The 142,197-nt window shown below is 42.4% G+C and overlaps 2 protein-coding genes, 1 non-coding gene and 1 pseudogene across 23 annotated transcripts; 3 read left to right on the forward strand and 1 right to left on the reverse strand.

The window, feature by feature from the left end:
* The first annotated feature begins 307 nt into the window (after positions 1–307).
* Positions 308–10,323, forward strand: ZNF436 (zinc finger protein 436). 2 transcript variants are annotated; one of them, XM_005544477.5, is made up of 5 exons: positions 308–567; positions 689–775; positions 2,072–2,164; positions 2,959–3,085; positions 6,547–10,323. In XM_005544477.5, the coding sequence occupies exons 3-5, from the start codon at positions 2,132–2,134 to the stop codon at positions 7,794–7,796; spliced, it is 1,410 nt and encodes a 469-aa protein (XP_005544534.3). In that variant the 5' UTR covers positions 308–567; positions 689–775; positions 2,072–2,131; the 3' UTR covers positions 7,797–10,323. The 2 variants fall into 2 exon arrangements, with proteins under 2 accessions (XP_005544534.3, XP_045234262.2); XM_045378327.3 differs by having other exon boundaries at positions 308–775.
* A 16,516-nt stretch (positions 10,324–26,839) lies between these two features.
* HNRNPR (heterogeneous nuclear ribonucleoprotein R) lies at positions 26,840–61,318 on the forward strand. 20 transcript variants are annotated; one of them, XM_015440971.2, is made up of 11 exons: positions 26,840–26,951; positions 30,141–30,309; positions 32,578–32,696; positions 33,327–33,434; positions 36,554–36,667; positions 47,438–47,614; positions 49,425–49,560; positions 52,398–52,603; positions 57,410–57,559; positions 59,779–59,900; positions 60,038–61,318. In XM_015440971.2, the coding sequence occupies exons 2-11, from the start codon at positions 30,153–30,155 to the stop codon at positions 60,648–60,650; spliced, it is 1,902 nt and encodes a 633-aa protein (XP_015296457.1). In that variant the 5' UTR covers positions 26,840–26,951; positions 30,141–30,152; the 3' UTR covers positions 60,651–61,318. The 20 variants fall into 20 exon arrangements, with proteins under 20 accessions (XP_015296457.1, XP_065384018.1, XP_005544540.1 ...); XM_065527946.1 differs by having other exon boundaries at positions 49,425–49,559; positions 52,388–52,603; XM_005544483.3 differs by having other exon boundaries at positions 30,144–30,309.
* LOC123570847 (U6 spliceosomal RNA) lies at positions 43,349–43,453 on the forward strand. The gene has a single exon (XR_006695060.1). It is a non-coding gene; the product is annotated as a U6 spliceosomal RNA (small nuclear RNA).
* A 72,274-nt stretch (positions 61,319–133,592) lies between the features above and the next one.
* LOC102133869 (large ribosomal subunit protein eL29 pseudogene) lies at positions 133,593–134,105 on the reverse strand (annotated as a pseudogene).
* Between the last annotated feature and the right edge of the window lie 8,092 nt (positions 134,106–142,197).

Consider the following 142,197-nt stretch of genomic DNA (forward strand, 5'->3'; position numbering starts at 1 on the left):
CTGGGTCGGGTCCTTCTAGTTCTTTTTAAACACTTGAGTAATTTAATCATAAATGACCGGGCATTGGGAACAGGACACTCACTAATAAAAGCATGGCCTGGAGTTATGTTTGAAAAAAAATTTCAAGTTCCTCAGTGGGTGGATCTATCTGCAAAACAAAAGAAAGGCCCCTTTACCAGCCCAGGCAGAGAAGTCTCCCGTACAGTTAGAGACAACAGGCTTCCGGGCACGTAGCCAAAGTTCTGGGGATATTTATAACTTGAAGAGGGTGGGAGTCCCTAATAAGCTGCTATATTCTTTTTCCATCACTTCCCTCTCCAAGGCTACAGCGAGCTCGGAGCTCTTCCCCACGCAGAATGCCTGCTTTCCTTAGTGCTGGACTTCCATTGTCTAATTTCCTCATACTGGCTGGGGAAAGGGAAAGCTGCGAGTCCTCCCGTTCCGAGGAACTCCAGCTGAATGCAGTTTAGTTGCTGGTGGTTTCTTGGCCAACCTCTGTGGTCTCAGGGATCTGCCTATGAGCCTGTGGTTTCTTTGAGCTGCCTGCGAGTCTGAGGCCTCGGGAATGTGAGTCTTTAGGATCAGCCTACGACATCTGGGTTTCGCCTGCAAGTCTACAGATTCGAGATCTGCCTGCGGGTCTGAGACCTCCGGGACCTGCCAGTGCTAAAATCTTTCTGAACGCCAGGTCTGAGAGAACGCTGCGGCTCTGGGATCCGTTCGCGGTCTCAGGTTTTGGAGACGACGATCTAGTGGATCTTTTGCGCGACAGGAGGTAAGTCTGTTCGTCCCCCACTCGGGTTTTCGGCTTCCTACCTTCAACCGAACAGGGACTACTAACATACTGAAGGCCCGCCCGGATCAGGGCCTCAGACGCCCAGGGTCCCTTCGGTGCGGGAGGCCGCCGGGAGCCCCTGTAGCAGACTACCCCTCGGGGACGATAAGCAGGGCCCGCCCCCGCCCAGGGGCCTGGCTATCTCCTCCTTACACGCCCTACACCGCCACCCGCTTCTGAGTTCCCCCAGGGTTTTCGCCTCCCCGCCGATGGACGCCACTCAGTCCGCCGCTCGAGGGGCGCCCTCTTGAGAAGGACGCAGTCGCACGCCCCTACAGGGTTAAAGCGCCGAAGCCGAAATACCGCCAGGGTATGCTGCCGACCGCACTCCCGAGTCGCCCGGGCGGCGCGGGGCCTCTCGGGAGTTGTATTCCGCACGGAGCCGCGCGGCCGCAGGCGCTGCTGGGAGATGTAGTGCGTGGGCGGGGCTCAAAGTTCCAGCTCGGCCTCCGAGTCTCCCCTGGGGAGTGGGCGGCTGCCGCTTCCCTCTCCAGCCTGTGCTGTCAAGCAGGGGCTAATTCTAGCTTTGCTCAACACAGACCGGCGTCTAAATTAGGCCTGACTTCGCAGAAAATAAGGCCCGACTCAAGAGAAGCTTCTAGGGACGTGAGGCGAAGCAGGGCAGCCTCCCTGGCTGAATCGTGCTGCAGTCTCCATGAGAAGAAAGCGAGAATACTCCGCCCTGACTGGGAGGACGTGCTTACTTCTTCACCCTTTTGTTCTTTTCCCTCCTCGGCTTTTGGCCTCTGGCTGGCTTTTGTACGCGGGAGTGGAACTCCAACTCCCGGCAGGCCATGGGGGCAGGCACAGGCGCACTAGAGGCTCTTGGCCACGCTGTGGGAGGCGGGCCTAGTGTTCCGCCTCTGATTGGTAGAGTGGTTCACGAACTTCGCTCGCTGATTGGCTGAGGCAGCTGCCGGAAAGGACCGGGCCTCGAGACGGCACAGCGGAGGCGTTCCCTGGGCTGGGCTGAGCGCCTCCTCCTGGAAACAGCATCGGTCTAACCCCCGGCGCGGGAGGGACCCAGCCAGGGGGCTGTCCTAGTAGATTCCGGCATTGCCTCCACCCCGCTGTGGCGGAGACACAGAGGGCGGGTCGCGCTCGAGGGTCAGGGAGGAGAGTGACCCGGCCCTGGTCCAGGGCCCTCCCTGCACGCCTTGGGGCCAGAACTCCAGCCCTGGGGAGTGGGCAGGGCCTGTTTTCCGTGCCTCACACCCTGCTTTTCGCCTCCTTCAGCGCTGTCTGCTAGCTGCTTTTCCTGCTCTCTCTCCCTGGAGGCGAACCCTTGTGCTGGAGATGGCAGCCACCCTGCTCATGGCTGGGTCCCAGGTAAGCCGGGGGTGGCTTCTCGGACCTTATCTCTTCTTACCCACCTCGTCCGGCGTTTCTCTGCTCTGCAAGTCCCTGTGGGAAATTCCCTGGGATTAGTAATTCGCTGGCTTCGATGTTCTGCCTCCAGGGGCCTAGTACCAAGCCAGTATTGTCACAAACAAGCATATATCGAACACCTGCTGTATGCCTTTAAATACTGGGGAGATAAAAGATGGACGAGATGGGCGCTACCTTTTGGCTCACAGTTCACAATCTATAGGGAGAAAGGCGGATCCACTTAAGCGTGGCACAACGTAATAAGTGCTCTATTTGCTGTAGGAAAAAAGTGCTGTAGTGTGGGAATCACTCCCAAGAAGTGGGAGTGATTAAGTCTATCTGGGGCATCCGAGGGGAGTGGAGTAGTGCAGAGGGGTAGGGGGCATTGAAGAACAGTTGGTACTGGAGCGGGACCTTAAAAAGCAGTAGAATTTCACTAGTGTGAGAAGGATATTCCAGGGAAAGAGGTACATTATGAGTAAAGGTATGGAGCAATGCAAGTGTCAGATAGGTCCTGAGAAAAGCACAGCCAGAGGATAAAGTTCCTGAGTGGGGCAGGGATAGCTGGCCATGGGACCAGAACAATCAGCTCATAAATTGCTGCCTTTACCACGTCTCTTTTTTGCTTGCATATTTCTTCTTTGGACTCTATAGATCACATTTAATATATTTTTCCTCCTGAATATTTCTAACTATGTTTGTAATTTCAAGAAGTCCTAAATACAGAATAGTAGGGAAGCGTTGTGTGATTTCAGGCACCTGTGACGTTTGAAGATATGGCCATGTATCTCACCCGGGAAGAATGGAGACCTCTGGACCCTGCACAAAGGGACCTTTACAGGGATGTTATGCAGGAGAATTACGGAAATGTTGTCTCACTAGGTAAGTAAGGAGTCTACCTTTCTTTGCCTCCACGTTTTTGAGATCATGTCAAAATGACTTGGTTATTTCAACGCAGCCTAGTGGTTTGATGTTTTAAAGCACTTAATTGCATATTGGCTTGACTTGAGTCCTCAGGCAGATCTTTGAATGTGGGAACATCCAGGTCATATTGTCTAAAAAGAAAAAAAACTGCTTCTGCACATTTTAGAAACGTTCAGATTTCTTGTGCCCTGAGTCATTTTCCAATCTCCAGCCTGTTTGTACAGATCACTGACCAAACAGGTCTGGCATAATAGTGCTTGCCAGAATATAAATGCCCCTATAAGTAGTGCTCTTACTCTAGGGTGCTAAAAAATGAGGGGATTCTAACCCAGGTTCATGGGAGGGCGAAAGCCACCTTTTTGTGTTTGTTTTGGCTTCAGAGCACTAGCTTTGACTCAAGTTCCTTAGCTGAGTAGGTTGCCATCTAGAAATGTTTCAGTGTTGATGATGATAGATTTCTAGTGTGTCAAATGCTGTTCCAGAAGAATGCTGCAATAGATCACAAATTCTATTCGAGAGGGCAGCTGATTTTTTTTTACATGATCTGCAAGCCTGTCTTCTCTCTTTGCTGTACTTTGGTCTGGGTGTAACTAGAATAAACAGTATATTCTTGAGCTGAACGGTCTTTTGACTCACTCTGCCTCCTGTCAAGACTTGACAGACATTAGCAAGCGTGTGTGGGTCACTAGGTCATCTGCCACTCATTAGGACTAATCCTTTTTTTGAAATCTTTATTCCCATAGCCTTTCTCAGAACAAAAGGCAACTCTGAGGGCTTTCCTTTTTAACTTGAGCTTTCTCTGATATCCCTAGTTTCTTGAATCCTTTCCTTATAAAAGTAACTATAAATAGTTATCTACCCAGATCTATTGCAGTCTGTAACCCAAATATTCCACTTAATCCAACAAAAGCAAACAATGACAATCATTTAAAAATGTGAATTTACATTTCTATAGTTTAGCCCCAAAAGCACTTGTTAGAAGCATGGAAGCACCAAAAACCTGGTTTTTTGTCCAAATAAGTTTGGGAATGGGAATGGGTTTAAAAATGATTACAAGACGACCTTTTTCTTTTCTTTTTTTTTTTTTTTTTGAGATAGGATCTTGCTCTGTTGCCCATGCTGGAGTGCAGTGGCATGATCACAACTCATTGCAGCCTTGACCTCCCAGGCCCAGGTCATCCTCCCATCTCAACTTCCTGAGTAGCTGGGATCACAGATGTGTACCACCTTGCCCAGCTAATTCTTTTTATTTTTTTTTAATTTTTTAATTAAAAAAGATTTTTTTCTGAGACAGAGTCTCACTCTGTTGCCCTGACTGGAGTGCGGAGTTCAAGCGATTCTCCTGCCTCAGCCTCCCAAGTAGCTGGGATTACAGGCACATGCCACCATGCTCAGCTAATTTTTGTATTTTTAATAGAGACAGGGTTTCACTATGTTGGTCAGGCTGGTCTTGAACTCCTGACCTCAAGTGATCCACCCACCTCGGCCTCCGAAAGTGCTAGGATTACAGGCATGAGCCACCACACCCAGCCTCTTTTTATTTTTAATAGAAGAGAGACCTCCCTGTGTTGCACAGGCTGGTCTCAAACTCCTAGGCTCAAGTGATCCTCCTGCATCAGCCTCCCAAAGTGCTGGGATTAGAGGCCTAAGCTACTGCATCTGGCCTTATAAGGCCTTTTTACCTTAGGATTCCTTAGAACCTTTAGTGTGTTATTAGGCATTGTGAATTTTGAAGGAAACGGTATTGTATGTACCATTTACCAACCTAGTTTATTCATGAACCCTTTTCTCCTGAAATGCATACTTTCTTTCTGAAGAGTGTACTAAGAAACCCAATTTGGAGAATGCAGTGTCTGGTATAAAACTTCTTGTAGACAGTGGTTGTGTATTTTGATTTTCATTTGAAGACTGCATGTGAAATAGACAATGCCAAGAACGTTCTCAGCCAGACATCTTTTTTGCCTTCTTCAACCTTCCCACTTCTATGTTCATTAAAAGGTCACTGAAAAGTAGGAAGTGACATTTGTCAGTCACTTTTCTGTCAACTATGACATAGGTAAAGATTCATTTTTCTCCATGTTAACATAGTTGGTTCTGGCTGGGCACGGTGGCTCATGCCTGTAATCCCAGCAGTTTGGGAGGCCGAGATGGGCGGATCACCTGAGGTCAGGAGTTCAAGACCAGCCTGGCCAATATGGTGAAACCCCGTCTCTACTAAAAATACAAAAAAATAGCTGGGTGTGGTTGTGGGCACCTCTAATCCCATCTACTCGGGAAGCTGAAGCAGGAGAATCGCTTGAACCCAGGAGGCGGAGGTTGCAGTGAGTGAAGATCGCGCTATTGCACTCCAGCCTGGGCAACAAGAGTGAAACTCTGTCTCAAAAAACAAAACAAAACAAACAAAACAACCGTAGTGAGTTCTTAGTAAATATTTCATGATGCTACTAATGATGAAGGCTTGGCAAGTTAAAAAATACACACTCACAAAATATCTGGATTCTTGCCTTTTAGATATTCTAATTTAGAGTCTCATATTTTCTGCTTCCAGTTTTCTTTCAAAACACGAGGAATATATATAGTTTTCTTTTCTTTCTTTTTTTAAGAGACAGGGTATCGTTCTGTCACCCAGACTGGTGTGCAGTGGCACAATCACAGCTTATTGCAGCCTTGAACTCCTGGGCTCAGGTGATCCTCTTACCTCAGCCTCCTAAGTAGCTGGAACTACAGTTGCATGCCACCACACCCACCTAATTTTTAAAATTTTTTGTAGAGATAGGGTCTCCCTATATTGCCCAGCCTGGTCTTGAACTCCTGGCCTGAAGTGATCCTCCTGACTTGGCCTCCTGAAGTGTTAGGATTACACGCGTGAGCCACGGCACCTGGCCTGTGTAGTTTTCTTAAGGAATCATTAATTACAGCGATACAGAACATGAATTTTGACAGACCTGAGTTTGAATACTGGCTTTACCATTTACTATGGCGTTGAACAAGTCAATTCATTTGTCTGGGTCTTGGATTTCTCATTAATGAAGTAGAAATAATCACAATTCCTGACCCTCAGAATAGCTATGATAAAGAATATAGTAATTCATATAAATAATTTAGGCTGGGCACAGTGGCTCAGGAGTTCAAGACCAGCCTGACCAATACGGTGTAACCCTGTGTCTACTAAAAATAAAAAAATTAGCTGGGCGTGGTGGCATGCACCTGTAGTCCCAGCTACTAAAGAGGCTGAGACAGGAGAATTGCTTGAACCTGAGAGGCAGAGGTTGCAGTGAGCCAAGATCATGCCACTGCACTCCAACCAGGGCAACAGAGTGCGACTCTGTCTCAAAAAAAAAAAAAAATTTAATATAGTGCCTGGCACATAATAGGTAATTTTTGTTCTTACTAGCCTTATTGTTTACTTTTTATTACAGATTTTGAGATCAGGAGTGAGAACGAGGTAAATCCCAAGCAAGAGATTAGTGAAGATGTACAATTTGGGACATCTGAAAGACCTGCTGAGAACGCTGAGGAAAATCCTGAAAGTGAAGAGGGCTTTGAAAGCGGAGATAGGTCAGAAAGACAATGGGGAGATTTAACAGCAGAAGAGTGGGTAAGCTATCCTCTCCAACAAGTCACCGACCTGCTTGTCCACAAAGAAGTCCACACAGGTATCCGCTATCATATATGTTCTCATTGTGGAAAGGCCTTCAGTCAGATCTCAGACCTTAATCGACATCAGAAGACCCACACTGGAGACAGACCCTATAAATGTTATGAATGTGGAAAGGGCTTCAGTCGCAGCTCACACCTTATTCAGCATCAAAGAACACATACTGGGGAGAGGCCTTATGACTGTAACGAGTGTGGGAAAAGTTTTGGAAGAAGTTCTCACCTGATTCAGCATCAGACAATCCACACTGGAGAGAAGCCTCACAAATGCAATGAGTGTGGAAAAAGTTTCTGCCGTCTCTCTCACCTAATCCAACACCAAAGGACCCACAGTGGGGAGAAACCCTATGAGTGTGAGGAGTGTGGGAAAAGCTTCAGCAGGAGCTCTCACCTAGCTCAGCACCAAAGGACCCACACAGGTGAGAAACCTTATGAGTGTAACGAATGTGGCCGAGGCTTCAGTGAGAGATCCGATCTCATCAAACACTATCGAGTCCACACGGGGGAGAGGCCCTACAAGTGTGATGAGTGTGGGAAGAATTTCAGTCAGAACTCCGACCTTGTGCGCCATCGCAGAGCCCACACAGGAGAGAAGCCGTACCACTGTAATGAATGTGGGGAGAATTTCAGCCGCATCTCACACTTGGTTCAGCACCAGAGAACTCACACTGGAGAGAAGCCATATGAATGCAATGCTTGTGGGAAAAGCTTCAGCCGGAGCTCTCATCTCATCACACACCAGAAAATTCACACTGGAGAGAAGCCTTATGAGTGTAATGAGTGTTGGCGAAGCTTTGGTGAAAGGTCAGATCTAATTAAGCATCAGAGAACCCACACAGGGGAGAAGCCCTATGAGTGTGTGCAGTGTGGAAAAGGTTTCACCCAGAGCTCCAACCTCATCACACATCAAAGAGTTCACACGGGAGAGAAGCCTTATGAATGTACTGAATGTGAGAAGAGTTTCAGCAGGAGCTCAGCTCTTATTAAACATAAGAGAGTTCATACAGACTAAGTCCTGTAATTATGATGGCTGAGAAATGATTCATTTGAAGATACAATTTTATTTGATATCAATGAACACCCTCAAGACTGAGCGGCTTTTATCATACTCTTGTAGTAGTTGTGGGCCACAATTTAAACCATTAGAGATGACAAGCCATTTGAAATTCTGACCCTCAGCTTTGGGAATGTTATCTCCTCCAAAATGGTGATTTTTATTCACTCAATGGGTTACTTCATTAAAATCAGCCCCACAAGTAACTGGAAAACGGAAGACCAGGGGACAAATGCTGGTGAATGCCCAGGCTTGGAAATGGAGTAAATCTTTCAATGTTATTTTCTCCCATCCTTGGCCCAAGGAACTATGCTAAGTGAAATGTGGGACTGTAATAGGGTGGTCATGGCTGCTTTGGAAAAAGGCAACTAGAGACTCTGCCTGAATTGCCACACCTATTCACACACCATAGTAGTTGGGCACACACATCTTCCCCTCCAAAGGGCTTTTTCCTTGAGTTGCTCATGCATTTCTATCTTTTCCATCTTCCTGAGGGCAAGATTTTGCACGATGAAGGCAATGATTGTAACTTTTCTCCTCACTGTTTCTAATTAGCTCATTTAAAACTTGCATCTTTGTGAAAGCTAACTGAAGATACAGTTGGAAAGGAAAAACAAGACACAGGTTTGGGGACCAAGGACCCATCAATGATGGTGACTTTAGCAGAAGATGCCCACAGTTATTACTGCCATTAATCAGATTTATGAATTTTCTTTGGGGATCACTATAGGGAACATTGCAGGGAAAATATCTTCAAGGAAAGATAGGACCATCAGTGACAGTTAAGTTTAAGGAGCAAGTGGAATTGACTCCTTCAGGGAAGGAATCACAGAGTCCCTTCCCAAGGAATGTAGGTCGTTTCTGTGTTTTTCCCTCTCTAATGTTTAAGATCAACTCTTCCTATCCTGCTAACTCTAAGATTTGATAAGGGCCACATCCCAGTGTTTATCTTAGCTTGCATCAGGGCATGTGTATGTACAGTAATGTGTATTCCTGTGGTTTTTCTAATAGCAGAAACTGAATTTACAGAGACTTAGCATGTTCTTGGGTGATGTGAGTCATGTGACAGAAGTATAAACATAACTCCAATGTGAGAAATGTCCTTTTTTCATTATGAAAAAAATTTCAACACTAGTGCTTTAGTGTGCACTCTCCTGTAAGGTCTGTCTTTGTTCAGAGCTAAGCACTTGTTTGTATGTGTTTGTCAATTGTGGAAGATAATGACCAGACAAATAGGTCAATTGTCCTATTCTCAGAATGAATTATCTTCTATGGCAATGAAGAACTCTTTGGCTTAGAAGGAATTAACAAACCTCGGTAGGAATGTATTTCCATCCTCCCACCCTACAGATATAAGTGGTTAAAATAACAGTTCACCCAATTTAAACCCAGTAGTGTCCGTTTTCCTAATCTCAGTCCAGGTAGGAATTAAGAAATATCTCAAATGTTGATGCTTATCCAAGCATGTTGGGGTGAAAGGGAATTGGTGCCCAGAAAATGGGACTGGAGTGAGGAATATCTTTTCTTTTGAGAGTACCCCCAGTTTATTTCTACTGTGCTTTATTGCTACTGTTCTTTATTCTGAATGTTGTAACATTTAAAAAATGTTTTTGCCATAGTATTTTGGGACTCGGTGTTAAAGGAGCCAGTGGTCTCTCTTGGGTAGGGTATTATAATGAGTTATTGTGACCCACAGCTGTGTGGGACCATATCACTTGTTAATAACACAACCTTTAAAGTAACCCATCTTCCAGTGGAGTTCCTTCATGTTGCCACTCCTTTTTAAGGACAAACTCAGGCAAGGAGCATGTTTTTTTGTTCTTTACAAAATCTAGCAGACTGTGGGTATTCATATTTTAATTGTCAGGTGACACATGTTCTTGGTAACTAAACTCAAATATGCCTTTTCCCATATATGTTGCTGATGATTGTAATAAATGTCAAAGTTCTCCTGTTGCTTCTGTGAGCCACTATGGGTATCAGCTTGGGAGTGGCCATAGATGACAGCATTTCCATGACCTAACTGTATTTCACCCCCTTTTCCTTCCCTACTGTTCTTGCCCCACCCCAACCAGTTCCTGCTGCTGCTTTTGGCTTCTTAGAGGTGAAGGGCTCAAAACAAGGCTTCTAAGCACGCAGCTATCTCCGTACATGAACAATCTAGCTGGGAAACTGAAAGGACGAGGGCCACCCCAGCTGTCTCCTCTCTTTCTGCCAATTGTTGCCCGTTTGCTGTGTTGAACTTTGTGTAGAACTTATGCATCAGACTCCCTTCACTAATGCTTTTTGCATGCCTTCTGCTGCCAAGTCCCTGGCTGCCTCTGCACATCCCGTGAACACTTTGTGCCTGTTTTCTATGGTTGTGGAGAGTGAATGAACACATCAGTATGTAGAACAGTTTTCCTCATGGTATTGGTCACAGTTATACTAGTGTTTGTATTATTTTAACTATATTCTATAATTAAAAGTATAATTTTTAAAGTCAGCAAACCTGAGAATTATTTTAGTAATCCAGCACTGATTCATATAATGGCTTTTCATCAGATTCATTAAAATCGGGCATGACTGTCTTTACACTGATGCATTTTGTCCAGATGTACAGATATTTTACACAGATGTTCTTGTAGGCATTTAGGAGTGTAGTATCTTGAGCCCTATGGTTATTGCCATATCTTGGGAAGATGAAAAAACCCGAGTAGTTTTCTATGAAGAAATACTATGCTGGTGATAAAAGCCACATGGAAATATTTGGTATGGGTGACTCATTAGCTTTGGGGGAGGAAAAAAAATCCAAAAAGAAAAATGAGAGAAGGCCTTGTTGCTTTAAGGAGATATTTTGGAGTATTCATTAAGAATACTAAGTCTTCGGGGTGCGGTGGCTCACGCCTGTAATCCCAGCACTTGGGGAGGCCGAGGTGGGTGAATCACCTAAGGTCTGGATTTCGAGACCAGCCTGGCCAATATGGTGAAACCCCATCTCCAGTAAAAACACAAAAATTAGCCGGGCGTGGTGGCTTGTACCTGTAATCCCCACTACTCAGGAGGCTGAGGCAGGAGAGTTGCTTGAACCTGGGAGGCAGAGGTTGCAGTGAGCCGAGATCACACCACTGTACTCCAGCTGGGTGACAGAGCGAGACTCTATATCAAAAAAGAAAAAAAAAAAAACTAAACTAAAACAGTTTCTACCACACTAGGATTGAGTTCCTAGAACAGATACCTCTTAGAAACAAAGGCTGTCTATTCATGACATAGTTGTACAGTCTGCCTAAGGCTGTGATTAGGTATTACCAGGGTGTGGCCACAATTTTCAAATTACTTACAAGTAATTTTCTCTCAATGAAATCTTTTTTAAAATGGACAGCCAGCCTAGGCAAAGGTAGGGATGGAAGTGCTTTATATTGGGGAAAATATAAATACGAAAGAAATGTTTTTAATTCTGTAGCCAAGACTTGCAAAGAAGAGAAACTTCATCAAACCCCCCCCCCTTTTTTTTTTTTTTTAAGACAGAGTTTTGCTTTGTCACCCAGGCTGGAATGCAGTGGCGTGATCACAGCTCATTGCAGCCTCGACCTCCCCAGGCCCAAGTGATCCTCCCCACCTCAGCCTCCTGAGTAGCTGGGACCACAGGTGTGTGCCACTACACCCAGCTAATTCTTTTTGTTATTTTTTTAGAGATGGGGTCTCCATGTTTTGCCCAGGCTGGTCTCAAACTCTGCGGCTCAAGTGCTCCGAGTCAGCCTCCTAAAGTGATGGCTTACAGGTGTGAGCCACCATGCCTGGCCTCAGAATATTATTTAGGCTACTCTGGGCCTCTCTGCTTATGGGTGAGCCCTGCTCTGTCTATAGAGCAGCCAAAAATATATATACATATAAACTCTTAGCCGGGTGTGGTAGCAAGTGCTCCCAACTACAGAGGCTGAGGCTGAGGCTGAGGCTGAGTTTGAGGCTGCAGAGCAAGACCTCATGTCTTAAAAGCAAAAACAAAAACAAAAAACTAGGCCGGGTGCGGTGGCTCACGCCTATAATCCCAGCACTTTGGGAGGCCGAGGCGGGCGGATCACGAGGTCAGGAGATCAAGACCATCCTGGCTAACACAGTGAAACCCCGTCTCTACTAAAAATACAAAAAAATTAGCCGGGCGTGGTGGCGGGTAGTCCTAGCTACTCAGGAGGCTGAGGCAGGAGAATGGCGTGAACCAGGGAGGCGGAGCTTGCAATGAGCCGAGATTGTGCCACTGCACTCCAGCCTGGGCGACAGAACAAGACTCCGTGTCCAAAAAAACCAAACCAAAACAAAACAAACAACAAAAAAACCTCTTCTTACTACATGTTCAGCATTTTTCATTGCTGGGAAGGAAAGTTAAGGGAAAATGCTAGTTCACCTGGAGAAGTATAGCTCAAGAGCCTCCCTCTAAGAGTATTTGATATGTTAATATCTTGCCATTGTTGTTATTATTGAGCAAATTTCCTTCTGTGTGAACTGTTCTCTAAGACCCTAGAGGTAGGTTAGGACTGTGTTTCCGGGCCATTAGGACATCACTGAGTGCACTGAAATGATAATTTGTTAAGTGGTTCCCTGGTGTTGTAGAAGTTAGTGTAGCTCCCAGAGGAGTTCCCAAGCCCTGGGAGAAACTGACTCTTTGGAAGCAGTTGTTAGATACCCACCTCTGCGGTAGAGTAGCAGATGTGGGCTCTGCTTATCAATAGGAGACTTCGATCGTTAGTGAAAAACAGCTGAATTAATGAGAGAAAATTACCCTGTAATGATCTAAAATGGGTCCATGGGAAATCCCATTGCATAGTCTGTTTTTCTAAATGCTTCATTCCCAAAGTTTATATCATTTTCAGCTTCTCTAAAATGCTTTTATTTTGTTTTTCCTTTTGGGTAAGATTGAGAGTGATGACACCAAAATCTGGCAGAGTTTCACACCAGCCCCTGCAGCTGCTTTCTGGACAGCTCCGCTTGGAAATTACCCATCAAAGCATGAACAAAATAACAAAACTAAGTTAAAAAATTATAATAGGAAATTACCCAGACATCTTGAAATCAAACCCTGAACTCAACTTGCCACGTTTTCCCCTACTCCCTGCCTGCTTCTCCTGTTTCTAACTCAGTCATTGCCCACTTATCCAAGCTAGAAACTTGCCCCGTTCCTTTAGCCACCCTCCCCAAATCAGTAACAAATATTGTATAACTATTTATCCAGTCACGCCCATACCACCTCCTAAATAGTTCTCAGATCCTTCTGCCTCGCTCTCTACTGCCACCACTTACCACGTGACTTCCGGCAATTATTTAGCTTTTCTGTTCCTTGGATTCCCCATCCGCAAATGGGAGTAATTATGTCTACCACATAGAGTTGCAAAGATTAAATGAGATCACGGGACTCAAACTATTAGCAGCAATTATTCAGACCATCACTGGGCCATATCTCGCTTACTGAAACGACCTCCTAATGAGTCTCCTCTTTTCTATTTTGATTCCCATCAGTCTGTTCTCCCTTTCTGCTAGAACAATCTTTCTGAAAGGAAAATCCCTTTATGCCACTCTTCTGTGTAAAGCCCTGTCATGCTTCCCATTGCCAGCAGCAAACAGTGAACCTCCTTTGGTGTGATATCTGAGGGGGTCATTCATGATCTGGCCTCTGTCTCTCTCCCCAGCTCTGGTTCCCTCCTCTTTTCCTGAACTTGCAACACTCTAAGCTGCATCTCTTCTGGCCAAGTCCTACTCAACCTTCAGGTCTCATACCTAACTTGCTCTAGGAAACTTTTCCCAATCCCATAAGACTGGATCAGGTGTTCCTTTTCTGTTTTCCCTGGGTTTATCCCAATCAAAGCACTTTATCCTTGTTTTGTAATTGCCTGCTTACTTTTTTGTCTCCTCCATTAAACTTTGATATCTTTGAAGAAGTCACTGTCTTGTGCATCGTGTGTCTTCAACCCCCAGCAAATGTTTGGGGTAGAATAAGCAGGCAACAATAAAATAAGGAGAATACATATAAATGTTATTCCCTTCATATTTCTGATTGTCACCACACCAAGCTACTCTTTTTTTTTTTTTTCTAGAATCTCACTTTGTCACCCAGGGTGGAGTGCAGTGGTATGATTTCGGCTCACTGCAACCCCTGCCTCCCAGGTTCAAGCTGATTCTCATGCCTCAGCCTGCTGAATAACTGGGATTACAGGGCACCTGCTGTCACGCACAGCTGTTTCAGTATTTTTAGTAGAGACAGGGTTTCGCCATGTTGGCCAGGCTGGTCTCGAACTCCTGGCCTCAAGTGATCAGCCCACCTTGGCCTCCCAAAATGCTGGGATTATAGGCTGTGAGCCACCGCGCCCGGCCGGTACTCATTAAAAGAACTGTAGAATTTCTTTTTTTTTTTTTTTTTTTGAGACGGAGTCTCGCGCTGTTGCCCAGGCTGGAGTGCAGTGGCCGGATCTCAGCTCACTGCAAGCTCCGCCTCCCGGGTTTACGCCATTCTCCTGCCTCAGCCTCCCGAGTAACTGGGATTACAGGCGCCCGCCAACTCACCCGGCTAGTTTTTTGTATTTTTTTAGTAGAGACGGGGTTTCACCGTGTTCGCCAGGATGGTCTCGATCTCCTGACCTCGTGATCCACCCGCCTCGGCCTCCCAAAGTGCTGGGATTACAGGCTTGAGCCACCGCGCCCGGCCTAAAGAACTGTAGAATTTCTGTCATTAGTGCATCTGGTGAGGCTTTCTGGAAAGAAGAAGGCGGCTTCCAGAAGTAATGTGAGCCATCTAAGACCCTCCAGGTAAAGGCTCTCACTCTGTCACCCAGGCTGGAGTACAGTGTCACAAACACAGCTCACTGCAGCCTTAACTTCTGGGCTAAAGGGATCCTCTCACCTCAGCCTTCCCAGTAGCTAGGACCACAGGCATGCCACCATCATGCCCAGCTAATTTTGTTTTTTATTATTTATAGCGGGGGGTCTCCCTATGTTGCCCAGGCTGGTCTTGAACTCCTGGGCTCTAGGGATCCTCCCGCGTCAGCTTCCCAAAGTGCTGGGATTACAGGAATGAACCAATGCACTTGGCAGAGTATGCTATTAAAGGAACCAGAACATAAAGAGGAGGAGTCTGGGATTGGGGATAAAGATTACAAGTAAATGAAGTCATTTAATAAAAATTCATTGAGCACCACCAGGCATTCTGGCTCACGCCTATAATCCCATCACTTTGGGAGGCCAAGGCAGGTGGATCACCTGAAGTCAGGAGTTCGAGACCAGCCTGGCCAACATGGTGAAACCCCATCTCTACTAAAAAATACAAAAATTAGCTGGGCGCAATGGCAGGCACCTATAATCCCAGCTACTCGGGAGGCTGAGGCAGGAGAATCGCTTGAACCTGGGGGGCGGAGGTTGCAGTGAGCCAAGATTGGGCCACTGTATTTCAGTCTGGGTGACAGGGCGAGACTCCATCAAAAAAAAAAAAAAAAAAAAAAAAAAAAGCCAAGCGCAGTGGCTCATGCCCATAATCCCAGCACTTTGGGAGGCCGAGGCCAGCGAATCATGAGGTCAGGAGTTTGAGACCAGCTTGACCAACATGGTGAAACCCCGTCTCTAGTAAAACTTAAAAAAAATTAGCTGGGTGTGGCCGGACGCGGTGGCTCACGCCTGTAATCCCAGCACTTTGGGAGACTGAGGTGGGCGGATCACAGGTCATGGGATCACGGATCATGGGTTGGGAGATCGAGACCATCCTGGCTAACATGAGGAAACCCCACCTCTACTAAAAATACAAAAATTAGCTGGACATGGTGGCGGGCACCTGTAGTCCCAGTTACTTGGGAGGCTGAGGCAGGAGAATGGTGTGAACCCGGGAGGCGGAGCTTGCAGTCAGCCGAGATCACGCCACCGCAGTCCAGCCTGGGTGACAGAGCGAGACTCCGTCTCTAAAAAAAATTAAAAAAAAAAAAAATAGCTGGGCGTGGTGGCGCATGCCTGTAGTCCCAGCTATTCAGGAGGCTGAGGCGGGAGAATCACTTGAACCAGGGAGGCGGAGGTTGCAGTAAGCCGAGATCGCACCACTGCCCTCCAGCCTGGGCGACAGAGTGACACTCTGTCTCGGAAAAAAAAAAAATCATTGAGCACCACCTTATGTGCCTGGTATAAAACTGAATGAGACAAAGATTCTGCCCTTGCTGAATTTCTGTTTTTTGGGGAGAGGGACAATAAACCAAGACATATATAACGTTAGCTGGTAACAAGTGTAATGAAGACAAAAGAGACTGCTTTTAGAGGAAGTGGTCATGGAAAACCTCTCTAAAGAGGTGACATTTGAGCACATCTCTAAGACATCAGGGTATCTGGGGTAAATGTTCTAACTACTCAGTTTATTGAAGAGCAAATGTGAAGATGCTTAAGCAGCAGTTGGTATGCTGGAGAAACCACCACCAGGAGGTCGCTATGAGTGGGGTTCAGTGAGGAAGGGATCACATGGTAGGAGATAAAAATCATCTTTAGTCATTTAGTTTGAGGAAACTGTTACATCCAAACATATATTCATATGCCCAGCAGGCAGCTGGAAATATGAATTCAGAGCTCAGGACCAAACGTGGTACTGTAAAGAAATGGGAGGCCAGGAGCAGTGTCTCACACCTGTAATCCCATCACTTTGGGAGGCCAAGGCGGGCGGATCACTTGAGGTCGGGAGTTCTAGACCAGCCTGACCAACATGAAGAAACCTCATCTCTACTAAAAATACAAAATTAGCTGGGCATGGTGGCGCATGCCTGTAATCCCAGCTTACTCAGGAGGCTGAGGCAGGAGAATTGCTTGAACCTGGGAGGCGAAGTTTGCAGTGAGCCGAGGTCAGGTCATTGCACACTGCACTCCAGTCTGGGCGGCAAGAGCGAAACTTCGCTAAAAAAAAAAAAAAAGAAAAGAAAGAAAGAAATAGGGAATAGGCCAGGCACGGTGGCTCACACCTGTAATCTCAGCACTTTGGAAGGCCAAGGAGGGTGGGTTGCTTGAGCCCAGGAGTTTGAAACCACCCCGGACAACATGGTAAAACCCCATCTCTACAAAAAAAAAAAATTGTTTTGAAAAATTAGCCAGGCATGGTGGTACACGCCTGTAGTCCCAACTACTTGGAGGGTGAGGTGAGAGGATTGCTTGAGCCTGGGAGGCAGAGGTTGCAGTGGGCAGAGATTGTGCTATTGCACTCCAGCCTGGGTGACAGGACCCTGTATTAAAATAAATACATAGAAGGAAAAAAAAAAGAAATGGGAATAGCTAGTGTCTGCATGGAGATGATAATACTAGTGAAACCATGCAAGTGAATGAGATAGCCGTGGCAAAATGTGAGAACAGTTGTCAGGGATGAAGTCCTGGGAACACCAACAGATAATGACAGGCAGAGGAGAGGACCTACAAAGACATATTACAGGGTCTAGAGAAGAACCAGGAGAGGAGAGTCACAAGCCAAGGTCATGGCACATTTCAAGATGTTCAAATGCAGCAGAGATATCTCATGAGATACAGTACTTGAAACTCATGAAAACTGTTAAGTACAAGGTGTTGTTATCACTATTAATGATAATTAGAGAGCACCTCTAATGGATTTTTTTTTTTTTTTTTTTTTTTTGAGATGGAGTCTCTCTCAGTCACCCAGGCTGGAGTGCAGTGGTGAGATCTCGGCTCACTGCAAGCTCCACCTCCCAGGTTCTCGCCATTCTCCTGCCTCAGCCTCCTGAGTAGCTGGGACTACAGGCACCCACCACCATGCCCAGCTACTTTTTTGTAATTTTAGTAGAGACGGGGTTTCACCATGCTAGCCAGGATGGCCTCGATCTCCTGACCTCGTGATCCGCCCGCCTCAGCCTCCCAAAGTGCTGGGATTACAGTTGTAAGCCACCATGCCCAGCCTCTAATGGATATTTTAACTTTAGGGTAGTGAGAATTTAGTTATATCCACAATCTACTGATAACCAATTCTTATTGTTTTGTTGAATTTTCAAAATATATGCAAGTTATACTGAATGCTATAATTACTCCATGATACTACACTGATGTTGGGAACAGGACTCACAATCCCTGCAGAATCTGATTTGTGGAACTGTATATTCAACTTATATATCTGAATACAGGTTCAACTTGTATATCTGAATATGGGTAATAATACTTATCTTAGATTTCTACTGGATTTTAGTTAAAACCTCACAGTAACACCTCCACTAAAGATTTGCAGCATGTGGCTCTTCTGTCTATAGGGAAGCCTGATAATAATGAGAACTCAATGGAGTTACGTACAACAGTCTCCTAGAATTCAATTGATGGAATTAGGCTGCAGCTGTTGCTGTTGCCTCTTTCTCCCTTCCCCTTTCCCCGACCCTTCTTTTAAAACAGGCACTCACTCTGTCACCCAGGCTGCAGTGGTATGATCAAGGCTCATTGTAGCCTTGAACTCCTGGGCTCAAGTGATCCTCCCACCTCAGCCTCCCAAAGTGCTGGGATTACAGGCATGAGTCACCAGGCCCAGCCACCTGCAGCCTTTTTAAAGGCTCAGGCCTGTAATCCCAGCACTTTCGGAGGCCAAGGCAGGAGGATCACTTGAGCCCAGGAGGTAAAGGCTGCAGTGAGCCATGATAGTACCACTGCACTCCAATCTGGGCAACAGACTAGGGTGAGACCCTGTCTTAAAAGAAAAAGGCTGCAGAGTTTACTCTCAGTGGGTGGGTGCACCAAAGTCCTGGTGAGGAGTTGCTAGTGTTGTGGAATGAGAGAATGTTGTGACTGAGTGTTCAGCACTCTTAAACTGGATTTAACAATCCTAAGAGGACTTATTTTTATTTGTTTATTTATTTATTTATTTTTGAGACAGAGTTTCACTCTGTCGCCCAGGCTGGAGGGCAGTGGTGCAATTTCAGCTCACTGCAACCTCCACCTCCCAGGTTCAAGCGATTCTCCTGCCTCAGCCTCCCGAGTAGGTGGGATTACAGGCAGGCACCACCACACCCAGTTAATTTTTGCATTTTTAGTAGACACGGGGTCTCACCATGTTGCCCAGCTGGTCTCTAACTCCTGGCCTCATGAGATCCATCTGCCTAGGCCTCCCAAAGTGTTGGGATTACAGGAGTGAGCTGCTGTGCCTGACCAAGACATGTTCTTTTCTAACAAATCTACCCAAAGGGGTGTTGCTTTCCAAAGTTGAGACCTTGTGAGGCTACAATTTTATTCCTGCATTGTTCATTTCTCAGAACAAGTTTAAATTGTGCTATAATGCCAATTTGCAAACCACACAAGGTAAATATTCTCATTATCTTATATCACAGTTGGCTTTGGTCCCTAACTAGTGTTTTCTAACTTATTAATCAGATTGACCAATTTTTTTTTTTTTTTTGAGACAGGGCCAATTGCAGTGGTGCAAACGTGGCTCACTGAAGCCTTGACCTCCCCAGGCTAGGTGGTCCTCCCACCTCAGCCTCCTAGGCAGCTGGAGCTAGAGGTATGTGCCACCATGCCCAGCTAATTTTTTGTAGTTTTTGTAGAGATGGGGTTTTACTAGGTTGCCCAGGCTGGTCTCAAACTCCTGCACTCAAGTGATCCGCCTGCCTCAGCCTCCCAAAGTGCTGGGATTATAGACGTGAGCCACCACTCCTGGCCACCTATATGATTACTTGACTGGTACCTTCAAGAGAAGAATCTGCCAATACTGAGACAATAATTGAACAGTTGCTTGGTAAAGTAGCTTTGGAGTTACGCAGACGACATGTGTTTGATTCTCGGTTCAGGAGTGCGGTGTGCCTTTCAGCGAATGTTTTAACCTCTGTAAGCCTATTTACTCAATAAAATGGGATAATATTACTGAGGTTGCAGGTTCCATATAAGGATCAGCAATAGCATATGTGGAACACTTGACACACAGTAGAGCTCAAAAATGGTAGCAGGCCGGGCGCCGTGGCCAAGCCTGTAATCCCAGCACTTTGGGAGGCTGAGGCGGGCGGATCACGAGGTCAGGAGATCAAGACCAGCCTGGCTAACACGGTGAAACCCCGTCTCTACTAAAAAAAAAAAAAAAAAATACAAAAAACTAGCTGGGCGAGGTAGCGGGCGCCTGTAGTCCCAGCTACTGGGGAGGCTGAGGCAGGAGAATAGCGTAAACCCAGGAGGCGGAGCTTGCAGTGAGCTGAGATCCGGCCACTGCACTCCAGCCTGGGCCACAGAGCAAGACTCCATCTCAAAAAAAAAAAAAAAAAAAAAAAAAAAAAGAGGTAGCAATAGTGCCACTAAAATGGAAATACACTTTCTTTTCATTTTAAGACGGCTTTGATAACGTTTGAGAACTAGAAGGGCATTCCACAGACCAACTCGAGGATAATCTTCAAAAGAAAAAATGCTATAAAAATGGTGATAAAGCCGGGCATGGTGGCTCAAGCCTGTAATCCCAGCACTTTGGGAGGCCAAGGAGGGCAGATCACCTGAGGTCAGGAGTTCAAGACCAGCCTGGCCAACATGGTGAAACCCCATCTGTACAAAAATACAAAAATTAACCGGGCATGATGGCGGATGCCTGTAAACCTAGCTACTCAGGAGGCTGAGGCAGGAGAATAGCTTGAACCTGGGAGATGGAGGTTGTAGTGAGCCTAGATTGTGCCACTGCCCTCCAGCCTGGGCAACAGAGCAAGACTCCGTCTCAAAAAAAAAATTTATTTAAAAAAATGATGATAAAGCAGGCACTGCAATAAGATCTTGAGGTAAGCTAACTATAAGCCATTGCAAGTCATCTACATGGCATTTTATTTTTGTAAAAGAAGCATCATCTTAGGAGATATAAATGAAAGACAAACAGCTTAAGTGCTGGTCAATCTTAGTTGGAACTCCACCATTTTGCAAAGTGTTTTAAAATAATAAAAATGATTCTAGTTTTTTTTCTTTCTTTTTTTTTTTTTTTGGTAGAGTCTTGCTCTGTCACCCAAGCTGGAGTGCAGTGACACAATCTCGGCTCACTGCAATCTCCACCTCCCAGGTTCAAGTGATTCTCGTGCCTCAGTCTCCCAAGTGTCTGGGACTACAGGTGTGAGCCACCACGCCCAGCTAATTTTTTGTAGAGATGAGGTTTTACCATGCTGGCTAAGCTGGTCTCGAACTCCTGACCTCAGGTGATCCACCTGACTCAGCCTCCCAAAGTGCTGGGATTACAGGTGTGAGCCAAAATTTTCGTAATTTTTGTAGAAACGGAGTTTCACCATGTTGCCCAGACTGGTCTTAAACTCCTAAGCTCAGGACATCTGCCCACCTCGGCCTCCCAAAGTGCTGGGATTACAGGCGTAAGCCACCATGCCTGGCCCCTGTAATTGTTATAAGAAGCAAAAGTATATTCATTGACATACCAGCTCAGACAACAGGTTTGGTCTGTAACAGGGAAGAGATGCAGAAGGGCCTGGCTGCACCATGTTACCTAATTTCAGAAATTATGGGTATAGCTGGAGCTTCCCCTAGCAACCTTTTTTTTTTTTTTTTTTTGAGACAGAGTCTCACTCTGTTGCCCAGGCTGGAGTGCAGTGACGCGATCTCGGCTCACTGCAACCTCTACCTCCCTGCCTCAAGCAATTCCCCCGCCTCAGCCTCCGGAGTAGCTGGGGTTACAAGCGCAGGCCACCGAACTCGGTTTGTGTGTGTGTGTGTGTGTGTGTGTGTGTGTGTGTGTGTGTGTGTGTGTTTAGTAAAGATGGAGTTTCACCATGTTGGCCAGACTGGCCTCGAACTCCTGACCTCAGGCAATCTGCCTGCCTTGGCCTCCCAAAGTGCCGGGATTACCGTCATGAGCCACCGCGCCCGGCCCCCATACTTCTTTTTTTTTTTTTTTTTTTTTTTTTTTGAGAGGGAGTCTGGCTCTGTCGCCCAGGCTGGAGTGCAGTGGCCGGATCTCAGCTCACTGCAAGCTCCGCCTCCCGGCTTTACGCCATTCTTCTGCCTCAGCCTCCCGAGTAGCTGGGACTACAGGCGCCCGCCACCTCGCCCGGCTAGTTTTTTTTTTTGTATTTTTTAGTAGAGATGGGGTTTCACCGTGTTAGCCAGGATGGTCTTGATCTCCTGACCTCGTGATCCGCCCGTCTCGGCCTCCCAAAGTGCTGGGATTACAGGCTTGAGCCACCGCGCCCGGCCCATACTTTTTTAAATGTTTATACTTGTCCTACCTCTCACCTAAGATGGAGGACAGGGATTGTGTTTTATTCGTTTTATATTCCCTAGGTTGGTTATTTATTTATTTATTTATTTATTATTTTTTTTTTCGAGACGGAGTCTCGCTCTGTCGCCCAGGCTGGAGTGCAGTGCCCGGATCTCAGCTCACTGCAAGCTCCGCCTCCTGCGTTGACGCCATTCTCCTGCCTCAGCCTTCGGAGTAGCTGGGACTACAGGCGCCCACCACCTTGCCCAGCTAGTTTTTTTTTTGGTATTTTTTTTTGTAGAGATGGGGTTTCACCGTGTTAGCCGGGATGGTCTCGATTATTTATTTATTTATTTATTTATTATTATTATTATTATTATTTTTTGAGATGCAGTCTCGCTCTGTCGCCCAGGCTGGAGTGCAGTGTCCTGATCTCAGCTCACTGCAAGCTCCGCCTCCTGCGTTGACGCCATTCTCCTGCCTCAGCCTCCCGAGTAGCTGGGACTACAGGCGCCCGCCACCTCGCCCGGCTAGTTTTTTGTATTTCTTAGTAGAGACGGGGTTTCACCGTGTTAGCCAGGATGGTCTCCATCTCCTGACCTCGTGATCCGCCCGTCTCGGCCTCCCAAAGTGCTGGGATTACAGGCTTGAGCCACCGCGCCCAGCTATTTATTATTTTTTAAATACAGGATCTCATTCTGTTGCCCAGGCTGGAGTGCAGTGGTGCATTCACTTGCTCACTGCAACCTCCACCTCCCAGGCTCAAATGATCGTCCTACCTCAGCCTCCTGGGTAGCTGGTACTACAGGCATGTGCCACCACAGCCGGCTAATTTTTGCAACTTTTGTTGAGACGGGGTTTCAGCATGTTGCCTGGGTTGGTCTTGAACACCTGAACACAAACGATCCTCCAGCCTCAGAATCCCAAAGTGGTGGGATTACAGGCATGAGCCACCGCGCCTGGCTTTTTTTTTTTTTTTTTTGAGACAGAGTCTTTCTCTGTCGCCAGGCTGGAATGCAGTAGCGCGATCTTGGCTCACTGCAACCTCCACCTCCTGGGTTCAAGCGATTCTACTGCCTCAGCCTCCTGAGTAGCTGGGACTACAGATGTGAGCCACCACACTCAGCTAATTTTTGTATTTTTAGTAGAGACAGGGTTTCACCATATTGGCCAGGATTGTCTAGATCTCTTGACCACGTGATCCACCTGCCTCAGTCTCTCAAAGTGCTGGAATTACAGGCATGAGCCACGGCGCCCGGCTTTCCCTACTCTTAACTCCAATATTTTATTTTTTCTTTCTTTCTTTCTTTTTTTTTTTGAGAAGGAGTTTTCACTCTTGTCGCCCAGGCTGGAGTGCAATGGTGTGATCGCAGCTCACTGCAACCTCTGCCTCCCAGGTTCAAGTGATTCTCCTGCCTCAGCCTCCGGAGTAGCTGGGATTACAGGCATGTGCCACCATGCCCAGCTAATTTTTGTATTTTTAGTAGAGACCCGGTTTCTCCATGTTGGTCAGGCTGGTCTTGAACTCCCGACCTCAGGTGATCTGCCTGCCATGGCCTCCCAAAGTGTTGGGACCACAGGCGTGAGCCACCGTGTTGGCCAACTCCATGATTTTTACATAGAGGCATGCAATACATACTTGTGGAGTTTCAACACTCCACAAGTAAAAAAAAAGTTCCAAGTAAAAAAATCAAGATATATGGTCTGAAATGTGGATTATACCTTTGATGACTACATAGCAGAACATTTGAAATATTATCCCAGAAAATACTGGGTGATAGAATCTTTTTAAATTACACATCTAGGCCAGGCGCGGTGGCTCACACCTGTAATCCCAACACTTTGGGAGGCCGAGGTGGGCGGATCGCTTGAGGTTAAGAGTTTGAGATCAGCCTGGACAACATGGTGAAACCCCGTCTCTACTAAAAATACAAAAATTAGCCAGATGTCATGGCAGGCACCTGTAATTCCAGCTACTTGGGAGGCTGAGGCAGGAGAATCACTTGACCCGGGAGGTGGAAGTTGCATTGAGCTGAGATTGCACCACTGCACTCCAGTATGGGCCACAGAGTGAGACTGTGTCTCAAGAAAAAAAAAAAAAATTACATATCTGGCTCATGGGTTCTCATCAATGGACTTAAAGGAGTCCCTGAATGGAAGTAAGGAGTACTTTAACTTGGATGGGGGAAAAAAAATAATGTCTTTGTTTTATCTAACATCTAACTGAAATTTAGCATTTTCCCCCATTGTGAATGTAGACAACATATCACAGTAGCATTAGTAATACCTTTCCCTTTGTCACCAATAGAAATCATTTTCATATCACTTTATTACTGTCATGGATTTCTTGACTCTACAATTTCTGTAGTTATTAGACCTGCTCTAAGATCTTAATAGTTATTGTGTTAATAAAGAAAAAGTTCCTGCCTGGGTAACAGGGTGAAACCCGTCTCTGCAAAAAAAAAAAAAAAAAAAGCAACAATTAGCCCAGAGCAGTGGCCAGTGCTTGCAGTTCCTACAAGCCACTAGGGAAGCTGAGGTCAGAGGATCGGTTGAGCCCTGGAGGCAGACGTTGCCATGAGCCCAGATTGCACCATTGCACTCCAGCCTGGGTGATAAAGTGAGCCCATCTTTAAAAAACAAACAAACAAAAAAATTAAAAAGTAAAAGCTGGGCCCTGCGCGGTGGCTCACGCCTGTAATCCCAGCACTTCTCCTAGGCAGACGGCTCACGAGGTCAGGAGATCGAGACCATCCTGGCTAACACGGTGAAACCCCGTCTCTACTAAAATTACAAAAAATTAGCCAGGCGTGGTTGCAGGCGCCTGTAGTCCCAGCTACTTGGGAGGCTGAGGCAGGAGAATGGCGTGAATCCGGGAGGCGGAGCTTGCAGTGAGCCGAGATTGTGCCACTGCACTCCAGGCTGGGGGCCACAGGGAGACTCCGTCTCAAATAAATAAATAAATAAATAAAAATAAAAGTAAAAGCTTACTATATCACGAACATGTTTTAAAAGTATATTTCCGAATTGTATTTCAATATAAATGGTTTCTTTTGTATTGCTATGTATTTTATGCATTTAAAAACTGAGAAGATATTCATAGCTTTTACCAGACTTCCAAATGGCACAAAATAGGTTAAAAATTATGGCGCTAGAGGCAGATTTATGTGAAGCTAGTAAAATTTAAGCTTCAGGCTGGGTGCCTGTAATCTCAGCATTTTGGGAGGCCGAAGCAGAAGAATCAATCGAGGCCAGGAGTTCAAGACAGGCCTGGGCAACATAGCTAGATTCCCTTCGCACTTCCCGTGTCTCTATTAAAAAAAAAAAAAAAAAAGTTAAGCTTCGGGGTCCTCCCTCACTTTTACAATGCCCTTCCAAGCCTCTGTTCCTAAATTTGTATTAGTCATTTAATATGATTTTTCTTAAAGACTCCCAACATTTCTCTTTCTTTCCTTCTTTCTTTTCCTTTCCTTTCCTTTTTCCTCCCTCTCTCCCTCCCTCCCTCTCTCTTTCTTTCTAGAAGGAGTTTCGCTCTTGTCACCCAGGCTGGAGTGCAATGGCACACTCCACCTGCAACCTCCACCTCCCGGGTTCAAGCGATTCTCCTGCCTCAGCCTCCCAAGTAGTTGGAATTACACGCACGCGCCACCACGCTCGGCTAATTTTTGTATTTTTAGTAGAGACGAGGTTTCACCATGTTGGCCAGGCTGCTCTCGAACCCCTGGGCACAAATGATCGTCCACCTCGGCCTCCCAAAGTGCTGGAATTACAGGCGTGAGCCACTGCGCCCAGCCTAAGACTCGTGGCATTTCTGTAAGTCTCACACCCCATAACACAAAACTTGGATCTACCCAGAGATTTAACTTGGTGGGCATTGCAGTCTGGGGTTGGGAAAAAAAAGGGCTGGCACCACAGAAGTGAGTTCGGAAGGTTTCAGTGAGACGGGACAGGTTTGGACTAAGGACAGGGAACAGATCAGTAGAAATAGCAGGTTCTCGAGAAATAGGTTTAGGACTAGCAAGAATTAGTGTCCTTTGGGAATTACCCCTTTCCCCTGCATGGCTCTTTTGGCTTCAGAGATGGATGTATCTGCTTTATTTTATGAATATCAAGTAGCTCCAAATCTGTGGGGAAAAGGTTCCTGCTCTATTACTTGTGTTATACATTGCTCTTGAGTCATTTTAACGATTTCCCTCACAGTCTGCCACCAACGATGTGTGGACGGCAGCCAGGGAGGGAAAGAGGCATTTCTCCGATCGTTCCAAGGAAAGATTACCTAGACAAAATCCTCAGCAAAATGACGAGCCAAATCATCCTTAAATTGTGTGCTCACTAGAGGCGAAAAGATGACCGAAAGAGGCCCGAACGCGTGGCTATGGGCGTGTCTGGGGCGAACGCCGGCAGCAGGGGTGCGAGGGAGGACTCGCGGGCTAAGCGCGGCCGGTGGCGGGACGCGAGCGCCATGGCGGAGCGGGGCCAGCGCTGACTGTAGGGGGCGGGGCTCTGGATGCGGCCACGCGGCGCAAGGCCTAGATTTTGAGCCTCGCATCGGCGGCAGACGAAGAAGGAGGAGCCTCGTCCACCCAGGACCCGGTGCCCCCAAGCCTCGCCACCACCAAGGGCTTCCACCACAGACCCCTTTGTGTGCCTGCCCCCGCCTCGGAGGCGCCCCAGCCAGCGGCGCTGAGCACCCTCATTGGTTCAACCGACAGCTTCATCGATTGGCTCTCGAGTCGTCCGGCGTGGTCCGTTTTGCCTCGATACTATTGGTCACCTGAGCTGCCTGTCAAGCCGCCTCGCCAAGCGATTGCCCCGCAGCTCGGAGTCCCTGGAAGCAGTTCCGGGAAACCCCGCGTGCTGCCGGGATCGCGTCTCTGTCCATGAGGGGGGGGAGGGGGTGGCGCGCGCGCCATTTCTAGTCGTTTTCAAAGCGCCTCGCGCTGATTCTCACGGGCCCGGCCGCCGGCCCCCGCTCTGCCCTGGTGAGTCTCGCGCCGGCCCGTGGGGGGAGGGGCCGGGAGCCCCGATCCAACCCAACTCAGCCCGGGCTCCGCGCCTGGTCCCGTTTCGTTTGCGCTCCGAAGCCCCCGGGTGGGGGTGGGGACGGGCTGGGGGCGGCTTTGGTCTAGTCCGGCCGCGCGGCTGTGGGCCTAGCCCGGCCGAGACGCCTCTCGCCCTTGCTCTTCCTCCCCCCGCCCCTCCAGCCAGCGGTCCGGCCCGCCGGGCGCTCTCCGCGCGGCCTGCCGGGGCCGGCCGTGCTTTTCCCGCCTCCGCCCGCTGCTCCATGCGGCCGGATCCCGCGAAGGGCCTGAGGCGCCCGCGGCCCTGCCGCTTCTCCCCGCCGGAGCCGCTTCGCTCCCGCCGCGGCCGGCCTAGCCCGAGTGGGATGTGCTGATGATCCGGACCGGCCTGAGGGGGTGGGGGTGGGGGCGGAAGGCGGGGTGCAAATCCCAGGGTTATCTGAGCCAGGAGAAAAGTTTTGTGTGAGCAGAAACCAAAAGGCCGATTTGTGTGGGAAGCCTCCCTCCCCTCCCACATTCTGCATGCCGCGGGCTGAGATTTGAAGGAAAAAATGACTACTAGAGGCCGTGGAACTTAGGCTCCAAGCGGCGCCTGAAATGGGTAATTCTGAGACCGTCAGAGGCGCACCAAATTGGAAAGGCGATCCTTTTTCTTACACGGTAGTAACCGTGTTGCCAAAATTTTTTAAAAGCCCAGGGCTTCTTGGAAGGTTCAGTCCTTTCACACTACCTGTTTGAGATTTTTGCAGTCCTCAAGTGGCTGAATTGATGTCTCATGAGTCAGTCGTAGGATGAGAGCTCGACACTGCTAAGCCATGAGATAACCGTTAGTCTCATTTCGTTGGTTCTTTTAAAGCCCGTCTCTTAATATGAAGAATTTGCACAGGGAGGTTCAGAAAAAGTCAGGGAGGCGTTAGTGCTGACATCCCGAATTTCCCAGCAGCCCTTTTAAATCTTTAAAAATGTCTCCTTTTTTTGCAAAAATGTTTAGATCAAATGACTCCCGTCACGTTAGTATATTTGCTGCATCCAGAAATATGGTTTGGCTGTGTGGCATTGTGTTGAATTGACATGAGTTTCAAATGGTCTCATATGACATAAAAAGTCTTTTTAAAATGAGCACTTTGTATTTGGCTTGAAGAGAGAGGGCTTTTCTTGATCCGAAAGTTTTATTTTCTGGAATCTAATTATTTTACCTTTTTTTTGTTAAAATTTACAAACTTTTTTGGAAAAATTTAACCAATTTCAATATCAACTTGTAGAGCCTTTGCAATGATATGGTAGGCATAAATATTTCTGTCTTGTGCTTAATACACAACTTGTCTTTTTGCTTTACACATACTTAAAAACACCACCTTAACAGATGTTCATTGAACTTTTCTGTTAAAAATTTGCCTCTTTTCTGTGACTAATAGTATTCCTAGGTGCAATGCTGTAAGGGTCTTGTGATACTGAGAACTTTTGAGTTCTGATGATCTTAAGGTAGTATGTGGGGATGGGGGAGCATGGGAAAACAGAACTATATGTTCGCAAGGAGATTTTGGGTTTAGGATGCATCTTTATAGAAATAGGTTGTGTTAATCAGTAAACGTATTCATCTCACACAATACAGTTTCTTGATCAAAAGTGTGACAGTTTCGAATGTTTCCGTTTTTGCTAGTTCATCAGAATTTGAAGCTTGCCTTGAGAAACATCCACCCAGAATTTAACCACAGTCTGCGTCTATTAAGGGCTATCGAGTCTTAATAGTGTTTTGTAATTGTGAGGAGTCATGTTATCTCATTTCCAGAGTAACCCTTTGCATTTTCCTTTCTTCTTCCTACTCTGTACTATTACCTCCTTCCCCTCTTGGTCTTCCTCCCTCTTTCATCAACTTCGACTAAGTATCAGTGGACTTTGAAATGAAAAGAAGTTGTTTTAGGCCAGAAGAGTGCACCTGGTGCATTTGCACAATGTTCGATAAGCTGTCTGGAAGTGTGGTTATCTTATGTGTCTTAGTACTTTGTAGGAGACTTGTATTTTCTTTATAGATGACTAGGTATCTTGAGTTTCATCAAGAAAAGTAGGCTTTTTCTTGAGATCTACCTTTATGTCTTTTATTTAGTATGTGTTGCAATGTCTTGTTCTGCTGCCTATTATCTTCATCACATTATAATTTCACCACAGACAAATGCACTTTAATTCCCTGTCTTTTGAGGCAGTATACAGACTGGCCTTGTATGGTTTATTATTTACTCTCTCTCTTCAGGGAATCAGTCCATTTCAGCATTACCTACTGAATGTACAAAATTATTTTTGGTAGGTTAATCTGAGAAATCTGGCTGAAGTTTAGCCTAATTAGGTAACGTTTTTTGAAATATTTGGAAGAAGTTGTCTATTCTTCAGTATGTTTTTACATCTTTATTTTAGTGATAGGAAAATTTCAACATGTACTTTTTTTTTTTTTTTAAAGCAACCTGAACTATAGCTCACTTAGTGTTTTATGTGGACTTAAAACAATTGTTTCGCTTTTAAACTTGGTCATTTTTTCTTTTAAATCTGTGAATGGGAATAGCGAATTAATCTTAGAACAAAAATTAATGTCAAGTTGGTTTTTTTTTTTTTTGTTTTCATTTTGTGTTAAGTTAGGTGGAGAAAACCCAAACCACCACCATGTTGAACTAGAGAAAACAGGGCACTTACTTCACACTGATACTGTATTTGAAGCAGAGCCAGGAAAATTTGAAAGTCCTTAAATCTTGATTAAGTGGTCTGTGGGTGTTCATTCTGTTTTTAAACCAAAACTTTTTAAAACTGTGTAAGACCTGAGAGCTGAGGGGCTTTTAGGATTTTGTAGTGATTTTGATCTTTTTACCAGGACACAACAGCTGCTTTTGTTAATCAGCAGTTCTACCTTCAGTAAATTAAAGCCTTTATTTTACCTGGTGTACATGAAGTTCCTTAAAGATCTAATGCTTCCATGTACATTTTCTATGGTTTCACAGGATTATTATTGCCAATTTAGGTCAGATACATCACAGGAGGAATAAATTATTATTTTGATAGAGGTTATTAGCAGCATGTATACAAATTAGTTTAGATAAATCATGCATTGTCCTACAAACTAGTTATTTCTGGCTTAATGTAATATAGCTCCTGAATTTTTTCCAGCAGCATAATAAAATGGCTAATCAGGTGAATGGTAATGCGGTACAGTTAAAAGAAGAGGAAGAACCAATGGATACTTCCAGTGTAACTCACACAGAACACTACAAGACACTGATAGAGGCAGGCCTCCCACAGAAGGTGGCAGAAAGACTTGATGAAATATTTCAGACAGGTATAATATGCATTTCTTGTTTCTGACTGGTTATGAAAGTGAGGGCAAACCACTTTGAATTTTATAGATTTTTAAGGTTAAATAATACTTATTGTTTCTGATCTGTAGAGCTGAATGTTTGTTACTTTCCCTTCATTGAAGGCATATTGGGTTTGACTTTGATACTCCTTATTTCATTATTTTGAAGCCTTCTTAGTGTTGAATATGCAGTCTTAGTAGTTTCAGAACAGCACATCAGTTTGTCTTAGATTTACCACCCATTAAAATGTATGTTTCTGCATACCAAATTTTACATTTTTTTCTTAATCGAAATCAGTCATCATTTTGCTTTTACTTTTCTACTTTTAGCTTCTTAAAGTGATTGTTAAATCAGCTTAGGTCTGATTAGGTGGCATAATAAGATGATAGTTAGACTGTATCGTCTGAAACCATAATAAATGTCAGACTCCTTGAGAGTTTGTGGCTTGTCTAGTTTCTAATAGAAATCCACATCTCTCCATAATTTGGAAGTGTTTGGTTTGTAACAGCTGCTTTTTTTTTTTTTTTTTTTTTTTTTTTTTTAATCCAGAAGTGCCATGGTTAAGTGCTTAAGCAAATTTGAACATCTTTATATGGTTGGTTGTAAGTGGTTTGAAGTTTTAAAGAGGGAGAGAAATATTTACCCTTAGGGAGCGTTGTTCATAAATAAATGTGTCCTCCTCCTCTGGGGACATAGATGGAAACTTTCTTCCTCTGTGTTGTGTGTGCCCATTCAGATTCTGAGAGAGAATTGAATTGTCTCACTCACAAATGTGTCTTAAGTACAGTAGTAACAAATAGCTGGTTATTTTTTTTTTTTGTCCTTAAAAAATTTTTAAATCTGGGAAGCTTAGTGTAATTTTAGACATTAAAATGACTTATAAAAATGACTCCTGGGTCATGGTCTTATTTGAAAATCAGTCCTCAGGAACTTTCTGTGACATTCTGCCATAGAGAATTGGCAGTGATCTGCTTAGAGATGCTCTCCTGTAGAGTGTTTTGTTATCGGTAAGAGGCTGATGGTTGGTCGTAGGCTTGGTTTGACAAAATGGATTGATGGGTGTCCTGAGTTGTGGCTTTGGGTGGTGGTATGGAATATTCAAGTAAGGCAACTCCAGTTATTTACACATGCTCATTTTGAGCTTTTGAAACAAATCATGGCAACTTTTTAAAAAAGTAACTTTGGAAGTGGCATTACATTTATTTAAAATTTACTATATGGAATAAAGTTCTTTTTGGCTTTATCAAAATGGAGTCACTTTTCATGTTCATATGAACTTGGGGGTTTTATTCTACGAAATACTTCCATTTTTACATTGGATCAATTCTGAAATATATTCCATATATATAAATATGACATAAACTTAACAGACTTAAGAAATTATATTTTAAACTTAGTAGATGTTCTGTGTGCAGTTGAATATACTACATATATGAAATGCAGTGTATGTATTTTCTGTCGAGTTTACTTGTAAGTCCATAAAGTCTTTATTGCCATTTGAAAAAGATTGTCATTCTTGACAGTCAGTGTGAATGCCACAGCATCTTTTAAATCTCAGCTTATCACTTCAGAAAAACAAAGAATGCCTTAAAGTATGACTTTCAGAATTGATTAATCAAGCTGCACTTGCATTTGTAGAAGTTTAAAATTATGCCTTTCCGCATTCTGACTGCAGCAAAGTGGATGCTCAGATAAACAAATGCTTTTCAGTTTATCTTTGGTGTTCAGGAGAGAAAGTCTTTTGACACTTTTTGGAGAGTGGAAAGAATTACTTGGTAAAATTTGTTTTCACATTTTCCTCCACCTCTTAAGTGGTTAGCATCAACTGTAATGGTCTGTAATCTGAAGGTTTATCCTTGGAAAATACAGTGTATTCTTATCACTCTAATATAAACCAAAATTTGTTATATTAATGCATAATCTGTAATACAGTATGTACGTCAGGTTTAACCTTCAAGACTTGTACCTTTGGGGGAGTGGGAAATGGATATTAGGATTTGGTGGGGACGGTTTGTGGATATGGAGATTGAAATTCATGTTTTTGGTTGTTGACATTTTATCTTTATTTTCATATTTGTACTGGACCTTTCTATGTAGTATTTGGATAGCTGCATATATGCATATAGTTAAATGAAAATATAGTTTGTTAGTGATCATATTGAATATACCAATTCTTGATTAAACATCAGGAGAGCTTAGATTACCCCTTTTGTTGGAATAACGTTACCCCTTTTCAATTTAATTTTTAGGATTGGTAGCTTATGTCGATCTTGATGAAAGAGCAATTGATGCTCTCAGGGAATTTAATGAAGAAGGAGCTCTGTCTGTACTACAGCAGTTCAAGGAAAGTGACTTATCACATGTTCAGGTAAGGTCATTACTCAGAAATGTCTTTGAACAATTAGTGATCTGAAATTATTTTACTATTACTTTTTTTTCCTGTGGAGAAGTGGTGTTTTTTGTTTTTGACTACCTCTTCTTTTAAAAAATTAGTTTAAAGGAAAAAAAGATCTGCTTGTAGCAGAGTTTCAGAAGCACAAGTATAAAGCAAAAGTTTCCTCCCACCCCCTTGTGCAGTGAGTTATTTTAAAAACTTAAAATTAAAGCCAAGTTTTGATGGTTGTTACTATAGGTTTTTACATGTTACTCAGCTTTTTAACATTTGGGGGTTATTTGATCCTGTTTTGTTACCTTGGAGGAGAATGTAGGTGGGAGGAATAGTTTCAGACATCTGGCAAAGACAGTCTAGATGCAGTCACATAACAAATGGAAAGACTGTGTTTTCCCAGGGTAGAAGGTAAGCTCCCTGAGGTCTATACTGCCTTACTGCTGTCTGCTCCAGTCTCTGGCACTAAGTAACCACTCAGCAAATACTTGTTGAATGAATCAGTGAATATTTTGTTAAAATCCTGGTTTTCTGAAATTTGTATTTAATTATATATCTGATCCTTCAAAGATTTTTGGTGATTCTTTTTATTGAATTACTTGTCTGTTCTAGAACAAAAGTGCATTTTTATGTGGAGTTATGAAGACCTACAGGCAGAGAGAGAAACAGGGGAGCAAGGTGCAAGAGTCCACAAAGGGACCTGATGAAGCAAAGATCAAGGTAAAACTTGGGTAGTTGTAATGAAATTGCATTTAATGATGAGGTCAAATGCTTCTTTCCATATTTCCTAGAAAGTTTCACTTTTTTTTTTTTTTTTTTTTTTTTGAGACGGAGTCTTGCTGTGTCGCCCAGGCTAGAGTGCAGTAGCGCAGTCTTGGCTCACTGCAAGCTCTACCTCCCGGGTTCACACCATTCTCCTGCCTCAGCCTCCCGAGTAGCTGGGATTACAGGCATGCACCACCACACCCGGCTAATTTTTTGTATTTTTAGGAGAGACAGGGTTTCACTATGTTGGCCAGATTGGTCTCTATCTCCTGACTTTGTGATTCGCCCACCTCGGCCTTTCAAAGTGCTGGGATTACAGACGTGAGCCACCACGACTGGCTGAAAGGTTCACTTTTTAAAACTGGTGTTTAGAAGTGAAATAATTTAGAGGAATTACATAAGAAGGATAATTTTGGGGGTCAGCACTCAATTGCATGTTTAATGAAAAGCCCTACTTCATACTCTTCCTCATTCCCTGTTTTGTGGTGATGAATGACGTGTATTTATTGATGCTTCTGCTGGTAGTTTCTTGGATTGATCCAGTAATGTCTCTTGGTTCAGTTCAGTTATTTTCCAGCCACTTTGTTTCTTTTCTTTTTTTTTTTTTTTTTTTTTTTTTTGAGACGGAGTCTCGCTCTGTCGCCCAGGCTGGAGTGCAGTGGCCAGATCTCAGCTCACTGCAAGCTCCGTCTCCTGGGTTCACGCCATTCTCCTGCCTCAGCCTCCCGAGTAGCTGGGACTACAGGCGCCCGCCACCTCGCCCGGCTAGTTTTTTGTATTTTTTAGTAGAGGTGGGGTTTCACCGTGTTAGCCAAGATGGTCTCAATCTCCTGACCTCGTGATCCGCCCGTCTCGGCCTCCCAAAGTGCTGGGATTACAGGCTTGAGCCACCGCGCCCGGCCTGTTTCTTTTCTCTTGATAAAAAGGTGTTACAACCGCTTTCCTCCTTTTGAATTTTCAGTTACCTTGGTTTCTTTATTTGTAAAATGGGAATGGTAATAGTGACTACCTCACAGAGTTATTATAAGGAGTAAATGAATTAACATATTATAAAGCACTTAGAATAATGCCTGGAATGTAGCAAGAACTATGTAACAGTGAACTGTTATTATTATTACCATTTTATTACTTAGATAAACAGCTTTGAAAAGTATATATACAGCTTTTAATGAAAGACCAGTGAACTTAATTCGTTAGTTAAATGGATGGATGTTCGTGTCTTGCTATAGTGATATACTTTTTTTTTTTTGAGACAGAGTCTCGCTCTGTGGCCCAGGCTGGAGTGCAGTAGCACCATTTCAGCTCACTGCAACCTCCGTCTCCTGGGTTCAAGCGATTCTCCTGCCTCAGCCTCCTGAGTAGCTGGGACTACAGGTGTGCGCCACCACACCCAGCTGATTTTTTTTTTTATTTTTTGGTAGAGTCAGGGTTTCACTGTGTTAGCTAGGCTGGTCTTGAACTCCTGACCTTGGGGGATCTGCCCACCTCACCCTCCCAAAGTGCTGGGATTACAGGTGTGAGCCACCATGCCTGGCCTGTGATAGACTTTTTGATTAGAAATAGTTATTTGGTGTTGAAGTTATTTCTGTTATTATTACATTGTAATATGTAATGAAATAATCATACAACTCACCATAGTGGAGAATTAGTGGGATCCCTGAGCTTGTTTTCCTGCAACTAGATGGTCCCATCTGGGCATACTGGGACGTAGTGACAGATCTTCAGGCATTAGATTCTCATAAGGAGCATGCAACCTAGATCCCTTGTATGCGCAGTTCACAATAGGGTTCACGCTCCTATGAGAATCTGATGTGGTTGCTGATCTGACAGGAGGCGGAGCTCACAGCTCAGGCAGTAATGCCAGCGATAGGGAGGATGAGGAGCGGCTGTAAATACAGATGAAGCTTTGTTCTCACTTGTCCACTACTCACCTCCTGCTATGCAGCCTGGTTCCTAACAGGCCACGGACCAGTATGGGTCTGTGGCCCAGGGGTGGGGAGACCCCTGTTTTACATTACATTTATGGCTCTGTTTCAGTCAAAGGTAGAAGAATGGAAGGCTGAAGGTATGCATCCCTGTGGAATCCTAGTGTTCACCGAACTTGATGATATCTAAAGTCTCTTGCCGTTCTGACAATGTGTGATTTTAAAAACCTGGCCGGGCGCAGTGGCTCACGCCTGTAATCTCAGCACTTTGGGAGGCTGAGATGGGCGAATCACGAAGTCAGGAGATCGAGACCATCCTGATTAACATGGTGAAACCCCGTCTCTACTGAAAATGCAAAAAATTAACCAGGTGTGGTGGCCCATGCCTGTAATCCTAGCTACTTGGGAGGCTGAGGCAGGAGAATGGCACGAACCCGGGAGGCGGAGCTTGCAGTGAACCGAGATCACGCCACTGTACTCCTGCCTGGGTGACAGAACAAGACTCTGTCTCAAAAAAAAAAAAAAAAAAAGGTACACTAGAAAGACAGTGGGGGCTGGGCACAGTGGCTCATGCCTGTAATCCTAGCACTTTGGGAGGCCAAGACAGGTGGATCACTTGAGGCCAGGAGTACCTGACCAGCCTGGCCAACATGTTGAAACCCCATCTCTACTAAAAATACAAAAATTGGCTGGACATGGTGGTACATGCCTGTAATCCCAGCTATTTGGGAGGCTGAGACAGGAGAATTGCTTAGACCCAGGAGGCAGAGGTTGCAGTGAGCCGAGACGATGCCACTGCACTCCAGCCTGGGCAACAGAGCAAGACTCCATCCCCCCCCCAAAAAAAAAAAGAAAAAGAAAAGAAAGACAGTAGGAAGAAATGGATGTGAGAGTAATAGTAAATGAGAGAAGCTGCATGGAGGTAAGACTTAATGCTGAATTATTTTTTTAAGGATAGAGAACATTTTATTTGAAAAGACTCACCAGTAGAAACGTGTGGGGAACCAGTGTGAATTTTGACTTTGTTTTACCTAACCATAAAAATATATCTCCTAGGAAGTTGGAGTACTTTTTGGAAAAGATTAATATACTGATGCTTGTGTGTTAGATTTAGTATTCAAGTATAAAGAGATGTATAATTATCTCTAGGCCTTGCTTGAGAGAACTGGTTATACTCTGGATGTAACCACAGGACAGAGGAAGTATGGTGGTCCTCCACCAGACAGTGTGTACTCTGGCGTGCAACCTGGAATTGGAACGGAGGTAAGTGTTCTTTAGCTGTTTACCAAGATCTTTCCAGTTTGGAAAGTGTTTTATCTACTATGCAGATACTATACAGATGGGGGAAAATTCTTGATCCGTTTCAAAGTTTAGCTGTTGTTATTTTTTAGATATCCATGTGTATTTTGCTGCCATCATGAGGATAGATAATCTTGTGACTGGTAGATACCCAAATACTTTATATAGGAATATAATACAGAGTTCTTGGAACAGGTTGCTAAAACCATGCTACTAGCAACACACCATTTTAGATACTTGGAGTAAAGTTATTTGGAAGACACAATTGCTTTATTCTGTTTTTTTTCCCCGCCCCTGAGATGGAGTTTCGCTCCTGTTGCCCAGGCTGGAGTGCAGTGATGCAGTCTCGGCTCACTGCAACCTCCGCCTCCTGCGTTCAAGTGATTCTCCTGCCTCAGCCTCCCAAGTAGCTGGGATTACAGGTGCCTGCCACCACACCTGGCTAATTTTGTATTTTTAGTAGAAACAGAGTTTCACCATTTTGGTCAGGCTGGTCTTGAACTCCTGACCTCAAGTTATCTACCCACCTTGGCCTTCCAAAGTGCTGGGATTACAGGCGTGAGCCTCCACACTCGGCTGCTTTATTTTGGTTTTTGCTTTTTGGGGATTGTTTTTGTTTCTGTAGAGACTAGGTCTCACTATGTTGCCCAGGCCGGTCTTGAACTGCTGGACACAGGCAGTCCTCCCACCTTGACTTCCTGAAGTGCTGGGATTACAGGCATGAGCCACAGTGCCCAACCAGGTTTTTTTGTTTCTGTTTTCTTTTTGTTTGTTTGTTTTTTGTTTTTTTGAGACGGAATTTTTGCTCTTGTTGCCCAGGCTGGAGTGCAGTGTTGCAATCTCGGCTGACTGCAACCTCCGCCTCCCAGGTTCAAGCGATTCTCCTGTGTCAGCTTCCCAAGTAGCTGGGATTACGGGCACGCACCACCATACCTGGCTAATTTTTTGTATTTACTAAAGACAGGATTTCACGATGTTGGTCAGGTTGGTCTTGAACTCATGACCTCAGGTGATCCACCTGCCTCTACCTCCCAAAGTGCTGGGATTAGAGGCATGAGCCACCGCGCCCGGCCAAGTTTTTTTTTTTTTTAATATCAATAATTTAGAACTGTGCTTGTTCTCTCCCTTGCCTCACCTATCGCTCAGAAGGGACATAGTATTTACATAAAGATATTATTGATGGGCGTGGATTGCACAAGGGAAGAATGTGGAATCAGATAAAAGATTGAGTATGTTAGTCCATACTTGAACAAAGAAGCAACTCTTCCTCCATCTGTGTCTTCATAAAGGTTTTTCCATTTGCTTTATTGCTAGCCTATTCTAATCCCTCCCTCCCTCCCTCCCTCCTTCCTTCCTTCCCTCCCTCCCTTCCTTCTTCCCTCCCTTCCTCCCTCCCTCCCTTCCTTCCTTTTCCTTTTACTCTTTTTCTTTCTTTTTTTTTCTTTCAAGTCAGAGTTTCACTCTTGTTGCCCAGGCTGGAGTACAATGGTGCGATCTCAGCTCACTGCAACCTCTGCCTCTCAGGTTCAAGCTATTCTCCTGTCTTAACCTCCCGAGTAGCTGGGACTACAGGCGCCCGCCACCATGCCCGGCTAATTTTTCTATTTTTAGTAGAGACGGGGTTGCGCCAAGTTGGCCGGGCTGGTCACGAACTCCTGCTAATCCTTCAAATGGAGAAAACTATGTGCTGAAAAGTAACCTGTTATACGAGTGACCTTTTTTTTTTAGAAACAGTCTGTCACCCAGGCTGGAGTGCAGTAGTATGATCATAGCACACTGCAGCCTCAAACTCCTCCTGACTCAAGCAGCCTTCTTGCCTCAGCCTCCCCAGTGGCTGTGACTACAGACTCATGCCACCAAGCCCAGCTATTTTGTGTTTTGCTCTTGTTGCCCAGGCTGGAGTGTAATGGTGCAATCTCAGCTTACTGCAACCTCTGCCTTCCGGGTTCAAGCGATTCTCCTACCTCAGCCTCAGTAGCTGGGATTACAGGCATCCGCCACCACACCTGGCTAATTTTGTATTTTTAGTATTTTTAGTAGAGGAGAGGTTTCTCCATGTTGGTCAGGCTGGTCTCGAACTCCTGACATCAGGTGATCCTCTTGCCTCGGCCTCCCAAAGTGAAGCCCAGCTATTTTATTTTTTAATTTTTTGTAGAGACGGAGTCTCCCTATGTTGCCCAGCTGGTCTCCAACTCATGGGCTCAAGTGATCTTCCCACCTTGGTCTCTCGAAGTGCTGGCATTACAGGCGTGAGTACCATGCCTGGCCTAATAAACTTGGAGATAACCAATTTGAAACAAATAGTTGATATGTTAATTGTAAAACACATATATATTCTCTCAGATTGCATTGTTCCTTTAGGAGAAAGATGCATTCTTCTGTATGTTAAATGTTATATACAGCAGATATGATTCCAGCAAAATCCCTATATGAGATCACTAGCCTAAAACCACTCTTGTCAAGCAATTACTTTCAGCAAAATCGTAGTGTAAAGTTTCAGATTTCTCTCATAAAGTTAGATTTCATGAGATTGTGCAAGTATTTGTTGACAGTTTTGAAAATTCAAGAAAAATAGGTTTTTAATGTGTTGCTAGTAGATGTAATAAATTGGTTTTAATTGTTGTGATTTTTGATGTGAGGTTTGGTTTTTGTTCTTTTATATTTTCTTCCAGTCATCATTAAACCTTTTTAGGTCTTGATTGAGGAGGTTGAAGTTAAGGTCAGTGCCTGAGACTGTGCAGTATTAAAATTATGAGAGGATTATGATATCTCATTTTTGGATAAAATCTGTAAGTTAACCCATTAGATGAGCATTCATTAACAGACATTGTTGCTAAGTATTGTTCTGAGATGAGAAATATACAAGGATGATAGGTAGTAATTTTGAAATATATTTTTTAGTTGTAGTATTTTTGTATTCTTCAGCTAGTATTGTTAAGCTGCTTTGGGAAGCAAGTTCTGTTTTTGTTTTTGTTTTTTTGAGATGGAGTCTCACTCTGTCGCCTAGTCTGGGGTGCAGTGGCACGATCATTGACTGCCACCTCCGCCTCCCAGGTTCAAGAGATCCTCTTGCCTCAGCCTCCCAAGTAGCTGGGACTACAAGTGCACACCACCATGCCCAGCTAATTTTTGTATTTTTAGTAGAGATGGGGTTTCACCATGTTGGCCAGTCTGGTCTCAGACTCTTGATCTCACGATCCACCCGCCTCAGCCTCCCAAAGTGCTGAGATTACAGAGGTGAGCCACCTCGCCTGGCCAAGTTCTGTTTTTATTTGTTTCCATTAATATAAGGAGGATTCATGGAGGTCATGACTGTATATAATAAATTCTTATCTGTTTGCAGAGTATACCACTGATGTTTTGCAGAGTAATGAAAAGAAATGGTAGATTGAGATCTTATTCTTTGGCTTATTCATGGTGGTGAAGAACCCCAGTGTATTTAACAGAGACCTAAAGTATATGACTTTGTGGCAGCTGAATTTTATTATGTGTGAGAAACTGATACATTTGCAAGATAGCAAATGTAAGTAGGAGCTAGATAATGTAAGAATCCTAATTGATAACCAAAAGACTCTGTTGACTGGGTGTGGTGGCTCATGCTTGTAATCCTAGCATTTCAGGAGGCTTGAGGCAGGAGAATCATTTGAACTCAGGTGTTTGAGACCAACCTGGCTAACATAGGGAGACCCTGTCTCTATAAAAAATAAAAAATTAGCCGGGCCTGGCGGCATGCGCACAACTGTGGCCTCAGCTACTTGGGAGGCTGAGTTGAAAAGATCAGTTGAGTCTGGAGGTTAAGACTACGGTGAGCTGTTATTGCGCCGCTGTACTCCAGCCTGGGTGACAGAGCAAGTACCTTGTCTCAAAAAAAGAAAAGACTGTTGGATGACTTGGTTACTTCCTTTATTACTGTTGAAGTACTTGATGGATAAATTGTAGACAGCTAAAACTTTTTCTGGGTCTTCATGGCTGATGAGTGAAGAAAGAAGTGTTATTATGGTATTCACTACATTCTGCTGGTTCCGAAAAGGGAGGAGGGTTACCTGCAGATGACTGAGTGCTTGCTCTGAAAGGGCTCACATGGATCCAGAATGACTCAGGACTAAAAAGTTAATAAAAGGAAAGTATTCCTATTTCATTTTAGTTAATTAAAAATTGAGCTTAAAAACTTTAAAAGAAGGCCGGGCGCGGTGGCTCAAGCCTGTAATCCCAGCACTTTGGGAGGCCGAGATGGGCGGATCACGAGGTCAGGAGATCGAGACCATCCTGGCTAACCCGGTGAAACCCCGTCTCTACTAAAAAAATACAAAAAACTAGCCGGGCGAGGTGGCGGGCGCCTGTAGTCCCAGCTACTCGGGAGGCTGAGGCAGGAGAATGGTGTAAACCCAGGAGGCGGAGCTTGCAGTGAGCTGAGATCCGGCCACTGCACTCCAGCCTGGGCGACAGAGCGAGACTCTGTCTCAAAAAAAAAAAAAAAAAAAAACTTTAAAAGGAACAGTGCTGAATTAGTTTTTGAAAACTTTAGCCTTTTAAATTCTTTTTAGGTCCTAAGTTAAATTGATCTTGAAATGAAGATATTCCTGTTTCTTAGATAAACTAGTGTTTTCAATTCGTGGTCTGTTTCTTCACAGACTCACATGACTATAGTATTGGGGACTTTATTGGCCACAGATTTGTTGATGTTTCTTCTATATTTATTTATTTATAAAAAGAAGGTCTCACTCTTGCCCAGGCTGGAGTACAGTGGCACAATCGTAGCTCACTGCAACCTCAAACTCCTGGGCTTAGGGGAACCTCGTGCCTAAGCTTCCCAAGTAACTGGGACTACAGTTACGTGGCACCACACTGAGCCAATTTTTAAAATTTTTTATAGAGGCAGGGTCTTGCTTTGTTGCTCAGGCTGGTCTCAAACTCCTGGGCTCAAGGAATCCTCCTGCCTTGGCCTCCTTGAGCTTTGAGTTTACAAGTGTGAGTCACCATGCCCAGCCCACATGAGGAAGTTGAGACTCATTGCTTAAGAAACTTGGCCAGGTGCCGTGACTTATGCCTGTAATCCCAAAACTTTGGGAGGCTGAGGCTGGCAGATCACTTGAGGTCAGGAGTTCGAGACCAGCCTGGCCAACATGGTGAAACCCCATCTCTACTAAAAATACAAAAATTAGCCAGGCTTGGTGGCACATGCCTGTAATCCCGGCTACTCAGGAAGCCGACACAGGATAATTGCTTGAATTCGGGAGGCAGAGGTTGCAGTGAGCTGAGATGGCGCCACTGCACTACAGCCTGGGCGACAAAGCGAGATGGCATCTCAAAAACAACAACAAGAAGAACAAAACTTGCTCCAGGTAACTAAAATGTAGATTTGAATCGCATATAACTGAAAACTCACTGTTGCTCACATTCTTATCACCTGCATAGCTATCACCCTACTATACCAAGCCACTTTCATCTCTTTCCCAGATTGCCCTGTTCACCTGACTGGTCAGCCTGTTTCTCCACACAATCCATTTTCTACCCAGTTGCTGAAGTGTATCTTTTAGAACATAAGTCATACCCAGTCATTTTTCTGCATTAAACTCTCTGATGGCTTCCCAACACATCTGGGAGCAGAAATGCCTAACCATGGTTTAACTTACTCTGGCCCCGTTCTCTGTTTTCCACCCACTGTCACTTTTATTCTGGCCACTGGCCTGTGTGCTGTTCTTCAGATATGTTGAGTGTACTCCCGTCTCACATCTCACAGCCTTTTGTACTTGTTCCCTCAACTTGGAATGCTCTTTCTTCAGATTTCTTTTTTCTTTTCTTTTTTTTTTTTTTTTTTTTGAAACAAGAGTCTTGCTCTGTTTCTCAGGCTAGTCTAGAACTCCTGGCGGGCCTCAAGTGATACTTCTGCCTTGGCCTCCCAAAGTGCATGAGACAGTGCCCCCTCACCTTCCTCAGATTTTTACTTAATTTTCTCTTAGATCTCAGCTCAAATTTACCCCTATAGGGAAGCCCTCCTAGTGAAAACACAGCCCCATCATTTATCCCCTCTTCCTGTTTTTTCATTCTTCTTAACATTTAATACCTCTTAAAATCATATAATCATTATGTATTTATTTATTTAAGACAGAGTTTCACTCTGTTGCCTAGGCTGGAGTGCCATGGCGTGATCTCCACTCACTGCAACCTCCACCTCCCTGGTTCAAGTGATTCTTCTGCCTTAGCCTCCCGAGTAGCTGGGATTACAGGCTTGTGCCACCATACCTGGCTAATTTTTGAATTTTTAGTTACAGACAGGTTTTCACCGTATTTGCCAGGCTGGTCTCAAACTCCTGACTTCAAGTGATCTGCCCACCTCGACCTCCCAAAGTGCTAGGATTGCACACACGAGCACCATGCATGACCCATATTGTTTACTTTTTTAATTTTTGTCTGTCTCTCTCAGTAGAATATAAACTTCATTAATGCCTAGACTTTGTCTGTGGTAGTCACTATATTTCTAAAATCTAGAAAAATATATGGCACATGAGTCCAAGGTATGTCTAATTCCTTGTCTCATGAAAGATTTGTATTATACAAGTTCTGAGTAGGGCGGGAGCCGTGTGTTTGTATAGGCTAGGCATTTACATGGAGCAGCTTCAAGCAGGTACTTTAAAGATTAATTGGGTGCTCGCTTCGGCAGCACATATGCTAAAATTGGAACAATATAGAGAAGATAGCAGGCCCCTGCGCAAGGATGACATGCAAATTCATGAAGCATTCCATATTTTTACTAGAAATACCATTTGACCCAGCTATCCCATTACTGGGTATATGCCCAAAAGATTATAAATCATGCTGCTATAAAGACACATGCACACGTATGTTTATTGCGGCACTATTCACAATAGCAAAGACTTAGAACCAACCCAAATGCCCGTCAATGATAGACTGGATTAAGAAAATTGTGGCACGTATATACCATGGAATACTATGCAGCCATAAAAAAGGATGAGTTCATGTCCTTTGTAGGGACATGGATGAAGCTGGAAACCATCATTCTCAGCAAACTATCACAAGGACAAAAAACCAAACACCGTATGTTCTCACTCATAGGTGGGAATTGAACAATGAGAACACTTGGACACAGGAAGGGGAACATCACACACCGGGGCGTGTTGTGGGGTGGGGGGAGGGGGGAGGGATAGCATTAGGAGATATACCTAAGGTAAATGATGAATTAATGGGTGCAGCACACCAACATGGCACATGTATGCATATGTAATGAACCTGCACGTTGTGTACATGTACCCTAGAACTTAAAGTATAATAATAATAATAAAGTATAATAATAATAAAAGATTAATTGGATATGGGTGATAATGGGAGGAATTGAAAACATCTGAGATGTCTGTTTATAGAAGTAGTTCCTCAGTCACCTGGAGGTGGGGGCTATGAGGGGAGAGAAACAGAAATTATAGTCTTCTAAAGGTAGATGGGGGCAATCAGAGGAGCCAGTTGACAAGGCTGGGTTTTAATCGTTTTGATTTTTAGAAAAAATCATTTGTTACAAACATGTCTTCATCATAGATTTCAAGGTACAAAAATGAGGTTGGTAAAGTATTCTGAATACTTAAGAGAAGAAAAGTTTTGATGGTGGCGGTTGCATCACCAGTGTTAATACTTGTAGAGAAGGCAAGGATGATGAGAACTGAGGGGGAAAAGACCTTTTTTTTTTTTCCCCTGAGACAGTTTCACTCTTGTCGCCCCGGCTGAAGCGCAGTGGCATGATCTCAGCTCGCTGCAATCTCCGCCTCCCAGGTTCAAGCAATTCTCCTGCCTCAGCCTCCCAAGTAGCTGGGATTACAGGCGCCTGCCACCATGCCTGCCCAATTTTTGTATTTTTAGTAGAGATGGGGTTTTACCATGTTGGCCAGGCTGGTCTTGAACTCCTGACCTTAGGTATTCCGCCCAAAGTGCTGGGATTACAGGCATAAGCCACTGTGCCTGGCCCGGAAAAAGACTTTTGAATTTGGTTATTAGAAGTTTATTAGAAGTTTATTGGGTACACAGTTCGAGTTAGAGGAAGAAGCCAATTATAGAGTGTTAAAGAGAACATAGATGCCGTGTGCTCTTCAGAGTATGTTTTTGTTAGAAAGATGGTTCTGCAGGGACATCACTTAAATCACATATAACAGTATCTTGTATCCCTAATTGTCATGATGCCATAGATGTCTTATTTATACTTCTCTTTGGCTTCACGGTATTAAGCATGTAGTAGATGTGTTGAAAATAATAACTGTGTGAGTGAAAAAAAAAAGTACAAATGGTGTGTTCAAAACAGGCCAGGTGCAGTGGCTCATGCCTGTAATCCCAGCACTTTGGAGGGCCAAAACAGGAAGATCACTTGAGCCCAGGAGTTCGAGACCACCCTGGGCATCATAGCGAGAGCCTCTCTTACCCCCAACCCCCACCTCCAGATATTAGCTGGGCATAATGGCAAGAGCCCGTTGTCCCCGCTACTTGAGAGGCTGAGGTGGGACGATTACTTGAGTCTGGGAGTATGAGGCTGTAGTGAGCTATGATCATGCCACTATGCTGCAGCCTGGGCAACAAGGTGAGACCCAGTCTCAAAAACAAGCCAAACCTTTATCAGTGAAAGGAAATAAATACAATACAAGCTAAAGTGAGGGGTGTGTTGTTGTATTTTGTTTTTGGATTGTTTGGAGACAGGAGGGAACCAGTGGGAAGGGAAGGATGGTACTGAGCAAAATATGAGAGTTGAAGGAATAACGGTTCGCAGTTGTTTCCAGAAAGTGGTAAGAAGAAATGGGCTTATTTATTGGGGTTAAGGAGTTAACCTTAGAAAGGAGGTAGATCTCTTTCTCTGAGGTGTGATAGAAGTGAAAGTAGACATAGTGAGAGGTAAGAATATGAAGAAACCAGTGACTCTCAGGTGATATCCTTAGGATGAGGTTTAGTGAATGAGGATTGGGGACCTTAAGGAGGTAGAAGAATTGCAATAACTATTGTGTGAGAATCATGCTAAGGAGTCAAAAGAATTCCTCAAGTTTTACCAGATAGCAGTGAAAGTGAGTCTTGATTATTTTGGAAAGGATTATCTCTAGATAGTACATCTGTTGTAGAGCTTAACTTCAGAAACTTAATGTCCATAATAATGTCGGCATATTTTGGATTGGATTGCTGTTACTACTTTATTATTTACCTATTATTCCAGCTATTTTTCAGACTGTGAAATGGTGATGTAGATGAGTTTCACTAGAAAACTTGTCATGCAAATACTAATTTTACTCATTCAGACTTTGTGGATTACAAATGTTTTAACATAAAACTTTTTTAAAATTTTTATTTATTTTATTTTTTTGAGATGGAGTCTCCCTCTGTTGCCCAGGCTGGAGTGCAGTGACACGATCTCGGCTCACTGCAAGCTCTGCCTCTTGGGTTCACGCCATTCTCCTGCCTCAGCCTCCCGAGTAGCTGGGACTACAGGCGCCTGCCACCATGCCCAGCTAATGTTTTGTATTTTTAGTAGAGACAGGGTTTCACCGTGTTAGCCAGGATGGTCTCGATCTCCTGACCTCATGATCCGCCCACCTCAGCCTCCAGAGTGCTGGGATTACAGGCGTGAGCCACCACACCCCGCCAACATAAAACATTTTTAATGTTGCTTACATTGGAGGAACTTGAAGAAAATTATAATCTGGTATCAAATGAAGATTTTTGACTATATACTTTTTAATTTGTTGTTGTATATTATAATTTAATCCTATAGAATTTGTAATTGAAGATCAGAAATTCTTCAAATGGTGAAGAGATGTTTTTCATACCTTAAAATTTAATATTTAATATCTGGATAGAGGAAGGAATAGATTGAAGCACGGGAGTTTCTGAAAAATACTGAGGTTGCTTTTTAAGTAGTAAAGATTTTAGAGTTGAGATAACTTGAGGGCTATGTCAATCTTTTATTCAATTATTTTTATTTTTATTTATTTTTAATTTATAAATTAATTTTTTAATTTTAAATTGTAGAAATGGGGTTTCACCATGTTGCCCAGGCTGGTTTTGAACTCCTGGACTCAAGTGATCCACCTTCCTCGGCCTCTTAAAGTGCTTGGATTACAGGCGTGAGCCGCTGCATCCAACCTCCTTTATTCTGTTTTTATGAGAACAAGTCAAGTTATAAAAATTTAAAAATTAGAGTTAATACAGATTTTACACTCTTACTAGTTTCCATTTTTCAAGAGACTGTTGTTCTTTGATAACCCTAAGGTCATTATAATAAAAATTAGGATTAGCTCTGCAAGTCAACTGTAAGTTTCAGATTGTTTCCGTTCTTTCTTTTTTTTTTTTTTTTTTTTTTTTTGAGACGGAGTCTCACGCTGTTGCCCAGGCTGGAGTGCAGTGGCGCGATCTCGGCTCACTGCAAGCTCCACCTCCCGGGTTCCCGCCATTCTCCTGCCTCAGCCTCCTGAGTAGCTGGGACTACAGGCGCCCGCCACCGCGCCCGGCTAATTTTTTGTATTTTTAGTAGAGACGGGGTTTCACTGTGGTCTCGATCTCCTGACCTTGTGATCCACCCGCCTCGGCCTCCCAAAGTGCTGGGATTACAGGCTTGAGCCACCGCGCCCGGCCTGTTTCCGTTCTTTCTTAACCATCTTCTGCCCGCGTCTTAAAAAAAAAAAATAAAGACAGTAGGCTTTATGACTCTAAAATCAAATGCTTATGTTGGATTCTAATAAGGGGGTTTTATTTCAGGTGTTTGTAGGCAAAATACCAAGAGATTTATATGAGGATGAGTTGGTGCCCCTTTTCGAGAAGGCTGGACCCATTTGGGATCTGCGTCTTATGATGGATCCACTGTCTGGTCAGAATAGAGGGTATGCATTTATCACCTTCTGTGGAAAGGAAGCTGCACAGGAAGCCGTGAAACTGGTATGTGATAATTATCCACTGTCTAGCAAGTCACTATTTGAGGAAATAAACTTTAATTCAAAAATGTTTGTAGTTAACATTATTTTGATTCCTTCAGTTGTTGCTTTGAATATTTCTGTACCGACCAAGTTGGTATGTGACTTTTGCTTTTTTTCTGACTATAAAACTAAAAAAGAACTGAAAATACCCAAGAAGTAATGTTTTATAGAAAGTTTCCCATTGATTTAAGAAGTTATCTATTAGATTGATTAACATCAGAAGTTTCATATGAGTATTTGGCTTATGGATTTCTGTTTTTTGGTTTTAGGCAAAAGGATATCAATTCTTGATGTTAAACTTTAGGATTCTTATAGTATAATGAAGGCTGGAATGGGCTGTGGGGAATGTAATAGTAGATGACAGTGACTTTTAGGATTCCATTCAGAAAATAGTTGTGAATCTGTTTTATTTTTATTACAGCCTATTCATATGATTTATTTCATATTTTCTAAGTGTATTTTTGTTCGTTCTTTATGTTTCTTGGCCCTTGAGTCTTCTCTGTCTTTAATCTTTCTCTCTCCTCCTACTATTTATAGCCAGTCTCAGATTAATTTCCTTTCTTTAGAGCCTTTAACCACTTGGTGCTCATTTCAGACCAGTAGTAGTAGTAACAAAGTTCTGCAAATCAAATGTATCTTCACTCCTGCTGTATTTAAGACACAGCTATCTCAGTATCTTAAAATAACAATGTCATTTTTTTTTTTGGCATACTCTTGCCTGACATCTGAGGGGCTCACTAAGTCTGGTTCTAGCCTTTCTAGATGATCAGCCTGTTTCATCATCAAGGCTTTTGGTTTCATTACTGGTGTCTGAATCAGTTCCACTCGTAGCTTGACCCAGATTTTAGTTTTTATTATGGATTTTTCCTTCAAACTTGTTTATTTAATATTAAGTTTTCATTTTTGGCAACATATGATTTTCTTTTTAATACTCATATCTCTTAGTAAACTAATAGTTAAATAATATTAAAGTATAAGAAGCTAAAATTGGCCAGATATGGTGGCTCACGCCTGTAATCCCAGCACTTTGGGATGCCGAGACAGGTGGGATCACCTGAGGTCAGGAGTCAAGATCAGCCTGGCCAACATGGTGAAACCCCGTCTCTACTAAAAATACAAAAATTAGCTGGGCTTGGTGGCGCACGCCTGTAGTCCCAGCTACTTGGGAGGCTGAAGCAGGAGAATCACTTTAACCCGGGAGGTGGAGGTTGCAGTGAGCAAAGATTGTGCTACTGCCCTCCAGCCTGGACGACAGAGCGAGACTCAGTCTTAAAATTTAAAAAAAAGGCTAAAATTTGTCAAGAAAATCTACTGTAGTGATTTAAATAAAACACTTTTTGAAAATACTGTGTTTGGTAGACAATTTAAAACTATATATTTAGAATTCTGTGACTTCTGTAGAATTTGAAATTTTTCTAATCCAATTTACATTTCCAAGGACCCTGAATGATCAGTCTCAGGTATTTTTTTCTGAAAAATCTGTGGGAAAACATTTTCAGATAGATAAAATTAAAATATGAAATAAGATACTTTAAACAATAAAGTGAGTCATTTTTATGTGGAAGAGTAGTGAAGGTTAACAAAACCAAACTAAAACAAGAGACTGTGACAAGTTTAAAGTATACATTCATATTATGGAAAGCATGAGGGAGCTTGGTGAGTTGATGAAGCAGGGAGCATTTGGCCTTAAATTGTTGAATTTTTTTAGATTAAGATCAGTTGTCCTGAGTTTGGGGTGGTTTTGGGGTCTCTGGTTCTTTTCTTCATTGCAGTGTGACAGCTATGAAATTCGCCCTGGTAAACACCTTGGAGTGTGCATTTCTGTGGCAAACAACAGACTTTTTGTTGGATCCATTCCGAAGAATAAGACTAAAGAAAACATTTTGGAAGAATTCAGTAAAGTCACAGGTAAAACAAAAATGTATTTAGAAATTACTTTTGCGAAATGTGTTATACTACTTATAAGTGCTCACAAAAACTGAGGGGTTGTATGTATTAAATTAAGAATTCAGGTCTTCGGTGTCTAAATTGCTTCCTTTCTGCTTTATAGTGGTTTGGATTTAAACAAATTCCCTTATATCCTTCATTTCTTGGAATGTCCCCTTCACTTCTTTGTCTTAATTGAACCTTGGCTTTTGCTGGAGCTTTTGCTCTATAGCCTTCAAGTGAATGCTTTTTTCCCCCTTGACAGTTAGTGTATTTTAGGACCAAGAGAATGAAAGTTTTTACTCCCTCCCTGTTGCCTTGTCTAGATCAGATATTTTGTTTATTTGTTTGTTTTTTGAGACAGAGTTTTGCTCTTATTGCCTAGGCTGGAGTACAATGGTGCTATCTTGGCTCACTGCAAGCCTCCTTGGTTCAAGCAATTCTCCTGCCTCAGGCTTCCAGGTAGCTGGGACTACAGGCATGCACCACCACGCCCGGCTAATTTTGTATTTTTAGTAGAGATAGGGTTTCTCCATGTTGGTCACGCTGGTCTCGAACTCCCAACCTTTGGTGATCCGCCTGCCTTGGCCTCCCAAAGTGCCAGGATTACAGGCGTGAGCCACTGTGCCTGGCCGATCAGATTTTTTAAAATATCCAATTCTAAATCCATGGAATTGATTGAGAAGTAGATTTTATATCGTAGTTCTGTATACATTTATATATAACTGAAACAATTTAACAAAACTGTACTTTTATTTATTATACATGATTTATTTTGATACTTCTTATTCTATTTCATTTTTTAAAATACCAGTTGTGATCTAATACTACCTATAACTTAAAAACACTGCGTTAGACCACTGCCTCCCCTTGTAAAAACTACTATTCCTTTACATTTTTATCATTCAGACAAATGCTTTCCCTTTTGTTGAAGCTGTCAATCATTGCTCTTCTGGTTTCAGCCTTTCATTAATCTAAAGATTGCTTCTGGCTCACTATCTTCCTCTTCTGCCCTAAATTAACTTATTTCTAGTACCTTTAACATCTACATTGGTGAACCATCCAGGGCTTTAGACTCCTACCTATTTCTATGATTACCTCATCTTTAGTCCTTTACTTCAGCTCCACCATATCCAGATTACATTCTGGATCTAGGCACCAGAAATTCTGTGCACTTTAAACTCTTAATTTCTAGCGTCTCACTTTGTAACCACTGCCACCATCCACCATATTGTGTTGTCAAATACCCCTGTTGGCACAATTCTTTGACCTCATCACTTTATTATCTATATCTCCTTCTGGCTTCATGATCATTTATTCATTCTTTCAGCAGGTGTTTATTAAAGTTTCTGTTAAGTGCTGGCATTGTGCTATGTGCCTGGGATACATTGGTGGCTAAGAGACATATTCTCTGCTTTCATAGATCCTATATCCTGGGAAAGGAGATAAGACCAAGAATATAAATAATAAAAATTAAAGGAATATTTAGACATTGTGATAAGACACTGAAGCAGGAAATATAGGATATTTAGCTAAAGAATAGCTACTATCCCTGTTTGGATGGTTCTGGAAGACTTTTCTGATAAGATGACATGTCAGCCAGCACCTGAAGGATGAAGAAGATGTAGCATACAAAGAGCAAAAGGAAGTGCATTCCAAGGCAGCAACACATGCCAAGGTTCCAAGGCAAGAAAGAAGACAGTATATTACAGTAACTGAGGAGACTAGTGTTATTAAAAGGTAGAATTAGGAATATAATTGTATGAAATGAAGTAGGCAGGGCTTCTGTAGGCCATGTAAGGAGTTGGGTTTTTATTGTATATATAATGAGAAGGCATTTAAAAGTTTTAAGCAGGAAATAACACCTGTTTCATGTTTATGGGATATTATTCCTACTGTTGTGTGGATAGGGACTTGGAGAGAAGGGGCATGAGTGGAAGCTGATAAATTAGTTGAAGCTGTCATACTAGTACAGATAGAGGATTAGACTAGCGTAATAGCAGTGGAGATAGAAAGAAGTAAATGAGTTTGGAATTGGTTAGGAGATATGAAGTAAAGGAAGAAATCAAGAATGTCTAACCAATTTCTGGCTTCAGAACCAGGTGGATGGCACTGTTTATTAGATAGGAAGTCTAGGGAAGGCAGATTTTGGCCATGGTGGTTCAGTTTTGGACATGTTAAATTTGCGATTCTAAGACATCAAAGAGGATACATCAGGTAAGAACATAGGCACATCTAGAGCTTAGAGAAATCTGGGCTAGGAAAAAAATCTAAGCATTTGTAAGGGTATAGATAACATTTAAAAATAGGGCTAGCTGACATTATTCAGAAAGAACACATATGGAAAGATAAGGGCAAAGGACTAAGACCAGAGGAACACTAATATTTAGTGATCACTTCCATTCTTGGTTAAAAATAGTAACTTTTAAGTTATCTTGGCCATGATTAGTTGTCAAAAGTTAGTTTTCTTGGGTTTATGTTAATAGTTTTAAGATCCTTGTTAGTGCTTTTATAGTCATGTTATATCAAACGCTCTAAAATATTGCAGCATGTTAAATGTCAGAATACAGTAGTTAGATTTGTTGTATATGGCTATACCTTAAGAACCCCTAAAATTAAAAAGGAACATCAAATACTGTCCCAAACCCCATATCTGATTATGTTGATTTAATTGTCTACTAATTGTCTACAAAGTTAGTGACTCATTTTGAGGCTGCGTCACTTATTTTTTGCTCATCGTCAAGCGGATTTAGGTCTGCCTAATCGCTAGATGTGTGGTGGATGCTTTTGGCTTATATATCTGGCTGTTGGTTTAACAGAGGGTTTGGTGGACGTTATTCTCTATCATCAACCCGATGACAAAAAGAAGAATCGGGGGTTCTGCTTCCTTGAATATGAGGATCACAAGTCAGCAGCACAAGCCAGACGCCGGCTGATGAGTGGAAAAGTAAAAGTGTGGGGAAATGTAGTTACAGTTGAATGGGCTGACCCTGTGGAAGAACCAGATCCAGAAGTCATGGCTAAGGTAAATACAGTTGCTTGGAGTGGGCATAGGGTCATCATTTAAATTTTGTACTCAGAATGAAGCTCAAATATTTTGAGTTTTATGATAAATAGAAATTGTAGCTTTAGACTTTAACTGTTTGGCAAGGAGCAGCTTTAACACTAAAGTTAACAGCCTGTCTTGGTATCCAGGAATTTCCATTAACCATCCCTTTTCCTGCAGATTAAATGTGCAAAAGGAACTGAAATGAAATTCCTTCAATTAAGTATTTTCATACACACTGGGTATTTGTTTAGTGCTCGGCACTGTGAGGGATAGAGGCTTTTTTTTTTTTTAAAGGTCTTGAGTAAAGTGAGAAGTAATGTTTTGGAGATTATAAATTATAATCTTCATTGACTATATTATGCCTTATTACTTGGCTGTGAATTATGTTTTATTTAGATTTATAGCTGATTTTTCTTTTTTTAAGCTTTTTTTTAATTTTTATTTTATTTGTTATTATTACTTTTTGAGACAAAGTCTTACTGTGTCGCCCAGGCTGGAGTGCAGTGGTGCGATCTCGGCTCACTGCAACCTCCACCTCCCGGGTTCAAGCGATTCTCCTGCCTCAGCCTCCCGAGTAGCTGGGACTATAGGCGTCTGCCACCATGCCTGGCTAAATTTTGTATTTTTAGTAGAGACAGCATTTCGCCATATTGGCCAGGCTGGTCTCAAACTCCTGACCTCGTGATCTGCCTGCCTTGGCCTCCTAAAGTGCTGGGACCACAGGCATGAGCCACCGCACCCCGCCTGTTTTAAATGATCAAGTTCCATTAGTGTATTGTCCCCATGAAGAAAGGCAAAAGATTGTCGTGTTTGCTCTTATTCGTTAGTGGCAAAATATGCACGGCAAGTCCTGAAAAGGGCACTCTATTCCCTCCTAATTCCTGTGCTTGCATTGCCAGGATCTTAATAGTGGTGCCATGAGTACTGGTTCTTAATTTTTCCTTTGGGCGACTCCTGGGACACATCACAGTTGCATTTCTTTTGTTTTTTGAGGTGGAGTCTCGCTGGGTCTTCCAGGCTGGAGTGCAGTGGCGCGATCTCAGCTCACTGCAAGCTCCGCCTCCCGGGTTCACGCCATTCTCCTGCCTCAGCCTCCCGAGTAGCTGGGACTACAGGCGCCTGCCACCACACCTGGCTAATTTTTTGTATTTTTAGTAGAGACAGTGTTTCACCATGTTAACCAGGGTGGTCTTAATTTCCTGACCTCGTGATCTGCCCTTCTTGGCCTCCCAGAGTGCTAGGATTACAGGCGTGAGTCACCGCGACTGGCCTCAGAGTTGCATTTCTGCTGCTTAAAATGAGCTCTTGAGCATTTTAATTGTATCTTCCCTTCACAGGGAGGCAGCAACTCTGAATGGCCATGAGTTAATGGTTGGATTCTTCTTGATAAGTCAGAAGTCAAGGTTTTTATTCCAGAATTTGAGGAGGCAAACCCTTGCTCTAAATAGTTTGGAGGAGAACCCTGGTTTATACTTGTATGGTAAAGTCTATGTAGGCAATGACATCTTTGGGTTAAGCAGATAAGATCTATTGAGAATGAACCAGAGAGGCTCTCAGAAGTGCTACTCAGTATCTTTTATCTCATATTCCTTGAGTAGATGGGTAAGGGATAGAGAATTCAAATAGCTCTTAGTTTTTATTTTAATTTTTTACTAGCTTGATTTTGATTCCCATTGTTTCTTCTCCTAATACAACTATGACTTTGGGTAAACTACTAAACACGGATGTCATCTATTTTATTGAGCCTGGATCAGTCTCTAAAGATCACCACAACTTTGAATCCACCTGTAGTAACTAAATAGCCTGTGTTGCTTTTTCTGTGAAAATATTTTAAAATAGCATTATAGATGTATTACATATTATAAAAGAGGAATAAAATCCCATGAAAACCAAAAGTATAGCTTGTAATTTGCTTACCAGCCACTTCTCACATAACCTTTAGTAGCTGCTCAGACGGAAGTTCATCCTAATCTTTTTTTAGGGTTAGAAAACTTCCAAGATTTTATTCTGGTAACTCCGTTTTCGTAAATCTAAAACAGGTTTTGGAATGAAAATGAGGCCTCCATAAACCTAGGATTAAATATTGTAGAGCCCTTTATTGTTTTCTTTTTTTTTTAAAGAGATTGGGCCTCATTATGTTGCCTAGGCTGGAGTGCAGTAGCTGCTTACGTGTGTAATCATAGCCCACTGCAGCCTTGAACTCCTGGGCTTAAGCGTTCCTCCCGCTTCAGCCTCCTAGGTAGCTTGGGACTACTGGTGCTTACAACTGCACCCAGCTCCTTTACTGTTTCGTAATTGAAAAGAAAAGTTTATCCATTTGAGTAAAGCTTCTGTTATTCACACTATCAATTTACAATTCACTGAAGATTTTTTTGCCAAGTTGGGTCAGTTTTACAATGTACCAAAACCTAAAAGCCTAAATATATGTCTCTTAAAGGGACCCTTTTTCCTGTTGAACATTTTAAACACAGTTTCAGTAAGTGATTTTGATATAGTATGTTAACAGTTTCATCATAGAAAATTCCATGTTGAATTTTTTTTAAAAGCAACTGAGCCAGTGGGAGTCTGTGTAACATAGAGGCTGGACCTTAGTATGATAAATTGAGAATAATAAAGGGGATGGAGCATTTGTGAAAAATGTTAGTTTTTTTTCCTCTTTAAATTAGTAACTTCTTATTAGATAGTCCTGTATCTGAAGCAACAAGTTGTTCAATATGTTAGTTTTTTATTTGGATAGGTACTATATTTTCTTAGTTTAAAAGTTATATGGAAAAGTATATAAGACAAAGAAATTTCCTTTCTACCCCTATGCCTATGTCTACCAAATCCCCTTTGTCCCCTATAAGGCATCCAGTTTTAGTAGTTTCTGGTTTATCTTTTTAGTATTTCCTTAGGCAAATATGAATATACTTCCTTAATTCTTACATGAGTGGTAGTAATGTTGGCAGCCTACTATATTCACTGATCTACTTTTTGTTTATTCACCATCCTGTTTCATCAGCTCTGAGAAAATACACTATTATTATATGAACCACTAAGTAGTTATAAAACACTGCCAACTAAACTATGGCACAGTACTTGCTTATCACATTGACTGTAAGTTGTTTCTTTATTTCAGAGATGTAAAAACAGGAAAAACAGTGTACCCTGTCAATCTCTGTTAGCTCATAGAGCTCTTCTTCATTTTTTGGGTTTTTTTTTTTTTGAGACGGAGCCTTGCTGTGTCACCCAGGCTGGAGTGCAGTGGTACAATCTTGGCTCACTGCAACCTCTGCCTCCCAGGTTCAAGCGATTCTCCTGCCTCAGCTTCCCGAGTAGCTGGGGTTATAGGTGCCTTCTACCACACCTGGCTTATTTTTGTATTTTCAGTAGAGACGGTGTTTCACCATGCTGGCCAGGCTGGTCTCGAACTCCCAACCTCAGGCAATCCGCCCACCTCGGCCTTCCAGAGTGCTGGGATTACAGGCGTGAGCCACTGTGCCCAGCCCTCTTCTTCATTTTTTATGACTACATAGTAGTCTATTCTGTACTATAGTGTATTTAACCAGCTGGATATTGAATTGTTTCTGATCTTTTGCTCTTACAATGCTGGAATGAATAAGTTTATGTTAGTTGATACAAGTGGAGATATATCTGTAGGATAGTTCTTAGGGGTAGAATTGTGGGCCAAAGGGTAAATACATCTGTAATTGTTAAGATACTGCCATATTCCTGTCTGTAGGAGATACACTATTTTACATTCCTACTAGCAAAATACAAGATAATTATTTTCCTCATTCTTGACAAAATAGTGTATGATCAAACTTTTGAACTTTGCCAACCTGATAACAAATGGTCTCAGTGCCATTAATGATTAATGATTTGCGTCTCTTACTATGAATGGTTTGAACTTTAAATATATTTTAAGAGCCATGTGTGTTTCTTTGTATGAACCACATATTCGTGAATTTTGCCTATTTTTCTATTCAGTTGTTGAGCTTTTTCTTATTTTCTGGTTCTCTGATATAAAAGAGAGATTAGCTGTTTGTGATACATGTTGCAAATACCTCATCCATATTTATTGTCTTTGCTTACAGTATTTGTTGCAATATAGAAGTCATTTATTTTTATATATCATTCTTATGGCTCCTAGATTTTAAGTCATAAGGTCATCCCCACTCCAGTGTTACATGAAGGAATCATTCTTGTTCTGATACTTTCACAGTTCTCCCTCCACCCTTTTATTATTTAAATTTTCAATCTATTTGGAGTTTATCCTGGTGTATAGTGTGAGGCATGGACCAGCTTTTCTCCTTTTTTTCTAATTAACACTACCTGATTTAATGATTTAAGCATTATAGTTTGTTTATATTCGGTAGGGCCAGTCTCTAAATTTCACTCTTTTTTTTCCTGGTTATTCTTGTTTGTTTATTTTTTCATATGAACTTTTGAAAGTTATTCAGTTTTAGAGGAAAGAAACAGAAAAACTTGTTTTGAAAGGGACTTGGAGACCATGTTAAATTTGTTGATTAGCAATAATAATTATGTGTTGGTTCTTTGAAGGTTCTATTCAGTGTTAGGTGCTTTAATGACAACATAGGAGAAGGCAAGAACCAATAATTTTTATAAATTGGTGACTGATATCAGTGTCATTTTCCTAGCAATTTCTCGTACTACCTGTAACAACACTTTCAGCGCTTAATGTTTTAGAGGAGAAAAGCCTATGCTATGAAGACAGGAAGAAACACTTTTCAGGTAAAATTAAGTAGCCAATGACAGTTTTGTTTATTTGTTGCTTACTAGGTAAAAGTTTTGTTTGTGAGAAACTTGGCTACTACAGTGACAGAAGAAATATTGGAAAAGTCATTTTCTGAATTTGGAAAACTCGAAAGAGTAAAGAAGTTGAAAGATTATGCATTTGTTCATTTTGAAGACAGAGGAGCAGCTGTTAAGGTAGAAATTTTGAAATTTTGGTTCTTGATATTTGAATTTTGTTTCTGAAACCTGCCAAACACGTAAAGTAATGTTAAAAACTGAAGTAAAATTGACTGTTAGCTTTTGCTGAACTCTTTCTATTTAATCTCTGTTAAGTGGTAATAGTATAACAGATAAGACTCCATATTTCAAAGCCAGATTATTACTGAATTTGTGATCTTAGGCAAGTTATTTTTAATCTCTATTGTTTTGTAAGATTTGATAGCATGATGCCTTGGAAGTATTACAAGGTATAAAAATTAGCTGCTGTAAACACTAAATAGGTAATGAATATATTATAACTACTTAGTTTACCTCAGTTTGTGTACCTATGAAGGAAACTGAGTGGTGTACATGACTCATACAGTATTTGAGTAGATGTATTGTGATGAGGGTATGATTAGTTTTACCTTTATTTAATCATTTTAGAGTTAAAATAGCATTCACTATGTTTTACTGATTTCAGTAATTGTTAGAGATAACTCTTGTGTATAATAGTTGATTTAGTCTTTGATGATAATAAGTATGAAGAAAGTATTTTCATATGGTATTTGGAACACAAAACCTGCTTTCTATTGACAGTGGGTTCGGACTATCTTTAATGGGTGAAATTTTCAGTTTCTTTTTCTTGTTCATCTCTCCTTCCTTGAGGGGATGGGAAGCAAGACAAAACACTACTAAAATCTTTTTTATGTTACTGGGAAGATAGATCCAGAATGCTTAGTGACACAGGCATGGTTCTTTTTTGGCATGTTTGGTTGGTGGGATACTACCGCCTCTAATTTGAGCATTTTTTGGTTTTGTTTTTTGCCCAGGGTGCTGCTTTTAAAACAGGCTTTCTAGAATCTCTGACTCGTTTATAGTTAATCGGCTTGCTCATTGATGATAGCTAATTAATGAGGCAGTATTGTTCATAAAATTCATAACTTGTCCAAGATCACAAACTCAGTAATAATCTGGCTTTGAAGTATGGAATCTTATCTGTTATACTGTTACACTCTTATCTGTTAATGTGTGGCGTCTGAAATTTTTACTGGTATAGAATGCAGATAACTAATAATTTTATGCTTTCCAAATATTCCTCCTGACTCAACTGGTTTTAAATAACTGGTTGTCCTGATGGAAAATATTTATAGGATGGTTTGCCAAGGAAGCCTATTAAATTATAAAATATCTAGTCCAGGAACTGGGAGTCACCAGGATGGTCGGGGCAGAGAGTAGATGTTTCATTTTTTAATTTATGCCAGGAAGCTTTTGTAAACTTGTTTAGTTGCTTTTACTGAAGCAGTACAGGGAAAATTGCAATCTTGAGGACTAGTTTCATTTTTGTCTAGATACTTATAAATCACTAATAGCTCGTTATAAATAGAACATTTTTTTATGTGTGCCCAGAGTGGGGAGAAAGGTATAGGGAAACAAAAAATAAAATATGAGGAGGTGACATTTTGTTACTGAGTACCTGAACCTTTTGATGTATGGCAGAGGTTGTTGGGTGGAACAACATGAACAAAGGGCTAGAACATGGAATGTTTGATTACTGCTTTCTACGTAATTGCTTGAGTCTTCATTAGTCCAGGCCTTTTCTGGCTCTGTACTTTAAACTGTTCAAGCAAAATACATTTCGAGTTAAGCATTGTGAGGGAAACCTAGGTTTTTTTGTGTTGGTATCTTGAATTTTACAGATAATCTCACTCTGTAACCTCATTTGTGCTTCAGATCCTTGAAATTTTTGTATAAGAACAGTGTAAGACCTGTATGTTGTATGCTACATGTTTATTTAAAAATTCTAATCCTGAAAAGTTAATCTTTGGTTCGTATTAATATTGGCATTTTTCCCTGGTATGGATTTGCTTCTTTGGTGTGGATTTGCTTCTTAGGTATGGCTTATCTTTTAAGGAGTTAGTTATTTGGAATTAAGGAGCAGCAATAGGTGGCAGCCCTTTTACCTTTTAAAATACAGTATCAGGAGGTAGGTTTTGTTCTAAATGTCATTTACATATAAAAAGATAAGGTCTAGGGAAACGTATTTTCTTTGTGTTTGTGTTTAACTTTCTGGCTAGATTCACCTTTTGGCCATTTAAAATAATTGTGCAGTAAATTATTAAGTATATTAAATGAGTCAAGTATGATAGCATGCACACTATATAAAACATATAGTTTTATATCATAAAATAAATTAATTTTTCAATTTTTTATAGGCTATGGATGAAATGAATGGCAAAGAAATAGAAGGGGAAGAAATTGAAATAGTCTTAGCCAAGCCACCAGACAAGAAAAGGAAAGAGCGCCAAGCTGCTAGACAGGCCTCCAGAAGCACTGCGTGAGTCTACCTTTTAGTAGATATGTCTTTGGACAAGGAATCTCCATTTGATAATGGAGATTGGATTAATAAAACACAATCAGAGTCTTGAAGCAAACTGATTTGTTTTTTCTTTTCTCCCTTCCCTCCTTTGCTAGGTATGAAGATTATTACTACCACCCTCCTCCTCGAATGCCACCTCCAATTAGAGGTCGGGGTCGTGGTGGGGGGAGAGGTGGATATGGCTACCCTCCAGATTACTATGGCTATGAAGATTACTATGATGATTACTATGGTTATGATTATCACGACTATCGTGGAGGCTATGAAGATCCCTACTACGGCTATGATGATGGCTATGCAGTAAGAGGAAGAGGAGGAGGAAGGGGAGGGCGAGGTGCTCCACCACCACCAAGGGGGAGGGGAGCACCACCTCCAAGAGGTAGAGCTGGCTATTCACAGAGGGGGGCACCTTTGGGACCACCAAGAGGCTCTAGGGGTGGCAGAGGGGGTCCTGCTCAACAGCAGAGAGGCCGTGGTTCCCGTGGATCTCGGGGCAATCGTGGGGGCAATGTAGGAGGCAAGAGAAAGGCAGATGGGTACAACCAACCTGATTCCAAGCGTCGTCAGACCAACAACCAACAGAACTGGGGTTCCCAACCCATCGCTCAGCAGCCGCTTCAGCAAGGTGGTGACTATTCTGGTAACTATGGTTACAATAATGACAACCAGGAATTTTATCAGGATACTTATGGGCAACAGTGGAAGTAGACAAGTAAGGGCTTGAAAATGATACTGGCAAGATACGATTGGCTCTAGATCTACATTCTTCAAAAAAAAAAATTGGCTTAACTGTTTCATCTTTAAGTAGCATTTTGCTGCCATTTGTATTGGGCTGAAGAAATCACTATTGTGTATATACTCAAGTCTTTTTATTTTTCCTCTTTTCATAAATGCTCTTGGACATTATTGGGCTTGCAGAGTTCCCTTATTCTGGGGATTACAATGCTTTTATGGTTTCAGGCTTCATTTTAGCTTCAAAACAAGCTGGGCACACTGTTAAATCATGATTTTGCAGAACCTTTGGTTTTGGACAGTTTCATTTTTTTGGATTTGGGATAGATTACATAGGAGTATGGAGTATGCTGTAAATAAAAATACAAGCTAGTGCTTTGTCTTAGTAGTTTTAAGAAATTAAAGCAAACAAATTTAAGTTTTCTTGTATTGAAAATAACCTATGATTGTATGTTTTGCATTCCTAGAAGTAGGTTAACTGTGTTTTTAAATTGTTATAACTTCACACCTTTTTGAAATCTGCCCTACAAAATTTGTTTGGCTTAAACGTCAAAAGCCGTGACAATTTGTTCTTTGATGTGATTGTATTTCCAATTTCTTGTTCATGTAAGATTTCAATAAAACTAAAAAATCTATTCAAAACATTACCTATTTCAAATTCAATTGTGTCCTAAAACATTATTTTATTCGTAATCCTTGCAAGGAATATTGTTTTCAAAGTATAACTGCCTATGTGAGTGATCAAATTCATGCAAAATTTCTTGTCTATTCCAACATGTATTGTGGATATTAGACTGAGGATTAGTCTAAATTCAAGTATTTATTCCAATTAGCACTTCATTGATTGGTGTTCTCTCATAGTCTCTTCTAATTTTGAAATTTTATCTTTTATTTAAAAAAAAAACAGGTTCATAGACTTTTGAGCATTCTTGCAGGCATTGGATAATTTGTGTTAAAACAAATAAAATGTGGCTGGGAAAGCAGACTGCAATCTATTTTGACCCACATTCTTTATAAGGGATAATTTGTGACTGAAGACCTTATTTGCTGGATAAGTGAATGTACATACAGGGAAAACTGTTAGTACTGTGGCGTCAATTGCACTGCGGACTTTAGTTTTAGTAAACGTGATTGTGACTACCATTTCAGTTACTGGTTTAGGAATATAATTTCCTATTACTATGTAAATTTGCTTTGAGAAACATTCATGCCTTGTAAGAGAGGCTTAAAAATATCCAGTAGTAATACCTCTGACTTTCTGTTAACATCTCGTTTATTTTTATTTATCTGCTATCCCTAATGCCTATATTTTTTGTTGGCCAAGACATAACATCTATTTCCCTATTTCCTTTTGAAATTCTGATTTATTCTAATGACTTTTTTGCTTGAGAATGAGAGGAACAAAATAATCTAAGCTTTATGGTACAGAAAAGTCTGAATCACTTTCAAATTACTATTAAGTTTTCCCCTCCATCTTATTCTTACGTGGTTCTCAAATGTTTTTATAATGATAAAAATATCAGAAGCCATTGGGGAATAATTAAAATGGATACACCATTATTCTGTGTTTTGTTCCTGTTTGGTGTCTTTGTGATAGGAATATTAGATTTCAAAATCATAAGCCACTTAATTCCGTGTAATCTTGGTTAGATCATACTGGGTTTCATGGCTTCTTTTCGTTTCAAATAAGATTAATATTTACTGATGAAAGTCAATATATTTCATTTCTTTTTCAAAGTACACTTATTACACAGTATAGTCATTTAACAGACCTTATTGATATTTTAGTTTTTTGGAAACTGATAAAGGAATTATGGTCTGTTGTTGTATGATAGTTTTGAGTTAACATGGGTATTTCTTTGGTAAGACAGATCCAGTTGTTTTTCTTATGCCCATGTAAGTAAAGACACCAAACATTCTTTAAATGCTGCTTTTAAACTTTGAAAATACAATTTGAAGTTGTAACTATACATCTAATTAGACTTAAGTAAAATCCTGATTTTTTTCTTGGAAAGAACAAAATCTACAAATAAAATTTGAGTTGTTTGTATTTCTTAATTAGGTGTTACAAGCTACAAAGTTGTCATAAAGAATCTTAAGAATGGGGATAGAAATGATTCTGAGAAAGCATAAACCCTCGCAAAAACTGTAAGATTAAAACTTGGGTTCCATGTCAAAATCCTTTCCTTTAATTGCAAATTATATTTTGAATTTTAAAGTGGCCACTTCCTCCTCTGTCCTTTTCACTAATTAAAAATATATTTGCAGAGGTACCCTTTAATTTTTGGTTTAGAGGTTTTGTGGCTATTTAAAATTGTAAAACATAATCCTATAAACATTAAAACTCAAGAGCTTTTCTTCTTTCATGTCTTATAAATTAACACTGTAGCAGCATTCAGAGAAAATAGATTCAGAGGTCAACTTTTCACATAAATAAATCTAACAGTGTAATATATAAACCTGAAAAAAGTCAATTGAGGGAGGTCTTTATTCTAGATTGGCATTTTTAAAAAAATAGGTACAAATTATGAGTTCTAAGGAACTTGGTTTCCTGCTCTCCTGTCTTTCCATCTTTTTTGTTCCCCAAGCTAATTGATTTGGCTTTATTTATGAGCCTGTTACAGTAAAGTGTGTGTTGGGAAATATATTGAGGTGTAGAACTATTCTTTGTAGGTACCCTTGTGAGACTGATACAGATATGCTCCTCCCCATAATGGAATACTAATTTTTATTTGATCACTCATTTATAGCAGTTGCTTAAATGTATGTATTTATATGAAGGTATTTTAATTTTTAAGAGCAAAAAAGTTCTAATAAGTTTCCAGATTTCTAATAAATCCAGGTTTATTTGGTGAAAAGATAAGGAAAATGAGTTATGATTCTATAGTTTTTTTTAAAATGAATTCAGCATAATTGTTTTTCAGGTTTTTTTAGTTACTGGGGTTATTCTGCATAAGAAAGCCCAATGCTTTCTGATAGTAGGAGGTAATTTTTCTCTCTTTTGACTTTGAAATCTGACTTAGGAGATGAATTCTTTTTAAACAGGTCAGCATGCAACAAAATAAATTATATATTTTAAATTTTAAAAGAGAAGGGACATAAAATTTCACTTCTAGCATAAAGCCATATAATATTATTCTTGAAACTCATTACATCATTTGCCTCCTGCCCATTTGAATATAATCATACCTGCGTTTTATTAATTGTGTATTTGTAAAACCAAACCCTTCCAGTAAATACTTGCTATAAGGCTATTGCTTATTAGTTATCAAGGCTTCTAAATATGTTAAAACTTGTCATTTTGATTTTTCAAAGAGAATTTTATTATACTGAGCTACCAGTATTCTTAAAGAAAACTAACCAAAGTTAATTTTAGTGTTGTCCATTATTTTGTGAACAATTATTACGTGGAATCTCTTAAGTGAACAGCTAAGAAAAAGCCTTATAGAAAGACTGCACTGGATTTATAAGTGTGTTTATGTTTCTCTAAGAATGGGAGCTTCTGTTAACTTAGGGGTGGAGTTGTTCTGAGGAAACCAGTAGATTTGATGACTGACTGGAGAATCCAGAATAACAAATCCGTTAGCCAGACATGTTTACTTTTATATTAGAAGTTTGTTGATTAGGTCTTAATTTTCAAATGCAAACACCAAGCTTTAAAAATACTGCATGTATAATGTATTGGTCAGCAATTTAATAATATTTAATTTGAAGTTAATGATTGTTAATTCTTCCAGAAAAGTTTTTTTTCTTTAAATAAAAATACGTGTATATACTTTTTTATTTAGAGGTTACCAGAAGCTCTGGTTTTGTTTTGTTTTGTTTTTTTGTTTTTTAATCATTTTCAGATGTTATCCAGAAATCTGCAAGTGTACTTTTCCTGTTTTAACTCCTTCCTTTTATCACCTGACTATCAGGGAAGCGAGGTTGAGGCTGCCCTGACCTGACATGTCATGATGTCGACTTGCTAGGTGGGGTTCGCTGGGGACGATAACCAGTGGAATTGTTGGTAAGAACTTTTTTTTTCCTATTTTTTTTTTTATCAGTAGTGGGGCATTAAGTGTGGGAGAATGCCCATATCCTATAAGTGGGCAATTATGTCAGCCTTGTAGAAAACTAGGACTTTAATATTAAATTATTTCTGTTCTTAATAGGAACATATAATAACACTTTACTTACTCTTAAATTGGTAGCAGATCAGCAAGAAAGGCCTGCAAATATGAAGTAAGAAATACTCAGGGTATATTTTAAGTGAGCAAAATAGACACCTTATAATCTTAAAAAGTGTTGGAGAGATAATAAATTTGCTTTAACTGTCATTTCATTCTAGTATTATATTTTCTATATTTTGTTGGATAGATTAACATAAAATGTATCTTAAAGAGATATTTATTGCACATTAATTGTAGTAAAAAGAAGACATTGATAGAATGGAGGGTTTAAACACCAAAGATACTATTTTTAAAAATCTTCCAAACTAATCTTAACATTGTAAAATGGAACTTTAAAAAGTTTCAGCAGGCTGACAATAATGGCCTCAATTTAGAGATATATTGAGACAATGACTTTGGGTCAAGAGGAAATTATATAGCTGAAATATTAAGACTTTGAACATAGCAGAAACAAACCTATGAACAACTTGTGTTTTGTGTGAAAGCTAGGATAGCTGATAGGATTAGTAGATATTGGTAGAATTGAGTCAATATTTAAATTATTGCTGAAGATTAAAATCCCTCATCTTATAGTCTGTAGGGGATTCCATGGTGGTAAGGTAGAGATTGAAATTAAATTTAGTAACTAGGCATTTCTGACCATATCATATAAAAAAATAATTGTAATATGGTATAAGCACTGATTAAAAGTAATTATGAATTTTCATGCCTGAAGAACCTCAGTATTCTTATAGCACTGTATCTTTATTGGTTGAGAATATCAGTCTAGAAAGAATTTCCTAGATGTTAAACGTGCTAGTCAGTGTCATGAATATAAACCCTTACCTGTAAGTTTGCTATAGACTAGTTGTGCAACACTGGAATGAAATTATATAATACTTTTAAGAATTGGCAGTGATTGCAGGGTTGTGTTAAGGTAACATTTTATGCATGTATCAGTGACAGAAAGGATCAGGGTATAAAACTTGCACTAAATAGCCTGCTCCTTAGGAAGTTTCAAGGTAAACAGTAGGAATATTCATGTAATTCTGATGAGTTTATGTAAGTTAAGGAAAATGCAATGCCAGTTTGTTAGCTTTAAACACTTAGAACAAAATACATTTCATGGAACCAACAAAGGAGACATTCTGGGGAAAAACTTAAATTGCTCAAATTTAAATAAGGGCTCTCACTTTATTTAGTAGATTTGTCAGGATCCCATGAACATTGCTTTTCTTGATTCCTCACATATGAGGGTTGGGCAAAAGGGACTTCTCTAGCCTGTTCAATAACATAGGTAGACTTGTACTTAGTGAATCCTATTGTAATATTAGGTACTATGTTCTAAGACTATTTCTATAATTGGGCTGAAGGCTCCTGCAAACATAAATCGCTGATATGGATATAGTAACATAAGAAATATCAAAATAGGGACATTTGCAAGACCTTTTCCATTTAATCATCAGTTTAATAAAAATCCTTTTGGTACAGTGTTCATGTACCATAACTGTATTGGAATATTTGTACAATGTTAAATATTTTTAATAAAATTTAACATGTTCAAAATGTTGTGTTGGTGATTTTGGGTGGGGTGTGATGGGTTTGATTGTGCAAAACAGATTTAGTAGTTATGTGATTAAGGCTTTTGTAGTCAAGTGGAGTTTCTGTCTTCAAATTTAGTACTAGATATTGGATACCTGTTCTAAGGAAGGTAGTGAAGGAGTGGGATAGTAAAAATGAAAAGGCTGAACTCAACAGAGATTTATTAAATTGTCAGGAAGCTTGGCTGAGGTTAGAACTAGATCTACAGGTGGCAGATGGGAATATTGGCTGTGGCATAACAGGCTGCCAGTAGCGTTTTTCTCAGGAAATCATGGCATTTTGGAAATGTTCCTAGAGAATCTACAGAGGTGGGCAAACAGAAACATTTGTACAGTGCTTTCAGTAGGCTTTTTATTGCCCCAGTGCCCTTGTGCCCTTGATGTGACATGCCACAAGTGAAGGAGAAGTGGTGAGGGGGTTATTTGAGGAAAGCTGTGTTGGACAGTTTGGATGCATCATCGGGAAATACTGCCAATTTACAGGAAGTACTGTATAAAGAGTTCTCTCTTTATGTCTTAAAGTTAACTTTATGAGGTTTCCTATTCTCTTGCAGGTAGCCCTAATATGGTGGTTTTTCTTTTTTTTTTGAGACGGAGTCTCGCTCTGTTGCCCAGGCTGGAGTGCAGTGGCACGATCTCGGCTCACTGCAAGCTCTGCCTCCCAGGTTCACGCCATTCTCCTGCCTCAGCCTCCCGAGTAGCTGGGACTACAGGTGCCCGCCACCACGTCTGGCTAATTTTTTGTATTTTTAGTAGAGACGGGGTTTCACTGTGTTAGCCAGGATTGTCTCAATCTCCTGACCTCGTGATCTGCCCACCTTGGCCTCCCAAAGTGCTGGGATTACAGGCATGAGCCACTGCGCCCAGCCGGTTTTTCTTATGACTTATTTTTCTTTGAGGGTGTCCTTCATTTCTCACCAGTCAAAAACGTAGAAGTTCTGCAACTCAGAATGGAAATTCACTTGAAGTAATGTGTGATTCCTCTGTAATTAGTGCTGTTAATAGCAAAAAATATTTAAAAGGAAAATGATTGGGACCTAATAGTCTATAAACAAATTGAGTAAGAAAGTATTAAGAAGGACTAGTAATGTATTCTGCCTTGTTTCTTTCAAATGAAGACCATTAAACTGAGTTACAGGGAAGAAAAAGTGAATACCCTATTGTTTCAAGGTAATGAAGAGTAGATAGTATACTTCCTTTTGGTTAGTGTTTTCGAGAATTTACTGTTCTTGTTTTGTATTCTTTTTGTTTCAAGATCAAAAGATCACTCACTGAAACAGGAAGGAATGTTCTAACAGCAAAAATATCTAAACTTGAGCATCTTTAGGTGTTTGCAGAATGGGATGAAAGGTGGGGCAGCTCACTGATATGCGATGTATTTCTTCCAAAAATAAAGGATTGCTTAAGCTTTATTAAAGGATTGCTTAAGCTTTAGCTCTGTCAGAAGCCCTGAATTTATTAGTTTTAGAAATAGCAAGATTTCGTTAGGTATTTTCCTGTGGAGTATATTATATTCACCTAGGGAGATATCTTCTGTCTGTAGCTATGAAAAGAAATTACATTTCTATTTCCTTAGTATCGAAAGTTGTGACCAAAATCAAGACCATGTGTAGACATTTCCTCCAAATCATAAGCAAGAGTAGTGTTTTATTCAGCTGTTTGCTTAAAATTCCAAATGGTGACTTTTAGGCCTAGATGTCCATTTATTAAGAGGCAGGAGGGGCTCTGTGCAGTGGGGTTCATGTCGGTAATCCCAGCACTTGGGGAGGCCTAGGTGGGAGGATTGCTTGAGCTCTGGATTTCAAGACCAGCCTGGGCAACATAGGGAGACCCCATCTCTACAAAAAATCAAATTAGCTGAGCATGGTGGCACACAGCTGTGGTCCCAGCTACCAGGGAGGCTGAGGTGGGAGTATCACTTGGGCCTGGGAGGTAGATGCTGTAGTGAGCTGTGATCCTGCCACTGCACTCCAGCCTGGGTGACAGAGCGAGACCCTGTCTCCAAAAAGAAAAAAAGCAAGAGATTAAATTAGACACAGTTTAGTCGTGCCTTTTAAAATAACAAGGAGTTTGATCATTTTAAGATTGGGATAAAGGTGAGGATCAGTATTGTCAATTATGGTAACATTGGCAAGAAAAGGAGCTCAGTCTCAAGTAAAGGGGTAATATTTCCTTAGATATGAAAATATTACATTATTGCAGATCTCAATACTATTTAATAGAATTTAAAAACATTCCTGTATTGTTGTTCTTGGGAGATTATTCTGTACTTCAGTCAGGAATCCTTTAAGTCTGTAAACTTCAGTTTCAGCCTAGGTTTTTAAGTAGATTAAGCAGAAGTTAATACTTTTTTTTTTTTTTTTTTGAGACAGTCTCACTCTCTCCCCAGCCTGGAGTGCAGTGGCGCGATGTTAGCTCACTGCAAGCGCCGCCTCCATGATCTCGGCTCACTGCAAACTCTGCCTCCCGAGTTCGCACCATTCTCCTGCCTCAGCCTCCCGAGTAGCTGGGACTACAGGCGCCCACCACCATGCCCGGCTAATTCTGTTTTTGTATTTTTAATAAAGACAGGGTTTCACCGTGTTAGCCAGGATGGTCTTGGTCTCCTGACCTCGTGATCCACCCTCCTCAGCCTCCCAAAGTGCTGGGATTACAGGCGTGAGCCAGCACACCCGGCCATTAATATGTTTTAAAAGGCCACTATTTTTATCAGCTAAATCACTTTTGAAAATTTTGTCTTATACTCAAAATATCATCAAAACATTCTGTTTTCATTTGAACCTGTTGATTATAATGGTGCTTATGTGTTTGGCTATTGTTCAAGTACCTGAATTGGCTTGATTAGAAGGACTTGGGTGTTCTAGCCAGCTGTCGTATAACTAAATATTTTTTGGTTAAATGGTACGTGTTTAGCATTGTTTTGTCATTTTGAAACTTTTCCATGATTCCTGTTAAGAAATAGAACCTTACCAAATTACTCATATTGAAATATAATCTGTATAGTGTTGGTATGGGAAACGATCTAAATACAACCAACAATAAATATTTTTATTGAAACTTCCTTTTAATTAATGAGCAGTAATGTGGATATCTTCATTAGTTGTAATGTCATTTCTGTTTTACTATCCTAAATGTGAAAGCAAAGATGAATGAGACCATTTCTTGCACATATCAAATGATTTTGAAGGAATTTCTGGTGATTATTTAAATTTTCTAGTTAAGCTGTCTAGGTCACAATTCATTCAAAAATGCTGCTCAAACTTGAAGTGAGTAGGAATTTTGGGGATTTTGATTAAAATGCAGTTTCTGACTCATTAAATCTGAGATGGGCAAGAGTCTGCATTTCTAACAAGCTCATAGGTGATGCCAGTGTTCCTGACTACACTTTCAGTAGCAGAGTTACAGATTATCTCACATTTTGGGGGATTTTGGAGAATGATCTTAGTAGAAAGGATAACAACAGATGTTTGCAGTGATTTGCCTGGATGTAGTTGGTCTGAGATTTAAAACTACAATAAAGGTTGCCACAAATGTTTAATAGTGTTTGGGATCCCAAGGAAAGGTTAGGAACATTGTCTGCAAGAAAATGAAATGAATTTAGGAAAACAGGTTTTAATAGTTTCAAGGAATTGCTAGAAAATAATGGGAAGGAATACGTAGAAAAAATCAGGATGCTGAGAAAATGTCATGGCATGTTTATTTAGGAATTAGATCTGAAAACAGTTACATGAGTTACAGAAAAAACAAAAATAACTTAAAGCTCAGAAAGGAAAGGTTAATAGGTTACTAAAAATGCCTATGTGGTTTTATTTTTGGAATCTGTAACTTTGTCTCCCCAGAAAGGTTTTCCTTAACTAGTTCAAAGTAAATCTTGGGCCAGGTGTAGCGGCTCATGCCTGTAATCCCAGCACTTTTGGAGGCCAGGGCAGGTGGATCACTTGAGGTCAGGCAGGCATGCACCTGTACACAGCTACTTGGGAGGCTGAGACCGGAGAATCACTTGAAACCAGCAGGCAGAGGTTGCATTGAGGCGAGATTGCACCACTGCACTCCAGCCTGGGCGAGAGAGTGAGTCTCTGTCTCAAAAAAAAACCAACCAACCAACCCCCTGCCCCCCCCCCCCAAAATCAAAGTAAATCTTGGGTAGTAAAAGCAGACTAATGATAAAAAGGTGCCTTTTTTTTTTTTTTTTTTTTGAGATGGAGTCTTGCTCTGTCACCCAGGCTGGAGTGCAATGGTGCGATCTTGGCTCACTACAACATCTGCTTCCGGGGTTCAAGTGATTCTCCTGCCTCAGCCTCCTGAGTAGCTGGGATTATAGGCACATGCTACCACGCCTGGCTAAGTTTTGTATTTTTAGTAAGAGATGAGGTTTCACCGTGTTGGTCAGACTGGTCTTGAGCTCCTGACCTCGTGATCCCCCCCTGCTTCACCTTCCAAAGTGCTGGGATTACAGGCGTGAGCCACTGTGCCAGGCCTGACTTTTTTTTTTTTTTGAGACAGAGTCTAGCTCTCTCGCCCAGGCTGGAGTGCGGTGGCGCGATCACAGCAAACTGCAACCTCCGCCTTCTGGGTTCAAGTGATTCTCCCTGCCTCAGCCTCCCAAGTAGCTGGGATTACAGGCAGCTACCACCACGCCCCAACAGTTTTTGTATTTTTAGTAGAGAGAGGGTTTTGTCGTGTTGGCCAGGCTGGTCTGGAACTCCTGACCTCAAGTAATCCACCCACCGTGGCCTTCCAAAGTGCTGAGATTACAGGCGTGAGCCACAGTGCCCAGCCCTAAAGGTGACTTTTTTAAAACAACTTTCAGCCAGGCACTGTCGCTCATACCTGTAATCCCAGCACTTTGGGAAGCTGAGGCTGGCGGATCGTCTGAGCTCAGGAGTTCGAGACCACCCTAGGCAACATGGTGAAACTCCATCTTTACTAAAATACAAAAATTTAGCCAGGCATGGTGGCGCATACCTGTAGTCGCGGCTACTCAGGAGGCTGAGGCATGAGAATCGCTTGAGCCTTGGAGGCGGAAGTTGCAGTGAGCTGAGATCACGCCACTGTACTACAACTTGGGCTACAGAGTGAGACCTTGTCTTAAAAAATAAAGACAATTTAGATCAACAGCTGGGAAATTCTCATGAAGAACAGAGACGACAAATGTGTCCTTTATGTAAAGAGGAGCTAGAAGGTGATCCCTGAAAACTGATTTTTTTTAAAGTGTGATTTTCAGCTCTAGAATTTTATTTTGAAAAATAAAAATAGTGTAGATGAAGTATGGGTGGAAAACATTCTGCTGTTTCTTTTTTCATGGCATGCTTTTTTTAAAATGATAGATTAGTAACACCTACTAATATAGTGTAAGTACTATGCACCATGCTCTGTACTAAGGAGGCATTTTATATTCTGTGTATATCATGTAGTTTACAACCCTGCAAGGTAGGTAGTATTGTTCCTACCTACTTTACCTATAAGGAACTCAAAGATTGAGGTTAAGTAACTTCATATTTGTGGCTATTGGCCACCTGTCTATGAAGTGGCAAGGCCAGGATTCAAACCCTGTGCTACCTGACTTAAAGTGTACATTCTTTACTGCTAGAGTGGAAAGACCTAATGTGAGGTTAGAACTAAGTGGGAAAGTTTATGTGTACTTAAAAGCTCTTTAAATTATGTCTAAAATAAAGCTAATCTAGAGTTTAAAGTAATATAGTTTTGTCTGAAATTAAGGATTACTTAGGCTTTTTTGTTTGTTTTATGTTGATAGTTGTCATTTGTTTTGCTCTTTTTTCATCATTCATTTATTAAAAACTTAAGCCAAAATGTATTGGATTTTGGTCTTTAGGAAGCCACTTTTGGGCTGGGCGCAGTAGCTCACGCCTGTAATCCCAGCACTTTGGGAGGCCAAGGTGGGAGGATTGCTTGAGCCCAGAAGTTGAAGACTGTCCCGGGCAACATGGCGAAACCCCATCTCTACAAAAAATTAAAAAAACTAGCTGGGCATGGTGACACACCTCTGTAGACCCAGCTACCTGGGAGGCTGAGGTAGGAGGATCATCTGAGGCCGGGAAGTTGAGGTTGTAGTGAGCTGTGATCAGGCCCCTGTACTCCAGCCTGGGCAACAGAGTGAGACCCTGTCTCAGAAAAAAAGAAAGTTTTTAACCTAGGTAAACTTATACTTGTTTGGAAAAGGTTGCAGGAGGATCCCTTGAGCCCAGGAGTTGGAGACCCAGCGTCAGCAATATAGTGAGACATCATCTCAAAAAAAAAAAGAAAAAAGCAAATATTTTAAGCTATTCCATCGCCTAATTTTTAGTTTCAGTCCTATACATTTTTTTTTTTTTTTGAAATGGGGTCTCTGTTGCCCTGACTGGAGTGCAGTGGCATGATGTTGGCTCACTGCAACCTCCGCCTCCCAGGTTCAATCGATTCTCCTGCCTCAGCCTCCCAAGTAGCTGGAATTCCAGGCGTGCACCACCACCCCCAGCTAATTTTTGTATTTTTAGTAGAGATGGGTTTCCCCATGTTGGCCAGGCTGATCTTGAACTCCTTACCTCAGGTGATCCGCCTGCCTCAACCTCCCAAAGTGCTGGGATTACAGGCGTGAGCCAGCACACTGGGACTTAGTCCTGTATTTTTCAAGGCCATAGAGAAGAGTTTGTTAAAGGGCTTACTTATCAGACCTGAGTGTGTGTTTGCTTTTGTATGCAAGATACAGAATTACACATAACGAAGCCACTATGCTGGCCCCTAAAATTGGTGGGTGTAGAGAACCTGCTTTCCATATGTATTCTTAGAAGAAATGTTATCTTCCCTGGTACAGAAAGAAAGATGGTTTTTAAAACTGTTCTTTTTTTTTTTTTTGAAACGGAGTCTTGCTCTGTCACCAGGCTGGAGTGCAGTGGCACGATCTCAGCTCACTGCAACCTCTGCTTCCCAGGTTCAAGCAATACTCCTGCCTGGCCTCCCGAGTAGCTGCGCCTACAGGTGCACACCACCACGCCCGGCTAATGTTTTGTATTTTCAGTAGAGACAGGTTTTCACCATGTTGGCCAGGCTGGTCACAAACTCCTGGTCTCAAGTGATCTGCCTGCCTTAGCCTCCCAAAGTGCTGAGATTATATAGGCATGAGCCACTGTGCCCGCTTATCTTTTAATCTGGAAAGTAAGTCAAAACAAGGATAAATGTTTCATAAAATTTATTCAAAAGATTGTAGTTGGGCCAGGTGTGGTGGCTCATGCCTGTAATCCCAACACTTTGGGAGACTGAGGCAGGCAGATCACTTGAGGTCAGGAGTTTAAGACCAGCCTGGCCAACATGGTGAAACCCCATCTCTACCAAAAAACACAAAAGTTAGCCAGGTGTGGTGGAGTGCACCTGTAGTCCCAGCTACTCAGGAGGCTGAGGTGGGAGAATCACTTGAACCTGGGAGGTAGAGGCTGCAGTGAGCTGAGACTGTGCCATTGCCCTCCAGCCTGGATGACAGAATGAGACCCTGTCTCAAAAAAAAAAAAAAATTCTGGCTGTGGCAGATTACTTAAATGTATATAGATATATGTGGCCTTGAAGTGTGAGTACTCCACCAGCTGAACAGTTAACATGAATTATTCTCAGTATATAACTTATGTGATCTTACCTACCAATAAACATTTGAGAGAAATGTTTAATTCTAATAAGATAACAGAACCAAATTGAGTTCTGTTGAGAAACCTTCATCATGGCTTGCAATGTTGTTGGAAATTCTTAATTCGGATCTTGTTTTTATTGATGTAACATGGGTTTTTTTTGGTCTTAAAAATGAGGATTGCAAGACCTATATGACAGTTGCTAGTTTATTTCTTCATAGTGTGATATGATAATAGGAATTTCCAGAAATTCCCCTCTTGAGTTTTGTCCTTAAGAAGTATTATAAAAGTAATTAACTTTCTTTTCTTTTCAGAAAGTACAGTAACATCTCGATCAACCTGTTAATGCTTTGGAAGGGATATCATTAAATGGATTGATCTTAAACATAATCAAATATAGATAACTAGTTCAAAGTCAGCCATTTATTGAAAATGTTAAGTCTAGTTTATACCTAACATTGATAATTGATATGATATTCATTCTAAATTTCATGGCCATTGTGTGTTTGTTTCAGAAGTTAAGAATATAAAATTAGTAAGTCATGGTCATTGCCTTCAAATAATTTAGAGAAGATTGTAGGAAGCAATAAAAGATTTAAATAGTAGTGATAATCATCAAACCAAATGTTCCAGAAACACCATTGGAAGTTTGAAAGGTGTCCTGTGCTCCTAAGAAAATATTCAGATTATAATTGTAATACATGAATAATGAATAATTAGATTAGGACAGCAGAAGAGTTTGTAAAATGTGTATATTCTGATTTTTTTTAGCCAACTAAAAAAATTAAGCTTGGCCGGGCGCGGTGGCTCAAGCCTGTAATCCCAGCACTTTGGGAGGCCGAGACGGGCGGATCACGAGGTCAGGAGATCGAGACCATCCTGGCTAACACAGTGAAACCCCGTCTCTACTAAAAAGTACAAAAAAACTAGCCGGGCGAGGTGGCAGGCGCCTGTAGTCCCAGCTACTCGGGAGGCTGAGCAGGAGAATGGCGTAAACCCGGGAGGCGGAGCTTGCAGTGAGCTGAGATCCGGCCACTGCACTCCAGCCTGCGCCACAGAGCGAGACTCCATCTCAAAAAAAAAAAAAAAAAAAAAAAAAAAAAATTAAGCTTAATGTTCACTGGATATGATCAAGTAACTTGATTTTTAAGAATTTTCACCTATCTAGTTCAAATTTTATTTAAAGAAAATATTAAAATGTAAAGGTGGAGTGATTGAGTGTGTTAATCTGAAGGAACGAAGGTGAAGGTAGGTTTCCTAATATTTTTATTTTTCCGTTGCTGAAAACTTAAGGCTTCATGTGAGAAATCCTTGGTCAAAACTGAATTAATGATCACTTTTCTGAACCATTTCTTTCCTCCCTGAAGAGAAACAGACATACAGATGTTGCTTGGTTAAAATTGAATAGATTTACCAAAAATAACATTTTAATCCGTTTCCCGTAACTCATAAGGTTCCCTATGAAATCAGGTTGTTCCATTCCTCACTATGGCTTATGAAACTGGTTAATCTAGTGTCTGATATACATTTTTTGTATTATAGAACGTTAATACGTTTGACAGGAGTGACTGCTGAAGTGACTTCTTTAGAAAGAAAACATAGATGATAGCTCCTATTTAAACAAAACAAAAACAAAACTCAGGACTACATGTCTCCTAAGAATGCATGGTTTAGCCTAGTATTCTAGCCTTTTCAGCTCTTCATTCTCTATTTATTATTTTTCACCCGTAAACATTTTCAAGACCAGCCAGGCACAATGGCTCATACCTGTAATCCCAACACTTTGTGAGGCCAATACAGGCAGATTGCTTGGGCCCAGGAGTTCAAGACTAGCCTAGGCGACATGGCGAAACCCCATCTCTACAAAAAATACAAAAATTGGCTGATGTGGTAGATCATGCCTATAGTCCCAGCTGAGGCGGGAGGATCACTTGAGCCGAGGAGGTTGAGGCTCCAGTGTGCCATAATGGTGCCACTTGCCACTGTACTCCAGCGTGGATGACAGAACGAGACCCCGTCTTTAACAAAAAAGAGTTCTAAGACCCATAAACTGCCATCTGGCACTTTTAGCATGAGAGAACCGAGGTTAACACATTGAAATGGTTATAATTTCATTCAAAAGCAAACTAATACTGAGTATTTCCGGTGTGCTGCCATTGTCTTAAATACCTTATGTTAACTTACTAAACTTCATACTAACCCTGTAAAGTACGTATAAATGTGGATACTAGACACACGTATTTTAGTCCAAGGCCTGCCAACTAGAAGTTGCCCATCTAGTGTTGAACCTAGATAGATCTGATACCAGAACTCATTTTTTGTTTGTTTTACGAGATAGGGTCTGTCTTTGTTGCCCAGGCTGGAGTGCAGTGGCACGAATTCCTAGGCTCAAAGCGATCCTCCTGCCTCAGCCTCCCAAAGTGCTGGAATTACAGATTTGAGCCACCACGCCTGGCCCAGAACTCATATTTTAAACACCACTCTGTACTGCCTTTGGATTTTACTTGTTCTGTGCAATCATATTAGGTAAATGTCATTAGGCTTCTTTGAAAAATTGGTTTACTACTCGCTAGCTGGTTATGCTAATGGTTTCTCCAGCCCAGGACTATAGGTAGGGCCAACAACTGGTATTCCAGAAATAAGAACAAAAATGATTTTCTGTCGTGATGTTAAGATTAATGATAGCCTCTCAATAGCTCAGAAACTTCTGTTTTGTAAATTGTGTGCTGTCAGTAAGTATAGCCTTCACTAATTGAACAATGCCCATTTTGAGACTTTCCCAGTTTCTCAAACTGCTTTTTTTGTGCTTGTGACTTTGTCACACATTTACTAAACATTTTGTGATTCAACCCTTTTGCCAGTTTCCAATGATCTCCTAGTTAGAGTGTTTCAGAATTTGTTTCAAATTGTTTTTAATAAAATTGAGCCAGGCTGTGGTATTTTATCTGCAACTTACTACAATTTTACGTGTAATTCAATTTTATCCTTAACTACTTCTCTCCAGATTGGAGTTCTTATTCTTTGAAGTCAAAAGCCACTTTATTTCTGTGAATACTTCCTTTGCACCGTTTTGTACCTTCCCTGGCTTTCTATTACGTCTTTGAAGTGGCTACTGGAAGGTAATGAAGTATGCTGGATGCATATATATTAACCATGGTTTTGTGTCGTGTTAATCATCCTTTTAAAAAAAAAAATCCTTCCAAATTACCCCCAGTTGTTATCTTTCTGTTTGTGTGTGTGTGTTTTAGAAGGGAGGCGTTAGGCCGGGCGTGGTGGCTCATGCCTGTAATCCCAGAACTTTTGGAGGCCGAAGTGGGTGGATTACCTGAGGTCAGGAGTTCAAGACCAGCTTGGCCAACATGGTGAAACCCCGTCTCTACTAAAAATACAAAAGAGAAGTAGCCGGGCATGGTGGCGGACGCCTGTAATCCCAGCTACTCGGGAGGCTGAGGCAGGAGAATCACTTGAGCCCGGGAGGTGTAGGTTGCGGTGAGCTGAGATCTCACCATTGCGCTCCAACCTGGGCTACAGAGCGAGACTCCAAGAAGTTGTGCATTATTCCCATTTCATTTCATGATTTGCCTAGGCATGCATCATAGAAGAAAGATAAAACAGGGCTGGATGTGGTGGCTCATGCCTATAATCCCAGCATTTTGGGAGGCCGAGGTGGGTGGATTACAAGGTCAGGCATTCAAGACCAGCCTGGACAACATAGTGAAACTCCATCTCTACTAAAAATATGAAAAATTAGCCGGGCGTGGTGGTGCATGCCTGTAATCCCAGCTACTCAGGAAGCTGAGGCAAGAGAAACACTTGAACCTGGGAGGCAGAGGTTGCAGTGAGCTGAGATCATGCCACTGCACTCCAACCTGGGCGATAGATCAAGACTCTGTCTCAAAAGAAAAAGATAGAACCAGAATTTATTTCCTGGTAGATTTTCACTAACTTTGATTCCTGGAGAAAGGCTGTAGTGGAATTCATAAGCAAAGTTAAATGGCATCCTGATTTCCTGTTAACTTTGAGAAAATCTATTGTCTTTTTGAGACAGTCTCGCTCTGTCACCAAGGTTGGAGTGCAGTGGCATGATCTTGGCTCACTGCAGCCTCCGCCTCCTGGGTTCAAGAAGTTCTCCTGCCTCAGCCTCCCGAGAAGCTGGGACTACAGGTGTGTACTACCACACCTGGCAAATTTTTGCATTTTTAATAGAGATGGAGTTTCACCATTTTGACCAGGCTGGTCTCAAACTCCTGACGTCAAGTGGTCCGCCCACCTTGGCCTCCCAAAGTGCTGGGATTACAGGCATGCGCCACCTCAGCCAAGAAAATTTGTTCTCTGATAGTAACAGGTCATATGTATATCTTGTTGATTGAATAAATAGCCAGCAATATCAGAACTGGGACTTACTTAATGACCTGGAAAGTATTAATGAAAGCCAGACTGGCTGTAGTTATATTTAGCACCAAGACCAACTTCAGAATTTCAAACGGATATCTATCTGACTTACAAGGTGCCCTCAGTTGTTTTGGGGTTCCATCTAGCTGTGTTCTGCCTGGGATTAGTTACAGAATTTAGTTGCTGTTCAGTCAAAGCCCGTGGGTAATAGCAGCAGTAATCTTCAGGTCATTTCGGCTGCCTTTTTTCCTCCCAGTTGTTATTCTCGATCCTTTATTTTTGGCACAGTTGGATAAACTTCCAAACTGTTCTAGCTTTTGCTGGTTCTATTTGATCCATAATTCTGTGTTTTTTGTTGGCCCTATAACACTTCTTCCCATGTCTTTTTGTCCCGCGTTAGGGGCTTCATCCACTGGTTGGGGCTCTACTGGATTTTAGTATACTCCCAAGTCATATCTCTAACCACAGTCTTTCACTTTACAATCTCGTATGTGCCTCCAGATCACATGAAACTTGATAATGTTGAAAAACAGTTACAAGCATGTGTTCACTTAGAAACATGTAGTGAATATCAGTATTCCAGGCACTGGCACTGTGCAGTCACGGGTATACAGGGGGAACAGCTGTGAAAGGAAACAAAACCTTATAGGCTTAGCCATGAAAATTGTGAGTTTGGAAAGCACCTTTTGATCCCACCAATTGAAATCTTAATAGTTCTTTTGTTGAATTTTCTGTTAAGTCATGGTGATTCTTCTCTGTGATGTCTTTTTCTTAATATCTCTAGTCATTAATCTAATATCCTAAGGTGATGGTTTTTAATGACTTGGAACAAATGTAGAAAAAAATACCAGACCAGCCATAAGCAATAACAGCTATAGTTTAGTACTTGGAGTTCTAATCGGTTGATTAGGAAACTTACATTAAAAACCTTCTAGGAATTCAGCAATATTTTGTAAGTGAATTTTATTTTATTAATTACAACAGCTTTTATATCAGATTCAGACTATATTGAATGTTAGAAGGTCATTTTTATGCTAGATATTCTAGGTACTGAAAATACATCAGTGAATAAAACAGGCTGTCTCCTATGGAGCTAATGTTCTGTTAAAGGAGACAAAATTAATTCACATTTAGTCTGTTTGATATATTCCAAAATCCAAGACTTACAGGGTGGGAAGCACTGCTGTGGGCCTTAAAAGTCACTTCCTGGATTATTATAGCCCTCTTCCTCGTCATCCTGCCCAATCCCTCCTACTATCCTATTTGTCCTACGCAGTTGTCATAATCATCACACAGACACCCACATGCCTACTATGTCATGGTGTCAAGTTTAAATTCTTGAAGTTTGAGACCTTTCATATACTTGGCATCTTATGTTTCCTTTAAACCTTTTATCAATTTCCCAGTCTGTCTGCAGTTCTGCCTAAGACTTTTCTGTCATCCTTAGGAGGGTTATGCTGATTGTTTTCCCAGTACTTTGGTCCACCTTGCTTTAACCCATTGCTTTCTAGCAATTATTTTGGCAGTTACTTCATTTTCCTAAGACAAAGATTAGAATGTATTGTTACTGGTGAAATAATAGAAATATATGGTTGAGCCATATACAAAATAACTTACAGACTCCAACCAGTGGCCCTCTTCAGGGAGTATTTGGAATCATCTGAGTGACAGTTTGACAACAAATTTGGACTGAATCTTAATATCTAGATGCTGTGTGTAACAAAATCTGTAAATAGAAAATATAAAATGGTTAGAATTAGTCCATATGAGAGTTTACGTTCAGAGGTTTGGAGGGCAAACCTAGTGACTCAAAGGGAACTTCTGAAGATTTCTTGCTCTTGACTATTACATAGAGCAGTCTCTTGCTTCACAGTTGTCAAAATCCCACTTCTTGAACGCTCACAGACCAAATGGCAGAAAACAACCCAGTTGTTTTCCCAGTTGTTTCTATTCCTAAAAATTGCATAGGTGGGTACATATCGTATTCTATTGTATTTTCTGAAAGCAAAGGTACTGTCATGTTCTTGTGGTCTATGTGCATATCGCTGTAGTTATCCATGCTATAGATAAAACTGTTGAAAAGAATTAATTGTGGTGATAAACTCCCTTAGATGGACTCTGTTAGACGTGCCTCCTTATGGTGTTTGTGCCTTAACTGTCTCTTCTAGGGGAAATTAATGTACGAAAGAAAGGCTTCTTGATATTTAGACCTTAGACTTGATATCTAATCCAACACCCTCCCTCCCCCATTTATAGGAATATTACTCATTTATTGAGTACTACTATATGCCAGACACAAAAAGCTAGGTACTTTGTTTTATTTTTAGATCCACAATAACCTTGATTTAGGTAGTAGTGTCCCTGTTTTACTAGTGAGAAAACTGAGGCCCAGAAAGGTTAAATTATAATTGTATGGCTAGTTTGTGACAACTACAGATACTGCAACTAAAAATTTACCTTTCTGTTTTTTTTTCATTCTTTCTCTAGAAATACATATTTAGCTCTTTAGAGCTAGTAACAGTATATTTTTTAGGTTAGACTTATTGTGGGAAGTTTTGAATTTAAAAACTAAAAAAAAAAAAAAAAAAGGTTTATTCTAAAGGTTTAAATTTTTTAAATTTTAATCTGCTGTTATGTGCTTCTGTTACTCCTGACCTTAGCGTTGCAGGATACTTTCTTATCCATATTTTGTGATTGATATATGTGTGATTCTTTGTATGTACAAAAGCTTGAGCTTGAGGTTTTTAGAGGAAAGGAATAAAAGAAATTAAGTTGGTTGAATTAAGTATGGCTTGCTGGATTTGGTTATTCCCACAGCAAACTTGAGCATTCAGTTTACCCATGATTAAGGGTGCTGATACTACATATAAGGGCGTTCTGCCTTCCATCTCTTTTCTAATATCAATAGTATTAATTGATGCCAGGCAAGAGGAGTGCTGCCATATTTGAGTCAGCTACTTTGTCAAGAGAGTATTTTGCAGAATGCACCTGAAGCTGTTCTGAAAGTTAAGTATCATTAAATACGTTGTCAAACCCTGAAGTTGAAATTCCAGCCATTCAGGGAGCCCCTCAGGGAGATCACTGCTTTTCCCTTGCAAAAATAAAAATAGTAGCCTATAAAACGCTATTTAAATATATACTCTATGTCTAATTCTAATAGCTAGTATTTGTTAAGTGCTGAGTAAGTGCCAAGTGCTGTTCAAATTGCTTTTTAGGCTCACACCTATATAATCCCAGCACTTTGGGAGGCCAAGGCAAGAGGATTGCCATCTTGAAATTTTTTTTTTAAGTACTTTTTAGGTGTTCTTTTAAATGATTCTACTTTACAGATGAAGACACTGATGTGCAGGGAAGTTTAATTCACCTTTTTTTTTTTTTTCTCAAGTTTACAGCAGGTATTTAGTCATTGAGCCATCATTCAAATCATAATAACTAGTCTTTACAAAATAGAGCCCCAGAGTGCTACAGATAAAAAGTTTTTGTTTTGCTTTGCTTTTTAACTTTGGTGTTGTCTCTTTCCCTTTCTTTCTCCCCTCATCTTCTCTCTACCCTATGATCTGTTTTGGATTTTTCTCGTTATATATAAGCTTTAACTTTTCTTCCTTTTTTTCCCCCCTTTATTTCTTTTTGAATGGTTTTAGTGTTTGTGGGAGCAGAAAACTCTGGAAATGTATTCATAAGTTTAGAAATTATATAAGATACTTCAGAATAATAATACTTCATTGTTTTAGAAATTTCCATTTTGAATTATGTTGTTTATGGGGAGGGCTATTAAAGTGTTCTCTACCAATTTATGATACATTTTAGATTTCCCACTTTTTTTCTGGATATCTGTCAGGAGATGGTGTAGAGGTTTGGTAAGTAATACAGTTTGATTTTGTATGTCTCAAGGGTTACTCATTCAGTCACATATTTGAGTTTATTTTATTCTGGCCTTTTTTCCCTGTGGGGATTCTGTTTGCAGTATTAATTGAAAATCTTTATGTTAATGCTAATTTTGATTTTTTTTTCCACTAGCATGTATTGGAACACTCAGGCTTGAAGAAGGACATAGGTAAAAAGTATAATATGGAACATTTTCTAACATTAGGGTTGTGAAAATTCTCTTATTGTTTAGTTGCATACTTGGCATATTCAATCTGAAAAAAATTATTTATAAAACAATTTAAAAGATAATGTTTAAGCCAAAACAGTTATTTATATTTCAATTCTCTTTTATTTTTATAAATAAAACACCAATTTCTTTAATCACAAAGGTCAAGAAAGGTTATCTCATGTTACATTAGGACATACTTAGGACTTCAAAGTATTTCCCTTCCGTGTGAAATTTTATCCAGAAGACTTGAATTACTTAATTGTAAAGTGACTAGCAAACGTGAATCTAAAACATGGTTTCAGTTTTTCAGAATCAGGCCTGCTTTGTCCCTAAATGCTTTCTTATTTCCCCAGAGCCCTTATTGGATTTAAGCCCCATATCATATCTCACATACCTGAGACAGACATACCACAGTGAACCCTGCATGTCTTTGTTAGTTCTTTTCCGTGCCTAGAGGTTGTAGAAGACCAAGGAACCTTGGAAGTGACTTACTCTTTTGCTTCATAAAGTTGCTTTAAAACAGCCTTTATTTTAATATATTAACAAGGTATGTCACGCATTTTTAAATTTTAAGGTTAATTAGTCATTAATTTTGTCAAACAAATGTTCTTTGGAAACTAGGTATCTTCAGTGTCTTTTACTTGGAGTTACTTGAAGTTTGCTTAAACTTTATTCACTTGGAGTAGAACTTCCTAGTTAAATGATTGAAAAGGACTAGTTCTGCAAATCTGTGAGAACATGAGCTTCTGCAAATGCATAATATAAATTCTCTCTCCTTTTTTTAAAAAAAAACTTTATTTTTACAAACCTAGATCTCTTCCTGCTTTGATTTGTCTTTATCATATCTTTCAGAACAAGCCTTTGATGGAATTCTAGGAAAGGTTGAGATTAAGAATATATTAAAAATATATATATATATTTTTTTGAGACGGAGTCTCGCTCTGTCGCCCAGGCTGGAGTGCAGTGGCCGGATCTCAGCTCACTGCAAGCTCCGCCGCCCGGGTTTACGCCATTCTTCTGTCTCAGCCTCCTGAGTAGCTGGGACTACAGGCACCCGCAACCACGCCCGGCTAGTTTTTTGTATTTTTTAGTAGATATTCCACTTTGTACATTCTGTTTATATTATAGTAAACTAAGTTAGCAAGATAAAATTAGGAATTTCACCCAAGGTATCAATCAGATGGAACCATTAGTCCACTGAAGAATTTACTTTTTAAAAAAAGTTAGTGGAGGAAAGGCGATGCTGCTGCTTAAAAGTAATCAGAAATAAAGATGGTAAGCATCATATTATACATGGTAAATATATACAAGTTTTGTCAATTTAAGAAAAAATACAAAGATGGTAAGGCATCTTTGAAATTAATTTGTTGTCAGTAGGAAATTTCATCTGATATATATAAATTTTGTTTCATAAAACAAGGAGAAATGGTGTAAATAATACAAGTGTGGCTGTTGACATTTGAAAATGTCCGTTTATTTTTGAAGTGACCCCCCCCACAGATTATATAACTGTAGAATCAAATACAGATTTTTTCACTTTTCTTCCTTGCTTTAGCATTTTTTCAAAAGTTACCTGAAAGTTCAGTTTAGATTGAAAAATAAGGGCCTGATGAATAGCGCTGTGTATGATGGTATTAGAGTACATATGTTAGTATTTTCATGAAAGAGGAAGAGAGCAATAACTGATTTGCCAATGATTAAAAGATAGTGGCGACATTCTCCTTTGAAAGTTTGGGCTAGAAATTTATAACCTTTGGCCCATGAAACTATAGTAGCTTCAGTCACTGCTTCCATGCCACATCTCTACCTAAAGGGAGGGTGGAATCCGCCTTCTTTTTTTTTTTTCTGAGACGGAGTCTCACTCTGTCGCCCAGACTGGAGTGCAGTGGCACAATCTTGGCTCACTGCAACTTCCACGTCTCAGGTTCAAGCAGTTCTCCTGCCACCACGCCTGGCTGATTTTTGTCTTTTTAGTAGAGATGGGGTTTCACCGTGTTGGTCAGGCTGGTCTCGAACCCTTGACCTCAGGTGATCCACCCGCCTCAGCCTCCCAAATTTCTGGGACTACAGGTGTGAGCCGCCATGCCTGACCTGAATCCACCTTCTCAAAAGTAACTTCCATTCGCTTTGTCCCTGACAGTCTGCTGGTGACCATGATTTCTAAGGCTCACTCATGGGACCAAAGGCCAGAAGAAAGGGAGGAGGGTGGTAACCAGATAAACTTTGCAACCCCTTTGATATGACCTTTTGGGTGAGAATTTTTATGAAAAGTAATATATACTTCTACTATAGATCTACCTCTAGTTTCAACCTCTAGTTTTAACACTGATTTTTTTCCCTTAATTTCCAGAAGCATGATATAATATCTTTTTCAAAGAAAGTGGGAAGAATGTCCACAGATGTTAGCAGAAGACAATTATGCAGGGAAAATATTTTCTCAAATTAAAATTTAAAACGAAAGTTTGCAGGGAATGCAGTGGGGTTCGGCATTAGGGAGATAGGAGATGATAAAAATACATATTAAATAATTTGTAGCCTGATATGCTTTCTATGTAGATTGCTTACAATTAACATGAAATAAGCATTTCATTCCTTAAACATGCATTTGGGAGCCAGGCTGGAGGCACAGTTTTGCACCAGATGCTCTGTATCCAGATAGCAGAAATGACTAACAGCACTGGTATCCATCAGTCCCAGAGCAGAAGCATCTCCAGAGGGGGACATCTGTAAATCCTGAATCTGATCACCTCATCATCATTAGGCAATGGATAGGATAAGGCTTCATGAAGAGAATTTTGGTGGCTTTAGATAGTTAAGAAAGTATATATAGGAAAAAACTGGAAATCATGTCCAAGATTTTTTTTCTAACTCTTTATCCTGGCATTGCTAACATCTCACAACTAAAATAATCTTAACAGACACTTGATTAGTTTTTAAAAATGCATTTTCATGACATGAGACTACAGAAATTGGCATTTTCTTAAGGTGTAGTTTACATTTGACTGCTTACTATGTCCAGGGCATCCCCAAATTGGGAGAGATTGCCAAGTCAGTTGCCATTTTGCCTGCCTTTTACCAAGGACTAGCCTACAGGTTCAGTTTTGCTCTTGACTTTGGCCCTGAATTGAGAACTGAGTGGAAGTATGGAGACAAAGCCAGCAGCTTTACTCAAAAAATATATATGAGTCTAGTATTTTTTTGTTTTTGAAAGACATGTTACTGAGACCGACCCAGTCAGGGGTCACTGAAGATTGGGTTAAATAAAACAATAATGTTATTCATGTGTTTGAAATTAATATTTTAAAGACCCACACACACACTTTAAAATGTAACTCGATTTGCTGTATAGGCCAGAGAAATATGGCTGTTACGATGAAGGCATAACTTGTCTGGTTCTTGATTATTTACACCATTAGAGAAGAATGCAAATATGAATAGCTCAGAGTAGTTTAACTTTGTAGTTTTCTACTTTTTCTCATGTCCAGTGTTCAGTTTCTTATAAACCAGGCATGAAGAGAAACAAAAAATAATTCTCCAGATCATGAGGTTGTCTTCATCCTAAGCACAGAGGTATAATAATTACATTTCTCAGAAGTTCCCCTTCTGTTTAGAGTCTCAAGGGCAATTGAGATGTCAGTGAGGCTGTGATTAAATGTATTGGATATTGGAGGATTTTAAATACAAACAAGTATTACAGGTGTTACCACTGACCCTGAAGGTAAGATTTACTATGAAAATTTATAATGCAAGGAAGAATGATCATTTTCAAAATATACACTTTGCAACTTAAGTTGGCTGTCACAACAACAAAATACTACAAACCAGGATGTCTAAGAGCAGAAGTCTGTGGTTGCCAACTCTCAAGCCTCTTAGCTTAATCCAATCTAGGATGCATTTCCACTCTGCAACAAACAGTATTTTTGCCTTATTTGCAGATAACAGTTTTAATGCAGGTACTGCCCACAGATTAGCTTTGAGCAGTGTCTTTTTGCTTTGGTTTTTTGATTTGTTTGGTTTGTTTTGAGACTGAGTCTCACTCTGTCGCCCAGGCTGGAGTGCAGTGGTGCGACCTTAGCTCACTGCAACCTCTGCCTCCCGGGTCAAGTGAGTCTCCTGCCTCAGCCTCCCAAGTAGCTGGGACTACAGGCGTGAGGCACTGTGCCCGGCCAAGCAGTATCTTTTTGCTTTAAGTAACTTACATGTACATTTGTTTTCCTTTTGAATGTTTCTTTTTAGTTGCAAACTAAGAAACACTGAGCTCAGCATTCATATAATTGCAAACTCTGTCTTAATTTCTCAGTTTGTTTTCTCAGAAAAAATGCAATTTCTTTTCTTTTTTAAATTTAATTTCTCTTTGTTTTTCTTTATAAAGTGAAGAGTAGGTAGCATGAATTCCTCTTGCCCTTTGCTATTTCAGTCTGGCATCAGTAGCAGTTGTTGCTGTGTCCAGTTTTCATCCATGGATTTTTCTGGGATTGAAGATGTGTTGAGTTCAATGTTGATTATTTAATTGGGCAGTATAAGTAAATTCACTGGCTCTCCTTCCAGTTTAGTGATTACTGAATATCATCCATGACATTTTGTATTTCTTACACTTCTAGAATGCTAGCCTGAAAAGAGAAGTTGTAAGTCAGGGACAGTAGTATGCGCCTCTAGTCTCAGCTAGTTGGGAGGCTGAGGTTTGAGCCCAGGCCTTCATGGCTGTAGTGCACAGTGACTGTACTTGTGAATAGCCACTACACTCCAGCCTGGGCAACATAGCAAGACTCCCACCCCTTAAGAAAAAAAGAGAAGAGAGAAAAAAATAGAATTTATGGAGAGGGAGGCGGATACTTGAATACTTTGACCATACTTGGCATAATAGACATTTTGAGGGCTTTTTGTTTTTCCTTAAAATTCTTCTGAATCAGTTTTCATTGTTTCTAGTCATTATATTTATCATTAATGAATTCATATTCTGCTCTAGCCCCTAAAGATAGTTTGATACGCTAACTTTTGTTTTGCCTTTCTAGCTGCTAAGATAGATAATGGTTATTGCAAAATGCACGTTTTTAAATGGTCTCCAGTGTGGATTGCTTCTGAGCTGCTGATGGATTGAATACATTGAGAAGGAATGTGTCATTTGGAATCCAGGACCAGTCAGCAAGGATAACTGCCTGATTTTATGGTCAGAATGCTCTAACTCTTATGGCATACTGATGACTTTTTTCCATTTTCCAAAAAAGCAAGTTTTGTCAGTCTCAGTGTTTCTCTGATCTAGCTACTCACAATTCCATTCCCAAAGTAGTGACCTAGTTCTGTCACTTGGGTTTCAAAGGGAGTTGAAGTGTCACTGAGTGAGTACAGCAAACCTGTTTAATGATTTATAGGAAGCAAAGAAAAAGAATTTTGTTTGCTAACCTTAGAAGTATATCAAATTTTGGTTTAATTTATAATTTTGCAAAGTATGAAGATATTTCCTGGCTAACTCTAGATGAATTATTCAATATTTTATCTCCTATCTTAATGAAGTTAATTTTAATGCTAATTTCCTATAACCAAGAAAACAGTTGAGTTAAATAACCCTTATCTTTTCAACTTAAAGCTTATACTACTAATAATCATATAACATTCACTTCCTTTTTTCTGACTTAATTGGTAGGTAAATAAAATATTTCAAATTTGATTGGCAAATTGGAAAATCACTTAGAACAATCTGCTAGTATTTTTTATGCCCTTTGTTTTTTCCTTTACACATTTATAGTGCAAAATAAATCAAGGACAAAGACTCGCACTGAGTTGATCAACTTGTGTTTGGCCTTCATGGGAATTAGAACTTTTTTCCCCTCAACATTTATTAAAGGAACATACAGAATTTCAGACTATAGCAAACTAATACCTTTAGCTTGACTAAGAGTTGATTTTCATTAAGGAACAGAACTTGTAATGTATTTCAACATACTTTAATGTATGACTCATCCCTGTTAAAGTTGTGAGACTCAAAACTATGCCCAAATCACTTAATTTTATGTCCTTCCCTGTTTACTGTGTCTGACCTTCAAGATTTCGTGACTGATGCTGAAATGGAAGCCAACCACTGCAGAAATTTGGGGGAAAATGAGATCTGAAGAATGCAAGGGGAAGTAGGAATTCATTTCTAGCATTTCCAAACCTGCTTTATCGTGTCTGCTCCACCACAGTCAGAGGAAAAGACTGAGTTCATGGAAATTACCAGCTAAGCCTTACATCTGTCTTTAATGTTTTTAGGAAATATACTGAAAAGGTAAGTGAGATGTCTGTTTTAAAGAAAGGCTCTTACTAGGTACCTTAAAACCAGTTGTTTCCTATTAGTAAAGATGGGCAGCTTCTTTATTCCTAGCTTCACAAAGGCTTTCCCCTGTTCTGTGTGTTTCTCAGTATTGTGGAGAAGGTAGTTTCTGAGCAGGGTGGTGTTTTTCCTCTGCTTCTCAGCAGCTAAGACAGAAATTGCACTGAAGTGTACAAAATGCCAATTTTTGTTCTGTTGTACTCAAATCCTTTTTTTAAAAAAATTATTTCAGTTGAGTCTTAGTTTTATTCCTCACTATATAGGAAAAAAATATTTAATGCCTCAAAGTTCTAGTCAGCATTACATTTGCATTACTCTTATTTGCAGCAAATATGAGTAAAATTATAGGTTTTTAAAGGTCTCTAATAACATCCACCTATAATGGTTTTGTAGATAATCCATAAATTACCAGAAATGAATTATTCTACATTTATTATACACCCACGTAATAGGTATAGTGCCAGGCCCTGGAATATACTATTGGCATCATCTCATGTGATAAAAAGACACATTCCGCCATCCTGGAGCATACAAAGGTAGACTAGCATGTAGTTCATGTGCTTAAGGAGTTCGTTTTTATTGACGTGATACAGACAGAATTGCAGTTTAGGGAGTCAAAATCTAATAAAATGAGACTAATTCCATTTTTCCTTTAATACTAATAACTAATGTGTAAATCTGAATAGGACACATTCTATATGAAAACTCTGTGTGTGCATCTGCACTACTTTGTGTGTGCCAAGTACTGTTTTAAACTCTAATCCTCAGAACTGTTCTCTGAAATAGGTACTAATACTAAAGCTTATTGTTTAAGGAAGGCAGAAATTAAGTAACTTGGCCTAAGTTTGCATAATTATGATCTGGGATCAATATTTGAACCCATACAGGCTGATTGCAGAGCCTGCACTCTTAATTTGAGTGTGATATTTATGTGCAGTACCTGGCTATAAGTACCCACAAAACATTTCAAATTCTTTATAAAATTTGCTTAGTTAAAAAAAAGTACCAATTGCATAGTATGGTTATAAGTCTGGTAGTAGTTAGGCTTTTTACGAGACATGCCACTTACTGCACCAAGGAGGCAACAAGGCTTTGAGAGCCCAAAATTCCCTTTCTTCAGCTCCTGCTTCCAAGACAGTCATTTTGCATGATAACCCTTTCCCCAAAAACACAGACACAAAATTTAAAGAACTGGAACAGAGGAAGCAGAGCTTATAGTAGTATATATATTTAGTACCCTGTCCCTTAGGTCCACCCCTCTTTCTTTATTGATTGTGGACATTTTGTTTTAAATGCTAAATCATGAGAATATATGACTGCTGAGACTTTTCCAAGGATTTTTAAAAAAACAGATTAGGCTTTGTGCAGAAGTAAAGAAAAAGTGCTCTGAGAACCCCAGGTAGGTAATTTACTTCCTATTGTACAATAGTTTGTTTGAAACCTCTTCACCTCTATCCCTTATTGTTTTATACTCTGTAAATCTGATTTTACCTTTAATAAACTTTTCTGAAGTGAGTGAGTTTTTTTGTCTTATTTCTCATTAGATTCTCTACCTTCTTTGTTCTCTTTATGTTATTGCCACTCTCTTCAAAACTGGTGGTTTAATTAAAGTGAGAGCATCTCCTATATACCTAGTACTGTTGAGGATTAAAAAATATATGTGTGCTGGATGTGGTGGCACACACCTATAATCCCAGCACTTTGGGAGGCCTCAGGCAGGGAGGATTGCTTGAGCTAATGAGTTCAAGATCAGCCTGGTCAACGTGGCAAAACCCCATCTCTACTAAAAAGACAAAAAAGTAACTGGGCATGGTGTTGTGCACCTCTCACCCCAGCTACTCAGGAGGCTGAGAAGTGGGAGGGTCACTTGAGCCTGGGAAGTCAAGGCTGCAGTGCGCTGAGAACAAGCCACTGCACTCCAGCCTGGGCAACAGAGCGAGACCCTGTCTCCAAAGAAAAAGGAAAAAGTGCCAAGGCTTTGCTCCTAGTTCAGTGCAGTTTCCACCCAGTACTAAAACTTTGCAAATTTTTGAGGGAAAAAACAGAAGTTGTAGAATCAATATGAACATTTGATTATATAGCAAGCAATTGTGGCAGAAAAAATTCACCCTAGTGAAATCAAGTTAACTATTCTGTGAATGAGATTAGCCAGAGGAACAATTTCTACCATGTATCTTTTAAATCACTGTTTCTCAAAGTTTAATGTGTATGGGAATCACCAGGGATCTTGTTAAAATGCAGGTTTTGATTTAGTAGGTCTGGGGTCAACCTGGAGAATTTGAATTTATTTTCTCTTTTTTTAAAAGTAGCAGTTTGAGATCGCACCACTGCACTCCAGCCTGGGCAACAGCGTGAGACTCCGTCTCAAAAAAAAAAAAAAAGTAGCAGTTTGAAATATGTTTCACATACCATAAAATTCAGTCTTTAAAACTGTCCAATTAACTGCTTTTTAGCATGTAGAATTGTTCCACTATCACCATTCTAATTTCAGGACATTTTCACCATGAAAAAAAACCTTGTACCTATCACTCCCCATCCCCCTCTCCCTTCTACCCTTTCCTCCTCTGCCAGCATCTGGCAACCGTTAATCCACTTTCTGCCTTAATTTACATCTTCTGGACATTTCATACATTATATAGACTTCTATACCCGGCTGCTTTCACTTAGTGTTCAAGGTTCATCCATGTCGTAGCATGTATCAGTACTTCATTCATTTTTGTGGCTGAATAATACTCCATTGTATGGATATAACACATTTTCTGTGTCCCTGCATCAGTTTCCATTTTTTGGCTATTATAATATAGCTATGAACATTTATGTACAAGATTTTGTGTGAAAGTATGTTTTCATTTCTGTTGGGAATATACCTAGGAGTGGAATTGTTGGGTCATATGGTAACGTTTTGAAGAACCAGGAAACTATTTTCTAAGGTGGCTGGACCATTTGAGAGTCTGCATTTCTGACAAGCTTCCAGGTGATACTGGATAGCAGGCTCTGGATAACATTTTGACATCTATCAAGCAAACAGGAACATGAACTTGAACTGAATTCAGCTGCCAGAATCTGGCCAGCAGCAAAGAAGGTGGGGTGGTTTTGGTTTCCATAGGGCCTTGGTACCTCCAGTTTTCTACCATTAGTCTTAATGTACCTGGGTTTATTGTTCTGGCCTTTGAACTCTTCATGTAAATTGATATATCTACTATCTAAAAAAGAGAATATTCATTTTTAGTTGAAAGAGGCATTTCTAAGTTGAGAATGGCCATACTCTCAGTGTGGTAACACTGTTTTTGATGGTGTTCTGCAAGCATGTTGATCCTTTCTAGGTGCCATCAGAGAAGGAAGGGTATGCTGGTGGAGCATGCACACGAATGATTTAATACATTGTAGTGAATGTTGGGACAGAGCAAAGGAGGGCAGATTCAAGGAAGACTTCCAGGAGACTGGGAGTTCTGAACTCAATCTCTTTATTCATTCAACTAAGATTTAATGTAGGAGATCTAGATTCTGTGGGAGTTCAGATGAGGTAGGGATTACTTCTGTTTTATTTGAGGTAGGATGACAATGGGGGTAGGTGGTAGTAGAAATTAGAATGTTTCTTTGGGATGATAGTTGAAGTAAGCCAGGATTCTAGATATAGAGGTATATGAGAAGGGCGTGTTCTAAGATGAATAAAGCAGAAGGAACTAAAATATAGAAGTCAAATGGCAGGACGTATACTAGCTATATTTACTGAATACCATGTGCCTAGGTGCTGTGTTAAGCCTCAGGTGTACAGAAACATAAAACACGACCCTGCCTTCATAATTAGAAGTGAAGTGCGATATTTGAAGCGTAATACAATGTGATTTGTATAAAAAATAGGTGTATGGTAGGAGGTATAGATTATTTTTTAGGAAGGCATAATTCTCTTGACTGGTGGTTGGTTCTATTTGGTTTAACTCTTGGGTGCCTGAAGTGAAAGGAGTAGGAAATACAGATGTAAAGATAAGTTGAGCTGTTATTTACTGTTGTTTACTCTGGCAGAAATGGTCTAAAAAACTAAGCATATGATGAGTAATGAGAGGGGAGCAGCAGGAGTCTGAGTTTGGGGTCCTTTTCTTCCATTAGTTCCTGTGTGACTCTCCCTTGTGATCATTGATCTTTACTGGAGGTACAGAGTACCTGGTCTGGTCCTCAGTTTTAAGAAAATGAATTACCTAGTATACTCTAAGGCCCAATTTGTGTACCCCGTAGTTGGAAATTGTCAGCTGTCCTACAAAGATTGATTTATGAGCTGCATTCCAAAGCAACTTCTTATAACATATTTTCAACCTTTTGACTGTTCACAATCAAGAGTGCTTCATTCTTTTCCCATCCCGGTAGATAAAATGGCAAGACAAAATTTCCTTGAGTTATATTTGACAGGTTTTTGTGCATTATCTATTGTTGCATAACAAATTACCCCCCCTAAAACTTAGTAGCTTAAAACAAACATTTATTATCCTCTGCAATTACTCTGGGTGAAGAATCCAAGAGCGGCTTAGCTGAGTGATTCTGACTCTTCTTAAGAGGTTGCACGTGGGTGCAGTGGCTAACACCTGTAATCCCAGCACTTTGGGAGGCCAAGATAGGAGAATTGCTTGAGCTCAGGAGTTCAAGACCAGCCTGGGCAACAACAGTGAGACCTTGTCTCTACCAAAAAATTTTAAAATTAGCCAGGCATGGTGGCACATGCTTGTAGTCCCAGCTACTTGGGAGGCTGAGGCAGGAGGAGTGCTTGAGCCCAGCAGATCGACAGGTTGAGGCTTCAGTGAGCTGTGGTTGTGCCACTGCACTGCAGCCTGGGTGACAGAGGAAGACCATGTCTTTTAAAAAAATAATAATCTGAAGGCTTGACTAGGGTTGCAGGATTTGCTTTCAAGGTGACTCACTCACGTGCCTGACTGCACCTCAGTTCCTAGGCAAGTGGACTTTTGTATATGCTGACTATTCTCATGTAGCTGGCTTCCCCCACAAAGTGAGTAGGAAGCCTCAATTTCCACAGTATCTCACTGACCACACAGGTCAACCCTCTTTAGTATGGGAGGAGACTGCCCAGGGCTAGAATACCATGAAGTGAGAATCACTGAGGCAACCTTGGAGGCTGGCTGCCAAAACTCAGGATGAATTTGAGGCTACTTTCCTATTAAGTGTATAAAGCTGACCTTTGACATGCAAACTTGATAATACCTATTTGTGATCCTGAAGCACTTTATTTATTTATTTATTTATTTTTTGAGACGGAGTCTCGCTCTGTAGCCCGGGCTGGAGTGCAGTGGCCGGATCTCAGCAGCTCACTGCAAGCTCCGCCTCCCAGGTTTACGCCATTCTCCTGCCTCAGCCTCCCGAGTAGCTGGGACTACAGGCGCCCGCCACCTCGCCCGGCTAGTTTTTTGTATTTTTTAGTAGAGACGGGGTTTCACGGTGTTCGCCAGGATGGTCTCGATCTCCTGACCTCGTGAAACGCCCGTCTCGGCCTCCCAAAGTGCTGGGATTACAGGCTTGAGCCACCGCGCCCGGCCCTGATGCACTTTAATACTCTATAGTGATTTTTTCAAAAGCATTTTGACCTAAATGTAAATATATCGCTCACTATGCATACATTTTTCTAAAAGGGCGTTTAATATCTACACCAGGATGAATTCTAGTATGTTTTAACGTATTTAAGGTGCTCGATAAATACTTGCTCAGCTAAAGTCAGGTGTGGTCATGCACATCCATGGCACTTGGAAGCTGAGGCAGAAGGATTGCTTGAGCCTGGGAGTTTGAGGCTATGGTGTGCAGTGTTCATGCCTCCGAATAGCCACTGCCCTTCAGCCTGAGCAACATAGACTGTTTTTTTGTTTGTTTGTTTTTGAGATGGAATTTTGCCCTTGTCGCCCAGGCTGGAGTGCAATGGCATGATCTCAGCTTGCTGCAACCCTGCAACCTCCGCCTCCCAGGTTCAAGTGATTCTCCTGCTTCAGCCTCCCGAGTAGCTGGAATTACAGGCGTGTGCCACCACACCCAGCTAATTTTTGTGTTTTTAGTAGAGACACCATGTTGGCCAGGCTGGTCTTGAACTCATGACCTCAGGTGATCCACCCTCCTTGGCCTCCCAAAGTGCTGGGATTACAGGTGTGAGCCACTGCATCCAGCTGAGACTGTCTCTTAAACAAAAAAAAAGTGCTCGACTGATAAGAGAGAATTATCTTCCTCCTATTTTGGACTTACTTGATAAAGGCAGGAACTGGGAATTAATTTGGAGGCAGGTAAGAGTATGGCATCACTACTGGGTTTCTAGTTAGATTATCTGGTAGATAGTAACTATTTACTGATAAGGAATGCAGGAGCAGGCCTAGGCCCAAGAGAGGTGACTAAGAAATTTGAGCATAATCAGATGTGTCTCAAGTTACTGGAAAGTTGGATTTGGAAATCTGTCTATGTACATGTATTCCGAAGCTCCAGTGAGAGGTCAAGGCAATAGATAAAACTCCAGGAAAGTTGGGAAACAGGAACAACAATAAATCCACAGGAGAGAAGATTAAAGGAGAGGAATGTCAGCAATATCAAATACAGCAGAGGGTGAGAAAGGTGATTGAGATGTGTCCACGGTATTTTGCAATATGATGGTCCTTTGCCTGGCAATTTCAGAGGAACCATGGTAGGGGAAAGCAGACTGCTAATGAATTGAGGAGTAAGTGGGAGGTGAGAAAGTGGAGTAGTGAGGGCTACTTTTAAGAAGTTTGTGGCTGGGCACTGTGGCTCGTGCCTGTAATCCCAGCCCTTTGAGAGGCTGAGGTGGAAGGATTGCTTGAGCTCAGGAATTTGAGGCTACAGTGAACAGTGATTGTGCCAGTGCACTCTAGCCTGGGCAACAGAGCGAGACCCTGTCTCAAAATTTTTTTAAAAAACCTTGCTTAGGAAGGAGAGGAAATAGGGATAACTATGAGGGACTAGGCGGGGGGCTTAAAACAAAACAAAAAAACGGGAGGGCCAATGGAAATGTTGAAGATATGGGAGAGGGGATGATGACTTGTACCAAGGCTCCAGAGAAGATAGCAGTGAATGAGATGGAAGGCCCTGAAGAACCAGTTGACCTTGGACAAGAAAGCATACTCTGAGACGGGAGATAAGAATATGTAAGTTTGCAAGGTGAGAAAGGGTGGTTTGAACATTTTTGAAACTTGTTTCCTTTAAATATTGATTTTTTTCCCCCAGAAATTAGGTTTCTTAAAAGTCCACAAGAAGAGGAATATACTATTGATTGTTGATATCTCAGGTGTCAGGAAGTCCCAAACATAGATTCATGTTTGAGACAAAGTTCATTTGGAGGCAAAACCTGAACATGAGGCTACACGTAGTTTTTATTGACCATGCTTCCTGTAGAAATATCAGTATGTTTGACTATAGATGCTGCTCCAGACCCTGCAAGAAATAATGCGGATGACAATGAATATCCACATTCATCACACTGACTAGGTGTGAGGCCTTGGATTCACTCTTTAATTTCTCTGGACGTCAGTGTTCTCATCTCTAAAAACAGTGCACCGTTGCCCTTGGAGGTTCCTTCTAGTTCTGTGTTCCTGTGACTAATCCATCTAAATCACATTTCTCAGTAATGCGCTACAGGCATTGCATTCAGTTTGGCTAATTTACTACTTTTAAGTATGTATTGATGATACCTTTAAAGTATTGTTTAGTATTGGATATGTTCAAACATGCTACTATGCACTTTGAAAAGTAAGCTAAATTTGACCAGGCATGGTGGCTCCCAGCACTTCGGGAGGCCAAGGTGGGTGGATTGCTTGAGCTTGGGAGTTCAAGACCAACTTGGGCAACATGGTGAAACCCCGTCTCTAATAAAATACAAAAATTAACTGGGCATGGTGGTGGTGCCTGGAATCTCAGCTACTCGGGAGGCTGAGAAAGGAGAATTGCTTGAACCCAAGAGGCGGAGGTTGCAGTGAGCTGAGATTGGGCCACTGAACTCCAGCATGGGAGACCGAGGGAGACTCCCTCTCAAAAAACTTAAAGAAAAAAAAAGACCCTGGGGCCTAGGTCCTTCCATTGTATGTTGTTATTCCTCAGCAGGGCCTGGAGCAGTATCCATAGTCAAACACACTGATGTTTCTTCAGGAAGCATGGTCAAAAAAACTACAAGTAGCCTCGTGTTCAGGTTTTGCCTCCAAATGAATTTTGTCCCAAACATGAAAAAATTCTTTTGGTTTTTAGGACTCTTTGGGTTTTGGAATTGCAGATGAGGATTATGGATCTGCACTAATCAATCACCATGCATTTAGAAGGCCTACTCTGTGGTGGAGAGCTGTTTAGCACTATGGGCATTGCAAACAGAATAAGCCTTGGCTTTTTTCCTCCCTCCTTGTGCTGTTTGGACAATTTCTCAAAAACTCCTGAGGCATCGAATGGAAGGAAGAACATGGGTAACTCAAGAGAACATGGGAGCCGGGCGCGGTGGCTCAAGCCTGTAATCCCAGCACTTTGGGAGGCCGAGACGGGCGGATCATAAGGTCAGGAGATCGAGACCATCCTGGCTAATACGGTGAAACCCCGTCTCTACTAAAAAATACAAAAAACTAGCCGGGCGAGGTAGTGGGCGCCTGTAGTCCCAGCTACTCGGGAGACTGAGGCAGGAGAATGGCGTAAACCCGGGAGGGAGAGCTTGCAGTGAGCTGAGATCCGGCCACTGCACTCCAGCCTGGGTGACAGAGCGAGACTCCGTCTCAAAAAAAAAAAAAAAAAAAAAAGAACATGGGAAAAGACTTGAAACATGAATTAGCACATTGTAAAAGGGGATATTCCAGTGATTGCTAAACATATGGAAAAGTATTCAACCTCTTTAGTAATCAGAGAAATGTATATTAAAACCTCAATGAAATGCCACTTTGGTGAGTGGTGGAAATAAATGTGATACTGACGAGTGCTAGTGAGGACATGGAGCGATGGGAACACTTTCACACTGCAGAGTAAGTTAGAACAACCACTCCATACAGTTTATCTTTACCAAGTAAATCTGAAGATACATACACCCCATGACATACTGACATTCCTTAAATTTATACCCTAGAAAACTCATGCACATGTGTGTCAGAATACATATATAAGAATGTTGACAGCACCACTTGTCAGTGTCATAAACTAGAAACAATCCAAACTCCAAAAGTAGAATGGAGGAATTGTGTATTTCCATACAAAGTTAACCTATGCTACATAGATGAATCTTAAAAACATAATGTTGACCAAAGAAGCCAGACAAAAATAACAGTTTGATTCCACATGGGACATAAAAGAAAAGCTAGACACTGATTTCCACGCAGTCAGGCTAGTGGTGACTTCAAAGAGGAGAGAGATGGGTGTGTAGTATGGAAGGTGGAAGGGACACAGGACAGCCAGAATTTTTATTTTTAGTCAAATGGTGATTCCATGAATGTTTGCATTCTAATTATTCATGAATCTGTATGTTTCATGCACTTTTTTCCTGCAGGCCTCTGAGCAGCATTATGCACTTTATTGGTGTTACGTTTCACAATAAAAAAGGGTGTGTGTGTGTGTGTGTTTTATGGGCTTTGGAGTCTGATCTAGGTCAGAACTTTGTGATCTTGAGCAAAATAATTAACATCCTTGAGGTATTGTTAAGGTTATTGAAGCAAACTATCAGTGCCTGGTGGTCCTAGTAATAGCAATAGTAGCATCTTTTCCAAGTACCAGGCATTGTGCAAAGATCTAATTCTTAGAACTTCCCTATGAGATTGATGCTATTATGTTTTCATTTTATAGATCAAGGCCCAGGGAGGTTGTGTCAAGCCTATTTATTTAATGGCTAACTCACTAGATTTACTTCTTTATAGAGTTTATAATAACTCGTAATGAATTCAATTTTAATAGCGTCGGCCGGTTTTTTTTTTTTTTTAACCAGCTTTCATTTTGTCTTTAATCAGCTTTTTAAGGCATATTCTGCCTTAACTCCCTGCTGTTACAGCTGCTGCTGTACCCTGGAGGGAGTTGAGGCAGAGCCCTCCCTGCTGAGGCAAGAAGGGAGGAGAGTCAAGCCAGGCCTGACCTGCTGATCCCACAGATGGGTGCTACTGAAGGACATGAGATATAAGAACCCAGGCCAGATGCAGTGGCTGACACCTGTAATCCCAGCACTTTGAGAGTCTGAGGTGGGCAGATCACTTGAGACCAGGAGTTCAGGAACAGTCTGGGCAACATGGCAAAACCCCATCTCTACTAAAAATACAAAAATTAGCCGGGCATGGTGGTGTACGTCATAATCCCAGCGAATTGGGAGACTGAGGCACAAGAATCACTTGAACCCAGAAGATGGAGGTTGCAGTGAGCTGAGACTGCGCCACTGCACTCCAGTCTGGACAACAGAGCTCTGTCTCAAAAAAGAAAAAAAGCAACTTGTGAAGGAGGGCACCAGATGACATCTAAGAAAAGCAGACTCAAAGGGAGTGATTTCCCTAAATCACATAATTAGGAAACTGACAGGAAATATCGGAACCCAAGCGTTTGCATTTAAGTTACTCCTGTGGGTATTCCTGTTTCAATTAGAAGATTGTGAGAAAATCTTCCAGACCCTAAGAAAGAAATTGTTTAATATTGGGATTTCCCATATTAGACAAGATGGCAACAATCATCTTAAATATATGAAGGCACTGAATGGAAAACAGTTTGGTCTCTGAGCCTTTTGTATAATGAGCAGGTCTTTGTGAGAACTTATGTTCAAAACTAACACTAAGTACATGGGGGATATAAAGAAGCAGAAGTATGGTGATCAGTTCTGGCTCCAACTCTTATGCTCTTTCTCGTGTATCAGGTTCCTTATAAATGTTGAACAACTAGAAATGGGAAAAGGGACTAGTAGTGTTCAGAAAAGGAGTAGGGTGGGATGGGGGGAAGAGTTAGTAGGGAAGACTTTATTTTTATTTTTTTGAGGCAGAGTTTCGCTCTGTCCAGGCTGGAGTTCTGTGGCATGATCTCGGCTCACTGCAACCTCCTCCTCCCAGGTTTAAGCGATTCCCCTACCTCAGCCTCTCGAGTAGCTGGGACTACAGGCACGGGCCACCACGCCCGGCTAATTTTTTGCATTTTAGTAGAGATGGGGTTTCACCATGTTGGCCAGAATGGTCTCGATCTTCTGACCTCATGATCTCCCCACCACAACCTCCCAAAGTGCTGGGATTACAGGCATGAGCCATCGCGCCCAGTCAGGAAGACGTTATTAGACTGTTCCTAACCCTGACCACCAGGTGGCCCCACTTTCACGGGTTATAGGTCTTGGTTGCTTTCTAGAAGAGTTAAAACCACTGATGTGTACAGTGTATTTGTGAAACTCAGAGTAGCTCACAAAAAAATTTATCTTCAAATTTTAGAGATTAAATTAAAATTAAAAAAGAATAACATTTTATTTAATCTTTGAAATTCAAAGATAAATTTGTGAGCTACCCTGAGTTTCACAAATACACTTACTGTACACAACATTTTATTTAATGTTTGAAATTTGAATATAAATTTTTTTGTGAGCTACTCTGAGTTTCACAAATACACTGTACACACAAGTGGTTTTAACTCTTCTAATTTTTTGCAGAGATGGGGTTTCCCTATGTTGCTCAGGCTGGTCTCCAACTCCTGGGTTCAAGTGATCCTCCTTCCTCAGCCTCCCAAAGTCCTGCAATTATAGGTGGGAGCCACCATGCCTGGCCTTAAATTTTTTTTTGTTTTTACCTTGACACTCACTGTTGTGAACACTGTAAGAGAAGGAGCATCAAGCTTAAATTTTCTAACTATAAGGACTTGAGTGATAGGCCCTAGTATTCAAAAACTGCCAGCCTGGAGCTTCCATTTTTGGGATATTCAACTTCCTGGCTAAAAGACACTTGTTTACCCTGCCCTTTATAAGTGCTTATTTTACATAAATGTACAATAGGGTAACAGTAACCAATTCCAAAACAATAACTGACATTTAATTTGGTATTTTTAAAAATTCCTTTGGGTTCCTTTTAACACCAAGATATATTTCAATAATTTCAACCTAATTCAATCAAAATCTTCGGGCCACTGCACTCCAGCCTGGTGACAGACTGAGATCTTGTCTCTTAAAAAATATTTACAGTGACTACTTACATCAACCACCTAGGTGCTACAATTAGTATTTTATTAGAGTATGTGTCTATCCATCCCCGCCATCAATTTATCATATTGTTACAGGAAAGGGGTCCTGATCCAGACCCCAAGAGAGGGTTCTTGGATCTCGTGCAAGAAAGAATTCAGGGTGAGTCTGTAGAGTAAAATGAAAGCAAATTAATTAAGAAAGTAAAAGAATAAAAGAATGGCTACTCCACAGACAGAGCAGCCCCAAGGGCTGCTGGTTGCTTATTTTTATTGTTATTTTTGATGATATGCTAAACAAGGCGTGGAATATTTATGTCTCCTCTTTTTAAACCATATAGAGTCCTGACGTTGCCATGGCATTTGTAAACTGTCATGGCACTGGTGGGAATGTAGCAGTGAGGATGACTAGAGGTCACTCTCATAGCCATCTTGGTTTTGGTGGGTTTTGGCTGGCTTCTTTACTGCAGCCTGTTTTATGAGCAAGGTCTTTATGACCTGTATTTTGTGCTGACCTTGTGTCTTATCCCTCGACTTAGAATGCCTTCACTGTCCACTGGAAATGCAGTCCAGTAGATCTCAGCCTTATTTTACCCAGCTCCTATTCAAGATGAGTTGCTCTGGTTTATACCCCTCTGACAATGTTCCTGTGATCCATCTCAAAGTAAGTGTGGTATGATGAGATATATTTGGTTTTGCTCAGGTTCTTGGCAGAGAACTCCTAAAACCCTGAGAATTTCCTGGTAGGAGGGTATTTTGTTATTTATAAGGACCCTCCTTATACACCTGAGTTTATGCTAATAAGGTGACTTGCTGTAGGGACTCTAAATAGTCTCAGGATGGGACAAGCGGGGTTGTTCATGCCTGTAATCCCAGCACTTTGGGACGCCAAAGCAGGAGGATTGATTGAGGTGAGGAGCTCAAGACCAGCCTGGGCAACATAGTGAGACCCCGGCTCTACCGAAAAAAAAAAAAGACCAAGTGATTAGAGGGTTGGAACTTTTAGCCCCAACCACCAACCTCCAGGAAGGGAAGAGGGAGTTGGAGATTAAGCTCTATAAAAACTTATCAGTGAGATTTGATGAGCTTCTGGGTTGATGACCACAACCAGGTGCTGGGAGGTGGCATTGCTGGAGATGACAGGGATGCCCCTCATACCCTACCCTGCCCTGTGCATCTCTTCTATTAGGCTGTTCTTGAATTGCATCCTTTATAAAAACTAAAGTGCTGGGCGCGGTGGCTCACGCCTGTAATCCCAGCACTTTGGGAGGCCGAGACAGGCAGATCACCTGAGGTCAGGAGTTCAAGACCAGCCTGACCAACATGGGGAAATCCTGTCTCTACTAAAAATACAAAAATTAGCCGGGCTTGGTGGCACACACCTGTAGTCTCAGCTACTCGGGAGGCTGAGGCAGGAGAATTGCTTGAACCCGAAAGGTGGAGGTTGCAATTAGTTGAGATAGCACCACTGCACTCCAGCCTGGGTGACAAAGTGAGACTCCATCTTTAAAAAAAAAGTTAATTAAACTACTGGAGTGTTTCCCTGAGTTCTGTGAGCTGTTCTAGCAAATTATTGAACCTATGAAGGGGGTCATGGAAACCCCCAATTTATAGCTGCTCCCTCAGAAGTGTAGGAGGAGGCCAGGCCTTGCAACTGGGGGTAGTGTTGCAGGACTGAGCCCTTAACCTGTGGGGTCTGCGCCCACTCTGGGCAGTCAGTGTCAGAACTGAACTGAATCACTGGACACCCAGTTAGTATCCAGAGATTTGGGGAACTGATTATTATTGTGGAAAAAAATCCCTTACATTTGGTGTCAGAAGTGTTGTGAATAGAGGAACAGTTTTCTTCTAAAGTAAGTTATAGACATCAGTACACAAGCCCCAAATCATTCAGCATGTGATTGGCCTTTAAATGTGTCTACCAACTAAACCTTTGTGTTTGCAACACTTTTGCTATGAAAACACTGTACTTTAGCAAAGTTTAGTCTACATTTCTTTGACTCATTGGCGCTTAGGGTCTTAATTTCTTGCCTGGGCACAATGCTTTCTGCAATGCAGAGACTTTCTTGGCAGACTTCCCTCCATGGGGTCCATCTAGGATGATCAAGCATTAGTTAGTCACTCAGGGGTGACTAAAGTAGGTTCATTATCTTTGGCTGGACAAAGTCCTCAGTAACTGTCTCCACACTCCATGCCATGGCCTCTCCCACCTGCTGTGAGTGTTCTAGGAGAAGCTCTTGTTTCTTCCCACATGGATTGGGGAACAATGTCAGTTTCCAGTGCAGAGTGTTGCTATGGGAACCTAAACTTATTTGGAGTTGCAGAATGATAGCGAGTAATCAGTGACACAACACGAAATGCTCCATAATTGTCCCTGGAGAATAATAGGGTAAAATGTTTTATTCTCAGATGAGAGAACTTCTGTGCTTTTGTCCTCTGGGGAACTTCTGGAATACAGCGATGAACTGCTGAGTGAGAAAGCTGGAGGCTGGGGCGGGTGGTTTTTGGTGGTTAACATAGACTTCTAGTTTTCCTGTTTCCTAGCTCTCCTGGTGTGTCCCTTACACAATTCATTTATTCTTTCTGAGTTGCTTTCTTCTTCCTGAAAATGGGGTGTCAGTCTAGAGCTGAAAGGGACCTTGGGGATTATCTGAAGTTGTATGATTCTCTGAAACAGATGATACCTGCATATTTTGTTGGGGGAAAATCCTATGAATAAGAAACCAGCAGTGAGGGGAAAGTCTGTACTCACAGCCCTGGACTTTCCTGTGTCTGTCTTTCGTAGAACTCACACATTCACAGTTATTAACGTCTTTATCCAAATGCAGTCCTCAGGAGGGCCTACAATGAGTGCCATTATGGTATAGTCTGCAGAAAGTGTGACTTTTATGTTTGAGAAGATAATAATGCTTTTTTTTTGAAACTGAGTCTTGCTCTATCACCCAGGCTGGAGTGCAGTGGTGTGCTCCTGGCTCACTGCACTGCAACCTCCACTTCCCGGGTTCAAGCAATTCTCGTGCCTCAGCCTCCTGAGCAGCTGGGATTACAGGCATGTGCCACCAAACCCGGCTAATTTTTGTGTTTTTAATAGAGACAGGGTTTCACCATGTTGGCCAGGCTGGTCTCAAACTCCTGACCTCAAGTGATCTGCCCACCTCTGCCTCCCAAAGTGCTGGGATTACAGGCATGAGTCACCGCACCCGACCAATAATGTATTTTTAAAAAGATATTTTTGTTCCAATATTAATAAATAACACTGTTCATGAACTTAAAAAAGGAGTAAGAGATGAAATCACAAAGGTAACGAGATCAGGTCTGTAGGACCTTAAAACGTGCTGCGAGGATTTTTGAGACAAATGGAAAGGCAGTGGAGGATTTTGAGCTAAAATATTACTTTTTCACTTCACTGTAGCCATAGTGGCTTCCTTACTGCTCCTTGAAACTCTGGGCAGCTTCTACCTCAGGGTCTCTGCATTGGCTGTTCCCTCTGCCTGGAGAGCCTTTAGGCAGAGTATCTGCACAGCTCACTCCCTCACCTCCTTCGAGCCTGTACTCAAAGGCCTTCTCCACAAGAAGGCTCTATTTGCGATTGCAGCCCAGCCCGACCTCCCTTGCCCTTGCACTTCTCATACTCTGCTCTGCTGCTTCTCCAGCACTTACCATTTTTTATCCTACAGTATATAATTACTTATTAATTACATTTATTGTTGTCTGTCTCTCTCTGCTAGATATAAACTCCACAAGTGCAGGGACCACCACCTAGAGTGTATCTGGTACATAGAAGGTTCCCACACACTTGCTAAAAGAGTGACTTAAAGGAATAAGTTTTGGTTATATGGAAAATTAACTAAATTTACTAATTTTTTCTCATCAACATGCATAAATGGTTATTGAAGATTTAAGATCTTGAAGAATTTCTTAATTATTTCTGAGAGCTTCAGCTATGTTTCTTAGAGAGTGTTTACCAAACCAAGAAAGGAGACTCATAGTTTAGGAATATTTTTAGCACTGTGGGGTGAAATTAAAAGTTTCTGGTTGGCTGGGCACAGTGGTTCAAGCCTGTAATCCCAGCACTTTGGGAGGCTGAGGCGGGTGGATCACGAGGTCAGGAGATCGAGACCATCCTGGCTAACACGGTAAAACCCCGTCTCTACTAAAAATACAAAAAATTAGCCAGGTGTGGTAACTGGTGCCTGTAGTCCCAGCTACTTGGGAGGCTGAGGCACGAGAATGGCATGAACCCAGGAGGCGGAGCTTGCAGTGAGCAGAGATTGTGCCACTGCACTCCAGCCTGGGTGACAGAGCGAGACTCTGTCTCAAAACAAAAAAACAAACAAAGGTTTCTGGTCAACCATTTTTGTTATAGTTTATTTTTATATAATTTCAAACTTACAGAAAAGTTGCAAGAATGATACAAGGAACTTCCTATACTCTCTTCCCAGGTTCACCAATTGTCTACATTATTTATCATTTCGTGTGTGTGTGTGTGTGTGTGTGTGTGTGTGTGTGTGTGCATGTGCTTGTGTGTTCCTAAAACTTCTGAGTAAATTAGAAACATTGTGTCCCTGTGCCCATAAATATTTCAAGTATATCTTTTAAAAGCAAGGACCTTATCTTACAGTTGTCAATATCAGAAAATTGAACATTGATACAATAGAATTATCTAATCCATAGCCTTCTTCTTTTTTTTTTTTTAAGTGGAGTCTCACTCTGTGGCTCAGGCTGGAGTGCAGTGGCACGATCTCGGCTCACTGCAAGCTCTGCCTCCCGGGTTCACGCCATTCTCCTGCCTCAGCCTCCCAAGTAGCTGGGACTACAGGCGCCCGCCACCACGCCCGGCTAATTTTTTTTGTATTTTTAGTAGCGACGGGGTTTCACTGTGTTAGCCAGGATGGTCTTGATCTCCTGACCTCGTCATCCGCCTGCCTCAGCCTCCCAACGTGCTGGGATTACAGGCGTGAGCCACGGCACCCGGCCCACGCCCAGCAAATTTTTAATTTTGTGTAGAGATGCCGTCTCACTTTGTTGCCCAGGCTGGTCTCGATCTCCTGGCCTCAAGCTATCTGCCCACCTCAGCCTCCGAAAGTGTTGGGATTACAGGTGTGAGCCACCATGTCCAGCTCATTACCCATTTTCAAATTTCATCCACTGTCCCAGTAATGTAATTTATAGCAATTTTTTCCCAATCTTGCATCGAAGTCAGGATCACACACTGCTCTTAGTTAGTCTCCTTTAATCTGAAATCATCCTTCAGCCTTTCTTTTTGTTTGCTTCTTTTGTGTTTTTGTTTGCTTTGTTTTGAGATGGAGTCTGGCTCTGTCTTCCAGACTGGAGTGTAGTGGCCCCATCTCAGCTCACTACAACCTCTGCCTCGAGGGTTCAAGTGATCCTGCCGCCTCAGTAGAGACAGGGTTGTGCCATGCTGCCCAGGCTGGTCTCGAACTCCTGGACTCAAGTGATCTGTCTGACTCGGCCTCCCAAAGTGCTGGGATTACGGGCATGAGCCACCGTGCCCGGACAATTAGTGAGGATGTTCTTTGAGACTATGTTCCTCATTAAACTTGCACCTGCTAGTTTTCACATCATTCCTTTTCTATTTATTAGTTGTCATTCTACTGTAAGGAAGAGCTTTCCCTTCTCCCCATTCACTTATGTCAATATGGACTCATGGACTTGTATTTTATTCTATGGTTTGTAATCCATTGCTATTGTTAATTATTTTGATGCTCAATTGTTCTAGATTTCTGGTCATCCCTTCGCCTCAAAAACAAGTTTACATGAACCATATAGTCTCCAAGTTGGGTTTTCAAAGAGGCAATGGGACCAGATTGAAAAGGTAGAATTTAGGTTACTGGAAGGTAGAAATAACTAGTAGGAAAATCACTTTGGGCAATTTTCAATAACAAAAACACCCTATACACTGAAATATGTTAAAATAACAAGAAAAATAGCACAGCCACTCAGCAGTGATTAGAAGAATTTCAATGTAAGGAATGAGGATAGGTGTATCCTTATTAGAAAAAAAGAAGGAAAAGTGCTGCTTGAGCTACTGAGTTGCTTCAGCCCTGGAACCAAGGGCAGGGACAGTGCATGAAGGTAGTGGGAGAAATGATCGCTAATCATAAAATAAAAATGTCAGCCTAAGATACCATTTTAAAATATTTCATTCCAGGCTGGGCACGGTGGCTTAAGCCTGTAATCCCAGCACTTTGGGAGGCTGAAGCAGGAGGATTGCTTGAGTCCAGGAGTTCGAGACCAGCCTGGCAACATAGCAAAACTTCATCTCCACAAAAATTTTTTAAAAATTAGATGGATGTAGTGGTGTGAGCCTGTAGTCCTAGCTACTCAGGAGGCTGAGGCAGGAGGATTGCCTGAGCCCAGTTTGAGGTTATAGTGAGCTATGATTACGCCAGTGCACTCTAGCCTGGACAGAATCAACACCCTGTGTCTAAAAAATGAATATGTAAGTACAAATTAAAATATCTTATTCTCATAGGCCCATCTCCTCCTCCTCTTCCAGAAACTCTTACTGAGTCTTTGCTGAATGGCAGTATAGTTATTTGCATAGGTTTGTTATAAATGTCTTTTTTACCAGACTATAATTGGAAAAATTGGTTTTGCAATCAAGGCCTTGCCTTGTCATATTTGAAAATGACGCTTATTTAATCAAGTATGACCAGTCTTTCTGAGGAAACACATTTGGCTTTTGTGGAGCCAGCACTTTCAAAGTCCTCCCAGAAAAACAGTCCTGGGGCACAGCTTACAGATGAGTAAGGCAGGCCACTTCTTGGCAGGCCCCCAAATCTTAGATATTTGCTCAAGTAAAGAGGAATTCAGCAAAACATGAAGTCCAGTCTGAGATTCCTTCTGAAAATTTCCAGCAATTTTTTTTTTTAGACCGAGTCTTGCTCTGTCGCCCAGGCCGGAGTGCAGTGGTGCGATCTCAGCTCACTGCAACCTCCGCCTCTTGGGTTCAAGGGATTCTCCTGCCTCAGCCTCCCAAGTAGCTGAGACTACAGGCATGCACTACCATACCCGGCTAATTTTTGTATTTTTAGTAGAGACGGGATTTCATCAGGCTGGTCGTAAACTCCTGACCTCATGATCCGCCCGCCTTGGCCTCCCAAAGTGTTGGAATTATAGGTGTGAGCCACCATGCCTGGTCACAATTTTTATTTTATTTTTTTTGAGACGGGGTCTCACTGTGTCGCCCAGGCTGGAGTGCGGTGGTGCGATCTCGGCTCACTATAACCTCCGCCTCCCGGGTCCAAGAAATTCTCCTGCCTCAGCTTCCCAAGTAGCTGGGATTACAGGCGTGTGCCACCACGCCTGGCTAATTTTCATATTTCTATAGAGACAGGGTTTTGCCATGTTGGCCAGGCTGGTCTCCTGATGTCAGGTGATTCACCTGCCTCAGCCTCCGAAAATGCTGGGATTACAGGCGTGAGCCACCGCACTTGGCCCATTTCCAGCAAATTTTTAAGGTCTCCGTGATAAATTAATGTTCTTGTTGCACCTATGTACATAATTAGGCCAGATCTAATAAGCCCAGCCTTATTTTGTGATCCGAAATAATCATTTTTCATGATTTTTTTTTATCACAAGGGGTGTATTAATTTCCTATTGCTGCTGTAATAAATTGCCACAAACTCAGTGACTTAAAACAATGCAAATTTATTGTCCTATAGTTCTGGAGATCAGAAATCCAAAATGGCAAGGAATTAATAACCAGAATATATAAGAAGCTCAGACAACTCAATAGGAAAAAAATCTAATAATCCAATTTAAAATGACAAAAGATCTGAATAGACATTTCTCAAAAGAAGATGTACAAATGGCAAACAGATACACGAAAAGGTGTTCAACATTACTGATCATCAGATAAATGCAAATCAAAACTACTAAGGAGATATTATCTCACCCCAGTTAAAATGGCTTTTATCCAAAAGACAGGGAATAGCTTGTGCTGGTGAGGATGTAGAGAAAGGGAAGCCTCACGCACTGTTGATGGAAATGTAAATTAGTACGACCACTATGAAGAACAGTTTGGAGGTTCTTCAAAAAACTAAAAATACAGCTATCATATGATCCAGCAGTCTCACTGCTAGATATATGCCCAAAAGAAAGGAAATCAAGGCTGGGCACGGTGGCTCATGCCTGTAATCCCAGCACTTTGGGAGGCTGAGCGGGGCAGATCACAAGGTCCGGAGAGGGAGGCCATCCTGGCTAACACAGTGAAACCCCGTCTCTACTAAAAATACAAAAAATTAGCCGGGCGTGGTGGCACACGCCTGTAGTCCCAGCTGCTGGGGAGGCTGAGGCAGAATAATCAGTTGAGCCCAGGAGGTGGAGGTTGCAGTGAGCTGAGATTGCACCACTGCACTCCAGCCTGGTGACACAGCGAGACCCTGTCTCAAAGAAAAAAAAAGAAAAGAAAAGAAAAGAAAGGAAATCAATATATCAAAGAGATAGCTATACTTCCATGTTGGCACTATCCACAGTACCCAAGATTTAGAAGCAACCTTAGTGTCCATCGACAGATGAATGGATAAAGAAAGTATGATACACACACACAATGAAGTACTATTTGTCCATGAAAAGAATGAGATCCTGTTATTTACAACAACAGGGATGGAACTGGAGGTCATTATGTTGAGTGACACAAGCCAGGCATAGAAAAACAAACTTCACATATTATCATTTATTTCTGGGAGCTAAAAAAATTAATTGAACTCATGGGGGTAGAGAGTAGAATGATGGTTACCAGAGGCTGGGAAGGGTGATGGGGAGGATGATAAATGGGGATGGTAAATGCGTGTAAAAATATAGTTAGAATGAATAAGATCTAGTATTTGACAACACAACAATAATTTATTATAGCTTTAAAAATAACTGAAAGATTTAAACTCAGATGGATATAACAAGAAAGAAAGAAATAACTGAAAGATAATAATTGGATTGTTTGTAATACAAAGAAAGGATAAATGCTTAGATGATGGATACCCCATTTACCCTGGTGGTGTTACTATTATTATTATTATTATTATTATTGAGGTGGAGTTTTGCTCTTCTTGCCCAGACTAGAGTGCAATGGCCTGATCTCGGCTCACTGCAACCTCTGCCTCCCAGGTTCAAGCGATTCTCCTGCCTCAGCCTCCCAAGTAGCTGGGACTACAGGCATGCACCACCACACCTGGCTAATTTTTGTATTTTTAGTAGAGATGGGGTTTCACCTTGTTTGTCAGGCTGGTCTCGAACTCCTGACCTCAGGTGATTCACCCACCACGGCTTCCCAAAGTGCTGGGATTACAGGCGTGAGCCACCGTGCCCGGCCCACCCTGATGTCATTATTATCATGCACTGTATGTCTGTATTGAAATATCTCATGTACACCATAAATATATATATCTACTAGATACCCCATAAAAAAATTAAGTTTAAAAAAAAGGGGGGCTCGGCACGGTGGCTCACGCCTGTAATCCCAACAGTTTGGGAGGTTGAGGTGGGTGGATCACGAGGTCAGGAGTTCAAGACCAGCCTGGCCAAGATGGTGAAACCCCGTCTCTATTAAAAATACAAAAAATTAGCCGGGCATGGTGGTGGGCGCCTGTAAACCCGCCCACTAGGGAGGCTAAGGAGAGAATTGCTTAAACCTGGGAGACGGAGGTTGCAGTGAGTCCAGATTGCGCCACTGCACTGCAGCCTGGATGACAGAGCAAGACTCTGTCTCAAAAACTAACTAACTAAATAAATAAATAATTAAAAAGCCCAAAATGGCTCTCCTTGGGCTAAAATCAAGGTATCAGAAGGATTTTCCTTCTGGAGGTTCCAGGGAAGAGGCCATTTCCTTGTCGTTTCCAGCTTCTAGAGGTGTCCTGCATTCCTTGGCTTATAGTCCCCTTCCAACTTCAAAGCCAGCAATAGACGGTCAAGTCTTTCTCATGATTCCATCCATCTCTCTGTTCTGACTGCTAAGCCTCCCTCTGCCATTTAAGCACCCTTTGGATTACATTTGGCTCATTCGACCCAGGGTAACACCTCATCTCAAGGTCATCTGGTGAACAACTTGAATTATCTCCTGCTATGTAACATATTAGGTTGGTGCAAAAGTAATTTCAATTTTTGCCCACCCCCGCCTTTATTTTTAATTGCAAAAACCGCAGTTACCTTTGTACCAACCTAATAACATATTCACAGATTCCAGGGTTAAGATATAGGCATCTTTGGCCAGGAGCGGTGGCTCATGGCTGTAATCTCAGTACTTTGGGAGGCTGAGGCAGGTGGATCACTTCCAGGTCAGGAGTTTGCAACCAGCCTGGCCAACATGGTGAAACAAAAATTAGCCGGAGTTGGTGGCGTGTGCCTGTAATCCAACTACTCCAGAGGCTAAAGCAGGAGAATCGCTTGAACCCAGGAGGCGGAGGTTGCCGTGAGCCAAGATTGAGCCACTGCACTCCAGCCTGGGTGACAAAGTGAGACTTTGTCTCAAAAAAAATTCTGCCTACCAGAGAGAGAGTCTAGGGAAAATTCGTGTTTTAAGGGAAAACTGCATTGTCTACAGCAGGAGTTAGTCAGCTGCTTCCTATGGGGCAAATCCAGCAGCCACCTGTTTTTGTATTCATCCTATGAATGGATTTTACATTTTTAAATGCTTAAGATAATTAGGAGGCTGGGCGCAGTGGCTCATGCCTGTCATCACAGCACTTTGGGAGACTGAGGCGGGCATATCATGAGGCCAGGAGATTGAGACCCTCCTGGCTAACATGGTGAAATCCCATCTCTACTAAAAATACAAAAAATTAGCCGGGCGTGGTGGCGGGCTCCTGTAGTCCCAGCTACTGGGGAGGCTGAGGCAGGAGAATGGCATGAACCCGGGAGGTGGAGCTTGCAGTGAGCCAAGATCGTGCCACTGCACTCCAGCCTGGGCAACAGAGCGAGACTCCGTCTCAAAAAAAAAAAAAAAAGAAAAGAAAGAAAATTAGAAGAACAATATTGTGTGATGTGAAAATTGTATAAAATGCAAATTTCAGTGTTGATAAATAAAGTTTTATTGGAATACAGCCATGCTCATGTGTTTATGTATTATCTGTGATTGTTTTTGAGTACAAGGACAGAATTAAATAGTTCAAACAAAAACTGTATGGCCCACGAAATATCTACTATCTGACCCTTTACAGTAAAAGTTTGCTGATCCCTGGCGTAGCACACACCCTTCCAGGTTATCTGATTCTAGCCTATCATTGCTTTTGATCTATTTTACAACTCTATAAATTGTAAAAAAAACTGATAGCAAGGTAAAATAGTTCCTGTCTATTGACATGCAAATTCTGTCTGGCGGAGGTTACATTAACTTCTCTCCCTGACTGCGGAAGAAGCCAATTTTGCTTCTATTTGCACCCTTATGTCAATATTTTTTATCAATAAATGTTTCTGTTCTTTGAATTCTCCTGTGAATTGGTTGTAATATCGTAGTGGCTCTCTCATTAACAATGAATTAGGGGCTGGGCGCGGTGGCTCACGCCTGTAATTCCATCACTTTGGGAGGCCGAGGTGGGTGGATCACTTGAGGTCAGGAGTTCCAGACCAGCCTGGCCAACATGGTGAAACCCTGTCTCTACTAAAAATACAAAAAATTACCCAGGCATGGTGGTGGGCACCTGTAATCCCAGCTACTCGGGAGGCTGAGGCACGAGAATCACTTGAACCCAGGTGGCAGAGGTTGCAGTGACCTGAGATAGGGCCACTGCACTCCAGCCTGGGCAACAAGAGCGAAACTCCATCTCAAAAAAAAGAAATAAATAATTTTTTAAAAATGAATAAATAAGTTCTTTAACATGTGTTTGTTTTATACCTCAATGAGAATCGTGATTTTACTCTTTTTTGAAAATGATCCTTTAATGTAGGCTATCCAGTGAGGAAAGATGGTTGAGACCCTGTCTCGGCCCCTTCGGAGCCAGGCAATCTGGCATCTCTTTTGGCTCTGAAATTGCCAAAGCTCCCAGGCATACCACAGAAATCATTCTGCTATGGCCTGTCATGGTAGCCAACACCAGGACCCAGGGACTTGCACCGGGAGTCACACAGAAGAGCGCTTCCCGTTGGAACCTGCCCAGAGGTGAGTGACAACAGTCTGAAGACTTGAGTGCACAAAATATGAGGCAAACTTTTTTAAAATTAAAATTAATTTTTTAAAGTTTTTTTTAAAAGATGAGGCAAGTCAGGCACAGTGGCTCACACCTGTAATCCCAGCACTTTGGGAGGCCAAGGTAGGTGGATTGCTTGAGGCCAGGAGTTCAAGACCAGTCTGGGCAACATAAAGAGACCCCATCTCTACAGAAAAAAAAAAAAAAAAGAATTAGCCTGGCATGGTGGTGTGTGCCTGTATTCCCAGCTACTTGTGAGGCTGAGGAGGGAGGATCCCTTGAACCCAGGAGTTTGAGGATACAAAGAACTGTGATTGCAACACTATACCCCAGCCTGGACCACAGAGTGAGACCCCTATCGCTTAAAAAAAAAAAAAAAAGAGGCAAAGTACATGGGCTTTGGAATCAAACAGCCCAGTTCCTGCCTTACTTCTTCCATAATGTCATCTTGGACAAGTGATGTATCTTCTCTGTGGGCATAATCCAAATTACAGAGAGGTTTTGAGGACTACATAGAGTAAACTTGGTACAAGCCCTCTTACTTGGTAAGCCTTCAATAAATATTCGCTGTTATTATTACCGGAGGTAGCAAGTAGCCAGGGTTGATGGAGCTCATGAATGCTATTCAAATTATGTAATCATTGTTAACATTTCCTGAGTCCTCACTATGGGCAGGTCCTCATTTAGTCCTCACAGTATCCCTGGGAAGCAGGCACTAATAGAACATTGTTTATTAGGCCAGGTGCAGTGGCTCACACCTGTAATCCCAGCACTTTAGAAGGCCGAGGCAAGCAGATTGCTTGAGTCCAGGAGTTCAAGACCAGCCATGGGCAACATGGAGAAACCCCATCTTCACTAAAAATGCAAAAATTAACAGGTGTGGTGGTGCATGCCTTTAGTCCCAGCTACTCGAGGGGCTGAGGTGGAAGGATCACCTGAGCCTGGGAGGTGGAGGCTGCAGGGAGCCGAGAGTGGGCCACTGCACTCCAGCCTGGGCAACAGAGTGAGACCCTGTCTCAAAAACAAAAAAAACCCAAAAAACCCATAGTTTATTGATGAAGTACTGCCATGGAGAAAAGGGAATTGACCTAACCCTGGCCTCAAAAGTCCCAACTTACCCAAGCTGGTGGAAGTTGCCAGGAGACCAGAGTTTGGTTGAAGGGAAGGCGTTTTAATATCAGAAGCTGATGCACAATGGCGATGAGTGATGTGAGGCAGTGAATTCCCTGTGACGCACAGCGTTCAAGCGCAGACTATACACATTTTGGGTAATACTGAAGACGAGCTCTGCTATATAGGAGTTTGGACGAGATGATCTCCAGATTCCTTTCCATTCAGATTCTGGATCGCTCTTGCCGGAAAGGGGATCAAAAGTGGGAGCTTTGTCATTGATCCCCTAAATTCTTACACTGTCCTATAACCCGAATCATTCTTTGCCACTCATTTGCCCTTCTAATGTCTGTGGCTTCTAAAAAGCACCCTGACTTTATGTTCCTCTGTTTGTTCTCTCTTATAGTAGGTACAAACTGGAGGAGGGCATCCCCTTTCACACGTTCCCCAGGCCCCATGCTCACTCTTTTTCAAAATAGATCCCATTCATTCCCCCATCAGAAGGGTGAGGTTGTAACCCAAACCCTCATTTGCATGGGCTGCTCAAGGCCCTGTACCTAATTCTGTATTGGTAACTTTGCATTCTTTAAAGAGGGCAGTCCAAAGTGCGGAGAGGAGAATGTTTTAGATGGTCCCGACGATGCTTTCTGAATCTCATAGTCTAAGACCCTGTACCTCTGCCATCCTCATGGGCTCATGGTTTCCCATTGCTTTTTAGACCAAAAGAAAAAAATTCTACTCAAGAGGCTGAGACAGGAGAATCACTTGAGCCCAGGGGGTTGAGGCTACAGTGAGCCATGATAGTGCCACTGCATGCCAGCCTGGGCAACAGAACAAGACCCTGTCTCAAAAACAACAGGCTGGGTGCGGTGTCTCACGCCTGTAATCCCAACACTTTGGGAGACCGAGGCAGGTGGATTGCTTGAGGCCAGCAGTTTGAGACCAACGTGGCCAACATAGCGAAACCCATGTGAGGATTCTGGCATAGCACGCTATAGCTCAGAACTCCTGGACTCAACGACTGCATTGTCTTGAGAACAAAACTAGGATTTTCATTTGGGACTTTTGATTCTTAGCTTACAGGATGAAAGTCTAGCGATTTTCACTGCATACTCAGCTTCTTCCTTTTCCAGTAGAGCCTCAGCACATGAACTTTTTAAGAAAGATTTCCATCTAAAATAAAAATTGGGCTGGGTGTGGTGGCTCACGCTTGTAATCCCAGCATTTGGGAGGCCAAAGCAGATGGATCACTTGAGGTCAAGAGTTCGAGACCAACCTGGCCAACATGGTGAAACCCCATCTCTACTAAAAATACAAAAATTACCAGGCGTGGTGGTGTGCGCCTGTAATCCCAGCTACTTAGAGGGCTGAGGCAGGAGAATGGCTTGAACCTGGGAGGCAGAGGTTGCAGTGAACTGAGATTGTGCCACTGCACTCCAGCTTGGGCAACAGAGCAAGACCCCATCAAAAAAAATTAATTAAAAAAAAGAAAATTGTCTTAAAGAATAGGTTAAGATGAGTTAAGATTCAGGTTTTTTTTTTGGATAATTTGGATAATTCCCCACATGGGCAACTCCAAACATGCAGATCAAGGAAGTGTCACTGCTACCACTTAACCACTTAGGTCAAGTATATTATTTTCACCTTGATGTTACTTTGATAGTGGCTTGGGAATCAGGTTAATTTGTACCTGTTGGTAGAAGTCAGAGAGGTGTTACCAAATCTGTCACAAGTTCTCCTTCCCTAATTCATCCGCAAGCTCCCCTTGAGGGGAAGGAGGGCGTGGCTTTCATGTTTTTGGCATTCCTCAGCCACCACCTGCAGAGAGACACCTGCTAGGGGCTGGGTGCATACTCGAACCCTGGCCCCAGTATAGATTTTCCCTAACTCAGTCTTTCAGCATTCCACACCTCATTCATCCTAAGTGCAGCAAAAATTAAATGAAAAGCTTCATCAGGCCAGGCCCGGTGGCTCACGCCTATAATCCTAGCGCTCTGGGAAGCCAAAGCAGGAGGATAGCATGAGCCCAGGAATTTGAGACCAGCCTGAATGACATAGTGAGATCCAATCTCTACCAAAAAAAAATATTTTTTTAATTTTTATTTATTTTTTTGAGACAGGGTCTCAGTCTGTCGCCCAGGCTGGAGTGCAGTGGCATGATCTCAGCTCACTGCAACTTCTGCCTCCCAGGTTCAAGCAATTCTCCTGCCTCAGCCTCCTGAATAGCTTGGACTACAGGCACTTGCCACCGTACCCGGCTAATTTTTGTATTTTTTGGTAGAGATGGGGTTTCACCCTGTTGGCCAGGCTGAAAAAATATTTTTCAATTAATTGGGCATGGCGGCATATGTCTGTGGTCCCAGCTACTTCAGAGGCTGAGGTAGGAGGACCACTTGATCCTGGAGGCTGAGGCTGCCATAATCATGCCACTGCACTCCAGCCTGAGCAACAAAGCAAGACCTCATCAAAAAAAAAAAAAAAAGAAGGAAGGAAGGAAAGAAGGAAGGAAGGAGGGAGGGAGGGAAGGAAGGAAGGAAGGAAGGAAAGGAAGGAAGGAAAAAAAAAGCTGTAAAAAAAAGCAAAAAACAAAAAAACAACAACAGCAACAACAACAAAAAACAAGCTTCATCATAGTATCATGCTTGGAGACAGTGCCAGGGATGGAATACAGCAACCTAAACAAATAACAGCCCTTTATATGGCAGCATAAACTGAAACAACTCCCCTTTCCTCCTCCAAAATGAGGGGAGAAGCTTGGGCTGAGCTGGGCACCTTTTAATGTTTCCTAATTTGAGGAAGCTTTGTAATACAATTCAGGGTAAGAAGCAGGGAAACGCACCTTTGGCATAATATGACCAGAGCTATCTCACAGCAAATAGGATACAAATCAGGGTAACAGAAGAATACCAGCTTGTCACTCAGAAAGGCATGCTCTCCAGCAGACCAATTCTCATGGGAGAGGAGTGTTTGCTTTCAGCTGTTACCAGACTAGAGATTCAGCCTGGAAGCACCCAGCTATCCCTTCCTCACCCGTGGAACCAGGGCTCGCCTTTGCATTGGACACGGCTTGCCTAGAGAGAGACAACAATGAGAAGAAAGAAGAGAGTCAGGGAGCAACTGCAGGACACCCTCTCTGTCACCCAGGATACATTTGTAATGCAGAGCTGAATAATCCATCCCAACTCCCTCTACTGTCTTCCCAAGACCAAGAGAGATAATGGATCTGAAAGTCTCATAAAATGCAATTTGGGTGCAATCAGTGACCACCCAAGAAGAGTCTGGCAGCCTCTTTCTTCAGGTTTCCTCGCTGGAGCACAAGCTTTCTCAGCCAAGGCACTGTTGACCTGTCAGGCCTGCTGATTCTTTGTGGAAAACCACAGCTCCAGCAGAGGCACAGGTGGATTTATTGAGTTGCTAATGAAGCCGTGGCCTCAAAACCCTTCATTTACACTATTAGCTCCATCCAGAGACCTGAGGGAGGTCTTAATGAATGATGTGTTCACAGAGTGAACTTTTTTTTGTAAAATTAGTTAAAAACATTTTTTTAACTGCAATTAGTTAAGATCACTCAGTCACACATTATCTCCTTTTACTCCAGCAGTTTGTTATAAAAATGTGTATTTTTGTGGCTTTTTGTTTTTTAGAGAGGGGATCTTGCTCTGTCACCCCAAGGCTGGAGTGCAGTGGCTCAATCATGGCTCATTGCAACCTCCAATTCCTAGGATCAAGGGATCCTTCCACCTAAGCCTCCCAAGTAGCTGGGACTGCAGACGAGAGCCACTACTACGTCTGATAAATTTTTTTTTTTTTTTTTTTTGAGACAAAGTCTCGCTCTGTCACCAGGCTGAAGTGCAATGGCGCGATCTCAGCTCACTGCAACTTCCACCTCCCAAGTTCAAGTGATTGTCCTGCCTCAGCCTCCCAAGTAGCTGGGACTACAGGTGCATGCCACCACCCCCAGCTAATTTTTGTATTTTTAGTAGAGACGGGGTTTGACCATGTTGGCCAGGATAATCTCGCTCTCTTGACCTTGTGATCCACCAGCCTCGGCCTCCCAAAGTAGAGTCAGGGTCTCACTATGTTGCCCAGACTGGTCTTGAATTCCTAGCTTCAAGTGAACCTGCCAAAGTGCTGACATTACAGGCATGAGTAACCACACACAGCCAAAATTTGTATTTGTAATTTTTTATCATTTTTTAAAAGATGGTCCCCCCAGTAGCCTAAGCTTCAGGCCGCACAAAACCCAGATCTGACCCTAGAGTAGGACAATCCTTGGCTCTACCTCATCCTCACTTACTCAAGATTTTTAAACCTCTTTAGGCATCAGTTTCCTCATTTGAAAAATAGGTTTATTAATGGTGATTCCTAAGACTCCTGTGAAAACTAAGTGATAAAATGGAAACTGCTTATCCTACCGCCTAGAAAACCACACACTCAATAAATGGTAGCCGTTATGAAGATAGTGATATATTCCTTTCCTGACAGTGGAAATCAAATGTGGTGACCACTTCAGTTGGGAGGACTACCAGCTTCCTGATGGCGGGAAACCACGATGACACTGAGGGGCTAAAATATTTGGCTAGAACCATCACCAAGAAAAAGTCTGGTTTTGAAAATGATGCCAGGCACGGTGGCTCACATCTGTAATCCCAGCGCTTTGGGAGGCCAAGGCAAGCAGATTGTCTCAGCCCGGGAGTTCAAGACCAGCCTGGGCAACATGGCAAAACCCTGTCTCTAGCATTGCAACATAGTGAGACCTCATCTCTACAAAAAATACAAAAATTAGCTGGGTGAGGTGGCATGCGCCTATAGTCCCAGCTACTTGGGAGTCTGAGGTGGGAAGATCACTTGAGCCCAGGAGATCAAGGCTGCAGTGAGCAGTGATCGTGCCGCTGCACTCCAGCCTGGATGACAGAGCAAGACCTTGTCTCAAGAAAAAAAAAAAAGAAAAAGAAAGTGATGATGGAATATTCAAGCTTATAGTCTAGGCTCCACCATAGAGAAAAACGAAGAACAGAGAAACCAGAACTACCTTCATGGGTTTATTTCTAGAAGAATCTCTTTTAATGGATTCTTTCTGTGTTCTATGGGCAGCTGACCCATTTATTTATTTATTTACTTATTTATTTTTATTTTTATTTTTGAGACAGGGTTTCACTCTGTCACCCAGGCTGGAGTGCCGTGGCATGATCTCAGCTCACTGCAACCTCTGCCTCTTGAGTAGTTAGGCTTACAGGAGTGTGCCACCACACCCAGCTAACTTTTTGTATTTTTAGTAGAGACAGGGCTTTACTATGTTGCCTAGGCTGTGCAGACCCTTTATTTAAACAGATGCAGCATTAGAGGCCTTACAGGTGTTGGTATCAGTTCTACTTCTTGCACTGGGTGACAGGTTCAGGCATTACAGTATTGTTTTCTAAACAGTAAGATACATTATGTAAACTTTCTTTATATGTGTGGTATTTTTGCAAAATTGTTTAAGCTTAAAAAAAAATAAATGCAGGCCAAGTGTGGTGGCTCACACCTGTAATCTCAGCACTTGGGAGGCCAAGGCAGGAGGATCACTTGAGCCCAGGAGTTTGAGACCAGCCTCTGCAACATAGTGAGACCTCATTTCTTTAAAAAAAAAAAAAAAAAAAAAAAAAGGGAGGTCGAGGCAACAGAGAGAGATGCCATCTGAAACAACAACAAAAACGAAAACATGCAGTATGGGCCTCCCTTATCTCTGTCCCGGATTCACTGTAATCTCCAGGGCCTCCATCTCCACTTTTGTAAAATGGACCTCGCTAGGGTCTCTTCTGGCTTTAAGTCTATGGAAGTGTACCTAAGTGTATAAGTCTACGAAGTCTTTGCTAAACCGAACAGAACAATAAGAACTTGAGTCTGACAGCCTGTCTGAACGCCTCCCCACTCAGCAGCAAAATGTATTTCTGTCTTGACATCTAAAATGGAAGCTTAATTGCCGATAAGTGGTTGACAACTGGTAAATGCATTTTGGGTAGATTTAGAGAAACTAAATCTATAATGTACATCAGAACATCAGAAGCTGCTCTAGGAAGCCGGCTTCCGGGAATGAAGTAAGGCGCCTACAGGTGATGGGAGGACCCTCAGCCTGGCCGGAAAACCTGTGGGGCCCGGGAATGGCCGCCCCATTCTCCAGTCCTTCAGTAAGAAGTGACAGCAAAGACAACATGTGCCATTTATAAGAGGTAGGGACTCTTATTATCACCAAATCACAGGTGGAGAAACTGAGGCATGGTTGCCCAAATTTTTAAAAAATTATTTATTTGTATTTACTTAGTAAAAAAATTGACCTCCGCCTCCTGGGTTCAAGCAATTCCCTTGCCTCAGCCTCCTGAGTAGCTGGGACTACAGGCATGCGCTACTACGCCTGGCTAATTTTTGTATTTTTTTTAGTAGAGATGGGGTTTCACCACGTTGGCCAGGATAGTCTCAATCTCCTGACCTTGTGATCTGCCTGCCTCAGCCTCCCCAAGTGCTGGGATTACAGGTGTGAGCCACCACACCAAGCCAAAAAAAAATTTTTTTTTTTGAGACAGGATCTCAAAAAAAAAAATCTTGAGGTTGCAGCCGATGCTGGAATGCAGTGGTGTGATCACGGCTCACTACAGTCTCAACCTCCCTGGCTCAAGTGATCCTCCCACCTCAGCCCTCCCAGTAGCTGGGACTATAGGCATGTGCCACCATGCCTGGCTAACTTTTGTATTTTTTGTACAGGTGGGGTTTCACCATGTTGCCTGGGCTGGTCTGGAACTCCTGGGCTCAAGTGATCCTCCCGCCTCAGCCTCCCAAAGTGCTGGGATTGCAAGTGTGAGTCACAGTGCCTGGCCCCAAATCAAATAATTAAGGTATGGTGGAGCTGAGACCTGAACCAAGCATTCTGGCTCCAGAGCCCATGCTCTTTTTTTTTTTTTTTTTTAAGATAGAGTCTTGCTCTGTTGCCCAGACTGGAGTGCAGTGGCATTATCTCGGCTCACTGGAACCTCCACCTCCCAGGTTCAAGCATTCTCCTGCCTCAGCTTCCCAAGTAGGTGGGACCACAGGTACATGGCACCATGCCCAGCTAATTTTTGTATTTTTAGTAGAGATGGGGTTTTGCTATGTTGGCCAGGCTGGTCTCAAACTTCTGACCTTGGTGATTCGCCTGCCTTGGCCTCCCAAAGTGCTGGGATTACAGGCTTAAGCCACTGCACCCAGCCAGATCCCATGCTCTTAACATCCATAATCTACTGTCTTCCAGGATAGCTCTGAAGGAGTGCTATTATTATTTCCAGTTTATGAAGGAGGAAACTGAGGCTCAGAACGATGAAGTGACTTCCCCTAAGGCTGCATAGTGTGTAAATGGCAATGCCAGGCCTCAATTTCTGGTTCATGTGTTTTCAAAGCCCATGCTGTTCACCATTGTCCCATATTGCCTCTCTTGGTCAGTTACCAAACGGTTACTGTGAGCCCCACTCTGTGCTAGCAGCAGCTGGGAGACAATGTAGGAGAAATTGTTGGAGAAGGATGCACCTGTCTTTGCCCTGGAGCTGCTACTAATTCACTGTGTGACCTGAGGCAAGTCAGAGCCTCTCTGTGGGCCCCAAGTCCCATTTGTAATCGAGAGGCTGAGTGATGTCCCAGACTGTGGCCAGGAAACATCTGATGACCCAGGATAAGGATATAGGGCTTGGCAAAGAGCAGAAGAAGAGACTTTAGATGATCAGACTCCCAAGGAGGACAGAAGACCTTCAGGGTGGAAATGACCCAAAGCTTAAATCAGAAAAGCCCTCTTTCTCCATCCCTGTTTCCTCACTTCTTCCCAGAGGAGAAAGATCAGAAAAGGAGGTAAGAAAAAAGGGCTGGGGAAAGGTCTGTTAGTTTTCTGTGACTACTGTAACACATTTCCACAAACTTGGTGGCTTAAAACAACAGAAGTTGCCAGGTGCAGTGGCTCACGCCAGTAATCCCAGCAATTTGGGAGGTCGAAGCAGGAGGACTGTTTGAGCCCAGAAGTTCAAGACCAGCCTGGGCAATATAATGAGACTTACTCTACAAAAAAAAAAAAAAAAAAAAAAAATTCAAAAAATTAGCCCATGCTGTGGCATGTGCCTGTGGTCCCGGCTACATGCGAGGCTGAGGCAGGAGGATCATTTGAGCCCAGGAGGTTGAGGCTGCAGTGGGCCATGATCATGCCACCGCACTCCAGCCCAGGTGACAGAGCAAGACTCTGTTTCGAAAAACAGTAGCCGGGTGTGGTGGCTCATGCTTGCAATCCCAGCACTTTGGGAGGCCGAGGTGGGTGGATCACATGAGACCAGTTCAAGACCAGCCTGGCCAACATGGCAAAACCCAGTCTCTACTAAAAATATGAAAATTAGCTGGGCATGGTGGTGCATGTCTGTAATCTCAGTTACTGTGGAAGCTGAGGCACAAGAATTGCTTGAACCCGGGAAGTTGAGGTTGCAGTGAGCCATGATCACGCCACTGCACTCCAACCTGGGTAACAGAGTGAGACTGTCTCAGCAACAGCAACAGCCACAGAAATTTATTTTCTCACAATTCTAGAGGCCAGAAGTCCTAAATCAAGGCAGTACTTCCTAAGGAGGCTCAAGGGGTGAGTCTATTCCTTGCCTCTTCAGCTTCTGGTAGCTGGTGGCCTTCCTTGGCTTGTGGCTACTTTGTCTCTTCTCTGTCTTCACATGGCCTTCTCCTCTATCTGGCCAACGTCCCTTGCTTTTCTCTTATAAGATTACTTGTGATTGGATTTAGGGCCCACTGGGATAATCGAAGATAATCTTCTCAATCTCAAACCCTAAACTTAATTAAATCTGCAAAGACCCTTTTACAAAATAAAGTAATATTCACAGGTTCTCAGAATTAGGATATAGTTTTGGTTTTTTGGGTTTTTTTGTTTTGTTTTTGATTTTTTGAGACAGGATCTCAGGCTGGAGTGCAGCGGAGTGATCATAGCTCACTGCATCCTTGAACTCCTGGGCTCAGGCCATCTCCTGCCTCAGCCTCCTGAATAGCTAGGACCACAGGCATGCACTAACATGCCTGACTAATTTTTAAATTTTGTAGAAATGAGATCTTGCTATGTTGCCCAAGCTGGTCTTGAACTCCTGGCTTCAAGCGATCCTCCTGCCTCAGCTTCCCAAAGTGCTGGGATTACAAGCGTAAGCCACTGTCTCTGGACTGGACATATTTTGAGGGGCAATTTTTCAACCTACTAGAGAGGGGAAAGAAAGAGAGAGAAATGAAGTTGAAAGAAGGGGAAGGGCACCACGAGCACTGATTTAGGAGCTGCTCGTCTGTGCCAAAATGCCGAGTAATTGCCCTCTACTACCTGGTCTTTTTCCTCAATCAGTCCGTACAAATCTCTAGGATGCTCCCAGCTGGAAGGTCCATATTCTGCTCCTCTGAGTCCCCCAGTGCTTAGCAGCAGCTTTACAACACTGGCTGGGCTTGCTGCGGCAGGAATCCTAACAGACAATGTGGGATAGGTATAGGGGTTTGGAGACCTGGGTTCTGGGTCTGGCTGTGCTACCAGCTCTCTGTCGGCCACGGAGCCAGACACGGCTCTTCCCCGCGCCTTACTCCTGTCCACACACCGCTGCCCGTGCTGCTTTCTTCTCTTGGGTGTCTTTTCCACCCTCTATCCCTTCTTCAATCTCAGCTTCCCTATGTCTTCCAGAGATCCTTACCTAACTCCCAGGGTGGGGCTAGCAGCTGACACCCTGACGATGGGCAAATGCATTTTGTTTTGAGTGACTTAAAGAGACTAAATCTATAATATCCCTGAAATGGCCTGTTTCCTTATCTGTCATCCACAGAAACCCACCAACCCATGAGTACCTCAAGTGGCCAAGAGCCTGGAGTCTGACTGCTTGGGTTCAAATCAAGCCTCTGCCACTTACTATCTATATGGCTTTGGGAAAGTTACTTACCCTTTTTGTGCCTCAGTTTCCTCATCTGTAAAATGAAAGTAACAAGAATAACATCTGTCATCTAGCGTTATAATCATAGCTAAATGAGTTGTTATCTGTAAGTGCTTAGGGCTGGGCCTGCCATGAGGTAAGCACATATTTAATGCTAATTATCATCATCATTATTTGTATCCTCAGGGTCAGACACACGGTGGACTTGTGAAAGTGTGGATAGAAATCAGGTGATTTCAAGGTTCTTTCCAGTTTTTTTTTGTTTTTTTTTTCTTGAGACAGAGTTTCGCTCTTGTTGACCAGGCTGGAGTGCAATGGCACGACCTCAGCTCACTGCAACGTCTGCCTCCTGGGTTCAAGTGATTTTCCTGCCTCAGCCTCCCAAGTAGCTGGAATTACAGGTGTGTGCCACCACAACCAGCTAATTTTGTGTTTTTAGTAGAGACAGGGTTTCTCCATGTTGGTCAGGCTGGCCTTGATCTCCCGATGTGAGGTGATCTGCCCACCTCGGCCTCCCAAAGTGCTGGGATTACAGGCATGAGCCACCGCACTTGCGCTTGGCCTAAGTTCTTTCCAGTTCTGCACGTGCTTTTTTTTTTTTTTTTTTTTTTTTTTTTTTTTTTTTTTCTGAGACAGAGTTTTGCTCTGTTGCCCAGGCTGGAGTGCAGTGGTGTGATCTCAGCTCACTGCAACCTCCACCTCCCGGGTTCAAGCGATTCTCCTGCCTCAGCCTCCTGAGTAGCTGGGATTACAGGTGTCCTCCACCACGCCCAGCTAATTTTTGTATTTTTAGTAGAAATGGGGTTTCACCATGTTGGCCAGGCTGGTCTAGAACTCCCGACCTCAGGCGATCCACCCGCCTCGGCCTCCCACAGTGCTGGGATTACAGGCGTGAGCCACTGCTCCCGGCCTAAGTTCTTTCCAGTTCTGCACACGCCCCAAGGTTGTGCCAGTGGCGAGATGGAACAGGGAAAGCCAGGCAGCAGCTACAGTGGAGTAGTCAGTGATTTGAGCACACGCAAGCTTGGACCGGTGGGGAGCGTGGCCAAGCGCCACATCTGCGATCCTGGTTCTTTGCAGAAACCATCCTGCCTCCTCTTTCTTCAGCCTCAGCCATCCCCTTTAGGTGTTGGCTGAGGATTCACTGTCTGAAAGCTGTCAAGAGCCTGAGCAGGTCAGCAGGTGACCAGCCCAGAGGAAGCCCTTTCTTCAGTTTCCTCAGGTGGCCACAGTGGTAAGTGACACAGGAGGAAAGAGGCTGGGCCAAAAAAATGCCTGCAGCCTTGCAGGGAGACCTGGAGTCTGCTGTGAGTGAGCAGTTCCCTCCCTCCCATGTCCCTCCCCACACATGTTTTCCCACAGGTTGCAACCTTTTTTATTTTTATTTTTGCCTTCATGGACCAGTCTTAGGAACCTCTGGCATCGACGGATGGAGAACCAGAAACACATGATTTGGGAGGCCTAAAAGATGATTTTTGTTATTTTATTTATTTGTATATGCTCTGCTTAAAAAAAAAAAAATTGATTCAAAACACCATGAGGCTATTCAGAGTGACCTAGCCTAGGCTGGCACTGGGCAAAGTTGTGTTTCCATCTTCCTGCCCCCAGGGCATACACCTTCCTAACCCAGGTCCCTAGATGGTGGCCTCTCTCAGCTGCACACCAGCCAAGCCCAGCTGAGGGTTGGCTTGTCTAGTGATCTTTCTCAGAACTATTTACATTTGAGAAGCATGGGAAACCCCAGCACCCCACTCCTTCCAGGCCACAGTTCCCAGGAGCCCAAAACTCTGGGAGATGGTACCAGATAATCTTTCATACATTCAATCAACAAATGTTTGCTGGTGCCAGGGCTGGAGATACAAAAGAGAAAATGAGGATCCCGCCTTCAAAGCCTCACCAGTTAATTGGGGAGATGTGCAAGCTACCAATAAGATAATTATAATAATAGAAAAGGTAACAAAACGCCACAGAAGGCCAATAACAGGAACTGACATTTGCTGAACTCCTGTGGCTGGGAGCTCTGCTATGGACTTTTATCATCCACGAACACACTGAAACCTCACAATGACGCTGTGAAACCCCCATTTTACACATGAGCAAATTGAGGCTCTGAGAACTACAGAAATCTGGCACAGGTCCCACGCTCATAAGTGACTAAGTGAGATCTGTCAGGCTGAACTCTGTCTGAAAAGACAGGGAGGCTTCATGGAGGAGGCAGCTTTTAAATTGAGACTTGGAGGATGAGTAGGAGGTGGCCAGATCAAAAAGTTGAGGGAGAAGAGAGAGACAGATGACAACGACAGTTGGTGAGAACCAATGAAAACTCAGCAACTTTAAGGAGTAGGGGAGAGCCACTACTCCTTCTTCTTCTCTTCACCTCCCATGGTCCAGAGTTGCTCACCCCTGGTCCAGAGCCTGCCCAGGGCATTCACACCCGCACCTGGAAGCCCATGTCATCTGCGGAGGGATGTTCTCTTCCTTGCTTCCCTAGCTGGGAGAATTTCTGGGAGGCAGAGTGACAAGAGAACCTGTTCTGGGACTGCCATGGTCTGAATGTTTATGTCCCACCCCCTCGATTCCTATGTTAAATCCTCACTCCCTATATGATGCTATTAGGAGGTGTGGCCTTTTGGAGATGATTAGGTTTGGGGATGGAGCCCTCATGGTGGAATTAGTGCCCTGTTGAAAGAGACCCAAGAGAGACCCCTCACTCCTTCTACCATGTGTGAACATGTTAATGCTCTATTTAATAATGTATTAAGATACATGCAGTTAGAGCAAGAACTAGTTTAATGTTAATAACCAAGTATCATAATTATTATTACTTATTACTTCTAGGCTTAAACTTGACTTAGGGCTCTGGCTAGGAGAGAAAATATTTTTCAACCCATTTTTCACCTCTTAACAGTCTAAAACTTCCTAGGATATATCTCTAAATATCTCTGTGGGGATTCAAAGCATCTTAGCAGTGAAACTCCTTATACGTGGCTTTCCTAAGGAGCCAGTGGTGTCCTCATAGCCATAAAGTCTAATCTGAAGATATAATGGAGGCACGATCTGGGTCTCCTTGCTGTGTTCCCATCTGGGCCCTCACCAGACACTGAATCTGCCAGTGCTTTGATCTTGGACTTCCTGGCCTCCAGAAGTGAGAGAAATAAATTTCTGGCTGTTTGTCTGTTTGTTTGTTTGTTTTGAGACAAAGTTTCACTCTTGTCACCCAGGCTAGAGTGCAATGGCACAATCTTGGCTCACTGCAACCTCTGCCTCCAGGGTTCAAGTGATTCCCCTGACTCAGCCTCCCAAGTAATTGGGATTACAGGCTCTTGCCACCATGCCCAACTAATTTTTGTATTTTTACTAGAGACAGGGTTTCACCATGTTGGTCAGGCTGGTCTCAAACTCCTTACCTCAGGTGATCCACCTGCCTCAGCCTCCCAAAGTGCTGGGATTACAGGTGTGAGCCACTGTGCCTGGCCAATTTATGTTGTTTACAAACTACCCAGTCTATGGTCTTTTATTATAGCAGCCGGAACAAACTAAGACAGGGACCAAACCCGCCTGGGTTCAAATCCCAACTTTGCAACTTCCTAGCGGTGTGAGCAAGTTGCCCTTCCCTCCATGAGCCTCCATTACTTCATCTGTAACAGGGGATAATAGGATCTCCCAAGCATGATTAACCGAGATGAGGTAGGCACATCTCCAGGCAGTGGACATAGCACAGTAAATGGCAGCTGTTTGTTATTAGGAGGTATGTGTAAGAACACTTCGATTCTAAGTGGTTAATTTGGAGACTGAAACATTTTCCACGGGAGCAGATGCCCAGTGGCGCTAATGACAATCTGTGGGCAAAAAAAATCTCCGCAGGATGCACCCAGGATTAAATCAAATGAGGTAATTCATGGATAGAAAGTGCTCAGACCAGTGTCTAGCATGGACTGGGTGGTGTTCCAAAAATGAGAGCTCTGCCTGATATTTACAATTCAACGAGCTTTCTTATGGAGACTTAAAATGGCTTGAGCACAATGTAAAAACCGTGGTTTACAGGAGATATTTTTTCAGGAATTCATCTCATGTTATCCATCAAGGGACCCCTTGTGCAACCAGTTTATCTCCTTTTACAAACCTTATTAGGTTCTGTCTGTGTACTGTCAAGAAAAGTTACTTTTTGGCAAGCTTGAACGGGAAAAGGGATATGATTGCTTTAAAACCAGAGATCTGGTGTGTGAGGTTGCCATGGAGACTATTTAATGTAAACTTTATTTTACAGCATGCCCAGATAAGTAATTGGTCAGGAGGGAAGGGGAGAAGCTACAAGCAATTTCCTCCAAAAAAAGAAGAGAAAAAAAACCACTAGAGAAAAGCTAGCAGATGAAGAGAAATCTTTTTCCACTCAGGGAACGGCAATTAAAAGGTTCATGCTTCTGGTAAGGGCAGAAACTGCATGATTTGGCACTTTCTTTCCTTTCTATTTTTTTCTTCTTTCTGTGGATTGAAATACGGGGGGGGGGGGGGGGGGAAATAGGAGTAGAGAAAGAAGAGGAAACAGCAAAGCTGATAGTACTCCCAATTGAAAGGATATAGTCTTTATGGCTATGAATAGGACAGCATCGGCTCCTAAGGAAAGCCATGTATAAGGGCTTTTATTGCTAAGGGGTTTTTAAGCCCCACAGAAATTTAGATATACATCCCGGGAAGTTTTAGACTGTTAAGAAGTGAAAAATTGGTTTAAAGATATATTCTCTTCTAGCCAGATCTCTAAGTCAAGGTTAAGCTACAGTAATAAATAATAGGTAAGAATTGGTGATACCTGGCTATATTAAATGAATTCTTGCACTAACTACATATATCTTAATATATTATTATATAGAATATTAACATTTTACTAGTGTTTTATTGGTCTTTTAAAATTCTTTTTTTTTTTTTTTTTTTTTTTTGAGACGGAGTCTCGCTGTGTCTCCCAGGCTGGAGTGCAGTGGCGCGATCTCGGCTCACTGCAAGCTCCGCCCCCGTGGTTCACGCCATTCTCCCGCCTCAGCCTCCCAAGTAGCTGGGACTACAGGCGCCCGCTACCACGCCCGGCTAATTTTTTGTATTTTTAGTAGAGACGGGGTTTCACCGTGTTAGCCAGGATAGTCTCGATCTCCTGACCTCGTGATCCACCCGCCTCGGCCTCCCAAAGTGCTGGGATTACAGGCTTGAGCCACCGCGCCCGGCCGGTCTTTTAAAATTCTTTATTCTTTTTTTAAATTTTTATTTTTTAGAGACGGGGTCTCATTTTGTCACCCAGGCTGGAGCGCAGTGACACTATTGATCAAAGCTCACTGCCGCCTCAGATTCCTGGGCTCAAGTGATCCCCTCACCTCAGCCTCCTGAGTAGCTGCAACTACAGGTGCACACCATTATGTCTGGTGAATTTTTAAAATTTTTTGTAAAGACAGGGTTTTGCTGTGTTGCCCAGGCTGGTCTTGAACTCCTGAGCTCAAGTGATCTTCCCACCTTGGCCTCCCAAAGTGTTGGTTGGGATTACAGGTGTGAGCCACTGTACCTGGCCAGTCTTTTGCTTTTTATTTATTTATTTTTTAGAGATGAGGTCTGTCTATGTTACCAAGGCTGGCCTTGAACTCCTGGACTCAAGGAATCCACCTCCTTAGCCTCCCAAGTAGCTGGGACTGCAGGCACATGTGCCCACACCCAGCTCATTAGTCTTTCTTTGTTTTGAGACGGAGTCTCGCTCTGTCACCCAGGCTGGAGTGCAGTGGTGCGATCTCGGCTCACTGCAAGCTCCGCCTCCCAGGTTCACGCCATTCTCCTGCCTCAGCCTACCAAGTAGCTGGGACTACAGGTGCCCGCCACCACGCCCAGCTAATTTTTTGTATTTTTAGTAGAGATGGGGTTTCACCGTGTTAGCCAGGATGGTCTCTATCTCCTGACCTCGTGATCCTCCTGCCTCGGCCTCCCAAAGTGCTGGGATTACAGGCGTGAGCTACTGCGCCCGGCCTCATTAGTCTTTTTAAAAAGCAAGGTTTCTCTATTCATTAACCACTCCATTCACTAACTAATCTTCTGCTAAGCTTTTGAGCCATCAGACAGTTGAAAAATATTTATTGAGTGTTTAATGTTTGCCAGAGCCAGTGCTAAGCCCATGGGTGTAGTAGGAGGTAATCAAAGTAGGCAGGGGGCCTTTCCTGAATGGATTTTATAGTCTAGAAAGGAAGGCAAATCGTCGATGAAAAATATATAATTGTATTATAGTTGTGGTAAAGGCCAAAAAGCACAAATCCAATGATGTACAATCCTGTGCAAACAGAATGTGAGAAGTATGAGTCTAAAAGCAAGTATGAAACATCACTCAGTCCAAACATGAGTCTCAGACCAAAATGTGAGTCTCAGAACCAAGAACTGGAATCCTGTGCACATGCCTTCCAATTCTGCACATTTATGTATTTATTTTCATTTATTTATTTTTGAGACAGGGTCTCACTCTGTCGCCCAGGTTGGAGTGCAGTGGCGTGCTCTTGACTTACTTCAACCTCCCCCTCCCAGGTTCAAGCATTTTTTGTGCCTCAGCCTCCCGAGTAGCTGGGACCACAGGCATGCCCGGCTAATTTTTGTATTTTTTGTGAAGACTGGGTTTGTTTTGTTGCTCAGGCTGGTCTCAAACTCCTGATCTCAAAGTGATCCACTGGCCTCAGTCTCCCAAAGTGCTGGGATTACAGGTGTCAGCCACCATGCCCTGCTTTTTTTTTTTTTTTCAAACAGAGTTTCATTTTGTCACCCAGGCTGGAGTGCAATGGCATAATCAAGGCTCACTGCAGACTTGACCTCTTGGGCTCCGGTGATCCTCCCACCTCAGCCCCCCGAGTAGCTGAGACTACAGGCGTGCAGACCACCATGCCCAGCTAATTTTTGCATTTTTTGTAGAGATGGGGTTTTGCCATGTTGCCCAGGCTGGTCTTGAACTCCTTCAAGAGGCAGGAGCTTTCTGCCTGCCTCAGCCTCACAAAGTGCTGGGATTATAGATGTGAGCCACCCTGCCTGGTCTAGAAAATTTAAATTTAAATTGTTTGTTTGTTTATTTTAGTGTCCATTATATGCAAGGTACAAAACAGACATGATCCTTGTACTCAACAAGCTTGTACTCTAAGTGGGGAGACAGATATTGAGCCCTTATTATGGGCCTGGTAACAGGTGAAGAACTTACATGTATTATCTCATTTAAACTTCACACTAACTTTATCAGATAGGTACTACTATTACCCCCATTTGTGTGTGTGTGTGTGTGTATATATATATATATATAGGAAACCAAAGAAGCCAGCCCATTTTTCTTTTTTATTTTTAAATTTTTTGACGGAGTCTTACTCTGTCACACAGGCTGGAGTGCAATGGTGCAATCTCGGCTCACTGCAATCTCCATCTTCCAGGTTTAAGTGATTCTCCTGCCTTAGCCTCCTGAGTAGCTGGGAGTACAGGTGCTTGTCACCACACCCGGCTAATTTTTGTATTTTTAGTAGAGACGGGGTTTTGCCATGTTGGCCAGACTGGTCTTGAACTCTTGACCTCAGGTGATCCACCTACCTCGACCTCCCAAAGTACTGGGATTGCAGGCGTGAGCCACCGTGCCCGGCCCCCAACTGATTTTTCACATGGAAAATTGAGTCACAGATTAGTGAAGCAACTTGCTCAAGGTCACACTAGTTAGTGGTGGATCGGAGATTTAAAGCCAGACAGTGAGGTTTCAGGGCCTTGCTGCCAGGCTTTGTGCTGCCAATCAGGCTGTGTGAGCTGCTGTTTGAAACTTCTTAGGCTCTTGGTCAGAAATGTGGAAGCATCATACTATGGAAGTGGTGGGAATAGCTTGAATTCAGGACAGAAATCCCCAAGGTTCAGAGGGGTTCCTGGGCAAAAAGAAAATCCCTTCCATTCCCCAGTGTTGGAGTTTGGCGTGTCTTACCCCATCATTTTTTAGATAAGCCACCATTTGGACCTACTCTGAGAACTCAGGAAGCATTTAACAAACCTCATGCACTGGAGGGGAAGGATGGTTATGGGGTACCCAGATTAGCTGGGCCGTGCCAGGCCTGTTTCCAGGATCACAGGAAGAGAGCAGCCACCAAGCACATGCGGCCCATGGGGATGGGCCTGGGAAAAGGAGAGAACCATAGGAGGCCGTGGGAAAGAGGGTACAGAGACCACAACCCTGGGCTGGGACTCTTGTGGGTCCTGCTTGGAAGTGACCCACTGTGTGGCTTCAGGCAGTCACTGTGCTTCCCTGAACCTCGGTTTCCTCTTCTGGCTTTTCCCACTGCTTCCACAGTACAATGGGTTGTTTTGGTTTTTAATTTTTTATCTCTATAGAGTATTGGGGGAACAGGTGGTGGTTGGTTACATGAGTAAGTCCTTTAGTGGTGATTTGTGAGATTTTGCTGCACCCATCACCTGAGCAGTATACACTGCACCCAATTTGTAGTCTTTTATCCCTCACCCCCTTCCCACCCAAATCTTTTTTTGTTTGTTTTTCTGTTTTTGAGATGGAGTCTCACTCTGTTGCCCAGGCTGGAGTGCAATGGTGTCATCTCAGCTCACTGTAATCTCTGGTTCCCGGGTTCAAGCAATTCTCCTGCCTCAGCCTCCTGAGTATCTGGGACTACAGGTGAACGCCACCACCATGCCCGGCTAATTTTTATATATTTTTAATAGAGACAGGGTTTCACCATATTGGCCAGGGTCTCGAACTCCTGGCCTCAAGTGATCTGCCTGCCTCGGCCTCCCAAAGTGCATGGATTACAGGTGTGAGCCACCGTGTCCAGCATGATGTTTCCAAATGCCTGACCAATTGCCTAGGATGAGGAAATGGAGGCAATGTGTTTGACCTTGCTCAAGGTCACACAGCTAAGAAGCGAGGAGCCTGGACACAAACCCAGGTTCTCATCCCCACCTACCCCAGTCCTTCCCACACTCAAAGGCGCAGCTCTCGCACTGAGCCAGACTCCCAGAGCAGGGGACTAGCTTGTTCTCAGGTGACCTTTCTCCCTACCCCCTGCAGACCACCCCAAGAGCCCCTTCAGGGCCAGAACTAGGTACCAGCCCCTCACCCAGCCCAACCCACCGCTGGGCACTCAACAGAATGGGTTTGTGATCAGTGGATGCAACTATTTCCCGGAAAAATAACTAAAACAAACCTGGCATTTGCAGCCTCAGCTGTCGGGGTGGCAAGCACGGCTTCACTTACTTCTGAAATAATTAACGACAGTGCTTGTCTAATCTCACTTGAGGTGCGAGGAGCCGAAAAACAAGGGGGAGAGTTGCTGCCTATGCCCCACAAAGGATTTAGAGGGCAATCTTTTTTTTTTTTTTTTTTTTCTGCCTCAAGTTTATTTGTACAAATAGCACAGTAGGACCCCAGCCCCATGTAGACGGCAGCCCAGAGGGGTTGCACTGGTCCTTCTGTCCTCACATCGGCAGACACAGATCTCTACTCTGAAGCCTTTGTGGGGGCCTGGGCACCTTTGGGAGCCTGAACTGGAACTGAAGCTGGAGCTGCAGCCTGGGCCTTGGTTTGATCCTTGGCCTTTGGCTGGCACAGCCTGAGCCCCTTGACAACGTGGGCATGAGCACGCTTTCCAAGCTTGGGGTGGCCAAGGTAGGCAAGTCGATCGAGCTTGCGGCTGACACCCTTTGGGATCTTGGGCTTAACCTCCTTGGGCTCTACGAGGACCTCGATAGCCTCGGCACGTGTACTTGTGGCTTGGCACTGTTGGCCTGCAACTTCTTTAGGACCTTCTTGTTGTGCTTCCTGGCAAAGCGCATGTTCCTCAGGAATTTGGGGTCTACCCCCTTAAGAGATTCGTATCTTTGTCATCGGGGTTTCTTGATACCATTTCTGTGCCATTTTTGGGACTGGTTGTGTGTGGTGTGGTTCTTGGACTTGGCCATGTCTGCACCTTAAGCCGTGGCTCCCCTAGAGGGCTATTTTGATAAACTGGGCCTTAGAGCCTTGGCTGAGACAGCCCCTTGATTCTTGCTTTTTGGGCTTCAAGATGGCAGACAGTTGGCTCACAGTTCTCACTGAACCAGCTAGTCGTGTTATTGCCTAGAAGAAACAACTCTAGACATGCTTTCCCTCATACTCAGGCCCACACATTCCCACACAAACGCACATGCATTCAGTGTCCCTCCAGCTCACATCACGAGGTTACTCCCGGGGTTACAGCTCATTCAGGACGGAGGAATTGCTGTGACCTCACACTGCCGCCTCCCACTTGCTGTGATCCCACTGAGCCTAAGGCCAGTGCCTTCAGATGTGGCATCCACCCTGTGCCAGGCTCACTGGCAGCATCATGCCTCTCACAAAATCTTCATGAAGAGGTGTTTATTCGCCCTCATCCCCATTTTCCAGATGAGGAGACTCAGGCTTAGAGAAGTTAAATCACCTGGCCGGAATCCCATACATAGTATGTGGCAGAGATAGGGCTGAAGACCAGGTCTCCGGGACTCTGATGCACATAACCAGTAAATCAGTCCAAGAAAGCCAGCATGTTAGTGGAAACCAAGCTGGCTGGAGATCCCACTGCGACTAACCATATAAGACTCAGCCCAGCCCTGCATGGTATGTGGGAATGAAGCATCACAGGGAATGAAACCCCACAACTGTCTACCCCTGCCAAAGTAACAAAAATGCAACACTCAGGGGCCCCAACAGAACGGACACCCAGGCAGCCGGGGGTCTGCCTGGTCTGCCTCCTTGAGGGCAGAGGCTGGCACTGGGTTCCAGGAGCCTCCTGTGCCTCCCCCTGCTCCTGTCTCTCTCATTCCGTTTCCCAAAACATCCCTCCTGATCTCTTTAACATCCTGGGAAGTGTGCATCTTTCTCACCTCTGCAGGAGGGTGCTTGGAGACTCAAGGCTGTTGGGTTAAAAATACAGAACCTGAAACTTCTGAAGACGAGGAAAGCAACATCCAGCCTGCACAGTAGATCTCAGGGTGACAGGAGAAGGTCTTCTGCTGTGTCTGAGATACTGAGAATTTGCATGAAAATCTTCCAGACCAGAGTCATCAGCTCAAAATTATTAAGCATTGTGACAACAAATAAAAACAACGGCAATTTATTTTTAATACTTTTTTAAATTATGGAAGTTATGCATGGTCATGTGTAAAGAACATTTTTCTCTTTTTTTGTTTGTTTGTTAGTTTAGTTTGAGACAGGGTTTTGCATTTATCACCTAGCCTGGAGTGCACTGGCAAAATTGTAACTCACTGTAGCCCCAAACTGCTGGGCTCAACTGATGCCCCTGCCTCAGCCTCTGGGGTAGCTGGGACTACAGCCTTGAGCCACCATGCCTGGCTAATTTTTGAAGTTTTGTCTAGAGATGAGATCTCACTGTGTTGCCCAGGCTTGTCTTGAACTCCTGGCCTCAAGCATCCTCCCACCTTGGCCTCCCAAAGTGCTGGGGTTACAGTAGGCCACTGAGCCTGGCCATTCTTTTTTTTTTAATGCCTAAACAAAGATATGTGTGTGTGTGTGTATAGTGTTAGGATGTTTTGTTCCTTTTTCTACAAAAATAATCATTCCATATTTTTCTGGAATATACTTTTTCATTTAATAATATATAGTGGACTGCTTTCTAATATATTTAGATCTATTAATTAATCTACAATTTTATTAAGTAATTCACATGATTCAAAATTCCAGAGGTACACAAGAATATTCCAAAATGAGCCTCCCTCTCACCACTACCCCAGGTACCCAGTTATCTCTCCAAAAGCTTCCAGTGTTACCTTTCTTGTGCATCCTTCCAGGGCTGCGTTAAGCATGGATAAGCAATTATGTATATGCATTGCCCCTCCTGTTTTACATGACAGGACATACTATATGTCTTGTACATATAATAGATACTGTTCTGCACCTTGCCTTTTTTTTTTTTTTTTTTTTTGAGACAGGGTCTTAAAGGCTCACAATTGTGCCACTGCACTCTAGGCCCAGACTTAGAGTGCAGTGATACAATCATGGCTCACTGCAGCCTCGACTTCCTGGGCTCAAGCAGTTCTCCCATCTCAGCCTCCCAAGTAGTTGGGACCACAGGCGTGTGCCATCACACTCAGCTGATTTTTGTAAGTTTTTTGGAGAGATGGGATTTCACCATGTTGCCCAGGCTGGTCTTGAAGCCCTAGGCTCAAAGGATTCGACCACCTCACACGCCCAGATTGCTGGGATTATAGGCGTGAGCCAGTGCACCCGGCCTGCACCTTGCTTTTTTCACTATAATACCATGTCCTAGTGGTCATTCATATCCCTATGCAATATTTCATTCTTTTTAGTAGCTAGTAACAAACATCCTATGTGAGATATGTAGACTCATTCATTCAGCTTTCTCTCACTTTGCTCGTTGCGGTTATGAGTGCTTCAGTGAATCTCCTTGCACACGTATCTCTAATAAAAGCACTCATACTTGTATTTCCTATAAGTGGAATTGCTGTGTCAAAAAGTAGGCGTTTTAATTTTTAATAATTTAGTTATTAATTATGTATGCATGTTTTAAATTTTAATAAATAATGTCAGATGATTTTCTCAAAGATTGTAGCAAGTTTAAAGCATGATTTTATGATCTGTGAATTGTATTTCAATTTTTAAAAAGGAGCAATTTTAAAAAAATATTAGCTGGGACTGGGCACGGTGGCTCATGCCTGTAATCCCAGCACTTTGGGAGGCCGAGGCGGGTGGATCAGCTGAGGTCGGGAGTTTGAGACCAGCCTGACCAACATGGAGAAACCCTGTCTTTACTAAAAATACAAAATTGGCTGGGCGTGGTGGCACATTCCTATAATCCCAGCTACTAGGGAGGCTGAGGCAGGAGAATCACTTGAACCTGGGAGGTGGAGGTTGCAGTGACCCGAGGTCGTGCCATTGCACTCCAGCCTGGGCAACAAGAGTGAAACTCCGTCTCAAAAAAAAAAAAAAAAAAAATTCGTGCATTCCTGTAGTGCCAGTTACTCAGGAGGCTGAGGTGGGAGGCTCGCTAGAGCCCAGAGTTTCAGGCTGCAGTGCACCATGCTTGCACCATGCTGGTGCCTGTGAGTAGCCACTGTACTTTATGCTGGGCAACATAGGGAGGCCCTGTCTCTAAATAAAAAAAAAAAAAAAAAAAAGGGGTAGCAATTTGTGGCTCATTAACACTTCCCCATAGATTACTAATTGTTTAAATTGTTGTCAATATTGTAAGAGAAAAATTGTATCTCCTGGTTGTAAATATGTATTCCCTGACCTCCCTGTGAGGGTGAGCACTGTCTCCTAAGTGTTTTGGCCACTCGCAGTCAACTTCTATGAATTCTCTGTGTCCTTTGCCCATTTGCCCATTTTTCTAGTGGGTTTTTTGTCTTCTTCTTATGCATGTCTATTTTTTTTTTTTTTTTTTTTGAGACGGAGTCTCCTTCTGTCTCCCAGGCTAGAGTGCAGTGGCATGATCTCAGCTTACTGCCCCCTCTGCCCCCTGGAGTTCAAGCGATTCTTGTGCCTCAGCCTCCCAAGAAGCTGAGATTACAGGCGTGTGCCACCATGCCCAGCTAATTTTTGTGGGGTTTTTTGTCTGTTTGTTTTTTGAGACGGAGTCTCGCTCTGTCACCCAGGCTGGAGTGCAGTGGCGCAATCTCGGCTCACCACAACCTCCACCTCCCAGGTTCAAGTGATTCTCCTGCCTCAGCCTCCCAAGTAGTTGGGATTACAGGTGCCTACCGTCACGCCTGGCTAATTTTTAGTAGAGACGGGGTTTCACCACGTTGGCCAGGCTGGTATCAAACTCCTGACCTCAGATGATCCGCCTGTCCCGGCCTCCCAAGGTGCTGGGATTACGGGTGTGAGCCACCTCGCCAGCCCCTATGCACTTCTTAGGATAATTCTTTGTATGAACCCTTTGTTTTATGTGGAAATATTTGTCCCTAATCTCTTATTTTGGCTTTGTTTGCAGTGTCATTGCCATAAAGAAAAATTTATGTTTTGCATAGTCATATCTGTCAAGCATAATATTTTAAGAAAAATAAATTTATTTTTATCTGTAAAAATACACATTTTTAATAGTGTGATTTCTAGGAATGTTGATTTTGCTTGCTAGTCATATGCTTTACTATTCTAGGTAAAGTGGAAAATAGAAAATAACGATCAGTTGATAACATCAAGCTTGTTTACATTCCTTTGTTTGAAGTGACTCTTCTGCCTCCAGACGGTGATGATGATGGTGATGATGGAAACACCTACTCTGTACCAGGTGCTGTGCTCAACTCTTCACACACATCATCTCACTTCATCCTTACAGCAGCCGTCAGAGGTAGGGTTCTTTTGTTTTGTTTTGTTTTTTGTACCTTTTTATTTATTTATTTAGAGACAGGATCTGGCTCTGTTTTCCAGGCTGGAGTGCAGTGGTACAGTCATAGCTCACTGCAACCTTGAATTCCTGGGCTCAAGTGAGTCTCCCACCTCAACCTCCTGAGTAACTGGGACTACAGACATACTCCACCATGCCCAGCTAATTTTTTGTTTGTTTGTGTTTTTTAGAGACAGAGGGGTCTCACTGTGCTGCCTAGGCTCATTTTTAAAATTGAAATACGCCAGGCGCGGTGGCTCAAGCCTGTAATCCCAGCACTTTGGGAGGCCGAGGCGGGCGGATCACAAGGTCAGGAGATCGAGACCACAGTGAAACCCCGTCTCTACTAAAAATACAAAAAATTAGCCGGGCGCGGTGGCGGGCGCCTGTAGTCCCAGCTACTCAGGAGGCTGAGGCAGGAGAATGGCCGGAACCCGGGAGGCGGAGCTTGCAGTGAGCCGAGATCGCGCCACTGCACTCCAGCCTGGGCAACAGCGTGAGACTCCGTCTCAAAAAAAAAAAAAAAAAAAAAAAAAATTGAAATACAATTCACAGATCATAAGATTATCCTTTTAAAGTGTACCATTCAGGCCGGGTGCAGTGGCTCGTGCCTGTAATCCCAGCACTCTGGGAGGCCGAGGTGGGTGGATCACAAGGTCAGGAGATCAAGACCGTCCTGGCTAACACGGTGAAACCCCATCTCTACCAAAAATACAAAAAATTAGCCAGGCGTGGTGGTGAGCACCTGTAGTCCCAGCTACTCGGGACGCTGAGGCAGGAGAATGGCGTGAACACGGCAGGTGGAGCTTGCAGTGAGCCAAGATAGCACCACTGCACTCTAGCCTGGGCAACAGAGCGAGACTCTGTGTCAAAAACAGACAAAAAATTAGGCCAGGTGCAGTGGCTCGCGCCTGTAATCCCAGCACTTTGGGAGGCCGAGGCAGGCAGATCACCTGAGGTCAGGTGTTCAAGACCAGCCTGACCAACATGGAGAAACCTACTAAAAGTACAAAATTAGCCAGGCATGGTGGCACATGCCTGCAACCCCAGCTACTCGGGAGGCTGAGGCAGGAGAATCGTTTGAACCTGGGAGGTGGAGGTTGCAGTGAGCTGAGATGGTGCCATTGCACTCCAGCCTGGGCAACAAGAGCGAAACTTCGTCTCAGGAAAAAAAAAAAAAAAAAAAGCCAGATGCGGTGGCGGGCACCTATAATCCCAGCTACTTGGGAGGCTGAGGCAGGAGAATTGCTTGAACCTGGGAGGTGGAGGTTGCAGTGAGCTGAGATCATGCCATTGCACTCCAGCCTGGGCAACAGAGTGAGACTCTGTCAAAAAAAAAAAAAAAAAAAAAAAGAAAAGAAAAGAAAGAAAGAAAGAAAAAAGAAAAAGAAAAACAAAGAAAAAATAAAAAATAAAGTGTACCATTCAGTGATTTTTTTAGTATAGTTACAAAGTTGTGCAATCATCACCATTATTTAAACCCAGAACATGTTCATCACCCCAGAAACAAATCCTTTGATAGGTACTGTTTTCATCACCATTTTACAGATGAGGAAACTGAGGCTCAGAGAGGCAAAGTAAACTGGCCAAGACCACACAGCCAGGTCTAGGTTTGAGCCTAAGCCCCATGGCCTGGGGTGGCACCCTTCTCAGTGAGATCCATTGTTCTAGACCAGGAACCAGTATACTTTTCTGTAAAAGGCCAGATAGTAAATATTTTAGGCTTTATGGGTCATTCAATGGGTAAGGTTTTTGTTCTTGTTTTTGTTTTTAATCGACTTTAGGGCAAAACAAAGACAAATCCATATGAGGAAGTGATTTCTAAGTTCCTAAATGTCCGAAAGTGGGTCAGGATTCCATGGGAAGTAGTCAAGCTAAGGGCAGGCAGTAGAGACAGTCTTAAAGAGTTGGATTCAGCAGCACAGACCTACTGGAGCCAGGGACTCCAGTTCAAAGTCAGGAGCACCAGATGTGTGTGGCACCACCCAGCTCAGCAACCCCCTTGTTTAAGAGCACACCGGGCACACAGTAGGCCCTTTAGGTGGTGTGTTGTAAGATCTGACATTTCATTTGCTGCTCTGGCATCTTTGAGCCTCACGGGGCCCCAAAGGCCAATTCCCACCCTGCAATTTCCCCTATCAGCCAGACCAGCTTCACCCACCTGTTCTCAACATACCCAGTTTCACCTTCCTGCCAGCCCAAGGAATCATTCAAACAAGCCAATCACATCCTCCCTTGGAAACTGGGAGACACCACAGCCTCTTGTTTACTGCCAGGCCCGCCTCCCATGACCCCTGTTTGTTCTGTCCCTGGGTGAAACCCTTCTGTGGCCCTGCAGTCAACTTCTACTTGTTTTCTTTTTTGGTGTTGTTTTCTTTTCTTTTCTCTTTCCATTTTTCTTTTCTTTTTTTCTTTTTCTTTTTTTTTTTTTTGAGACAGGGTCTTGCTCTGTCACCCAGGCTGGAGTGCAGTGGTACAATCATAGCTCACTGAAGCCTTGAACTCCTGGCTCAAGCAATCCTCCCACCTTGGCCTACCAAACTGCTGGGATTAGAGGACTGAGCCACCATGCCCAGCCTGCTCATTGGTTTCTTCTGCTTATTGTTAGCTGTCATGTGTTCTGCCATCTTGTGCTATTTAGGGTGAGGTCTTTCTGTCACCAATGGCGTGCATAGGAGGTAACCAGATCAGAGGGCATCTGCTTCCCTTTCTCAGCATCTGTTCCCTTTTCTCATGGGGTCAGCAACTTGATTTTCCCGTAGGGAGTCCCTCTCTCCCTCCCCTTCTCCCACTCAGGCCTTGTGGTTCAGGTAGAAAAAATAGAGAATGAATCCAGCTATACTTGAGTTGGTGCTATTCCTAGACTTTTTCAGTTACATGAGCCAATAAGTATTCTCTTCCCCTCCCACTTTTTTGGAATCTTAGTGCAAAAGAGTCTTGACTAACAATACACTCAAAAAACGCAAATTGAATGAATAAATGCATTCCCAGTTGCTGCTATGCTTCTTGGCACATGGTAGGTCTTAATCTAATGAAGGCCTTCATTTAGGAGAGAAGAAAACTTATCTGTTGGAAACAGAGCCAGGTCTAAGATAAGAAGTCTAAGATAGTATGAAAAAAGCTTAACTAAGAGAGTGTGAAAAAACTTGGGGCTAGGCACAGTGGCTCACACCTGTAATTCTAACACATTGGGAGGCTGAGGCAGCAGGATCATTTGAGGCCAGCAGTTTGAGATCAGTTGGGGCAATACAGAGAGACCTATCTCTAAAAACAAACAAACAAAAATTCCTGTAATCCCAGCACTTTGGGAGGCAGAGGCGGGCAGATCACTTAAGGTCAAGAGTTTGAGACCAGCCTGGCCAACATGGCAAAACCCCATCTCTACTAAAAATAAAAAATACAAAAATTAGCTGGGCATGATGGCACATGCCTGTAATTCCAGCTACTTGGGAGGCTGAGGCAGGAGAATCGCTTGAACCCGGGAGGCGGAGGTTGCAGTGAGCCAAGATTGTGCCACTGCACTCCAGCCTGGGTGACAGAAAAAGACTCCATTTCAAAAAAAAATTAAAATTAAAATTAAATGATTAGCCAGGTGTAGTGGTGCACACCTGTAGTACTAGCTCCTCAGGAGGGTGTGGTTGAGCCCAGGAGTTTAAGGCTGCAGTGAGCTATGCTCGCGCTAC

The sequence above is a fragment of the Macaca fascicularis genome, chromosome 1, assembly GCF_037993035.2.
Source record: "Macaca fascicularis isolate 582-1 chromosome 1, T2T-MFA8v1.1".
Taxonomy (NCBI): Eukaryota; Metazoa; Chordata; class Mammalia; order Primates; family Cercopithecidae; genus Macaca; species Macaca fascicularis.

Coding starts and splice junctions, on each gene's coding strand:
- ZNF436 (XM_045378327.3), top strand. CDS start 2,132: ATGGCAGCCACCCTGCTCATGGCTGGGTCCCAG. Junction 2,165..2,958: donor TGCTCATGGCTGGGTCCCAG/GTAAGCCGGGGG, acceptor GTGTGATTTCAG/GCACCTGTGACGTTTGAAGA. Junction 3,086..6,546: donor CGGAAATGTTGTCTCACTAG/GTAAGTAAGGAG, acceptor TTTTTATTACAG/ATTTTGAGATCAGGAGTGAG.
- HNRNPR (XM_065527946.1), top strand. CDS start 30,153: ATGGCTAATCAGGTGAATGGTAATGCGGTACAGTTAAAAGAAGAGGAA. Junction 36,668..47,437: donor AACCTGGAATTGGAACGGAG/GTAAGTGTTCTT, acceptor GTTTTATTTCAG/GTGTTTGTAGGCAAAATACC. Junction 57,560..59,778: donor ACAGAGGAGCAGCTGTTAAG/GTAGAAATTTTG, acceptor AATTTTTTATAG/GCTATGGATGAAATGAATGG.